The sequence below is a fragment of the Photinus pyralis genome, unplaced genomic scaffold, assembly GCF_008802855.1.
Source record: "Photinus pyralis isolate 1611_PpyrPB1 unplaced genomic scaffold, Ppyr1.3 Ppyr1.4_LG8, whole genome shotgun sequence".
Lineage (NCBI taxonomy): Eukaryota > Metazoa > Arthropoda > Insecta > Coleoptera > Lampyridae > Photinus > Photinus pyralis.
In genome coordinates, this window is record NW_022170819.1 from 7,144,766 (window position 1) to 7,267,363 (window position 122,598).

At 36.6% G+C, this 122,598-nt stretch overlaps 10 protein-coding genes across 19 annotated transcripts; 3 read left to right on the forward strand and 7 right to left on the reverse strand.

Moving 5' to 3' along the window:
• Positions 1 to 457: 457 nt before the first annotated feature.
• Positions 458 to 22,538, reverse strand: LOC116178071 (sodium-dependent neutral amino acid transporter B(0)AT3). Of its 2 annotated transcripts, none has more exons than XM_031497366.1 (7): positions 22,397 to 22,538; positions 10,115 to 10,664; positions 2,923 to 3,095; positions 2,200 to 2,871; positions 1,784 to 2,145; positions 1,473 to 1,736; positions 458 to 1,418 (listed from the first exon to the last, which is right to left on the reverse strand). In XM_031497366.1, the coding sequence occupies exons 2-7, from the start codon at positions 10,611 to 10,613 to the stop codon at positions 1,223 to 1,225; spliced, it is 2,166 nt and encodes a 721-aa protein (XP_031353226.1). In that variant the 5' UTR covers positions 10,614 to 10,664; positions 22,397 to 22,538; the 3' UTR covers positions 458 to 1,222. The 2 variants fall into 2 exon arrangements, with proteins under 2 accessions (XP_031353226.1, XP_031353227.1); XM_031497367.1 differs by lacking the exon at positions 22,397 to 22,538 and adding an exon at positions 10,917 to 11,102.
• An 11-nt stretch (positions 22,539 to 22,549) lies between these two features.
• On the reverse strand, positions 22,550 to 23,583 carry LOC116178073. Its single transcript, XM_031497371.1, has 3 exons — positions 23,342 to 23,583; positions 22,952 to 23,056; positions 22,550 to 22,904 (listed from the first exon to the last, which is right to left on the reverse strand). The coding sequence occupies exons 1-3, from the start codon at positions 23,494 to 23,496 to the stop codon at positions 22,568 to 22,570; spliced, it is 597 nt and encodes a 198-aa protein (XP_031353231.1). The 5' UTR covers positions 23,497 to 23,583; the 3' UTR covers positions 22,550 to 22,567.
• Positions 23,584 to 23,635: 52 nt separating this feature from the next.
• Positions 23,636 to 58,595, forward strand: LOC116178072 (lysophosphatidylcholine acyltransferase 2). Of its 3 annotated transcripts, none has more exons than XM_031497369.1 (10): positions 23,636 to 23,889; positions 52,217 to 52,362; positions 56,537 to 56,751; positions 57,231 to 57,498; positions 57,550 to 57,687; positions 57,736 to 57,861; positions 57,911 to 58,061; positions 58,109 to 58,207; positions 58,249 to 58,390; positions 58,437 to 58,595. In XM_031497369.1, the coding sequence occupies exons 1-10, from the start codon at positions 23,779 to 23,781 to the stop codon at positions 58,559 to 58,561; spliced, it is 1,521 nt and encodes a 506-aa protein (XP_031353229.1). In that variant the 5' UTR covers positions 23,636 to 23,778; the 3' UTR covers positions 58,562 to 58,595. The 3 variants fall into 3 exon arrangements, with proteins under 3 accessions (XP_031353229.1, XP_031353228.1, XP_031353230.1); XM_031497368.1 differs by lacking the exon at positions 56,537 to 56,751 and adding an exon at positions 56,917 to 57,131 and having other exon boundaries at positions 23,639 to 23,889; XM_031497370.1 differs by lacking the exons at positions 52,217 to 52,362; positions 56,537 to 56,751 and adding an exon at positions 56,917 to 57,131 and having other exon boundaries at positions 23,644 to 23,889.
• Positions 58,596 to 62,067: 3,472 nt separating this feature from the next.
• On the reverse strand, positions 62,068 to 75,724 carry LOC116178717 (mediator of RNA polymerase II transcription subunit 23). The gene is made up of 4 exons (XM_031498295.1): positions 75,140 to 75,724; positions 73,082 to 75,048; positions 62,945 to 63,705; positions 62,068 to 62,898 (listed from the first exon to the last, which is right to left on the reverse strand). Exons 1-4 carry the CDS (start codon positions 75,551 to 75,553, stop codon positions 62,108 to 62,110), a joined length of 3,933 nt encoding a protein of 1,310 aa, XP_031354155.1. The 5' UTR covers positions 75,554 to 75,724; the 3' UTR covers positions 62,068 to 62,107.
• A 3,757-nt stretch (positions 75,725 to 79,481) lies between these two features.
• On the reverse strand, positions 79,482 to 105,710 carry LOC116179847 (serine/threonine-protein kinase LMTK2-like). 7 transcript variants are annotated; one of them, XM_031499704.1, is made up of 19 exons: positions 105,386 to 105,710; positions 100,684 to 100,790; positions 100,510 to 100,524; positions 100,166 to 100,318; positions 99,617 to 99,671; positions 99,276 to 99,568; positions 99,094 to 99,227; positions 98,865 to 99,042; positions 98,634 to 98,806; positions 94,106 to 95,205; positions 88,571 to 89,335; positions 88,336 to 88,520; positions 88,146 to 88,288; positions 87,223 to 88,054; positions 87,084 to 87,137; positions 81,485 to 81,664; positions 81,307 to 81,436; positions 81,192 to 81,257; positions 80,311 to 81,069 (listed from the first exon to the last, which is right to left on the reverse strand). In XM_031499704.1, the coding sequence occupies exons 1-19, from the start codon at positions 105,468 to 105,470 to the stop codon at positions 80,393 to 80,395; spliced, it is 5,325 nt and encodes a 1,774-aa protein (XP_031355564.1). In that variant the 5' UTR covers positions 105,471 to 105,710; the 3' UTR covers positions 80,311 to 80,392. The 7 variants fall into 7 exon arrangements, with proteins under 7 accessions (XP_031355561.1, XP_031355564.1, XP_031355566.1 ...); XM_031499701.1 differs by having other exon boundaries at positions 79,482 to 81,069; positions 81,307 to 81,430; positions 99,276 to 99,671; XM_031499706.1 differs by lacking the exon at positions 100,510 to 100,524.
• Positions 105,711 to 106,162: 452 nt separating this feature from the next.
• Positions 106,163 to 108,627, reverse strand: LOC116179086 (WD repeat-containing protein 13-like). The gene is made up of 8 exons (XM_031498795.1): positions 108,479 to 108,627; positions 108,265 to 108,431; positions 108,058 to 108,219; positions 107,792 to 107,945; positions 107,578 to 107,744; positions 107,210 to 107,526; positions 107,047 to 107,165; positions 106,163 to 107,001 (listed from the first exon to the last, which is right to left on the reverse strand). Exons 1-8 carry the CDS (start codon positions 108,558 to 108,560, stop codon positions 106,811 to 106,813), a joined length of 1,359 nt encoding a protein of 452 aa, XP_031354655.1. The 5' UTR covers positions 108,561 to 108,627; the 3' UTR covers positions 106,163 to 106,810.
• A 2,056-nt stretch (positions 108,628 to 110,683) lies between these two features.
• On the forward strand, positions 110,684 to 111,960 carry LOC116178010 (p21-activated protein kinase-interacting protein 1-like). Its single transcript, XM_031497239.1, has 2 exons — positions 110,684 to 110,879; positions 110,925 to 111,960. The coding sequence occupies exons 1-2, from the start codon at positions 110,793 to 110,795 to the stop codon at positions 111,900 to 111,902; spliced, it is 1,065 nt and encodes a 354-aa protein (XP_031353099.1). The 5' UTR covers positions 110,684 to 110,792; the 3' UTR covers positions 111,903 to 111,960.
• A 335-nt stretch (positions 111,961 to 112,295) lies between these two features.
• LOC116178011 (ribosome biogenesis protein TSR3 homolog) lies at positions 112,296 to 113,226 on the reverse strand. Its single transcript, XM_031497240.1, has 3 exons — positions 113,051 to 113,226; positions 112,446 to 113,003; positions 112,296 to 112,397 (listed from the first exon to the last, which is right to left on the reverse strand). The coding sequence occupies exons 1-3, from the start codon at positions 113,088 to 113,090 to the stop codon at positions 112,348 to 112,350; spliced, it is 648 nt and encodes a 215-aa protein (XP_031353100.1). The 5' UTR covers positions 113,091 to 113,226; the 3' UTR covers positions 112,296 to 112,347.
• Positions 113,191 to 114,416, forward strand: LOC116178009 (folliculin). Its single transcript, XM_031497238.1, has 2 exons — positions 113,191 to 113,478; positions 113,524 to 114,416. The coding sequence occupies exons 1-2, from the start codon at positions 113,215 to 113,217 to the stop codon at positions 114,409 to 114,411; spliced, it is 1,152 nt and encodes a 383-aa protein (XP_031353098.1). The 5' UTR covers positions 113,191 to 113,214; the 3' UTR covers positions 114,412 to 114,416.
• Positions 114,394 to 120,965, reverse strand: LOC116178007 (mediator of RNA polymerase II transcription subunit 24). The gene is made up of 3 exons (XM_031497237.1): positions 120,369 to 120,965; positions 118,518 to 120,319; positions 114,394 to 114,794 (listed from the first exon to the last, which is right to left on the reverse strand). Exons 1-3 carry the CDS (start codon positions 120,898 to 120,900, stop codon positions 114,417 to 114,419), a joined length of 2,712 nt encoding a protein of 903 aa, XP_031353097.1. The 5' UTR covers positions 120,901 to 120,965; the 3' UTR covers positions 114,394 to 114,416.
• Positions 120,966 to 122,598: the final 1,633 nt, after the last annotated feature.

Consider the following 122,598-nt stretch of genomic DNA (forward strand, 5'->3'; position numbering starts at 1 on the left):
TACAGAGTGACCCACATAATGCTATTTATTTGGAAAACACTCTAATACCTCCATTTTTCAATTTTAAGTTTGGGTGGAATCTTTTTAGCTTCTTTTTTAAAAGTGGTACCGATTAAACGTGGGGATAGGTACTTGAGAGGATGATCAGAAAATAACAGATACTAAATTAAACAAATATACCAAATCTGGGTATGGCTATAGCTTGGGATTGTGTATTATATGACTAAAGCTAAGCTCCTTTTAATTTCATGCAATTCGATTCATAGCTGACGGATGTGTCAAAAGGGCCTTCTTTATTTTTTGGCCTACATTGCGAATGCACGAACCCTGATCTAGAAATTTGATAAAGAAACCCCCTCCAAAATTTCATCGTAATCGGTCCATTCATTTTCGGGATATCGTGCAAACGGACAGACGGATAGACATTGCAAAATTGCGTAAGAATTGAATACATTCGATTGCGTAACATCTATATTGTATTTTCCACATATTAACAGTGTCTTATTTACATTTTTTACAGTACAACAACTTTACGTATTAACAATGGCAACAGTAAGGGCAAAAAACCAATATAATGTTTATATTATTATTGTCAACACATCCTCTATGTAATAAATATAATAGAGTATAACTATGCAGTTTGCACATGATATAGAAGTCATCTAAAATTATTGTCGTCGTTTCCATCTTAAACTAAATTTTGTTTTTTGATTCATAAGTTTATACATTTACTAATTGCTAGGCTCACATTTAGTATATTTATTATTGTCTTAACTTCGTAATAAAATTGACTAGTATAAGGACAGACTCTAAATGGCATATATTTTCCTCTTTCTATATTTTACACTCAAGAGGTTCCTAAAAATGATAGATATGTTGCCGATATGCACAGACGATGAACACAATGAAGATACTACGAAAACGAGTGGATAAGATGAGTCTGCCTTTTATAATTGTTTTCAATTTTGTGCATTTATCACAATTTGTGTGCAAATAAAATCTAGGCGTCTGTACAGTTATTGTTTTCTCTCGTTATTGTCTTCTGGGCATTATATAAAATATGATTGCAGCCTTGCTTTAAGATGAGCATGATTTTAAGAGAGTAGCCTCTTTTGCGGCGCTACAAATAGCGTTTTCGTGTTTATAAAAAATACGTAACTCAGGTACATGTATAAGAAAAAATCTGTACATAAAAAAATGGCAAATTATTCTACTTGGTGAACTAAGCTTCCTCCTCATACTCGTCAATTAGGTAGCTCGTAGGGCAGCACAGACCTTCAGTACCGTCGCTTCTAATACAAAATAATAAAGTTTCGGCAGTAGTAACTTCGTGCGGCATTATGCCGTGGAATTCTTTCAGATCTGCAGCGGGAAACCAGGCCTTATTATTGTCGTCGATTATTATTATTCCAAACAGTCTGGAACATTGGGGTTAGGCTCGCGGTACTGATCGGGCCAGACATTGTTCTTACCTACAGATGGCAGTGGCAGGAATCCATAAGATACAGATAAGTACAAGCGAGACGCTTAAAACGATAGCCCACGGAGGCCATCCCAATCGCTCCGTTATTCCCTTCGAAGGAACCCACGCATCGTACCCAGAACCGTCGACGACGATCTCGACAATGCTCGCAACCAGTATGGAGATCATCGCCAAAGGCGACAGGTACTTCCAGCATATCATCCAGTACAGTCCAGGGCGCGACCCCGTCATCATCTCGATGTCGTCTGCGAAACTGAACCGGCCATGTCAAAGGAGCGGAAGCCACCACGAAAAACTTACCGTTTCAATCCATAGACGTACGAGACAGCAAGACACTCACAAAGCGCAATGATCAACAATGGAAAATTTCCGCTAAAATTATCGAAAAGGACGAAGACGTAACTGCCAGCTCCATGTGCGAAACCCATCGATATAAGGCAACATGATAAACACAAGGCCCCTGTTAGAATTTCCTTTCGTAGATTAGGAAATAGCTTCATATCCACGATGGAAGTCACAACGCCCTCCAACGTTCCAAATTGAGAGTCAATTCCCAAAGTGAAGAGCATTAGAAAGAACAGAACGGACCAAAACTGCGCTCCCGGAAATTGATTAATTGCTTCGGTAAATATAATAAACGCCAGCCCTGTTCCGGAGGCAGACTGAAACGAACTGTAATTATCAAATTAGGCCGTACAAATGAATAATTTACTCACGTTATCCAGTTCCTTTTCCAAATTGCATTCGGGATACGGCGGAATTACGACGCTCCTCTGAACGCCGTCCGACGTGTAATTGTAAAGCGTACCTTCCGGCGGAAGATGTTCTAAATTGTAATCTGCACCAAAAATTTCGCTAAAGCTAATATTGCGGTCTTTAAGACATTGCTGATGTACCATTGTCGCTTTAAATCCAATCACCGAAAACACGACAATTCCCGCGAACATCGACGTGAAACAGTTCGTCAGGGAGACCATGACGGCGTCGCGATAGCAGTTGTTGTTTACGGGATTGTAGGACGAGAAAGCGATAAGGCCGCCGAAAGCGAGCCCGAGCGAAAAAAAAATTTGCGTTCCGGCCTCGAGCCAAACGACCGGATCGAGAATCGTATGCCACTTGGGCGTGAACAAGTGCTTGACGCCGTCCCCGGCGCCCGTAAGCGTAGCTCCACGAAAAAAGAAGATGATTAACACAATGTAGGGGAACGTGGCCGTGACATAAACCACCTTCCCAGACGACGCTATCCCTTTAATCATGCACAAGTACACCAATATCCAGGCGATCACCAGCGCTAAAGCGATCTTCCAATTAAAAGCGTCGGGGGTGTTGATGTCCTCGGCGATCATCAGCGTCGTCCGATACCAGAAGTACTGCGTGGGGCTGCTGACCTGTAAATGCGCGTTTAGTACTTCAACCTTGCGAGCGTTCGCGATACTTACGACGCACTCGGGGTCTCTGATGTAGGAACCGTTTTTGAAATAAACTTTCGGACATTCCGACCAAGGCAATTCTGATTGAAAACTTTGAGCGAAGTAGAATAAGCACCATGCAATTATTGTGTTGTAATAAAGGGCCACGTTAAATGATACGACTGCGCTACTAATTCCAATTCCTGAAAAATTAAAAGTTTGTGATAGGTTATGAACTGTTTTTCAAGATCCATAAGATTTTGGAAACTTCAAGCCCTCAATCTCAAAGCTTCATTTTCAACAAATAAGCTGATTTTCTCGGTCAAGCACTTTCAGCTTTGGATTTCGCAAAATTTAATTTAATTTTTACATTGCAACGCCATTGTAAAGCTCCAATTGCTATCCAAATGATTTCCTATGCGAAGAAATTATTTTTGCCTTTGTTTATTGGATATGTATAGCAGTATTTTTCTGCACAAACTAGAAAGTGATAACCACCCCCGTTTTGCCGTATGAATTTTATAAACACTTTGGGGGTGGATTTCTATGTGACGCAAGGGGTTGCAAGAAATTATTTATGCATTTGTTTATTGGGTATGTATAGCAGCATTGTTTAAATATAGCAGTATTTTTCTGCACAAACTAGAAAGTGATAACTACCCCCGTTTTTCCGTATTAATTTTATATACACTTTGGGGGTGGATTTCTATGTGACGCAAGGGGTTGCAAGAAATTATTTTTGCCTTTGTTTATTGGGTATGTATAGCAGTATTTTTCTGCACAAACTAGAAAGTGATAACCACCCCCGTTTTGCCGTATTAATTTTATAAACACTTTGGGGGTGAATTTCTATGTGACGCAAGGGTTTGCAAGAAATTATTTTTGCATTTGTTTATTGGGTATGTATAGCAGTATTTCTCTGCACAAACTAGAAAGTGATAACTACCCGCGTTTTGCCGTATTCGATTTATAAACACATTGGGGGTGGATTTCTATGTGGCGCAAGGGGTGCAAGAAATTATTTTTGCATTTGTTTATTGGATATGTATAGCAGTATTTTTCTGCACAAACTAGAAAGTGATAACAACCCCCGTTTTGCCGTATTAATTTTGTACACCTTTTGGGGGTGGATTTCTATGTGACCCAAAGCGTTGCAAGAAATTATTTTTGCATTTGTATATTGGGTATGTATAGCAGCATTTATCTGCACAAATCAAAAAGTGATAACCACCCCCGTTTTGCCGTATTAATTTTATAAACTCTTTGGGGGTGAATTTCTATGTGACGCAAGGGGTTGCAAGAAATTATTTTTGCATTTGTTTATTGGATATGTATACCAGTATTTTTCTGCACAAACTAGAAAGTGATAACCACCCCCGTTTTGCCGTATTAATTTTATAAACACTTTGGGGGTGAATTTCTATGTGACGCAAGGGTTTGCAAGAAATTATTTTTACATTTGTTTATTGGATATGTATAGCAGTATTTTTCTGCACAAACTAGAAAGTGATAACCACCCCCGTTTTGCCGTATTAATTTTATAAACACATTGGGGGTGGATTTCTATGTGACGCAAGGGGTTGCAAGAAATTATTTTTGCATTTGTTTATTGGATATGTATAGCAGTATTTTTCTGCACAAACTAGAAAGTGATAACTACCCGCGTTTTGCCGTATTCGATTTATAAACACATTGGGGTGGATTTCTATGTGACGCAAGGGGTTCCCAAGTAATTATTTTTGCATTTGTTTATTGGATATGTATAGCAGTATTTTTCTGCACAAACTAAAAAGTGATAACTACCCGCGTTTTGCCGTATTCGATTTATAAACACATTGGGGGTGGATTTCTATGTGACGCAAGGGGTTGCAAGAAATTATTTTTGCATCTGTTTATTGGATATGTATAGCAGTATTTTTCTGCACAAACTAGAAAGTGATAACTACCCCCGTCTTGCCGTATTCGATTTATAAACACATTGGGGGTGGATTTCTATGTAACGAAAGGGGTTGCAAGAAATTATTTTTGCATCTGTTTATTGGATATGTATAGCAGTATTTTTCTGCACAAACTAGAAAGTGATAACTACCCCCGTTTTGCCGTATTCGATTTATAAACACATTGGGGGTGGATTTCTATGCGACGCAAGGGGTTGCAAGGAATTATTTTTGCATCTGTTTATTGGATATGTATAGCAGTATTTTTCTGCACAAACTAGAAAGTGATAACTACCCCCGTTTTGCCGTATTCGATTTATAAACACATTGGGGGTGGACTTCTATGTGACGCAAGGGGTTGCAAGAAATTATTTATGCATCTTTTTATTGGACATGTATAGCAGTATTTTTCTGCACAAACTAGGAAGTGATAACTACCCCCGTTTTGCCGTATTCGAATCATAAACACATTGGGGGTGGATTTCTATGTGACGCAAGGGGTTGCAAGGAATTATTTTTGCATCTTTTTATTGGATATGTATAGCAGTAATTTTCTGCACAAACTAGAAAGTGATAACTACCCGCGTTTTGCCGTATTCGAATTATAAACACATTGGGGGTGGATTTCTATGTGACGCAAGGGGTTGCAAGAAATTATTTTTGCATCTGTTTATTGGATATGTATAGCAGTATTTTTCTGCACAAACTAGAAAGTGATAACTACCCGCGTTTTGCCGTATTCGATTTATAAACACATAGGGGGTGGATTTCTATGTGACGCAAGGGGTTATAAGAAATTATTTTTGCAATTGTTTATTGGATATGTACAGCAGTATTTTTCTGCACAAACTAAAAGGTGATAACTACCCGAGTTTTGCCGTATTCGATTTATAAACACATTGGGGGTGGATTTCTACGTGGCGCAAGGGGTTGCAAGAAATTATTTTTGCAATTGTTTATTGAATATGTACAGCAGTATTTTTCTGCACAAACTAGAAAGTGATAACTACCCGCGTTTTGCCGTATTCGATTTATAAACACATAGGGGGTGGATTTCTATGTGACGCAAGGGGTTGTAAGAAATTATTTTTGCATTTGTTTATTGGATATGTACAGCAGTATTTTTCTGCACAAACTAGAAGGTGATAACTACCCGCGTTTTGCCGTATTCGATTTATAAACACATTGGGGGTGGATTTCTATGTGACGCAAGGGGTTGCAAGAAATTATTTTTGCATTTGTTTATTGGATATTTATAGCAGTATTTTTCTGCACAAACTAGAAAGTGATAACTACCCGCGTTTTGCCGTATTCGATTTATAAACACATTGGGGGTGGATTTCTATGTGACGCAAGGGGTTGCAAGAAATTATTTTTGCATTTGTTTATTGGATATGTATAGCAGTATTTTTCTGCACAAACTAGAAAGTGATAACTACCCTCGTTTTACCGTATTCGATTTATAAACACATTGATGATGGATTTCTATGTGACCCAAGGGGCTGCAAGAAATTATTTTTGCATCTGTTTATTGGATATGTATAGCAGTATTTTCTGCACAAACTACAAAGTGACAACTACCCGCGTTTTGCCGTTTTCGATTTATAAACACATTGGGGGTGGATTTCTATGTGACGCAAGGGATTGCAAGAAATTATTTTTGCATCTGTTTATTGGATATGTATAGCAGTATTTTTCTGCACAAACTAGAAAGTGATAACTACCCGCGTTTTGCCGTATTCGATTTATAAACACATTGGGGGTGGATTTCTATGTGGCGCAAGGGGTGCAAGAAATTATTTTTGCATTTGTTTATTGGATATGTATAGCAGTATTTTTCTGCACAAACTAGAAAGTGATAACTACCCCGGAGAAACGGTCACTATCTTTGGTTGCTGTCTTCACGCAGGTCAAAAAGGTTTAGCTAGACCGCAGCGGCCTGTTTTGTTTGAAAGGGTAGACATTTTTTCTGTAATGGATGTTTATTTCATTTAAAAAAGTGCATGTTCCAATTTGTATTGTATCCTTTATTTCCCAGCAACCCATCAGAATGTTGGAAAGGTGTAAATTTATATAATAAATTTCTATATAAATATACAATTTTTAATTAGGTCGTCCTGTATTTGCAATTATTTAGTTTTCTTGTTTTTTTATAATGTCAAATTTATGTTATTTGGGAGTCGCACTAATTTCTTCACCCTTTGGTGCTATAGCTGAAAATTTTGAATGCAATAATTCCATGGAATTGGCCATTAGGCACCGAAGGACATGGTTCTAGAATTTACAACGATTTTGTAATCTCTTTTCGAGATAGAAAGAAAACCTTTCCAAGATTAGTCACTTTGTCGGTTGAAGCCCTTTAAAGTTGGAGATAAAGATGTTACTGTCACGCTAAGGGACGAAAGGATAAAATTTAAGTTTTTCGGAAATCACTTTTAAGTATCCGTAAATAGCTTCAATGGACCGGTGTTGTGGGAGGCCATTTTGTGAATTTCTTGGCAATATCCCTTAGGGAAAAAATGTTTTTACCCAATCCCACTAGGAAAGTTGTAGGTAGATGCACGATTAAATATATGATCATTCCCTTCCACAACACCTTGGCCCCTAAAAACATCCTCTGAAAGTTGTTTCCCAGAAATTTTCTCGTGTTTTCATCCCCTAATCAAAGTAAACATTGCATCGATTGCCTTGCAATAGCATATAAACTCGAAACTCCAAACGTACCGTATCAAAGCGTTTCCGTCACACGCCGCGGTTTTTGAAAGGACTGCTATCCTACCCTTGGCTCGGAGTAACCCCAAAATATTTTGTTGTTTTATTCTTGTCACACGCAGCTTTAAGATGTGCTCTTTGATCTTAATTTTCTTACAGGCAATAATGTATTCACAGCTAAATTATAATATTCAAAACGTGGACGTGAGATTTTTACTAAATTCAATTTAAGACTTTATACATTTAGATTCATGCTACCAATTTTGTTATAACAGGGTTTGTTGTAGGTAAATTATGATTTGCCTATACAAATGTTGACTGATAATCTGCAAATGCCACCGATGCGAATTTAATCTGTTCAAATACTTTAAATTTCCAACTCGTACGTCGACGTGTTGCGAATTAGATTGAGTAATCCATCAAATTGATGTAAATTTGGTGAAGGCAACAAATGAGCCATTAACTTTTACTCGTCCTCCTTTAGAGGCACTTGAAGGACAGTAGGTAACGATTCATTTTACCGTCGTGGATAATCTCCGCCAATAATGGAGGATTAAATATAATTGGACGAAGTTATTTTCGTATACTTAATTACGATCGATGGTAAAAGTAACACATACTACCGATAGCCGAAATAGAGAGGCGGCTCATTTCCTTTGGAAAGTTGATAAAATGTAATTGAACTGTCTATAATAGGGAATTTTGCATAACAACGTCCTCAAGCATTTTAGTTAGACAATGAGTGTTCACCCCATTTCCACAATCAGCTAAACGAGATGATGTAAACAAATTAAATTTCCATTTTATCAGTTTGAAAAATTCGCTTGAGGGAAAGCGAAGGACGTACTCATTTTATTTATAGCACATATTTTACTTCGACTTATTTAGACTTTGTAAAGGGAGTGGTACGAGGATAAACCTTTCCTTTTTAAGGGATGGAGTACTACCTGGCTTTGATCAGCTAACAGCCCGCTACATGTTTGCAATTGCGTTCTGCAGGGAAAAGCTTTTCAGCGAAAATGGAAATCAATTTCCCAAATATTTATTACAAAAGAAGGTTTCCTTTTAAAGACCGAGACATTGGCCCGTATGAATAAAAGCAGAGCTGGGCAGTATTCGATTTTGTAAATACTTTTTAGTATTCAAATCCTTTAAAGTATTCAAATACTTTGTAATTAAATACTTTTATGGAAGCAGTATTTGTATTTGTAACTCAAATACTTTTACAAATATTTAGTATTTGAATACTTCGCATAGTATTTCAATACTTAACCTTCCTTTTTTACTAAAAATTGACTACTCCAAAATTTCTCGGGAAAACACTTTTTCTTATTAATTTTGGTGCGTAGAATCCAAAACAATTCGTACTTTTTCGATCAGACTTCTCAATCAAAAAGTTATGGACTAGAAACCAATTTCCAAAGAAAATTCAAAGGGCTGTAACTTTTGAACTAGTAGCCCAATCTTGGAACTGTTTGAAATTATGGATTCTACAGGCCCCATTCTATAAGAACATATTTTTCCGGGTCGATCTGAGACAATTTTTTTTCGAGCCTCAAAAAAAGGCAGTGTATAACCTTCCTTTTTTACCAAAAATCGACTACACCAAAATTTCTCGGGAAAACACTTTTTCTTACTAATTTTGGTGCGTAGAATCCAAAACAATTCGTACTTTTTCGATCAGACTTCTCAATCAAAAGTTATAGACTAGAAAACCAATTTCGAAAAAAAATTCAAAGGGCTGTAACTTTTGAACTAGTAGCCCAATCTTGGAACTGTTTGAAATTATGGATTCTACGGGCCACATTCTATAAGAAAATTTTTTTCCGGGTCGATCTGAGACAATTTTTTTTTCGGGGCAAAAAAAAGGCAGTGTATAACCTTCCTTTTTTACCAAAAATCGACTGCACCAAAATTTCTCGGGAAAACACTTTTTCTTATTAATTTTGGTGCGTAGAATACAAAACAATTCGTACTTTTTCAATCAGACTTCTCAATCAAAAGTTATGGACTAGAAACCAATTTCGAAAGAAAATTCAAAGGGCTGTAACTTTTGAACTAGTAGCCCAATCTTGGAACTGTGTATAACCTTCCTTTTTTTTTACCAAAAATCGACTACACCAAAATTTCTCAGGAAAACTCTTTTTCTTATTAATTTTGGTGCGTAGAAGGAAAATCTTCTGGGAGCTCTCCGAGGTTTTCTTGGGGCCGCAAAGTCAGGAGGTGAGTTTTCTTGGAGGCAAGGGGATCTAACCTTTCATTGCTGAGATCAGCATAACGCAAAAGTACCGTACCTTTTTTTTGCAAAATAATTGATGAACTTAGATCTAGTTGCGATTGGTAGTACTAAAAACTTTAACCAATAGGAATTAATTAATGGCCGCCTTCTTTTACAATCCGCCATTGGAACAATAGAATAATAATGAATGTAAAGAAATCAGCAACTCGGTGTGGTACGATTTAAAAAAAAATTGCGAGAACCACCAGGGCCCCACATTTTGCACTGCGGGCGCCATCTTATACTTTTCAGGCTGGAGTTAACTTTTGGAATTTACTAATAAGATAAGCTTTACCTGCAAGGTACGGGGAGACTTGATTCCACACTCCAATCGCTCCCTTTCGCAATCGTTGTCCAATGGCGAGCTCCAAATAGAAAATCGGAATCCCTTCGATGGCGAGCATAACGAAGTATGGAATTAAAAACGCACCGCCGCCGTTCTTCTGCGCCAAATACGGAAACCTCCACACGTTGCCGAGCCCAACGGCGTACCCGACGGTCGCGAGCAGAAACGTAAGCTTGCTGTCCCACGACTCGCGCTCCTCCTCACCGCATTCCGGTCGAAAAATCGGCTTACCGTCCTGCGAGCCCCTCTTGCTGCTGCTCGCCGATTTCAATTTCGCATTCGGACTCGTGTCCTCGAACGCCAAATTCGTCGCGCCGTAACTCGCAGTATTGCCGTTTTCGATTACGAGACGTCCCCTAAGCTCCCTCATCTCCAGACGGTCCAGGGAACGTTGGGGGTTGAGGTGCGTTGAGCTCTGCTGACGTACAAAATGTGCCGTATTCGCCATTGTGCTTTTTTACAGTTTCCGTCAAGCCGTTATAGTTTGATCCATTTTGGTCTGTAACAGAATTAGACTTTGATCAGTTTAGAAAATTGATTACAGATCCTTCAAGACGTGACAAGAATTTAGTGGCGAAAGGGATTGTGGCAACTAACGGCGGGTTCGATTGAAAGTTCTAAAAATAAAAATCCCCGACTTCAATCTCGTAAAACCCTTAAACGTTTATTATTCTGTTTGGATGGAATTTATAATGCCCTTTTCCTGTTAAGTTTATATAACAAGTTTCACAATTGTAAAGAAAAAACTTACTTGTTTCCCTGCCGAAATGAATATTATAATCCTTACTTAATACCTCTGAAGTAGCGATTATCTCCAGAAACATGGAAAGACCTCCTTTTCGACGTTGAACCTTCATACTTAACCAATTTGCTTGGTGATCATTTTCTAATTACCCACTCATCTCTTTGGTTTTTCTAACTAATTACCCAACTAAAATATCCACGTTACGGCGACATCCTGTCGGATAAGGCCATCTAGAAATCGCAATGATGTAATTTTCAGTAGTGACGTATTTACGTTTTTAAGCGTTTCAGCGACGCGACGTCGATGGTTCAACAGCCAAAATTTACGAATTTATTACGTTAAACTTTCCAAAATTTGCACAACCGCAATTTGTGCAGGAAGACTTCTCTAACTTTAAGTTATAGTACACCTAATAAATTCACCATTAAAATTGTCACCCAATTTATAATTTCCAACTTTGCATTTAGTAGGGGTTGTCTCCCGTAGCGCTTGATTAATTATTTCGCGTAACTTTATCGGCCACCTCCAAAACGATGGCTTTCCAAACGATCTCTTGCAATGAGTCAATTTGGATTTATTTATTAGCTTGTATAAAGCTTAATTAATTAAACAAGGTGGGGATTTGATGAACATGAGATGTAACTGAAACAAACCACCGATTGGAAATTGTTACAAATTACAATCGATGGTTCGTTTTAAAATGAAAGCCTTGTATATAGATAGAGCGGCCGAACGGAGCCTCGGCCATCTAGTATAAACATATCGCAGGTAATCTTAAAGAATTTGCCACAGTTTCAGCAAAAATGCACTTCATAGAGTTTTTCTTGGGTCATAAGAAATTTTTCAGAGATTCATTCCTCTGGTACTTTACAGGTTCCCAAGGGTAAATTCTTCAGAAATGTGAAACTTTTCATAGCTCCTTTATGAAACTTGTGAGGTAATTACGGGATGAACGTTGTTTAAAGATTAAAAAATTACTAAATAAAATCGACCATGTGATGTACCAAAAGCGTCGAACTTAACGTGCAGGTTAAAAACGTTATTTTGCGTGATTAAGTATGGGAAAAATAACGTTTTCTCGAGATACCTGCACGTTAAGTTTAACGTTAGTAATACATCACAGGGCCGAATGTGAGATAGAATTCATAATATGTTCATTAGGTACACTTATATTATTATATCAAAGAAACCATTTTTGCTCAAGTATAAGTATAGACTACAGTGGAAACTAAACTCTGCCAAGTAGCATGTGATGCCACTTAATGTAACATTAGACGTAACCGTATCCCAATTCCAACTTGAAAGTGACAATTTCTACACCCAAAACCCCCATTCGCTGAATAGGTACGTCAAATTTTGGGTAAGAAACTTCAGGCGCCGGTTTCCGTCTTTATTTTGTTAGTTCTGCGAATTTAATTACGCACCTTGCAGTAGTACAATGCGCGTTCGAGGACTTTGACATTGTACGAGTTCCGTATAAATCGTACCGCTTGATCGATAAACTAGCGCTGGAAGAAGGAACGGCATTCCATGACTTTCTTAAGCGTGGCGTTAGAAGTAAACACCAAAAAGAAGTAACATACATTGCGTTTACAATGCCTGCATTTTAGCTTTTCGCTAAAAAAGAGTGAGTGAAACGTTCCAAAGAAGTACTTAAATCATAAGAGCCTTTTGTGAATCGCAGAAATTCGCATTGATATCCACGTAATTGACAAAATATGTATAACATACCATGAGGTACTCAATCACAAATGCAACGAATTAAATGTGAAACCAATACCCAACAATCGCACACGCACTAAAAATGATATACGATAAATATATAATGATATAAATAAATAAATAAAATTAAATAGTCTATAAACAGTCTTCTAACTGCACTAACAAATATTGTATTAAGAAGGGTTTGTACTACACGAAATAATGTGATACTGTAACGTGATTTATAAATTCGGGTTCGATGTATATCAATATTTATTAAACAAAACTAAAACACTATAAAAACCGTACAATTTATATCGATTATTTATATCACACACACTTCGCAATTTATATTTCCGCGCTCGATTTCGTTCGGTAGTAAAAACTGCCGCGATGTTCGGTCGGCAACCATTTATACACGCAAGCAATGTAAGTCCAGAACATCCGCGTACATTCTCGAATATTCCTACACAAATCCCACGCGCGTAGAAAATTCCAGAGCGCCAAAGGCGACGTCATGTCTGGAGCGTTTCCGTTACAATACGATACGATGTGATGTAACGTATCCGGGCAGTTTTTGAATTTGCATGGTACTTGTTTTTATGCATTTCATTAAATGAGAAAATCAAAAGCTACGATTTTTTTATATCGTTTAAGAATAATAGTGGAGCTAAATGTGCACCTTGAGAACCACCAGATGAGACATATATTGGTTTAGGTATGAAGTTCTTCTATTTCACCATTTGAATTCTGTTTGTGAGATAAGAACGAATCCATTAAAATATTGGATCACATAAACCAACGAGAGAAAGTTTAGATAACAAGATATTATGGGAGTGGAACTAGTTTTATCCTTCATGGTACTCCAACGAAAGGAATTAATTTCTACCAACCATATCCCTCCAACTCGACCTCTTATCGTGATCGGGTATATTCCCTTATACCTCAAGAACGGATTGTCGGAAGAGGGTACGCACAAAGGGCGATTGAGACATCTGCAAGAAATATATCCATTGGTGATGTCAAAACAAAAACTATTTCGGTTAAAAAAAATGCTCTTTATCTGCACAAGAGTTGTGCACAATTTGTACTTGTTTTAGACATTTCCGTTGCTTTTAATTGAGTTTTTATTTTTATTTTATCGTATGGGTGGCACCCCCTAGGTACAGACTTTTCAGGTCGCATCAACAGCCGTCTGTGTGATGTTTGACGAGTATACTGCCGATCCAAAAAACAAAAGTACTGAAAGCGAGTGCAGAAAGAGTACCTAGATCAAGAACTCGGAGTTGCGCTGACATGATATTTAGTCTACAGTTATAACGGTATCCCAAAATAAATTTCTTAGTAAATTTCTTTCGAACGACCAAAGTAAAATGAATCTCCCAGCTCCACTTGTAATTGAACTGGGGAAACAGGATATAGTAAAACAGGCCGTAGAAGATTCCGATGTAGAAACTGTTACTACAGTAATTTCCAAAGCCTATATATTTGAGCAAGTAATTTTTGTAGGACAGGACATATCTCCTGGTTCTATTGGGTATTTCACGGCGTACCCCACTAATTCGCTGAGAAACGCGAAAATTTCTTTAGGTTTAAATATTAGTGCGTCCATTAAACCCTAAACAACCAGGGGCGGACTGGCCCGGGGGGGCGGGTGGCGATTGCCACCTGGCCTGTACGTCATAATGGCCCGTTGGAAATTTATAAGTATGTGCTGTATTTAGTTTCTTGCACTATTAATAAATTATTAACACGTTTCTCTAATTGGAGTTGATGTTAGGTTGTTAAAAAATTAAAAAATTCTGTTTTAATTGAAGTGTTTTACAATGAATTTACCATTTTTTGTCGTAGTATAAAAGTGCTGAAATACAATGATAGGCGACGCGCCTCGTTTGGATTGTATATTTTGTTACTTTTAATTATCAGCTGCAATTTAAAAAAAACTGTATTGTAATTGATTTCCGAAAAAGGAGTAGTAAAATGAAGCAAAAAAATGTTTTTGTGGTGCACCCAGTCCGCCCCTGTAAACAACTACCATTAAACGGCATGTTTAATTGCCGTAACTCACATTACTGGTGCGATGAAAATCCTTTTTTTTAAATCGAGAAGTATGTACCTACATCTCCAAGTAGGGTCTGGAGTTTTAATGTTTTGTGTGTTGAAAAATAACAAGATTCTGTGTTTCCATATGTATCAAGAAAATTTTAATACAGACGTTATTTGGAAATGTTACGTAATATTGTTGTTGAACAGCAGGAATATGTTGCTATGTCAACAAGATGGTGCCCCTGCACATAATGCAGGCATTGTTTCCGAGTTTTTACATGGTTCCAGGGAATTGAATCGGAAACCTAGGGCCTGTTCATTCCCCGGATCTTTCCCACTTAGATTTCTTTTTGTGGGAATATGTAAAAGACAGTCTATGCCGGGGCCTTCCACAACAAGAGACGGCATGATCTTGAGAGTAAGAAATGCATCTACAAGTCATTGAATAACAAGTAGGTAAAGTAGCAACCCCCACAACATAAGGGTGCTTTACATGCTGGTATGAATGACTTTAAAAAATTTCGCAACCCTAAAGTAGACGGAAATTTATTAAGAAAAGATTGTTTAAGGGTTGGTTACAGATTATTTAAACATAATCTATCAAAGAAACAAAAATGTTCGGTGTGCTACATAAAGTAACAACCCCCGCAATATAAGAGTGCTTTACATGCAGGTATGAATGACTTAAAAAATTTCGCAAACTTGAAGCAGACGGAAATTTATTATTAAAGGGTTGTTTAAGGGTTGGTTACAGATTATTTAAACATAATCTATCAAAAAAAAACAAAAATTTCAATGTACTACGTAAAGTAACAACCCCCGGAATATAAGAGTGCTTTACATGCAGGTATGAATGACTTAAAAAATTTCGCAAAACTAAAGTAGACGGAAATTTATTAATAAAGGGTTGTTTAAGGGTTGGTTACAGATTATTTAAACATAATTCTATCAAAGAAACAAAAATGTTCGGTGTACTACGTAAAGTAACAACCCCCGCAATATAAGGGTGCTTTACATGCAGGTATGAATGACTTAAAAAATTTCGCAAACTTGAAGTAGACGGAAATTTATTATTAAAGGGTTGTTTATGGGTTGATTACAGATTATTTAAACATAATCTATCAAAAAAACAAAAATGTTCAGTGTACTACGTAAAGTAACAACCCCCGCAATATAAGGGTGCTTTACATGCTGGTATGAATTACAAAAACCTTCGCAAACTTGAAGCAGACGGAAATTTATTATTAAAGGGTTGTTTAAGGCTTGGTTACAGATTATTTAAACATAATCTGTCAAAGAAATAAAAATTTTCGGTGTACTACATAAAGTTACAACCCCCGCAATATAAGAATGCTTTACATTACATGGTGGTATGAATGACAAAAACCTTCCCAAACTTAAAGTAGACGGGCATTTATTAATGATGCGTTGTTTAAGGGTTGGTTACAGATTATTTAAACATAATCTATCAAAGAAATTAAAATTTTCGGTGTACTACATAAAGTTACAACCCCCGCACCGCAATATAAGGGTGCTTTACATGCTGGTATGAATGACAAAAACCTTCGCAAACTTAAAATAGACGGAAATTTATTAATATTGCGTTGTTAAAGGGTTGGTTACAGACTATTTAAACATAATCTATCAAAGAAACAAAAATGTTCGGTGTACTACGTAAAGTAACAACCCCCGCAATATAAGAGTGCTTTACATGCTGGTAGGAATGACTTTAAAGAATTTCGCAAACCTAAAGTAGACAGAAATTTATTATTAAAGGGTTGTTTAGGGGTTGATTACAAATTATTTAAACATAATCTATCAAAAAAACAAAAATGTTCGGTGTACTACGTAAAGTAACAACCCCCGCAATATAAGAGTGCGTTACATGCAGGTATGAATGACTTAAAAAATTTCGCAAACTTGAAGCAGCCGCAAGTTTATTATTAAAGGGTTGTTTAAGGCTTGGTTACAGATTATTTAAACATAATCTGTCAAAGAAATAAAAATTTTCGGTGTACTACATAAAGTTACAACCCCCGCAATATAAGAATGCTTTACATGGTGGTATGAATGAAAAAAACCTTCCCAAACTTAAAGTAGACGGGCATTTATTAACGATGCGTTGTTTAAGGGTTGGTTACAGATTATTTAAACATAATCTATCAAAAAAACAAAAATGTTCGGTGTACTACGTAAAGTAACAACCCCCGCAATATAAGAGTGCTTTACATGCTGGTAGGAATGACTTTAAAGAATTTCGCAAACCTAAAGTAGACAGAAATTTATTATTAAAGGGTTGTTTAGGGGTTGATTACAAATTATTTAAACATAATCTATCAAAAAAACAAAAATGTTCGGTGTACTACGTAAAGTTACAACCCCCGCAATATAAGGGTGCTTTACATGCTGGTATGAATGGCAAAAACCTTCGCAAACCTAAAGTAGACGGAAATTTATTAATAATGCGTTGTTTAAGGGTTGGTTTCAGATTATTTAAACATAATCTATCAAAGAAATAAAAATGTTCGGTGTACTACGTAAAGTAACAACAACCCCCGCAATATAAGAGTGCTTTACATGCTGATGGTGTGAATGACTTTAAAAAATTTACAAAATCCACAAGAGAACATTTAAGGAAAAGAATTCAATTGGGTTTGCAACACGAAGGCTCTCATTTTCAGCATGTGTTGAAGAAGAGAGGGTTTTAAAATAATTTGATCCTATTTTCATATAAGATTGTGTTTTCCAATTAGCTGATCGCCTTGCTTTTTTTATTAATGAATTATTTATATTAGAAGAATCAAATGATATTAAAGAATCATTTCTTTGATTTGTTTAAAATTCGATTGTCATCAAATCATGGCCGACTACTCAAAAAAATACGGAAAAAATGGTGTCAATTCAATGATTATAGGAACAGGTAATATCAAAATACGTCAATTTAGATTCTCTATCTAATAATAATAATTAATAATATATAATATAATATATTTTTACGGAATTCACCTGTTACATTAAATACCACAAAAAAAAACATGTTGCTAATTTAACATAAATTGATTTTCAACCTAATAAACCTTCGCTAAAAGACAATACAAATAGAAAACTAGAAATCACACAATAGAATAAAAACAAAAAATACTTAGTAATCAATATTACGTTTGAGCTTAATTTTATAAGCCTGAATTAAACAGATTAAACCACGGCAATTTCCAAAAATAGTTTGCATCGGACAAAATTCTTGTTAAAGGATTATTCCTAGACACATTGCTCGAAAATTGTTTAATTCTGAAGCCCGGTATATTTCTGGTGACGCATGTAGTCCTAGGAACATAAAAATCCACCAAACCAAGAATTTCAGGACAATCAATAGCACCATTTAGAAGTTTGTGTAAAAAACATAGGTCGGCAATGCGTCTCCGGTTTTCCAAGGAATGTAGGCTCAAATCCGATCTAATTGATGCGTAAGCTCCTTGGATATGTAGAATTCCAAGCTTATATTCCATTGTTCTAAGAAATTTCTTCAGTACTGTTTATAGCTTCTTACGATTTTGGTCAGTGAACGGAGACCACAATACCGATCCGTAGTCGGCATGGCATAGAACAATTGAACAGAAAAGTAGTTTCAAACATTGTACGTTCAAATCTTTAGCAATAAACCAAACAAGACCCCAACTGCGTATTAATTTATTGTAAGTAGCGTCAATGTGGGAAATTTAGTCGTCGATCGAAAATAAATCCTAAATCACTAATTTCAGATTTCTTTTGTAACAATTGATTGTCTAGGTAATAGTTAAATGTAATAGGGGATTTTATTCTATAAAACGACATTGCCGCACACTTTTTTACATTCAATTGTAGTCTATTAGTTGCACACCACGAAGATATACGACTGAGATCTGACTGTAAATTAATGCAATCTAATTCAGATTGTATAGAGTGAAAAATTTTTAAATCATCCGCATACATTAAACAGTCACAATGTGCGATTACATCCACGATATCATTGATCTAATGCAATAGTAAGAAAAGGGCCATTTCATTAAAAAAAAACTGAGTTTAGTTTTTTCGAAAAATGCACAGTTTTGGTGATCTGCGAAAAACCGCTTTTGGCGGCCATCTTGACAAGATGGCGGCGTCGACGGCAAGGTTCGAATGTGAATTTTAATTCTACGCAACCAAACCTTAGAAAATTTCAAAACTTCCCGAGTTATTTCCAAGTAAAAATCCCCAATGACTGGCCTATCAGCAGAACTTCTATAAAAATCAAAATATGCTTTGCTGGCAAACTTTTTACGGTAATCCACCTATAGTCTCGAAATTTGTGCCTCCAATGTTCTGATAACTTCACGGACCCCCCAAACAACGTTGTCTCTCGTAGATATACGTTCATAATATCCAGATTGGGTACGTAAGACTTGGATAGTCATCACTCATCAATGTACTGAACCAGTTACAAACCTTAATCACATCTTTTTTAACTGTCCCCTGTATAAAACCTATATACACAAATTGTATGAAAGACAAGGGAATTGTGTTCCCATTAAATATAGTCACCGTTTTAAGAAGTAACGACCAGGGGGTGTTTGACTTCTTAGTTGACTTTGTCCATAAAATTAACCGAAGCGTTTAACTTGAAGTAACAGTTAGCACTGTTTATAGATTAAAATAGAATTTCGTTTTCCTCTGTCTAAACCTACCTTGTTCATCGCCAACCAGGGTCGTATGTAGTGTTGTCTTGGAAGGCCTTGACAGGCCATCTAGGCAAGAAGCGAGTGTCTTTGTTACTTTCCCAGGTCTAATAGTAAACTAATGATACAAACCCGTTATAAGACAAAATGTAGTCCTCGTTTTGTAGTAATAGTTATTTGTACAACTAGAGAAGAAAGTGGAGTTTTTCAACTTAAGTTCAAAGTTGAACGAAAGTTGAAAAACACTTTCTTCTCAAGGTTTACACATAATTTGTACTGAAACTACAATCAAAATTGAAAAATTATCGTATGCAATAATGTAGTTTGGTACATAGCAATCTAGATACGGGTATGTTTCAATTTTAAACGTCATTACTAAGATTAACGCAGCAATTGTTTTTTACTTTCCTCACTAGAGACGAAAATGACATTTTCTTCACTCTTTTTAGAGACGAAAGTAGTTCTTTCTAAAGTAGTTTCAGTAAAACTTATTAGTTCAATTCAGTCATAGAAATTTAATCTTTTAAAAAGTGTGAAAAAGCGTAAAGTCCCTGTATAATTCACAAGCACAATATTTAAGTTACCTAAGTGAATGAATAATCAAACTCATAGTAAATTACCCTTACTTTAAATTAATTTAAATTCCCAAACATGCTCTGGGCCATTTTCAGTTCGTTTTGAATTGTGATTACCAGAGTTGGACTGGGTCACTGGGTCACCTGGGTCACTGGGTCGCTGGGTCACGTTATACTCTTTTCAGTTAGACCCAGTGACCCAACTTGACCCAGTGCCCCGGTTTGACCCAGCGACCCAATTTCACCCGGGGACCCAATTCGACCCAGTCACCTAGTATGATCGAATAACGCAGTTAAGTCAGTGCCCTCGGTTCAAGTGTACAGATTATGAAATAAATGAAATGCTGGTTTGTTGAAAATAATACTCGATTGCTTGACAACTGCCATTTCTGTGATGTTTGCTTTAATACTGCCGTAAAAAACTTTCCATGTCACGAATTGTATTAGAATAATGTTATTTCTAAACAGTTCCCTCCTTCGTTTCTTTGCTTCAGGGCTTACCAGTTTGCTTACAGGTGTTCATTCACATTTAATTTTTTTCTACTAGTTAGCTTAATCCAAATAAATCTTTTCTCTAAATACTTTCATTGACTACTTGACTGCAAACTATAAACAAATGCATTTGATTTTTTTAGGTATTAGTTCTCTTGAATGAAATTGGGCTACGTGCTTGTTGCCGAATATTATTGAGGAAGTTTTTTTAAAATTAAAAGTTACTTGAAATTGTTTTGGATGATACCTAACAATAATTTAATTACTGGGCCACCGGGTCAAGACGGGTCACTGAGTAAAGCTGGGTCAAGCTGGGTCACTGGGTCAAGCTGGGTCACCGGGTCAAGCTGGGCCACAGGGTCAAACTGGGTCACCGGGTCAAGCTGGATCACCGGGTCAAGCTGGGTCACCGGGTCAAACTGGGTCACTGGGTCACCGGGTCAACTGGGTAACTTAATCCTTACAGATCCAGAGCACTATTAGATGTATAATTAACATGTATATAATTCTATTCCAGTTGAATAAATTGAACTAATATACCTCAAGTCCTTCACAAACACAATTTTATTTATGTTGAATGAATTGAATGAATAAACCTCAAGCCCTATTTTTCAGTGAATTACATTGAATTCATTTAATTCCCATACAACTTAACAGTAATTTACAATGCACTTTTAATTGAGTGATTACTATACATCAAAGACTGCAAGCCTGCAATTAATCCTTCTAGAACAAAGGCTTAATTGAATGAGACCATCAGAAGCTTCAATTCATTCATAGGGCTTTAACGCTTTCAAAAGGACTTTTTGGGAAAGCTCCGGTATAATTTACAAACACAATTTTGGCGTAATATTTTGCCCAGTTTTGGCGCAGTACATTTTCGTTGAGACAGCTTGTATAAGTGTACAAGGGAGAGAATATCTGCAGAAACTAATAACGTAGGGTAGCGGTCTCTAATTTTGCAATGTCTGGAAATTATCTGTCAAATTCAAAGGAATATTTCTGCCACATTATTGATATGGTGCAGGTAGGTCTGCTTTTAGAGCAATCAAATAGCATTTGTCGAAATATAATTAAATTAGACTTAAAGTAATTCCGTAAAAATGCTCCTGGCCAGGGAAAGTGGTCTCCTTTGACGAATTAAATTTTGGTGTTTCACTTTCCTTTTCCCCGTTTCTTCCCTCGGGCGTAAAATTCGGTCTAAATGAAGAGTTTTGGTTAGATGTACCCGATTGGTGATTAAATGCGAATTACGTGCTGTAATACCCCAATTATGTCGGTTGTGATAAAATTGTGTTTTCATTTTCAGCATGAAAACGTTTAGAATTTTCTGCTAGTTCAAATGTTTTCACCATACATTTTTCATTTAGAAAATGCAAACATTTACTTGGAAAACATGAACGGTTAAAAACTGCACTTTCTTTGATTAAAAACACAACAATTTTAAACTCAGGAACGTAAATTAACAAATTCTAAATCTTCACGATCGGTAAAGGTAAGGACCTCAAAATATACCTACTGTAGATATTTATTGTGACATTTTAGATATGGATTTATTGTAATCCTGATGGCAAGAAAACAATACATTTTTAATAACTGTTTTTTCGTAAAACAATTATGTTTCTTTAATAAATTTCAAGGATTTAACGTTATTTAATTATAAACCTATCTAGGAAAAGCGCGTTCTGCATTTTAATGCATTTTTAAGTCGCGAAGTAATATAGGTCGCTTCGAATAGAAGCTGCAAAATGTATTTCTTCACTAATTCTATAATAATTAATAGATATTGATTTTAAGTAGGTATAGAAAGTGAACAGTTATAATTGCACGAAAGTTTTTTTGGAAACAAAAGTATTTGTACTAATTTAAAGATTTATTAGAACAGAGCGCGATTAATCGATTGATCACAGATACAAAATAAATTGCAACAGTAAACCACAAAAGCGTGCAATAATTGATTCATAAAAAGATCGGTACCTACCTGTAAATTAAAAAGACGCCTGGCGTCGCGATGGCTGCTGCTCGTTCTACGTACACACACAATCCCACGTTCCACTGAATCAATACCGACGCCGGCGCCTTTTCATAATTAGTTTTTTTGTCCACCGATTCAAAAAAAAAAACGAGAAAGCAATACGGTTAACGAAATTTATTAATCAATCGCATCGGAATTGTTAACGTATTGCGTTAACGCAATCAGCTCGTTAACGGAATTAACATTTAAATCGACGCTAAGTGAGTTCGCAAGGTTCGACGTCGACCTTTCGCAGTACACATCGAGCGACTTGTAAGCGGAAGAGATTTTCTGGAAGATCCCGTCGAAGAATTGCCAAAATTGTAGGCCCAAAAATAGAATTTTGGACAGAGGCGGTTGGGTCGGGCCTCCGTTTATTAACGGATGCCGCTCGTCCCAGTCCAGATCCAACGTTAGCTTCTCCAAACTGAACAGCTTACGCTTTAGGTTGTTGTTAGTTTTTTCCATCTTCTCCCTGGAAGGTTTGGAATTTGTATTTGGGAGATTGAGGGGCAAACTTACATTGAGGCTTTGATCGTTGCAATCTCCAACTCGATTCCGTTCCAAATACTGAATTTGGCTGAGTCTTTCATCTCTTGGAAATTTTCGACTGCCTCCAAGTGCGTTCTGTAACAAAAAGTGGATAAAGGTAAACCTCTCGCCAGGAAAGATTGCCGGTCACAGAATACTTGATCCTGGTCTACAATCTATGTTTTTCTAAAGATGTGAGAGACTTCCGGGATAGTATCATGTCAATGTTGAACAACAAGACTTTTCGTTCAACATTGGCACGATCCTATTCCGGAAGTCGCTCCCATCTTTAGAAAAATATAGATTGCAGATCAACACAAGGTGTGCTGTGACCGGCAATCTTTCTAGGCGAGAGTTATATTCGAATTTCCCGCCATTTACCTTTCGGTACATCTCAGTTGCTCCGCCAGGTTGCCCAAAGCCCGAATTGCACTTTCAGTTTCCTGTAAGGCCTCCCGCCAAATTGCGACATGCTGATCCAAGTACGAGCACAAATTCACAACGTTCTTTTGCACTTGCTCTTTCAGATCGCTCATTTTTGCGGCGCCATGAAACCGTATTGTTGGCTAAGGTCGCGAGACACAGATGGCGCCGTTTGCGATTTAGAAACACGCTTGCCTCCTTTTAATGATTACCGTTTTTTTATTCTCGTCCGCGTCCGTTAATCCTCGCCCGAAACATCTCTCCCATTCTATTGGGTCCGCTTATTTATCATGTAATGGAAGGGAGCCGCGTTTGTTTAACGTAAATCGTACGCGCGCTAGTTTTAAACTAATTGTAAAATGATGTAAAACGTAAATATACTGTCGTACGCGAAAATGAACGGGAAAATCGCCGCAACTATCACCTCAGAGGACAGTTTTCGTCCCGAACTTCTTAATCCATTCGTTCATCATTTGGAATTAGGAACGACCTATGAAAAAATCAAAGTAAGTCCAATTTTTGTGTTGCAAATTTGAAATGTTCGCGCCCGCCTACAATTAGTGTGCTACAAGTTACAACTAAAAAATTTGGTACTTTCACAATGTTACAGGAGCACTCGCGGTGCCGTTATTTGCACTATACAAATTGCCTACTTGCGTTTCTCCACTTGCAGTGCATAGTTTCACTGTCTTTCAATAAGTGCAATGGACTTGCATTCACATGCTTTAGAAACAATTTACCTGCGATCCTACGAAAGTTAATTACCTACAGTTCCACTTAGCTACCGACAATTAAAGACTCGATAAATAATATTCGGTTGTAGAAAGTTCAGTGAAAGTTCCCATTATAATTAAACGAATTAATCTGGTAATGTGCGAAGTTTGAACCACTCAAAAATAATATTAATTAGATGACGTCTTGTTGCAAGTCGCGCGTGAGATGAAAAATGCAACAGACCATGTTTTAATTAAGTTTCTTATATTGTAATTTCTCCTTACCACGATGTCCATCGCGCGCGTTCCCAAAAAAATGGCAACAGGGTCCCTTAGTTCAAAATAATTTTTAGCGTAACCCACGAAAGTGGAGCGCTTATCTCTTTTCCGTCCGTCGTTCCGTGCTATAGCTCAGTCACTAGACCCGGTATTGAGTTCGGGTTGTCGCTCTATGAAAGCTTCTGGGTTTCAGTTGTGCAGATATCAAACGTTAACTTTGGCGTCCATCACGTTTTTGCCCAAAATCGAGGTCAAAAACGTTATTTATGGACCAGTTTTGTTGGGAAAAAATCTAAACTCGATTGCATGATGCCCAGAAAGTAATGCATATGCAATTTTGACCACAAGATGTCAAAATCGTTATTTACCTATGCATCAATTTTCTTGACAAAAAGATCAAACTCGATTGCTCGATGTTCAAGAAATGTTAAAAACCCACCTTTTAAAAACAAGATGTTCATCAAAGTCATTTTTTAAGCGAATTAGCTTAGTAAATGATTAGGTTATGAGGTAGTAGCATGCTATATTTATCGATATTTACTTTCTTGATAGATGGTTAATGGGGAGGGGTTCTTAACACTTAAACATTTAAAGGCCGCCTGGCATACACTCAAAATATTCGCCAATAAAGCAAGAAAAATCAAGCTCTAAAGGTTGTCGCACACTTGTCTGTTCCGTTCCGTCAAGTGGACGGCCGGCAACGCGACGGTTCGTGACGGAACGGACTAATGTGCTCGGAGACGTTTAATTCCATGTCTTTTATTTTGAACGTTTTTTTAACGGTCCGTAACGTGACGAAAAGGAAGGGACAAGTAAGTGTGCGGCAACCTTTAGAGGAATTCGCCGAAATATTGCATTTTCCCTTTGTAAGTACCCTTCCTCCAACATTTTAAAGATTCACAATTAATTTTTTACATCGCCAGTAGATGTGTCTCGTCTTGTGATCTTTCCGCCCTCTGAGAAGTACCGTCCTTCGACACCCCGTTCTGCGGATATTTGCACTGGATATATTTCTTTCAAACGTCCCAATCGCTCTTTATCACCCTCCTACGAGGAGAACTATGGTTGGTAGAAATTAATTCCTTTGGAGCTGAAAGTTTGTAGGGTGTACGTCAATGGAAGATTGGTTTAGTAGTTTTATGTGGTAGTTTCAGACGCCTATCGCTGTCCTTCTTCCGTGGACTTAAAATTGTTGTATTAAACACGTCTTGAATTTAACACTCAACGGATACACAAAATGGTGGGCGTCTCCATCTTAAAAACTGACATCAACAGGTGGACCTTTTAACTTAAGCTGCGTATGCATTATCCGAACCGAACGTGTAATATTCTCGTTCATAGTTCGTTCACTTTTGACAGAAGGAGCACGAACACGTCATTGCATATTCGTGTTGTGCTCCGACCGATTCGGGCACGCTACGAACATGCAGAAGTACGAACAGACGTCCCAACTGTGCGAGCGAATCTCTTTGGTTTCGACACAAAAGCCGACTTTTGGTGGAGCGAGTGAGCACGTTGCGACCCTGCTCGCTTCGTGCTCGAGGTACTATCACAACTACACGAATTTCTTATGTGGAATTATTTACATTTCTTTTGAATCTTCACCCTGTTTTGGTTGAGAAGTCTGATCGAAAAAGTACGAATTGTTTTGGATTCTACGCACCAAAATTAATAAGAAAAAGTGTTTTCTCGAGAAATTTTGGTGCAGTCGATTTTTGGTAAAAAAGGAAGGTTAACACTGCCTTTTTTTGAGCCTCGAAAAAAAAATTGTCTCAGATCGACCCGGAAAAAAATTTTCTTATAGAATGTGGCCTGTAGAATCCATAATTTCAAACAGTTTCAAGATTGGGCTACTAGTTCAAAAGTTACAGCCCTTTGAATTTTTTTTCGAAATTGGTTTCTAGTCTATAACATTTGATCGAGATGTCTAATCGAAAAAGTACGAATTGTTTTGGATTCTACGCACCAAAATTAATAAGAAAAAGTGTTTTCCCGAGAAATTTTGGTGCAGTCGATTTTTGGTAAAAAAGGAAGGGTTTACACTGCCTTTTTTTGAGCCCCGAAAAAAAAATTGTCTCAGATCGACCCGGAAAAAAAATTTCTTATAGAATGTGGCCTGTAGAATCCATAATTTCAAACAGTTCCAAGATTGGGCTACTAGTTCAAAAGTTACAGCCCTTTGAATTTTCTTTCGAAATTGGTTTCTTTTGTAGTGTATAACTTTTTATTGAGAAGTCTGATCGAAAAAGTACGAATTGTTTTGGATTCTACGCCCCAAAATTAATAAGAAAAAGTGTTTTCCCGAGAAATTTTGGTGCAGTCGATTTTTGGTAAAAAAAAGGAAGGTTATACACTGCCATTTTTTGAACCGCGAAAAAAAAATTGTCTCAGATCGATCCGGAAAAAGAATTTTCTTATAGAATGTGGCCTGTAGAATCCATAATTTCAAACAGTTCCAAGATTGGGCTACTAGTTCAAAAGTTACAAATAAACATAAACAAATGCATCAAGGAAGAAGAAGAGAGGAATATTACCTGCGAAGTGAAAACTTACTTTACTCAATTTTCGATTTTTTTGGCTTTTTTACAAAGTAAATTGAGGAACGTTCAAGGGTTCTCTACCTAAAAGACAACTTTCTGGGTCTCTGTATAGTTGGCAATTCACGACTAGCGAGAAATAAATTAAACAAGTTAAAAAGTAATCGTAAACGATTTACATAAAGCGCATTTCCACTTGCATTCATTTCCCATTTGTAAGATGCAACTTCTTTTAAAATCGTAAAAATCCGGCCACAAATATGAAAGATAGCGTTGCACATGGGCAATCCATTGTTGACGTGCTACTTCAATTTCAGATTATGAGAAGAATTTATTTCAATGCTTTTCTAAATAAGAAAGTTGGAACTGCGCATGCGCAAACCTAAATTTTAAAACTAATTTACTATAACTAACTAATAAACTAAGATTTTCCAATGTTCCAAGCGCCTAAGTATCAAATTTCACTTAAATAGTTCCATAGATAAAAACGTTGGCACGGCGTATGCGCAAAATAAAATTTTGAAACTGGCGCTAGATTTTCCTTTATTCCAAGTGCCTATGTATCACATTTCATTTAAATTCTTCCATAAATAAAAAAGTTGGCACTGCGCAAGCGCAAAACCAAATTTTGAAATTGGCGTTTGATTTTCCTTTATCCCAAGTGCCTATGTATCAAATTTCGTTTAAATTCTTCCATAAATAAAAAAGTTGGCACTGCGCATGGGCAAAACCAAATTTTGAAATTGGCGTTTGATTTTCCTTTATTCCAAGTGCCTATGTATCAAATTTCATTCAAATATTTTTATAAGTAAAAAAGTTTGCAATTCGGTTTATAAATGGTCGAGATGCGAAAAGGGCACTGTGAATTTTGAATCGATTCGATCCAACTTTTGGCATTGCGTATTATATGGCTAAATCTATGCCCATATTGAATTTCATGCAATTCAGTTCATAACTAACGGAGATGTAAAAGCGATCGAACATTTCCAAACAAAGTTATCGTTCACACGGACAGATAGATGGACAGACAGACAAAGGAACAGACGGAGAGACCAACCGGCAGGCGACAGATAGAAATGCAAAATTATAAACGATCTCTAGGATCGTTAATAAACGGCAAAAGTGTAAAATTATGGAACATGTAAAAAACGGTTTTTTGTTTTTTTTAAAATAACTTTTTTTGTAAGCGGTACAGAAAAAATTCCTTCCTTGGTACAAGACTCGACACCATAACGAACCAAATAGCGAAAAAAGTAGAACAATAGTTCTTAAGATAAAAAACTAGTAGCGTCGCAAAGTTAGCGGACGGACGGACGGACGGACGGACAAAGTGGCCACAATAGCGCATTTTTTTTTTATTTTTGTGGAAATGCGCTAAAAAGAAACGTTCATCATGATCGGGAAAGTTAAGTCCAGTCCAGACTTTTACCGCATGCAGTGCACTTCTGCAGTGGAAATATTCTTGCCCCGTTTCCACACAGGGTTCAAATTGGCACCTAACGTATCTTGTTACAAATTAAAAGAATCAGATGTTAAAGGAAAGGCAAGCGAATATCAATTATCAATAGGCATAAGAAAAAAATGTTTTTAAAAGAAAGGTATAAATGGATGACCTGACGAGATTATAATTCATTACATTGCTTTCAGCTATTGCTTTCGCTACTTAACAATTATTTTAGTGTATGTGATACACTTACGCTTCTCTGTCGCACAATGCATTTTAAATATTGATAATAGAAAGTAGAGAAATTGCATTATCTATGTGCAATTTCATCAAGGGGTTCACGAGTACTCTTAACATAATTTCCACATCAATCGGTTGCCACAGTAACTAATGTCCCTAATGCATTTTTACTTAAAATGAAATCAATTGGACGTTACAAACCCTCCAGTGAACCACTCAGGATGAAGCAAAGCTTGTCTCTCCCTATACAAGTGGAAGTTTCTCACTAGCTGGTCTTCAATGCGTAAATACATTAATCATTTATTCTCTGATCCGGTCTCTTTCTCTTGTGAGTAGTGGGCTGTAGCACTCTGGTAGTAAATATGCATGTTTAATGTGTCAATCAGCAAAAATGATATTAAGTCATATTGAAAAATAGAGACGAAAACGCAAAAATATCTATTACCTACTCAGGTTCAAAGTTACTAGTCGTATCTAATCGGCTATAGCGTAAAATCACGTTTTCAATAATTGAAAATTCCTATTTGTGTAGAAGTCAATAATTGATTGAAAGTGAATTGAAAAGGATCCGTTATTTACGAAGAATGTGAATCCGTTGGCGTGATTGTCTGAGCTTTTTATATTTACAAGCTTCTCCAAACACGAAGCGAACACGTAAAGGTGGCCATTCATAAATGATGAACTAATCCACCTAATAACAGTTGATTGTAGGCTCGATGCTATAAATTTGTTGGATTGTAGGGCAATAAAAAGAAGAGCTTCAATCAAAATATTGCGTACGCGTATAATTGAACGGAAACATTAGGGGCTGTTCCAGAAAACGGAACTTGTTACGTCGATATCGGAAACACAAGTTTCATTGAATGCCGTCCATCTTGCTTAGTGAAAGCGGGACTTGTCCTTCAGTAAACACTTCATTTATATTAGCTAACACTAGAACATGCACGAGTTAGGCCCTGGCCATACATAATCAAAAGTGCCAAAGCGGGGACATTACATTTGATATGGAACTAGCTATGCCCAGTTTGAATTTCATGCAATTCGGTTCATAACTAACGGAAATGTCTAAAGGGCCTTCCTTATTTTTTGCCAATTCACGAACTCCGATCTACACATTTAATAAAGAATCCACCTGCAAAATTTTTTAAATTAATATGAAGCCATCGAGCTAGCGGACAATTGGGAGAAAGCATAAGTAAAATTATTATATCTGAAACGGGAGGGGCTATACTTTTATGTGCACTTACAGGGTAGTTTGTGTATCACGTACACAAAATCAAACAAGGAAACCAAAATTTTTGAAATACCCTTAAAAAAATTGCAATCCTTGAAACGGACAAGAAATATGCTGGAGCATGTAAACAGAATCAAGCAAGGACACAAAATATTTAAAGTGCCACATAAATTATCCCAGACAACATTGAATATTTCTGTAATATACCAGAAATATTCAAAAAGTTATATTTGAACATGCATTAAATATACTTAGAATATATACGTGCCTTGTAAGATGTACTATAAGGATATATTCGAATGGGAATATCTCAGATATTCTGAGAATAAATTTTAAAGAATATTCTCTATTTATTCTGAATATTTTCAGAACTCGATAAGTATATACCACTTGGGATATTCTTAGGACATGTTAGGAATTCACAGGGACAGGATACTCAGAATACGTATGTAGTAATTATAGTATGCATTTATGCAATCCGCAATCCGTTTGAGATTGACACGTCATGCAAAACGAATATTCTCTGTATATCCAGGACATTTTGTAACGGAATATTCAATACTCAATAGTCAAGGAATATTATTATTGATGTGTTCTCAATATATTTATAGCTAAATATTCTTGGAATATGCCAGACGAACATATATTATACTATATTATATCACAATTTATGGATATTCCCTTCTGGCATGTCACAAGAATATTCTAAGAATATCCTATGTTAACTGAGATGATCCGCACAATAAACGGATTGCTATGAAAAAGTGAGTTTTCTCTAAAAATAATTGTAATTTTTGAAGTGGATCTTTCATCAAACAAGAAAACAAGAATGTTTAAAATACAAAAATTATAACACTCGCCGTACAATGAATATTATGAAAAAGTCATTAATCAAGCAAAGACACAAAAATATTTAAAGTGCCACATAAATTATCCCAGACAACATTGAATATTTCTGTAATATACCAGAAATATTCAAAAAGCTATATTTGAACATGCATTAAATATACTTAGAATAATGCGTGCCTTGTAAGATGTACTATAAGGATATATTCGAATGGGAATATCTCAGATATTCTGAGAATAAATTTTAAAGAATATTCTCTATTTATTCTGAGTATTTTCAGAACATGATAAGTATATACCACTTGGGATATTCTTAGAACATGCTATGAATTCACAGGGACATGATACTCAGAATACGTATGTAGTAATTATAGTAATTATATTATGTTCAGACTGCACATTTAGACATTCTTAACAATTTTTTATAAATGTAGGCTAGCGCAATATATTTTGTGATAGAACCTTTTTAAATTAAATGCGTCACCGCCAGGTGGCGTTACGCAACTTATTCTTTTAAATGGAATACCCTACTTTTTATGTTATATTATTTACACAGAAAAAAGAAATAAACCTTACTTTACTTTTTTATTTTATTTTTTTCATGCATAATTAGCGACCTATATCATAGAAATAATTTGTAATTCAAAATGAGTGTCTAAAACGAACTAGTTACCCAAAGGAGAAATTTTTGTATTGTAATTAAGGTTTGAAATTGACACGTCATGCAAAACGAATATTCTCTGTATATCCAGGACATTTTGTAATGGAATATTCAATAGAATATTATTATTGATGTGTTCTCAATATATTTATAGCTAAATATTCTTGGAATATGCCAGACGAACATATATTATACTATATTATATCACAATTTATGAATATTCCCTTTTGGCATGTCACAAGAATATTCTAAGAATATCCTATGTTAACTGAGATGATCCGCACAATAAACGGATTGCTTTGAAAAAGTCATATTTTAAAACTGTGTTTTTTAACATGGAAAATGTCTACACTATTATGTGCATTTAAAGGGTGGACTTAAATAAAAGTAAACGAGGAAACAGAAATATTTGAATTACAGCGAACTTGAAACAAAAAATGCGACAGGTGTCCTATAAAATGTGTTGTATGGAAGATGCGGCAAGTATATCCTCGAGTATGTCTTCCTAATTACGATTTGTTACGTTCACTTTGAGCAATGTGGCAAAATTAGTTTGATAATAAGCCGAATAGGCGCCACTTAATCTTAAGTAACTTTCAAAGGAGAAGAGAGAATACTTAACGGAAAGGGGGAACAAAGCAGATTAAGAGACTCTTCCTTGTTCTGGTCTTGATAAGCAAAAGAAATAAAATAATTAACAGAGTAAAAAACATAAACAATAATTGTGATCACAATCGGGTAATAAATGGTCTCAAAATATTACAAATAGGAAACTGTAATGTCTAGATCTGAAATGTCAACGTTTAAATTTGACTTAATTTTTTTGCAAAAAAAAGGGATCAACTCCTAGTTTTGAAAATTACCAAAAACAGGTCAATGTAGTCAAACGATATATCAAGAAGTCGTCGAAAATAAAAGTATTGCCTTTAAACTACAGGTCTAAGCAATCTTTCCGAGCTCAGAAGGAAGTGAGGAAGTGAATAGCGCGGCACATAAATATTGCGATAGCAACGTCTAACGTTTGACACTCGGGTACTCGAATACTACAAACCGTACCCAATAAGTTAACTAAATCACAGCAACATTTTGATCGACAACGAATCGTTCGTACAAATCGGTGATACATAAAAGCATAAACGTAACGTTCATTCAAGAAAAGTACTTTTCGATGCACAAATAACTAAATTTCTATACAACAAATGAATATAATTAATTCAAAATGCAAATCAATTTGAGAATGCGCACAGAGAACAAAATCAAAGAAAGAAGGAGAGAGAAAATCACTCGGATGGCCTGTAGCAGCACAAAAAAGAATTATTATAAACACATTACAGATTAAAAAAATTATAGAAAAGAAAATCGGTAAATAATTGGGAAAACGTGTCCCTTATCCAGGACTAACAACAAAAATTAATATAATATTAGCACTGAGCATAGATGATTTTTTTTACCGACACTATTTCAGAAAACAAAATTCCTAGCTCCTAGACTACGTGTTAAAGGCGCCATTTTGCGAGAATGGTCTCGTAGAAAATAGCTCTAAGGACGCTATCAAAAATCTTTGGTAAGAATTTGGCAATTGGAGATGATGTGCCGCATTATCTTCGAAACTCTGTAAATTTTAAAGGGAACTTTTTTAAAAGTCATTTAAAGACACTTTTCTACAAAAGCTCTGCTGTTTTATCGCTTTAATGCATTACACTTTAAAAAAATACTAAAACGTATATAAACAAAGAACGAAGCCAATACTTTCATTGCGGTGAGAGCATAACTAAGCCGATCAAATACGTATTTACCAGTAGATTGTCAACAAGTATACCAAAATGGGTCAAACAAATAGCGATTTGCATTATATAAACATCGCGATTTATTGCGCGCACGAACACGAAATGAAAAGAAATTAGAAATTTGCAATCCATATGCGTAATCAATTGACTGATGTGATTAGGCACGAACTCGTGGCACGTCCATTTTCGAGGCTGTTTCCCTTTGTAAAAATGCAACCAACGCAAATCCTGCCCGGAGAGTCTGCAACTATTGATCACAGTTTCGCCAACAACAATTTTTCCGGGTCAGGGCCGCGGTAAACGTGGGGCGGCAATTTGCATCTTCTGAAATAAATAGAATATAATCGCGTTAGATGCACCAACGCATCGATATCCCATTTTCATAGCGGGAAGCCCTAGTTCCACGATTGTATAAATAGGTATGTGACCTTTAAATGAATTTTCTCAATCGAGAAATCTATGAAAGGTAATTGCAACTGGAGATTCAATCGACAGGTTTTGGGTTTTTAGGTTTTAAGTTCACTCGTAGAGCTTCAGGAGTCAAACCGAAAGCTTTCAGCTTTAAACTTCAAGTATTAAGTTCCGGTTTCCAAGTTATTGCTCAGAAACGACTCCAAGTGACGGAGTATCACGCTCCATATACTCGAATTTCAACCTTAATACCAACTTTAGCAACAAAATCTATGAAAGCTGTTTCATTCATAATACCAATAGAACTTTCTGAACATTCTAACATGTAAATTCCAGAAAGAGAAAAGCCTTCACCTGTAGAAGAAGGCACCGTTGAAAAATTTCCCAAATCTTGATTTTAAATCCTAAATTTAGTCCGTTTTTTTCGACATTTTTGAGTTCGGAGATTTGGTAGTGGAATATTGTAAGAATAAATAAGCGAGCATTCTTGGTTGGAATGGACGATTGTCCTTTTTGCATCTTTTAATGTCTACAGAGAACGAGACGAGACATCGGGGATTTGGATCATATTCATCTCAATTAGGGCTATTTAGTTCTAAAAAACTACGGCCTAGAACTTTTGATTCCGCTGTAGGATTTTTGCTACGGTCGAAAGGTTCCAATATGCATCTTCCGGATTTATTTTATCCGCATCATTGTAAGGATGCCGTTCCGACATTATTATTGTGTCACTAGCGTTGGCTACGAGATCGTTATTCTGTTTACGAGGTACAGTGAGAATCACTTATTGATTATGTTAAATCAGGGGGTAAGTATCTATAAGAAAAATCGTCATAATCTATGATTGATCAAAGTTATTTGTAAAATTAGTCAAAGAAAAATTTGGATCTGCGATTTCTTATAGATATCAACCGCAAATTTGAAGTCGTTTGTTTTGCAAGTATCTTTATCATTTACGAACTCATGAAAATTTGATTAAAAAAATCAGTTTCTCGTTTAAAGTTGAGTTGATCCAAGTTCAAGATAGAAAATCTCCAAATTCGTGGGTCCATCATGACTATTTATGGCTATTTGAAATTTTCTTCATATAGGGAAGGTACAAATGAGGAATAGATTCGCAGCAAGTCAAACTTTCAATCGCGGTCGATCTGAATTTATTCGCACTAAAGCAATATTGGCAGGAAATTCAGATTCCTCGCATTCTGCAAGGTAATCATCATCGTGGCGTTGTCCTCCTGCCAAAACCTATCGATCAATTGGAATAAAATTGTTTGGCAACATGACATTGAAATTTGCGTGTAATTGAAAAGTGTTCAATAACCTTTTCGACTTATTTAATAATAGTAGATGGTACTCTTTCCGACATCTTTAAAATGGATACTGGCACGCCCCAAGGGAGCGTATTAGGACCCCTAATTTTTCTGCTTTTTATAAATGATTTACCGGAATATGTCACACGGGGTAAACTTTTTATGTATGCCGACGATACAACGGTGGTAGTGAGTGGTGCTTCAATCCAAGATGTACGCGGTGACGTAAAGAAAGTGCTACTTCAATTCGACTCGTGGTGCAACAAAAACAGATTAACGATAAACTACAATAAGTCAGTTTTTATTGAGATTCACTCCAGATATAAATCTAAAAACGAATTTAACTTTATAATAAAAAACCACGTGATCCCTAGTGTATCTACGACCAGGTTCTTAGGCATCCACGTCGACGGCGCACTATCTTGGACCAACCAGGTGGATGACATATGCGGGAAGATCAACAAAGCCTACTATTTAATACTAAATTTGAAAAATTCATTTGGTCAAAATGCTCTCATAAGCGTGTATTACGCGCTCGTGTTTTCTGCAATTAAATATAACATTGCGATTTGGGGAGGTAGTGTCCACCGTGAACGTGTGCTTGTTTTGCAGAAAAGAGTGATTAGACTTATTTTTAATTTAAAACCAACTCATACTTGCCGATATGTATTTCGGGATTACAATATAATGACACTTTACTCTATTTATGTATATAATTGTGTCTCATATATACATAAGCATAAACAAAGTTTCATAACTGGCAGCGAGGTCCACTCATGCGATACACGCTGCAAGCACAAGTTGAGATTGGACAAAACACGCCATTCGTTTTACAAGACATCCCCGGAGTACCAGTCTATAGCACTTTACAACGCCCTTTCGGATCAAATGAAAAGCGGCCTAAACCTTGGCCAATTTCAAAACAGGATTAAGGCATTCTTGTTGGATAGAGTCATCTACTGTGAGCGTGAATTTGTTACGGCTATGTGTTGGTTTTCTTTGTAATTACTTGTGTGTCTGTATCTGTTAGATTTATATGTTATATTTATATATCTATTATTTTTTATTATTTATTGACGTGTAAATAATTGTTATTGCAATTCTACTTACTAATAAATTTATGATTATGATTATGATTATAATAATAATAATAATAATAAATGACTTTAATAGACAATTTCTATACAGAGCCTGTCTAAATGGCGGAGTTCAGGCAGGGATATTATCCGTGTCTGCTCTTGCACTCAACCTTTAATTTATTTTATGTTAGTCTATTTAACTAGACAAGTCATGATACATACAAAAAGTGAAACAAAAAATGGAGTAGTACATTTAAAACTCAAGAAACAAGAATTTGACAATTAAGATGTGGTTTACAAAGTAAGCTGTTAATTGTTTTTAACACGGAAATATTTTACATATTTATTATGTTTTTAGGATGTTTTTAGGAGGAGTCGACGAACACTAACTTTGAATTTATCTGGTACATAACATTTTACATCTGCTGGCAAAGTATTATATACATGAGCAATCGCGTACGAATATGACCTCTGAAATATTCCTTTTTTATGCTGCGGAATGGTTATGTGGTCTTTACGGCGAATGTTAATGTTATGTACATCTGTGCGAAAAGTTATTTTGTTATAAAGGTAAGGGGGTGATTTAAAGGTTACGATTTTGTGAGAAAGAACGGAAGCACGAAGTAAGCGCCTTTTCTCCATGTTTAACCATTTAATTTCTGATAATTTATGTGAAATGGGTAGCCTTCTCCTGATACCAAAAATTAGTCTTAGGCACGATTTTTGTACAACTTCTATCCTTCTAGAATTACGGTCAGTGAGACAAGGGCCATACACTGTAGAACAGTGGCTGAAATGCGAAAGAACCAAAGAATTACATAATAGAATTTTTGAATTTGAATTTAGAAGGTGCTTAATCCCATAAATATACCTCAATCCCGCGTAGGCACTTTGTATACACACCTTGATATGTTCCTCAAATCTTAAAGTATAGTCTATAATTAAACCAAGGTTTTTAACATTATTAACAAATGACAAAGACTGATTGTTGATTTGAATATTTAACTTAGATATTATCTGTTCCCGATTGAATAAATTATGTGTTGAGCCAAATAAAAGAATTTTACTTTTCTCCGCATTTATATACAGAGAGTGAGCAGATTTAATAAAGTTGCTTAGATGCGTGTTAATAATCGCATTAGCGGTATCGATGTTGCACTCTTCAAACCCATAATATAATTGGGTGTCATCCGCGTAGGCATGATAGTTTACGTGTTTTATTGAAGTAAAGATCTGGGAAGTATAAATAGAAAACAAAAGAGGCCCAAGTATTGAACCTTGAGGAACCCCACAGTGGATCGATTTGCGACTAGAGGCTAATTCATTGTTGACAACTATTTGGGCTCGGCAATTTAAATAGCTTGATAGTAATAATATAGAATTTTTTCCTAAACCTATGTAATGCAATATGGAAACTAAAATGTTATGATTAACCGTATCAAAGGCTTTCGTGAAGTCTAATAGAATTAAAACTATAATCTTATTTTTGTCCATATCAGTAATGATGTCATCTGTAACTTTTAATAGTGCAGTTTCACAACTATAACCACTTCTGAATCCAGACTGTAAACAAGGCAAAATGTTAAATTTCGCAAGGTGTGACTCTAATTGAAGGTACAACACTTTTTCGTATATTTTTGATAATACTGGCAGTATACTGATAGGTCTCAGATCTGACATGTTCTCGGGATTACTTTTTTTAGGTAGAGGATGCACCTTGGAAACTTTCCAACAATCTGGGAATACCGAATGTTCCAATGAAAAATTTATTAAATGTATTAAAACAGGGAGCACAGAGGGACAGCCAGTTTCAACATTTTTAAAGATATGTCATCTATTCCCGCCGTATTTGACTTAATTGAGTTAATAATTGTAAGAATACTGTTTGCATCAATCATGGTAAATTCAAATTTATCTCCTACTGGCACGACACAGTTTGATCTATAAAAATGTACTAAAGTACTGTTGTCTTTCGACTTATTTTTCACCGAAGATATAAAAAAATCATTTATGTCATCGACATTATCAAAATGAGAGGGTAATTTAGTGTCCTTATTTTTATGTGCAAGACCTAGGTTTCCTAATTCTTTGTAAATATTAGTTTTGAGAGAAATATTTTTCAGTTGATATTCAAGGTACGCCCGTTTCTCTATTATAATGGCAGTATTCACTATAGGTTTCGTAACATTTTATAGTATCGCCAGTGACCAGCATCCTTGGTTTTACGAAATTTTGTCCCTGCATTATCACGTAATTTCATCATGCGTTTTAGAGTATCCGTTAACCATGGTGCTACCTTTTTCGTTATCCTTGCTTGCCTTCTTGAAGCGTGAATGTTAAACAAATTAACTATTGCACTATTAAAAAGCGTTACCTTATCATTAATATTCGACATTTGATAAAAATTATTCCAATCGATGCACTGAAGATCCATAAGAAATCTATCGAAGTCGATTAAATTTAAGTTTCGATAAAACAATATGCTTTGAAACCTTTTTTGAATTGTCTGCTAACAAATCAACCGCTATCACTGCATGATCAGAAATCAAATGATTAATGTCAACTGAAACTGATTTAATGAAACTTACGGATGAGGATAGTACATGATCAATTAATGTAGAAGTAGTGGCCGTAACTCTAGTAGGTGTGGTTATCCGTTGTGAGATGCTAAACAGATTTAACATTTCTAAATACTGTTGAACACCGGGCTTATTTGGATTCAGCAGGTCTAAGTTAAAGTCCCCAAGACAAATGATATTGTAATCAATAGTTAAACAATGAGAATAAATCTCCTCAAATTCAGATACTCAGCATAATTGTGTAACGAGGGGGAACGATATATTATAACTATTATATAACTGGACAGTTTACTCACAATTTTTACAGCCAAGCATTCAAAAGTCGTTGGAGCTAAATTGATACGTGTGACATGGAAATTTCTTCTGTAAAACAATGCAATTCCTCGCCCTCCACATTCTTTATCACGCCGAACGTCATCAAATTGTATGAACGCATTAGGGGTATTATTACTTAACAAGGTTTCGGTGTCTCCTAAAACATCAAATACTTTATCGTTGTTTATAAAATACTCTGTAAACTTATCATAATTTCTTATTAATGATCTTGTATTCAAATGTCCTATTTTCATACTCCAAGATCAAAAGCACTAGATAAATGTAAAGTATACAATGCAACAAGCGCTAGAACTCAATTATTATAGATACAGAAAAAACTATAAACTTTGACTGTCCACTTTGTATTATAAAAACCTAGCCAATTTCTAATTTAATTTGTTAACATATAACATGAAAAGTGAAATACAAAACAAACAATATTTCAACATAAATTCCAATATAAAAGTAAAACAGAAAACGTAACACCTGTTTTTGATTAAGTAAAAATAAAATAAAGTAAGATTCAAAAAATGGTGTATCAAAAACATAACATAATTCCCAAAAACAAAAAAAATACAAAATTATTAGATATTACTCATAATTAAATAAAAAGAAAAATGATTGTTCTAATATGACTATAAATACCGATTACAATTACACAAGTAGTATCAATACTGTTCAACCTTCTCTATGTATTCACTTTTTGTTTTCCGCTTCTGGTAACTACTCCGGTGGCACTGGAAGTTTTGGTTTTCGACATAATCAAGGATAACTGTTCACGTGTAGTAACACTTTTTTTTACCGTCCTTTGAGTTGATAATTATTCGGCCATCAGAAGTCCACACATTTTTCTTCTCAAACGCCTCCTTTGCTTCAAGTAAAAGTGCGTAGCGATATTTTGTTAACGATTCAGTTATCATAATGTTAGAACCCTTAAGATTCTTTTTGTGCGTCCAAACCTTTTGACGATCATAATAAGATACCATTTTTATTATTATTGGTCTATTTTTTTGAGAGACTGCCGAGACTGGCCCCATTCTATGACAGCGATCTGCCTTCGATTCATCAAACACCCAATCATCTATATTCATGGTATCGAACACATCTTTGACTACATGTATGATGTTTTCCTGGGGATTTTCACGCACTCCATGTACAAGTAAACAGTTGCGTCTACTGTACATTTCTAAATCGTCTATCTTATTAGTTAGCAGACTGGATATCATGATTTTAACGTGGTTCAACATTTCTTGTTTAAAGGTGTAAAATTCTTTAGAGAGGTTTTCGATGGTTAGTTGATGTCCCACACTTGGCATTGCAGTAGCAGATTGTAATTTCTTTTCAAATTCCGCCATAGTAGTGACAAAATATTTTTCGATGTCCTTTGAATCCATTCTTAACAATTTCAGTGTACCAAACAATTTCAATTGTGTTAATAATTGATAAACCGTCGCAACTTGTATGATTATAGATTATATATTATGAAGGTTAGGTATTTCCTATTTCAATATGAATAGTGTACATGAAAACATAAACACAAATTCACGATTTTATGGCAACTTATCTCGCTTACCAACACGACGCTACTGTAGGTACACTGTCAGTAGATAGGTTATCTACACCATGGGTACACTTTCGTTAATTAATGACAGCTTTAACTATACAATTTAGCACTAGCGCTCGCACATATGTGTATCACTCACGCCTGACCATACTCGAATTTAGGGAAACAATTGTAAGGAATGGCATTTCCCTTTGGCGTCAACCTATTTTAATGCAAATTTGATGCCCCAATCAGAAATGTATTGCATTTTCCCTTTTGAAATTACACTTTTCAGCACCTTTGCTACAGTGTTCTGCTGAATTACTGAGTTCAAACTTGGAAGTAACAACTGAGCTAAATGCTACTAAGTTCGTATCAGTTTTGTGTAATGCACCTCAAAGACAATCGGCCCCAGCAGTACCACCACCCCAGATTATGTACCGTCCAACGGTAGATGGCCAAAGTTCAACAAGAACTTTCGTCGAGAGAGGCAGGTCGGATTGTTCTTCTTGAATCCAGCAGATCTACAATCAGGCGTCGTCAAAAGACAATATATCTGGACGATTACATCCTCCATCATTTGAAAAGTGCATAAAACGCATCTTCCAATAAGAATTGTTAAATAAAATAGCTGAAGGATTAAAAAACAATCTCTTAATTAATTGCGCTCGCCACAACATAAATTGGTTCGCAAATAACCTACGGCAGTATGCTTTTACTTTTCCTTTTCGTGTGCGAATTCCCAATGCAGTGCTCCTCTCTTTTGTCAGCATGTATGCAGTGCACTTGAGAATTCAACGTCTTCAACAAAATTAACTAACTAAACTAGCATCGCATTTCAAAGTGCACTCTTCGTTTATCATCAAGTGCCCTCAACGTCTCATGCCAAGCCCTGCATCGATCTTCTACTCCGCTGTAAAAAAACCTACGCGTGACCTACACTACATGAAATGTGCTAAAACTGTGTACCAGAAGTTCATATGAGAAGGTTTCTCATCTTAAATACAATGTTGTCCTCCCCGGGGAAATGGCAACATCTTCCTTTGCTACTTCTTTAAAAAAACGAAAGTCTTTGTGCTGAAAAGATTTTTCTATGAAATCATTCATCGTAATTCATTATCTATAGATATCTAAAAGCCCCACTTGATACCTATGTTATATGGTAATTTTTAAATAGGCACATTAAAAGCGTTATGCAATGAATGTTGTTGAGAAGTATACTCCAAATAAATAATTTAAGAAAAACTGCGCTTCATTTCCGTATAAAACTGATTAGTAAGTTGCTTCCGTGTCAAGTCAAAAAAGCTTCAAAAAAAAGTTGGTTATATTAGCATTCCTTTCAAAAAATTCTACATTTGATAATAAATCTACCTTCCAGTGGAAGGTTCTTGATCTACCTTAAACGTAAATAATATTGTGCAACGAATTTCGCAACCGACACTTAAGTTGTCCATATAAACAAACCGTTTTTGCCTTAAAATCGGTATTTTTAATGTAGGTAAATGATGATTAATTGATTAATTAAAAGTGCTACAAAGAAGGAACTCTACAACAAATTAATTTGCTAGATTTCCTTCTCTAAGTTCTAAATTAGAGTTTGCTGTACTTTCCCAAGTACTTAATTCAGTATTATCGATATATATTTATCATTTTTGGCTAAATACGTTCGCCGTTATTTAACACCTTTTAGAATTTCACCATGAATATGCTAATATGCGTCATTATTAAGTAACTCGATTTTGCATTATTAATGGCGCTAAGATCTCATCTTCCAGTACGCGTTTTAACTGAATTACGTAAACGAACTAACTCCGCTATTACTTCGGTAATAAATTGCTAATAAATATTAGGTTTATTTTATTAATAAGTACAATTTACGACGAGGGGAGTGTATAATTATAGGGCGTTCAGTTTATTAATTCAATTCGTGTTTTCGAATTGTTTAACAAGTGTATTATCCCTTCCTTTTGCCGTGAAAGCAAAACCAGTAATTGTACATTTTTAATCCAAATAATCGAAACAGGGCCATCAATTCGAAGACCTTTACGTCGCCTTTAAAATTGACCACAGACGCAATCGACAGATCTGCCCAAAAAGGACAATTTATAATAATTTTTGGCCTGTAAAATCTAAAAAATGTATACCCATCGAGATCTCCAGAAACAGAGATTCGAAAAGCATGTAACGCCAAAACCATTACTTTCTCTTTGAAATTTAACAAGGACAGAAGTTGTCGCAAATGTACCAGAAAGAAACGATTTCTACTAAATTAAGACTTGTACAATCCAAAAAACGTATAGCCATCAATTACCGAATATTCATTACGCAACCACTAGAAAGAGGTGCTCGGAAAATCGTGTCAAAGTTCTCAAATATGAAAATAAAGAAACTTATTTTTTTAAGGGAGTTACTTAGGACCTTTTCATATCTCAAGCATACAATTTTAGAGCTTGTTTAAATCACTAAGAAACTAAAATTTATTAGGGGGTGGTTTAGTCTACTTGAATTCGCCCCCCCCCCCTGATTGATATTACTTCCTTCAAATTAAATTTTGTATTACAATTGCGAGCTATTTCAGAGCTTTCGTTTACAAAGTAATTGCCACTCTTAAAAGAGCAAATAGATATAATCGAGGATATAATCTTTGGGACATAGCCCCTCCTCTGCTTTTCTTTTCTTATTTCAAATTAATTTTTATGTATGAATTACGAGCTATTGAAAAGTTTTCATTTATTCACGAGCGACAAAAAGAGAGTTCATGATTTTGGACTTTCTGTCCGTCCGTCCGTTTGTGTACATGATAACTTTCGAATTTTCGAATTCTGTTTTCAGTAATAGATATAGAATTATCAAAAGACTAACTAATTAAATTTTGGTAATTTAATCGCCCCCATCTGTTGCATTATTCATATACCACACACAGATTGATATAGGATTATAGCTACTTGCAAATATTATATCTCTAATTCAATTAATTAATTTTAATTGAAAAGAATTTACCTTGTAGTGAATTATCATTATAGTGAATTCGCACTGTAGAATTCGGAAGAATTAAGACAGTTATAATGTGTGATTTTTTTGAATGATTAATCCTGGTGTTTATTAATTAAAAGCACACCTTTCATTAACGTTAAATTTTGTCATCAACGGGTTTTGGACGTGGGTTTGAACGTTAGTTTTATTCACAGAAAGGAACAATGTGTTTACTAATTTAGACGTTTTTTCACTCTACTTTTCAGTTTTTTCGACTACGGGCACATACTTATTTCAGAACCACCAAATTTAATCCTCCTTTCTTCACTAACGGCTACAGTCTTATCTTAGCGAAAAATCCCAGCGCGTTTAATTAATTTATCCTTGACCAAACACGACTCTAATTCATGCGAAAGGGACTTGGATTTTCCAAGAAAGAGTTTTCTATTATGGATAAACTTTCACCCTTGACCAATTCAGTCCAAATTTGCTTATCGACGAAAACTACGTAATTATCACTTAGTTGTTCCCGACCCGAATTACTATTTTATGTTCAAATGTACGATTAAACTTCTCCAAAGTTCAGACGCGGAATAATCAAAATTTTAAATTTGGAAAACCAACTGGTCGCACTAATGACCAAACGCGAGTCTTTGGCTATGAGCAACATTCTGGTTGCGTTGCGTGCTAACGAACGAATCTATTAACAATTTTTTCAAAACTAAACCCCCCTATCCCTTGTTAATTAATGAACGCCTACAAAATGGCTTCTCTCTAACAAAATCATACATCTTTAATTGCAGATTTGTTTGCTTAATTCCCGCCCTATGGATCAAACAAGAGTCAGAGTAATAAATCAAATCCCCCCCCCCCCCATACGACCAACATATGCTACGCTGTAGTTTCCACGATCCTAAACTGACCTCATACCGAATTGTAACATCTAGTCACCCGACATCCATTAAGTAAACAATGCTACAGAAATTAAACGACGCAGAAAAGACGGGTTTCATTTCCACCACGGCTAATACTACGGTAACGTAAATTTAATTACATGAATTATTTATTTATTTATTTATTTATTTATTTATTTATTTATTTATTTATATCCCTCTCTGGTTCTGGGCCCTCAACAATTTAACTAACAATAAATTTATAATAGTTTAAAATGGATTAATTTATAACAGTTAATGAGTAATTATCACTCGCATCGATGCAAACGCCAATGTTCCTCTAAAGTTCTCAAACGTTTTCGAATGCTCCCGAATATCCTAGAATGTTCGTGAACAAACACGGTATATTTCCCGGAAAAAATGCGTCACATCCGCTTTCGTGTCTTATCACCGATGACTGCTCTACCTTTAGAAATCTCAAAATCTCAAAAAGAAATTAAAAAAAAAATTGAATGCAAATTTAGAGCTACCGTTACACTTTTCAAAGCCTCTTACATTCATTCCGTTTAAGGGCTAGAAGAAACTAGGAAGATGTGAAAAAATTGAAAGGATCAAACACGATGGGATGCTCTATAGTAGTGAGACTATATAAGATTCTCAGAATTCTCTGAATATTAGTTGTAATAATCTGAAAACCGTGTATATGACCTTCCGGAACCTTCCAAGTGCCCAGGTGAGCCTAGGAAGGTCTAGGAAATGCATCTTTGAAATCCAGGGTAGCGAAAGAGATCAACGGAGCTATGGAGGAGGCTAAGATGATCAGAAAAGACACCATAACGACCGACGTTTGGTCGCTCTGAGGATAACAGAGGGATTGTTTGCGAAGGTATTCTAAAAAGCAGTTGTTACGCGGATCTGATGAGAATGTAGCGAGCAACCCACGCTCCATCGAGGCGCCATCACGTCGATAAAAGATTAATCACCGGCGATAAGGAACGAAAGAGGGAAATTCCGGGAAATATGAGCTGTTCAATTCGAGAATGTTCCGTAAATTTTGCAGAAACTTTTCGTTTGCTATATAAGCAAATTGATTTGTGTGTAATGGATCTTCCTACATGCCTTCGCGCTCTGTACCTATAAATTTGGAGTGATAAATAATAATTTTATTATCTGTTATAAATCAATCTATTTAAAGACGGTTATAAATTCGTTGTTAATTACTCGCAATTGTAAATAAATGAACCATGTAATCAAATGTACGTTACAATAAAATGATTCAAGTGTCTTTTTTTTCAACCTCCTTGCGTCTATTTCGCCTACCATTTCTCTCATGTTGAAAAGCGCTCTAACCAGACCAGTTGCAGGGGATTAGTTAAGGGTTTGATGGAAAGTTAGGGAATATGATAATGGTTTTCCATGCATGGATTTGTGATTTCTGAGATAAACCAAGGCTCGCGTGGGCAAGGGGCAGGAGTGCGTCCCTGATTTGGTTTAAAGGTCATTACTGATTTTATTCTTCACGGCCCTGAACAAAAGGCTTAATTTCTATCAACCACCGCCTCACTCCCCAACCCCTTATGTGTCGGACGAATGAAACATCGTTCAAAAAACGTAGAACGTTAAATTTCATAACTAATAACGAAAAGTAGGTGCTTCTGATTGCAAATTTCGGCAGTCATTTACACGTTAAAAGCGAATTACGGTCGTTGCGTGGTAACTAATTTCAACAGCCGATTTACGCTGTGTCATTTTTTTGCCCAAGATGCGGAAGGAGGCATTTGATTTGGTTCTTGCCAATGTCGCAAATGCAATTTAGGAAAGTACGTGAATTTGCCAATCTGAGCGAGTGAAATTTACAAAGACATTCTAATAATAATTGGTTTTGAAAAATTGTGCAATACAACCCCGAAAATTGACAATGGCGCTTCCTAAACCTGCCAGAAAAAAACTAAATTAATTGTGTCCATAGCATTCACTTTTCGTTACGCGTTACTATATTGTTTATAAGTAGTAGCATGAATGATCGAAGGTCGCCTATTGTCGAATATTGCAATCAATCTTGAAATTTTAGAAATTTCGTTGCACTCTCTCTCCGTTTTTGTCGATTCTTTTTCCGGTGTTACCGAACTTTTTCGATTTCCTCCACTTACGCTATTATACCTTTAGAGATTTGTAAAATCGACTCTTGTCCAAGTGACAAATTCTTTGTTGCGTGCCGGTAAATAAAGAACCGGTGGAATCATACGGTTTAATTTCCTGCGAAAAGAAATCATTCTTAATTTAAGAGAAGAATTTGCAGACATTACCTAATGATCAAAAATTGACACATAATCAACTAAGATCGGTATATTTTACTCCTCTCACAACTGCTTTTCGTACATTTACACTCATGACTTTCAATTTAGGGGTTGTCAGTGTGATTGAGAGAATTCCTACATTTTATTTACGTTAGGTAGTACCTAATTTAGGTACTTTCTAAGTAATGTTTTTATTAAAATAGGTGTGAAACAATAAAAGTTCGTATTGTGTATTAATTTGTCAGTATACTTATCATAATTAGACCCGAGACTCAACATTGGGGTTTTTTACCTTATTTCTGATAGTTTATTATTACGAACTGTATACACAGGTCCAAAAATTAGCCACGAACAAATGATTTCCGTATAATGCGTACAACATGATCCAAAATCTGGTAGCCCTCTTGATGCAAGAACGCAGGAGACAATAAAAAGAATTGAAAAGATGGTGTTGATAGATAGAAGAATTAAAATAAGTGTACGTATCAGATGCAAATTATGCATGAAGATTTGGAGTGGCTCTTCGCACCAGAAATGAAAATTTTCATGAAAATTTGGATGCTTTAAAACAAAGATATAACGATACTTTTTCCAAAAATTATCCGTGGCGATGTAAGGGGGTATAGTGATACCCGACGAGCATGGGTAGAATGACGTATGACATGACCTATGTTGCCATTTAAAAAAATTTAAATGTTACCAATCATGAAATGTACTAACATACGGCTAAAGTTAAACTTCTTTTCTATTAAAGGAAATCACTCCGTTAATTTTCAAAATTTCAATCAAAGGGCCTAACTCAGGGTTTTTTTTACCAAAAATCGACTGCTCCAAAATTTCTCGGGAAAACACTTTTTCTTATTAATTTTGGTGCGTAGAATCCAAAACAATTCGTACTTTTTCGATCGGACTTCTCAATCAAGTTATAGACTAGAAAAGAAACCAATTTCGAAAGAAAATTCAAAGGGCTGTTACTTTTGAACTAGTAGCCCAATCTTGGAACTGTTTGAAATTATGGATTCTACCGGCCACATTCTATATGAAAATTTTTTTTCCGGATCGATCTGAGACAATTTTTTCTTCGGGCCTCAAAAAAAGGCAGTGTTTAACCTTCTTTTTTTACCAAAAATCGACTGCCCCAAAATTTCTCGGGAAAACACTTTTTCTTATTAATTTTAGTGCGTAGAATCCAAAACAATTCGTACTTTTTCGATCAGACTTCTCAATCAGACTAGAAAAGAAACCAATTTCGAAAGAAAATTCAAATGGCTGTAACCAGGGCCTAACTTGATTTTTTTAAATGGAACTAGCAACTTTTTTTATCGCTTCAAATATAGGATTTTATTACCTTTTTAACGATATAAGCATGTCGATATTTCTCTTTTACATATTTTGTGTAATTCAACAATTTCTAATAATTCACAGTGTTTTTCAATTTTCAACCTCTCAATAATCAGTAGGCCGTAAAAAATTATAAACAATTGAAATTATAAAAAATTTGCTCCAAATAAACAAAACAAAAATTCAAAAACCATAAAAATCAAAATAAAAAGTTTAAACAAAAACAAGAGGAAAATAACAATTACGTATTTCAATAAATGTTCAAGACCAAACATTTGTCGAATTCATTATTTTATCTTTTAAAGTGGGCTATGAAAAACAAAAGTTTTTGTTTTGTTTTGTTGGAGATAAATGTTTTACCATTTGAATTGGTGTTTATAATTTATAACGGCCTACTGAGAGGCCTTGAAAATCAAAAACACTGAATTATTAGAAATTGTTGAATTACAAAAAATAGGTAGAGATACATACCGTCATGCTTATATCGTAAGAAAGGTAATAAAATCCTGCATTTAATGCTGGCTAGTTTCATTTAAAAAAATCAAGTTAGGTCCTTTGATTGAAATTTTGAAAATTAACGGAGTTTCTATTAACACAAAAGAATATTTTTAGGTTGTAGCCTTAAGGGTTGTTCAACATTTCCCGACAATGAATTTTAAGTATGTGCATTAATAGACCCATAATCTTTCACCCCCACACGGCCATGCCCACCCTGTACAAATAAAAATGACTTTCTTTTCCGTCATTTTAAATCTCAATATAATTAATAGATGACGCCAAAGCGAGATCTACTATACAGTGACTCTATAGAGACAGTTGATTTTTTATAGACTAATAGTGTGATTTACGCAAATTTTGTACTGAAGCTTTCTCATAATGAATTCTAATACCTTCAATGTACATGTAGGCAATAGCCATTAAAACTATAAAATCAATCATTGGCGGAGCATCCACAACCATTATAAACCCTACAAAAAAGTACCATATGAACTGAAAAACAATTTTAAAATCCATACGCTCCCTACTACATTTGTCCTCAATATTTTTTTCAATCTATCTTGGGAAGGGGGCCATTTTGGAAATCGAAATTAACAAAAAATTGAAATATGTTTAGGATAAGTAGTAGATGACATAGGAATTTTATAAATGTTTTGCAAAAAACGATGGGGTGGTTATAAAAAAATGTTCTTTTGAAATTTTGGAGCAATCACTATTTTGTTATTTGAGCAAATAAAAAATAATTGCAAACACAATCGTTTTAGAGAGCTGGAATTTTTGTTTTTTTTAAATAGTCCTTAAAATAGGGGAGTTATGACAATTTTTCGAAAAAGAAAAGAACACCAATAACTTCGAACCGGGGCCGAAAATCAAAAATTGGAACTAAGAAACGTTGTTTGATATAAAACTGTTCTAATAGCCGTTTTTGGGTGTAACGACTCAGTATGAACACCCTGTATAATAAAAACTGTAAAAACACTTGTATGCGATCAGTTTAAATTTAAATTTTACTATGGTTACTATGATAGTTGAATTGCAGTCACCTTGTTATTTAGACCCGGCGCTGGATGGACTTGATGAGTATGCAAAATCCGAGGACCGCATTCTGCCAATTGATCCAAGTTCAGAAAAGCTTGTAGATTAACAATTCGGATCTTGCCGGAAGCCCTATTGGTCCAATTTTATTTTATACCCCCTCCTCCTCCACCGCGAGTAAGTTGATTGTACAATGACTTCCCGTGTTCGGCTCACACGGGAAACATCATTCGCCCACGGGAAACGCTTCCTTTCTGAACTGCTATTAAAATATACTATTCCGAAATTCAACGGGAAGGGGAAACAGGAACAAACACGATTTTATGTTTTAAGTCGCAAGGAAACGCTTGACATTTAGAACGTAGGTTTTTTTGAAGGCGTTAAGGTGTACTCCCAGAGAGATTTCTCGAAGTTCCCGCGGGTACGAAAAAAAACGTGATTTCCCAAAGGCGATACGAAGTGGTAGTAGTTAAATAAATATATATTATCCTTTAACGATTATCGATTAGTATCTTCATTCAGTATGCTTCAATTTCATTTTATTTCGATCACCTGGGGGTGGCCAACATGGTTTTGGTCCTAAAAATGGATCACAATTTTAATTTCTGAATGACCAAAAAGTCTTAAAGTTATGTAATTTGGAAAAATCAGAAGTTTAATGCCATTTATTAAAGTATTTGGTCGTACTTTTCTGCGCTGTCAATCTGTCATCCTCCTGGACGAAGAATTCACGCACAATCTTCCTTATTTGCCTTACTACAGAGTCTCCTGTTAATAAAGGTCCATTATCTATGGAACCGTTAATTGGACAGCTTGGGGAAAATGATTTTGCTAACAAAAGAGGCCAAGAGGAACCGCTGGAAATTATTTTCAAGTTTCTAGGTTTGCCGCTAGAGGGCGTGTGATTCGTGGTTGAGTAGGTACAACAAAGATTTTTTCCTAAAATATACCCAACAAATATGCATCAAAAACACGTGCATCTCAATTTCATCTCCAAAAAGTTTTTTTTTAATTTTATAAAGCTCCTATGGTTCAAATAATATTTTTTTTTAAATCACAAGATGCTACTCAACCTTAGGACGGCTCCTAAGAAGTTTTCAAAATTTCTGAGAAAGGAAAAATGATTTCCTCTTCGAAAAAGAAAGTTTTTAAAAAAAAATTCCAACGTTTTAAAAAATAATTAAATTCACTAAAGAGCTCCGAGAAAAAAGATTTGTTTCTAAGAAATTTGAAACATAATTTTCGTGAAATCCCTATAATTGTGATCGGATTTCGACTGCGAATTTAACAATAAAATTCATTTTTGTCTACCTCCCTTAAACAGTATGAGTTACCAATGTAAATTAAACCCCTGCACATTATATTCAAATTTCATTTGAATTAGGCAACGTAATTGGTTATTTTTGTTTAAGATTTTATATATTCTGACTGTCCATGGGTAATTCAGAATTGGACATTGTAATTAGCCGAGGTTTGTTTCATATTCCGCATACCTTGTGTTTGTGGCCTATGCAACATTTTTATAGTTTCCAGCAAGATTTCAAGAAAATTTTAGAGGAAGGACTTGGAAATATGATAAGACTTTTGCAACAATTTTTATGATGATTTTTAAAATTTAAAGTTTCCTTTTTCTCTTTGAGCATCTAAATCATAAATAAACCGCAGCGTACACGGCCTTTCAAAAAAGGTCCCGAGTAGAGAACTTTGACCCTTGGTGCACAGAAAAGTATTTACTTTATTTATTAAGGGTCAGAACAATGAACCCAGGGAAAATTCATTTGGCTGGTGCTAGATCGGAAAGGAAGGGAAACGGTCCCTTCCGAGAGGTAAGCAAGCCTACAATTCTCTGCAGGAGCCGTGAAATGCTCCTGCTATGCAATGAGTTTCAAAAATTCGATCACAGACCTACAAAGCTTTAAAAACGAGTCTAGAAGGAAGTGACCAATCCAAATAAACTTTTATCGTTCTGGTGTCTGGGCTGTAGGTACTACACCCTATAAGAAAGAAACCATAACGAAAAAGCTTAAACTGAAGGACTAGTAGTGGTACAGACGGATAAAATGCGGACAATAGCGTTCGTTTTCCTTTTGGAAAATGCGTTAAAAAAAGGTAACTCGTATAGCCCTTCTAATACGCTTTCGTACTCTTCGCCCTTTGGAAGAGTATTCATCACTAAAGGTGAAGTTTGAGGCAACTTTACGAATAGAATAAGATAATGATTACAATTATTCTTCTGCAGGTCAACTCGTCGTCTCATTCATTTGCTTTCAATTCAATTCTTAATGAAAATGTGCAGATTAATTTATGGAATCCTCTAATTGGATAATCCTCGCTGGCTAACCGAACAATCAACTTGATTCTAATAAAGGATTAACTTAAATGCAGTTCCGTGACTAATGAATAATTACAAAACGGGGAAATGCACGGTCACATTTTGTAATTACTTCCAACGTAACTAAATAGGCAAACTTCAAAATTGAAGAAGTCAATTGCATAACAGAACACCCAAAGTGGTTCGCGCAATTAGCACTCTCGACATTGTTCTGTCCTTTCACGTTGGCGCTACTTTCCCCTGTTCAAAGTTAAGAGCCCCGATAAGGTGGAATTTCTAAAATGTAAATACTCACAACAAGTACCGTTGTGTGGATGGAATCGATCGTTGACTTACTTTCTTTCCATCGCACATTTTTGTGCAATTATAACGCGATTCAATATCAAATGCGAAGAAATGTGGCACGGTACCAGATTTCTCATTGCGAACGAAACCTGTTACACCTTGCGCATCTATTGAGAAGTAACGGTTCTGTATTGTTTTCAGACTGGTCTCTTTACGATTCTTCTGTTGCCGGTCAGGGTCGTCATAATATGCTCGCTTTTAATCGCCGGATGGATGATAGCGATCGTTGGCTTATGGGGGTTGACTGAAGATGACCTCCGAGAGAAACCAGTTACGGGATGGAGAAGGTAATTTTGTTTTTCATTAAATGTGAGTATATACCTGGAAATTTATTGGAAGTTCAGTTTGCGCACTTCGCTCACGTGCTTTTTAGTGGGTGCAATGCTTCAGCTTAAATTAAGGGGAGTCAGGTTTTGATTCGTAATTCTTAAGGGCGACCCCGATAGGAATTTGTGTCATTAACTCGAAATCATTTGTGCATCAAATTATCATTAGAGACGATTCTTTCGCGTGTCTAAAAAATGATTGGGAGTATCCACCGCTTTCTTTCATTAACACGCACCAACTATTGCTTTAGGTGCTAGTCCTTAATCTCCTAATAATTCGCGAAATATGCGTACGAATACATACACCCTAAAAATCAACGAGAGATGGTGTCATTGTTTGAGTCTGAATGAAAAGTAGGTACATTTTCTATTGGACTAGAAGCTTTAAGATTTTTACTTAGACTAAATAAATGAAATATATCCACTCCTATGTTTGATTTTGTTTAATTAATCTACAAGCAAACCCTTTGCTGAATTTACAAATGCTACCCCTCAAAATTGTTGAATTTACGAATTTTTTTAGAGACTCAGTGTTACTAATTATTCTCGAATACCTTCGGAAGGGTGTAACTTTTGTGGTACAAGAAATATTTCGGTTTCTTTGATTGATTTTGTTCAATTAATCTACAATCAACCCCTTTACTGCATTTACAAATGCTAACCCTCAAAATTTTGAACTTGAGAATTTATTTTACAGATTCTTTATTACTAATTATTCTCATATGCCTTGAGGAGGGTGTAACTTTTGTAGTACACGAAATATCTCGGTTTCTTTGATTGATTTTGTTCAATTAATCTACAATCAACCCCTTTACTGCATTTACAAATGCTACCCCTCAAAATTTTGAACTTGAAAATTTATTTTACACATTCGTTATTACTCATTATTCTCATGTACCTTCAGAAGGGTGTAACTTTTGTGGTACACGAAATATTTCGGTTTCTTTGATTGATTTTGTTCAATTAATCTACAATCAACCCCTTTACTGCATTTACAAATGCTACCCCTCAAAATTTTGAACTTGGGAATTTATTTTACAGATTCTTTATTACTAATTATTCTCATATACCTTGAGGAGGGTGTAACTTTTGTAGTACACGAAATATTTCGGTTTCTTTGATTGATTTTGTTGAATTAATCTACAAGCAACCCCTTTACTGCATGTACAAATGCTACCCCTCAAAATTTTGAACTTGGGAATTTATTTTACAGATTCTTTATTACTAATTATTTTCATATATCTTGAGGAGGGTGTAACTTTTGTAGTACACGAAATATTTCGGTTTCTTTGATTGATTTTGTTCAATTAATCTACAATCAACCCCTTTAATGCATGTACAAATGCTACCCCTAAAAATTTGAACTTAGGAATTTATTTTACACATTCGTTATTACTAATTAATCTCATATACCTTCGGAAGAGTGTAACTTTTGTGGTACACGAAATATTTCGGTTTCTTTGATTGATTTTGTTCAATTAATCTACAATCAACCCCTTTACTGCATTTACAAATGCTACCCCTCAAAATTTTGAACTTAGGAATTTATTTTACACATTCGTTATTATTATTTATTCTCATATACCGTCGGAAGGGTGTAACTTTTGTACTACACGAAATATCTCGGTTTTTTTGATTGATTTTGTTCAATTAATCTACAATCAACCCCTTTACTGCATGTACAAATGCTACCCCTCAAAATTTTGAACTTGGGAATTTATTTTACAGATTCTTTATTACTAATTATTCTCATATGCCTTGAGGAGGGTGTAACTTTTGTGGTACACGAAATATTTCGGTTTCTTTGATTGATTTTGTTCAATTAATCTAGAATCAACCCCTTTACTGCATGTACAAATGCTACCCCTCAAAATTTTGAACTTGGAATTTATTTTACAGATTCTTTATTACTAATTATTCTCATATACCTTGAGGAGGGTGTAACTTTTGTAGTACACGAAATATTTCGGTTTCTTTGATTGATTTTGTTCAATTAATCTAGAATCAACCCCTTTACTGCATGTACAAATGCTACCCCTCAAAATTTTGAACTTGGGAATTTATTTTACAGATTCTTTATTACTAATTATTCTCATATGCCTTGAGGAGGGTGTAACGTTTGTAGTACACGAAATATTTCGGTTTCTTTGATTGATTTTGTTCAATTAATCTACAATCAACCCCTTTACTGCATTTACAAATGCTACCCCTCAAAATTTTGAACTTGAAAATTTATTTTACACATTCGTTATTACTCATTATTCTCATGTACCTTCAGAAGGGTGTAACTTTTGTGGTACACGAAATATTTCGGTTTCTTTGATTGATTTTGTTCAATTAATCTACAATCAACCCCTTTACTGCATTTACAAATGCTACCCCTCAAAATTTTGAACTTAGGAATTTATTTTACACATTCGTTATTATTATTTATTCTCATATACCGTCGGAAGGGTGTAACTTTTGTACTACACGAAATATTTCGGTTTCTTTGATTGATTTTGTTCAATTAATCTACAATCAACCCCTTTACTGCATGTACAAATGCTACCCCTCAAAATTTTGAACTTGGGAATTTATTTTACAGATTCTTTATTACTAATTATTCTCATGCCTTGAGGAGGGTGTAACTTTTGTGGTACACGAAATATTTCGGTTTCTTTGATTGATTTTGTTCAATTAATCTACAATCAACCCCTTTACTGCATGTACAAATGCTACCCCTCAAAATTTTGAACTTCGGAATTTATTTTACAGATTCTTTATTACTAATTATTCTCATATGCCTTGAGGAGGGTGTAACTTTTGTACTACACGAAATATCTCGGTTTCTTTGATTGATTTTGTTCAATTAATCTACCATCAACCCCTTTACTGCATGTACAAATGCTACCCCTCAAAATTTTGAACTTGGGAATTTATTTTACAGATTCTTTATTACTAATTACTCTCATATACTTTGAGGAGGGTGTAACTTTTGTGGTACACGAAATATTTCGGTTTCTTTGATTGATTTTGTTCAATTATTCTACAATCAACCCCTTTACTGCATTTACAAATGCTACCCCTCAACATACTAGGTATACGATCAATTGATTAGTCCTCATCTAGTCAACGGTTCAGTGGTAAACTTTAAAGGGAAACGAGTCAGAATAGTCGAGTCGAGGTCTCACTTCTTATGCTTTGCAGGAAATCTGCTTGAAATGAAATTACTCGTATCTATTGATAGAATGGCGAATAAAAAATTATTCTGTTGAGTTTTAACCACAGAGTTTATGTAGGTAAAAGATTGTAATATCCGTTCAAATACATTTTTAAGAAAATGGGCAGGCTCCGTGACCATAAAACGATTCTCGCCCTTTCCTCATTTAGTTAGTCGCCTCTTACGACACGCAGTGGCGCTGCGGTAGGGTTATTCTAACTACCCGACCCTACACGGGGATATCTCAAGACTCAAGTCTATTGTATTTGTCACCCTAAAGAGGAAGGAAATTTAAATAATTTAATTCAAGAAGATGAATATGACGAAAGGTCAACCAGTCATTTTACAGAAGTTGGAGTGGGTAAGAGAGTCAGGAGAGGGTAAAAGTTTTAAGCAACCAGAAAAAAGGTTAGGAAGAAAGGGTACTCAAAGCTCAAGAAGATGTTTTGAGAGCACAAGACTTCAACGTGAAGCTTAAGAAGACACAAGAAAAAATGAGGGCCAGTTTAGAACGAGAAGATTTCAAAAAAGATATGAACAAGAAATAACAAGAAATGAGGGTGATTAAAGAAGATAAACCGATTTTTACAGCAGAAGATAAGTAGAGAGATGAGAAGAATAAAAACCCATAGACCGAATCGACATCATCCAGACTTTGTTTGATTCGGATTCTTGGTGTATTTCTCGCCTAATCAAAGAGACGCATTGTATATTAAAAAGTATGAATTGGTCGTAATAAAGTAAGAATAATGACACACCCATTTGTCGCAATAATTAAAAATTACAAATCACAACCTGAAATTAATGTACCTTCAGTAAGTTCACGAACAAGCTCATGCGCAAAAAAACCTCTTTTCAACTAACTGCAAGCTCTAACACAAATCTAAAGCTTTATTGCACAACTATATGCACTAACAAAACCTTTCTGGGTAGCTCTGTGAGACACGTAGCCTGCCGATTAACCCTCTTGATGTTTACGGTTGGAGGATTTCGATTAAAAGTTGTTGGAGTGCGAGCAACGCGCGCCGAGGCTCCCGTAGTGGCACTTGCTCCCCATTCTTCCTTCATCGATTCAATTTGTATGGTCTATATGGGAGCACCGTCGATTGTTGCTAAAGCGGAAACGGCAAATATTCCTTTCTTTGGGAGTACGTTTTTTTAAGTTTGGTATCGTCGACGGTTTTTAATGATTTCCCCCCCTCGCGGGACAGTCATTAAAAATTGTCAAAGCGAACCTGGTGATCAAAACATTTTTGTTTATACTACTAACATTATAACTAAATTAAATGAGTGATGACCAAAATGTTTATTAGGAAGTTAACTGGACTGGTCTGCTTTTTGGGTAAAACCACTTACACGGCCGGGGGTTTACATATGGTTATCAAAGGCAGACAAGCTACCCGATCGGAAGCTCCTATACTTGTTATAGCACCTCACTCCACGTTCTTCGATGGAGGAATTATATACGTCACAGGTTTCCCCTCTATTATCGTTAGAAGGGAGAGCGGTGCCAATCCATACATTGGAAGTATGTTTTCTTTTTGTTTTTATCGCTTTTATTATTATAAATGTTTTGGTCACTAACTCGCCGTTTCGGTAAACCTATCTCTACTACCGAGTTTTTCAGAGCTAATTAATTTTACCCAACCTGTTTATGTGTGGAGAGACGATCCAGATTCTAGACACAACACGATCAAGGAAATCATAAGTAGGGCGACCTCCGACTTGGATTGGCCCCAGATACTCATCTTTCCAGAGGGGACGTGCACGAATCGATCTTGCTTGATCACGTTTAAGCCTGGCGCATTTTACCCGGGCGTGCCCATTCAGCCGGTCTGCATCAGGTACCCGAACAAGCTCGATACGGTGACGTGGACTTGGGAAGGTCCGAGCGCGTGAGTATACCACCAAAAATTGACTTTCCAACTGACTTATGCCGAAACCAGATTGAAACTGCTATGGCTAACTCTGACCCAAGTCTACAGCTACTGCGAAATCGAATTCCTGCCAGTTTACACTCCGAGCGAGGCGGAAAAGCGGGATCCCAAACTATTTGCGAACAACGTACGAAACGTGATGGCCAAGTATGTTTTCCAAAATACTGATTGAGTCTAATCCGGTTTCGTTCACAGAGCGCTGGGTGTACCAGTCTTGGACTACACGTACGACGACTGCAGGCTGATGACACGTGCCAAAGAAATGAACTTGCCCCACGCAAACTCTCTGGTTGAAATACAGAAGTTACGCAGGCGCTTGGGGTACACCCCCAAAAAACTGTGGCTCTTCACACAATCCGCTTTGTTTCAGATTGGACCAATCGAACATTGAAGAAAAATTACTAGAGGTGGCAGTCGACAACAAAAACTTCAGAAGAACCACACTGGCAATGTTCGCCAACTACTTAAATCTGCCCTCGACCAGTCCTGCGGTGCATCAGCTCTTTCGATACCTAGACACTGTAAGTTTCCTAAATCTTTGATCTTCTGCAGACCTCCGATTTTGTAGGACGCATCGGGAGTAATTGACTTTAGGGAGTATCTTTTAGGAGTACTAGCAACGTGCAAAAAGAGAAACGTCCTAGAAACCATAAAAATAGCATGTAGGGTAAGTGTGTACAATGCGATGCTTCTCGATTTTCTGCGTAGATCTATGATAGGGATGGAGTAGGAAGATTGTCGCTTGACGACTTCGCAAAAGTATTAAATCAGACGCTGGCAATGAGGGTGAACGAAGCCGTCGACGTTTTCCACCAAATTGACAGACGAGGTTTAAATTATGTTACATTTGGTAAGACTTCGAGCTTTCGGTCGCCATTCTAACGTGACGTTTTCAGAAAATTTTAAGTCCTACGCCGAAAAGAAGGCGGAGTTCGCGTCACTCTTTAGCATAAGTAAGGAAGAAAAATTCAAGTCCAAAAATGGAGATTTATGTCCGGAGTATGAGAAAAAAGTTGAATAATCGCCCTTCACTTTCCATTACATTGACCATTACAGATGTACATTTATTTTGTAAATATTAACTATTGTGTATAGCGCCGTTTATTTATTTTTATTCATGTTGTTATTTTTAGAATACATTATAAATTTTGATTCCATGCAACGTTTTCATTTTGCGACTTTCCTCACAATGTGTACCTACACTTTGGTTTCAAAAAGTATTAGATATCTATATCCATTTTTTTTTAAAAACCATAACGTATTTTATAAGTATTTAAAGTTCTTCTTGTTGCCACTAGGAATGCCAATCTTAAACTTTGGAGTAGGTACATACATTTTGAGTAAGAAGAAATAAAAAATGTTGAAACACAAACGTTATATTACTTTGAAGAAATTCTCCATTTAAGTACAAAATAGAGAGACGTTGGCGGATATGTGGTGTGGGGGAGTTTTGGGTTGGGAGAATAAAAGGAAATCCTTAGAAAGCTATGGCAATTGCAACGAAAACGTGTAGTAGTTTAATGTAATGTAACAACTACAGTGGAGAGGTTTGTGAAACTTTGCAAGAAATCTAATGAGATTTTGGAGTAAATAAAGGAATCTTTCGGAGAAATTTTCGAGAAATATAAGTAAATCCTATCCTATAAAAAATTCTGGAGAAATGTCCAAGAAATTTGAGAGGCTATATTTAAAGGAAATAGTTTCGACGAAAATCAAAGATGGGGCAAGAAGCTCTAGAGAAGTTAGAAGATATGGAAGTAGCGCAATAGGGGTACATTTTAAAAGAACTGAAGGAAATTTGGACGAAAACATTCTGAGCCTGAGAAAATTTGGTATCTCGGATTAAAAATAGGAAAATTTAAGTCAAATGCAAGCAATATTCAGAAATTTCAGCTTTTACAGGGGCTCAAAACTCTCCTTAAACCACCTACCACGCACTCAAGCAGCGTTGAGACCTACAAGTGAAGTTGAGAGAGATGTCCGATTTGATATTTCCATGACGAGAATATCTAATCTGTTATGTAGGCAACACATCATACACAATGAACAAACGAAAAGAAAATACAAATGGTGTCTTCTGCGAAGGAAAGGTTCAACTAACTTAACAGTAATAAACCAAACCAACAGAAAATCGAAGGGCACGACAAATACCTCTCTAAGAAACGACAAAAAAGTCAATATTGTACACTATGCACAGACGAACGGACAGAGGCGAATCACCGCACAGGCACAATAAGCTCTCGCTTGGGGCATCCAGAACTAACAATCAATGCATAGGTACCCTCTTAACGTCATTTGGATACTCTGATAATACTGGTACTTAAAGCTCGTTAATTTACACGTTCAATTTATTTGAGCCAATTTTTGTCATTTTTTCGGACACACTAAAAGTTGCTAAGATATCACCCTTGGATTCATTTGTAACAGCCGTTTTCATAACCAGTCATACCTACATACATACAATACAGTGATATTCATGTAAAAGTAGGTCTACTTTCATAATGATAAAAAGCTTCTGAAATACGCCTAATTTTATGCAACCAAAATAACTGCTTGAATCAAATAAAGATCTGGCTGTCAGAGCTGGGCAAAGCCCTTACTGAAAGGGCTTGAAGCTCTAAACACAAAGCGCTTAGTCAATATGTGCTCCGATACTCAAGCACAAGTTACTACCATCAGTCATCAGAAAGACTTGAAATTACAAATTACTTCTAAAAGGGCTTTGAACTTCAAGCACAAAGCACTTTTAGGAAAAGGGCTTGAAGCACTTCTGCGCGAAGTCCTGTGTAATTAATTAAATTGTAAAATTAAAACACAAACACATCACGCAAAACTTTTAATTAGATAACTCTCAATAACACTAAAAAGCATATTGAATCTGAATGCAATACGTGTTCTCAAAAAAGAAATGCTGAGAGGTAATTTTTCGTACCACACAATGTTCATGTGTGATTAAAGTGCTTGAATAAAATTGTAATTTAGACAACCACAGTGCTTGGAAGCCCTGAGAGAGCTTGAAAGCACTTTTACAAGCACAAAGCGCTTTTGAAAAGGGCTTGTAGAGGAAAAAAGGGCTTGAAGCACTTTTCCTTGAAGTTCAAAGTCCCAAGCACTTTGGAAAAGTACCTAATTCAATTACCGAGTCCTAACTACAAACACAATTCGTACTTTTTCGATCGGACTTCTCAATCAAAAGTTATGGACTAGAAACCAATTTCGAAAGAAAATTGAAAGGGCTGTAACTTTTGAACTAGTAGCCCAATCTTGGAACTGTTTAAAATTATGGATTCTACGGGCCACATTCTATAAGAAAATTTTTTTTCCGGGTCGATCTGAGAAAATTTTTTCTTACGGCCTCAAAAAAAGGCAGTGTACAACCTTCCTTTTTTTACCAAAAATCGACTGCACCAAAATTTCTCGGGAAAACACTTTTTCTTATTGATTTTGGTGCGTAGAATCCAAAACAATTCGTACTTTTTCGATCAGACTTCTCAATAAAAAGTTATAGACTAGAAAAGAAACCAATTTCGAAAGAAAATTTAAAGGGCTGTAACTTTTGAACTAGTAGCCTAATCTCGGAACTGTTTGAAATTATGGATTCTACAGGCCACGTTCTATAAGAAAAATTTGCAAAAATAAATGTTTTCTGTTCATTAAGCATGATGTGTTGCCTACAAACCAGGCTACACAAATATCGAGTGCCCATATTCAAATTAGGGATTTGCTTGAATCTCCCCAATCTGCCGTTTTGATTGAGGGTAAGGAGGGTCTCCACGAACGAATGGCCCAGGGCCCCGAAAAACTTAAAAACGGCACTGCATTTAAGGAATAATAAGTGCAACGTTGCTATTAATCGCATAAATTCAAATAAAATTTTGAAAGAAGCTGCGTACGTGGCGACATCTCAACTAGATTTCTAAAACTATAATTGATAGAAAGTGCATCGATTGCCAAGAAGATGGCGCACTAGTTCTTGTATAAATTATTTATTCAAAAACCGGGCCTTTAAACTACAATTGCTCTACAGATCTTGCAAGGCTCTGTACATTTTGAACTGCCATTTATTCAGACTTCTCAATCAAAAGTTATAGACTAGAAACCAATTTAGTAAGAAAATTTAAAGGGCTGTAACTTTTGAACTAGTAGCCCAATCTTGGAACTGTTTGAAATTATGGATTCTACAGGCCACGTTCTATAAGAAAAATTTGTTTCCGGGTCCATCTGAGACAATTTTCTTTGAGGGCCTCAAAAAAAGGCAGTGTACAACCTTCCTTTTTTACCAAAAATTGACTGCACCAAAATTTCTCGGGAAAACACTTTTTCTTATTAATTTTGGTGCGAAGAATCCAAAACAATGCTTGCACATATACCAGTTACCGACCATCATCAAGATTTTGTTTGATTAGTATTCCTGGGACGTGTATAAGCGACCCGCATTAAGCGGACGTTCTAGCAGGTTGCGCGAGTCATTTTTTACCCCAGTACTAACGTGCAGGTAGTAAAAATTCATAGTCAATACTAGTGCTTCAATAAAGTGTTTTATTTTATCTGTTACAATATAAAAACCTTACGTACTAACATTAATTCCATTCACAGTCGCTGTAGGTACCTCCTCAATAGTTAAATGAGCAATAAACCTTAACCTCAATTGTAAAGCCGGCCTCAATCGTCTCACCACACTCTCCAATTCCTTTTTCATACTATCGCCCACAAACATGTACTTAATGTGATACAACAAGTCGCATATGGGATCCATGTACTCCAAACGCTGCTGGGCGTGGTCAACCTGAGCAAGCAGCTCATACAAAGCCCCCGTCAAGTCGACAAGCGCAACATTAAATCTTTGCAAAAAGGGGCCGACTAAATGACAGACAAATAAAAATTGCGCTTCGGAATGAACAACTGCAGGCAACGTCTCTCGAACCCATCTCGGAACGCTGGCCATTTGACCGGGCCCCGCGTGATGCCACACAGAATGCGCCAGTGCCAGCATGTAGCTGAACCGGTTGTGAAGCAGACCGTTGTGAGTCTCTCGAAAGTTAAATAATCTAAATGGAGTACAGTCGAAGTGCCACTGCTCCAACTCTCCCATAGTTTCGATTAAACGATCCAATAAAATGCTCCAATAGCTCATGGGAAGTGCAGCTAGAACTAATCCGATTGCGTTAATCCACTGGTGCATATCCCCGGACGGGATCGCGGTGAAACCCTTCGCGACAACGTCCAAGAGACTGTTTGCGACGACTTTCGGTCCCGCTGACAAGGCCATCAGTTCTACGCACGTTGTGTAAAGAGCATGCGCGCCTGCATTCGGAAATTCGTTAAACCTCCAGTCGGTTAACGCATTAGTCGCACTACCTGTAAATATCGGTTAGTTGAGTGCAACACAGACCGTACGATTTACCAGCAAGTATATCGACGACACGACGCATCAATTGCATGTAGTAATCGAGTTCGGGAATCCACACCTCTTCCGGGGATCTCGTCAGATAAAGTTGGTAAGGCTCCGTCAAGTTGCTCTTCAAATTTCCAAGAACGGCGGCGACTAATCGACGTTTCAACGGGGGTCGATCTCTCAAACAGCTCTCGTAATAGTGAAGTGTGTTGTATAGGTACGTAATGGGTCGATCGTGAAATTTGTACAAACAGCCCAGATGTTCCAGCAGAATTTCCAGGTTCTTGGTAACTTGCTGAATCTCCAAGAAACGATGTACCACAATATCGAAAACCGGAAGAAACCTCAGGCAGACATTACCAAAGTAGGGATGATAACCGCTGCCCTGCTCTTCGGGCGCGAACTTCTCCGGATATTTCCTGTGAAACTCCAAGTGCTTCTCGTGCCAATTCGCTTGGTTCCAGTGGTCGGGCGAATTGTCTTTGACGAAATCTTGCACTCGGTTCCGAAACTCGGTCGCCTTCAACAGCACCAGTTGTATAATGAAGGCGGACACTTGGGCCTCGCTGCCCTCTTGCGTTCGTAGCGCGAGACACAGCACCAGTCGATCGATCGTCACGATGTTGTACTTCCAAATGATGTCGTTGATCGTATCGACGCATTTATTTACGTGCATACTTCCGGGTGAATTTGTGAATTCGAACACGAGACAGTCGCAGAATTTACGTAGATGGGCGGATAAAGCTCGGGCGCCAATTCTTTCCAGAATTCTACAAAAATTATGCACGTTAAAACCCGCAATCTCGCTCAGAGGTGTAAATAGGTGTATATATTACTTTTTTTTTTTTTTAAATATGACTACCACTTTTTGATATTCGTAAAGAAATCATCCAGTGTGTATAGCACCATTGATTGAAGAATTTTTCTAATTTGGTTTTTAAAAGGAGCCAACATTGTAATACATTTGACATGTGCCGGAAGGGCATTATAAAATCTCACCCCCATCTGTAGGTAGGACGAGTTATGCACCTTACTTTTTGATCTCATTATAGAAAAGTTATTTTTCGTTCTAGTATTATATGAGTGGTTATCACAATTTAATGAAAATAATTTTTTGTTTTTGAACACGAAACATAAACATTCAAGCACATATAATGAATAGACGGTTGCAATCTGAAAGTTTTTAAAATACGGTTTGCAGGATTCCCGTTTCTGTAGCGAAAACATTACCCTGATTGCTCTTTTTCGAACCTTAAATTTGCTAGCAATTCTATGACTAGTAGCATTTCCCCATAATGAGATATCGTACCGCACCTTACTTTCAAATATTGAATAGTATATTTGCAAAAGGGTTTTATGGTTACAACGGGACAATGCGAAAATCGATGAATGTAATTTTGCTTTGAGATGGCCAATGTGATCTTTCCAACTAAGTTCTGTGTCTATAATAACTCCTAAGAAGGTACAGGATTGACACCTTTCTAATTGAACTGAGTGGTAACGCAGTGGAGCGATATCCAAACCCATATTTTTCTTATAAAGAAGAATTTTTGTTTTTTCCAAATTAAGTAAAAGTTTATTTGCATTAAACCAATTAATAAGAGTTGATAACGCACCTTTTAAATTAATTTCTAACTCTTCTTCAACACAAGCCACACTCCCACTAGTGTCATCTGCATATGTGGTGATATCACATGAAGATGGATCGAAGCAGTTAAATAGGTCATTAATAAAAATTATATAATAATATAGGACCAAGGATAGATCCTTGGGGTACTCCATACTTGATTGGTTTTAATTCGGATGCAACTTCAATAATTTGCTCCGAGGAAGAAATTTGCTCAACTGCAACATATTGCCACCTATCACTAATAAAGGATCTCAATAAATTTAGCGTCACGCCTCTAATGCCATATGAGTATAGCTTGTCCACTAACAAGTCATGATCAACCAGATCGAAAGCCTTCCACAAATCACAACTTAACGATGGTACAACCTTGCCATTATTATGCGCAGTGTGTATGTAGTGTAACATACTTTGTAAAGCTGTGGTAGTTGATTTATTTACTCTATAGCCATGTTGTGAACTATTACACAATTTATGGGTTTCCAAAAAGGCAATTAATCTAACTTTTATGAGAGATTCTAGTATTTTCGATACGGAATTTAAGATCGAAATTGGTCTATAATTTTGTGGTTCTGATTTAGATTTGTGAAGTGGGTTAATTTTTGCAATTTTACCATGGCTTGAAAAAGCCCCAGAAGAGAAAGAAAGGTTAATTAAGTAAATCAAAGGTTGATATATTTCATCAAACACTTCTTTATATATTTTTATAGGAATACCATCGTGACCGCAAGCTAACGTATATTATTTAAATTATTTACAATATTGAACAATTCAGTTTTTGTGGCAGACAGCAAGTAGAAGGAATTTGGTGATGATGGGATAACATTCGTAGTTTCGTATGTTGGAGGTATGTTTTTTCTACATTCATGCGCAACGGAAACAAAATAGTCATTGAAAATATTAGCAACGTGTTCAGAATTAGTAACAACCTTGCCATTTTGGTTTAAAGAAATAGATGAAGTTTTTTTTGTTTGTTTATTTAGGTTTTTATTTATAATTTGCCATGTCGATTTTATTTTGTTTCTCGAATTCATTATAATTCTTTTAGTTTGCATTTTTTTTGCTTGTGCAATGACTTTTTTAAATATTTTATTGTAGCGCTTGAAGTGATCAGTGAAATTTGATTGCGGATTATTTCGCATATTTAAGTAAAGCTTCCGCTTTACCTTACTAGAAGTTCGGATTCCTTTTGTCACCCAATTCCGGGTTTTCTTTCCAAGGTAATGTTTCTTTAAGGGAAAACAATTAAAAAATATAGGTTGAATAATTTAAAAAAAATGACTGGTGAACTAATCTACGTTGTTTATGGTGTATAAACGGCTCCAGTCAATCCTTCGAACATTGTAGATGTATTACAAGTAGGCCAACGGTCGTTTACTTTTGGACACCACGCATAGATGGCGCGGATACTAGAGTCGCAAGATTATTTTTTCAAAAATGTAGCGGTCTGTAATGCAGAGGTCGATAGATAAGATGCGTGTTTAGCCCGGAGCCTAACCGATTAAACTTTAAAGCATTATTTCCCGCGTAGATAATTCCGTAAAAGTATTCGTTCGTCCGAAGCCGTACTCGTATGCGTTCGATTAGTCAAATAAACACAATGAAGTATTATTTATTTATTTATTTTTATTTATTTATTATCCCTCTCTTGTTCTGGGCCCTCAAGAGGCTTGCGCCCTATTACAGAGTGACCCGCATAATGCTTTTTAGAGGTGCCTCTGCAGAAGGTCTTAAGTTGTTCATTTAAGAACCAGACATATGATACAAGAACGATTAACATGACCTATCCCAACATACCTTCCTGATTAGCAGGATGAAATTTCATTTGAACAGACGAGACCAGATTTGAGATTATGATTTATACATTTTTCAGTTTCTAGTTTTTTTAACCAACCAAAACATTTTTTTGAGTTTTTAGATAAGAACAATAACATATCCATCAATCTAGTATAACGCCTGGATTGTTGGAATTGAATTGTTCGTACCCAACAGTTTCTCACTTACAAGATTAAGAATTTTACCAAAAATGTACAATAAATTTTATAAAGTTTTGAAAATGGTACTGTGGTAAGTAGCTATTCTTGAAATTAAAACGTATTTCATTGATACGCGAAATAGTAAAGATGCTTTCGATTTAGTTAGAGAAACTTTCATGCCATCCCAATAATAGGTGTGGGCACCGCACCATAATCAAAGAGTCGTAATCGTACTTTAACACAAGATGCATTGTTCTTCCATGACCTAGAACATACTTTTGCGTACTTACATAGATCAAATTACATTTAAAGGTAAAAAGCAAAAATCTCCGTAAATCCCCATGTGTGGTCGAAAAGTGTAGGATGAATCACATTTTTTATTATTGAAAATGTACTTTAGCATTTCATTGCAATACGTGTTATCTGTGTGTAGTTATGGGTAGGCATGGGAATTTTTTTCGATATATCGATAGGTATCGATAGTTATCGATATATCGAATAACAATAGGTAGAGCTAAAAAAATCGATATATCGATATATCGATATATCGATAGATCGATAACTATCGATATATCGATACTTATCGATAAGTATCGATATATCGATACCTATCGATATGTCGATGACTATTGATATATCGATATGTCGATAACTATCGATATGTCGATAACTATTGATATATCGATATGTCGATAACTGTACATACGATAAAATTATGTTATTGTTGAGATTTCAACGAGCGCTACTATTTTTATTAATAAAATCCATTTTCGGGTTTACTCTCGTGTAAATTTACTATTTTTAGTCGCTCGACGTTTCGGAAACTTAACTTTGTTCCCTTTCTCAAGAGAAGCGCTACGTCACATCATCATCCATGCCAAATAAACGCAGTAATAAAATCTTTAGAAAATAGATCTTTTCGTCTTACTGACGATTGCTCAAAAAAAGAAGCACTTCAAAAACTTGAACAAAATGTTGCATCAAAATGGCTACTAAAGATAAAATAAAGAAGACAATCAAAGGGTGTAATCATGGTCTATGTATCGGTATCTGACTGATGGTTACAGAGGACCAGTCACAAAAAAACAGAAAAAGCTAAGAACACTTCAAATTTAGATATACAGTTTCAATTGATTGACATTTACGAAATCTAACAAAAACACTCTTGATAAAGGTAGCAAAGAAACGTCGAGTAACTATTAATAGTCACTTTACACGAGAATAAACCGGAAAATGGATTTTATTAATAAAACTCGATAAGATAACTATCCCTGTCGATAACTATCGATACGTCGAATATTTCTCTCAAATGAGACGTGCAATTACCGCTTAATTACAGCGGTAATTGCATTGTAGAAAGCTAAAGAGCCCTGCGATAATTGCACAGTTAATATGGTAACTCCATTAAAGTTGCAAGAACTGCATTCGGTTATTTTCATATTTTGTTAAAAGAGCCCTCTTGTCTTGTCGGGCTCTTTCGCCAAAATATAAAAGTAAACTCATGCAGTTTTTAGACACGCTTTCAAAAAAATTATCGGTAATATTATATCGATACCTATATATTAAAAACTATCGCCATAACGAGAACTATCGATATACCGATACTTATCGATATAGCGGTAGTTATCGATCTTTCGATAGTTATCGGTGTATCTATAACCATCGATATTTCGATAATTATCGGCATATCGATAAGTAAAATATATCGATAGGTAAGTACCCGATACTTATATCGATAGGTGAAAACAGTTATCGCCCATCTAGCGATAACTATCGACATATCGATAACTATCGACTATCGATATATCGATAACTATCGATATATCGATACCTATCGATAGTAATCATATATCGATAACTATCGATATATCGATAACTATCGAAATATCGATAACTATCGAAATATCGATAACTATCGAAATATCGATAACTATCGTTATATCGATAACTATCGACATATCGATAACTATCGATATATCGATAACTATCGATATTTCGATAATTATCGGCATATCGATAAGTAAAATATATCGATAGGTAAGTACCCGATACTTATCGATAGGTGAAAACAGTTATCGCCCATCCCTAGTTATGGGTGTTCTATTTTTGAATTTTTTTGTACAACTACTTTTCCAAAAAGTATACCTATTTAGAAAACTATAATCAAGTATTTATAAAAGTACCAAAACTTTAGATTCCTGATAACAGAATCTAAAATTCCCGAGTTATTCTGTAAAAAGGAACAGGTAAATTTTCAGCATCAAACCGAAAGTACCATTCTATTTCTATAATATAACGATGACAGTTTTAAAAGATGTTTCTGTGTATAGGAGACAGAATACGACCCCCAACACATAAATGTTCGGACATCTAGCATTTTTAAAATAAAACCAGTCCAATGTCAATAAAGCCATAAATATCTTATATAGAAATATGTATTATAAGTTTATTGTTTATGTTTAATACCAAAAAACAATTTTTTTAATGCTCTCACAACATGAAAATGGGAAAACCAGCGAAATTAACTGACACATAAACGTTCGGACACCACATATATTTGATAGTTTGATCTAGGATAAAAACAAAAAAAATTATAATTTTTATAACTTGTCAGCACACTTTGACATTTTGTTAAAAGAAAAATGGCACATGGCAAAGCGACACGGAAAGAAATTCGACAATTAATAGTAAAATGGGTTCATAAGGGAAAATCCTTTAGGACAATAGGTCAGGAATTCAATTTGCCATGTCCACGGTGGTAGATACTGTAACAAAGTAAGGGAAAACAGCATCAATCGAAGTTGCAGGAAACAACACAGGAAGACGGCCAACAGTTACCCCTAGAATGCAGAAAGCGCTGATAACCATTTGCAAATCTGGACGAAGAGACACAGTACGGAATCTTACGGTAAAATGGAACGAAGTAACAAATGCTCATCTTTCTAGTTAAACCTGTCGAAGGTGCATCCACAAATCAGGTTTACATTTTTATAAAGTAAGTTGATCTTTAGGTTAAAATTATTGAGCATTAGAAAATACTTGTTTAAATAGGCGAAAGAAAAACATCTTTAAAACACAAAAATAATAACGAAGAGGTTGGCTTGGGTTCGGGAAGGGCAGGCGTGGTCATACAAAGACTGGAAAAAAATCATTTTTTCTATTTCGATGTGGAAACACTACCGAAACCGTACTTGATTGGCCCAGTTTGCGTGCGTTTCTAGACAGAAATGATGCTGAAAGAAATAAAAAGGTATTATTTTTTTTATTTTTTTGGATTGGTACTCCTCGCTTTTTTGCCGCAACGGTATCCGTCAAATCAAAACTAAACATAACCTGTAAAGTGTAAAAATAACGTACGAGGAACTTGACCGATTGTATTAATTCCGATTAATTTTGAATATATACTCCAAAGGGTAGAACTTTTTTTATTTTTACTTAGCGTAGTAAAATATGCCAGCAGTACATTCTTGCTTACTTTTTGAACTCCCTTCTCGGCCAGCCAGTTTTCAAAAATTTTGTACTCCTCGTACTTTACTTTCGATTTTACAGGCAGTAAATTTAACGTCGCTTCATTGGCAATCTCTTGGATCTCTGGTGGGGTACAAGAGACGTGTTTGTCATCCGTATTCATCATAACTGCCGCAAAATGGAATTATGACCAAAGTTTGAAGTTTGAAAATACAGGAATCAGGTTAGCCAACGTGAAAATAAATGAACTGTGTCTATTACCAACATACACTGAATGATAGTTTAAAATTACCTAACAACGCCTAAAGGCAACATTTATAATTTGTATAATTTATTATTTAAAATAAAAGTCGAAATAGAAAAAATAGTATAAAGCACACGTGTCATTTGTCTACTTGTCGCACTCGGCTTTTGCCGCATTCGCCGCTACGCGGCTTATGCGGCAAACTACCTCGTGCGACAATCTTCGTCAAATGACACTTGTACTTTAATATACTATTTAGTAATGAATCTCGATTTGATATCAATGTAGGCGATAATCGAGAAAGAGTTATTAGAACGGAAAACAAACCATTTCACAAAAATTGCTTAACGCGTTCTGTAAAATTCCCCAGTGGTGTAACGGTGTAGGGCAGTATGTCTGCAAATGGGCTGGGACAATTGCACTTACAAATGGTAATGTTTATGCTCAGAAATATCTACCAATTTTAGAACAAAGTTGATTGCCTTCACTTGCGACATTATCACATGATGCCGACTTTGTTTTTCAACAAGACGGAGCATCATGTCACAGGAAAAAACGACTAAGAAATGGTTACAAGACCACAATAATAGTGTTTTAGAGGTGCCCTCAAGCAGTCCAGATCTCAATGTCATTGAGACAGTGTGACAAAATGAAGCAACGTTTGCGTCTTCATCCGCAACGCAATATTGCTTCTTTGAGTGAAAAGTTACAAGAGATTTGGGATACCTTTGGCATCGATCGCTCTCGTGACGACCATGCCTACATGAATCCAAGCTGTTATTAAAGCCAAAGGGGATATAACTCATTGTTAAGGGGTGGTGTCCGAACATTTTTGTGTCACTTTAAATTCTAATTTTAAGGTGTTTTGTGTTGTTTGACAGTTGAAATTAATTAATTTTGCAACAAAATATAGAATTACAGTTACTAAATATGTTTAACTTATAACTATAGTAAGAAAAAAAAATAAATAAACATACAATGATTTTTAAGTTACAACATTTTTAAAATTTTGAGTGTCCGAACATTTATGTGTTAGGGCTCGTACACCTACACAAGGCTATACTTGAGAAGAAACAGGTAACACAAAAACCCATTGTTCTAATATCGCGTCTCGACATACAGTTCATAATGCATACTTGCCGTTGTAAAGTAAACAAAGTTAGTATTGTAACGGAAACGCTCCAGACATGACGTCGCCTTTGGCGCTCTGGAATTTTCTACGCGCGCGATAGTGGGATTTGTGTCGGAATATTCGAGACTGTACGCGAATGTTCTGGACTTACATTGCTTGCGTGTATAAATGGTTGCGGACCGAACATCGCGGCAGTTTTACTACCGAACGAGATCGAGTACGTATGAAACATCGAGCGCGGAAATATAAATTGCGAAGTGTGTGATATAAATAGTCGATAAATTGTACGGTTTTGTTTAATAAATATTGATATAAATCGAACCCGAATTTATAAATCACGTTACAGTATTATCTTTGCCATTTAGAAGTGTTGTCTCTCTCCTGTAACAAGCTCATTTAAAGGATAGTTATCTACAGACTCATTTTTAGTTTAGGTATAAACCTTCAATTTATCCGTTTTAGTTCAACATAATACCGTTATGTACCACCACTTTCTCTGTGCTCGCTTTTTAATCCGTTGGCCTACTTCTAATAAAATATACAATGCTTTGGAGGTGGTGTTTAAATGAATTTAAATTAGTTTGATTTGTAACACGTCTCCACAAGTATAGACTAGGTTTTATTCTATTAGTTTTCATAATGAATATTTGGGCGTTATGATCCGAGAAATCTACAGAAAAATTGAAGATGCTGTAAAAAGTACTTGGAAGGTTAGTAATAATGTTGTCGATACAGCTACTGGAGTTAAGCAATCCTAGTTGGTGTTGAGATAGTAGTAGTTAAACCATATGTGTTTAATATATTGTAACGTGCTTTATAAATTCGGGTTCGATTTATATCAATATTTATTAAACAAAACTGAAACACTATAAAAACCGTACAATTTATATCGACAATTCAACTCATGTATAAAAAATCGCATAAGCCGCAGTGAAATTGTCACTTTGACAACGGCAAAAGTTACCTGCAACTTTTCCAGCGACAAATGCACTAGTGGTTTTTTCACTTATTCATTTTCGAACAAATTATCGCATTATCCTTTCCCATATGGCTAGTTTGACGTCTGTCAATAATTGATTAGTTTGGTGAATTTCTTGTTCGTTAAATTGTCCTGCCGAATTACACTCGAGGTTTGTATTTAAACCGAGTAAATTTGGGTTGTAGCAATTCAAATCTGTTTCCTTTTAGCAATTGAACTCGAAAAACTGTCAACCTAAAAATGCTCCACCTGCGGTGTCGCATTTTTATTAGTTGACAGTTTTTCTCGTCTAATTGCTAGGCAACAGATTTTCATTACCTAAACAACCCAAATTTACTCGGTAAAATACAAACCTCTTGTGCAATTATAAGTGATTATTTATATCACACACTTCGCAATTTATATTTCCGCGCTCGATGTTTCATACGTACTCGATCTCGTTCTGTAGTAAAACTGCTTGCGATGTTCGGTCCGCAACCATTTATACACGCAAGCAATGTAAGTCAAGAACACTCGCGTAATTTACCGGATAAGTCTGGAATATTCCTATACATATCCCACTATCGCACGCGTAGAAAATTCCAGAGCGCCAAAGGCGACGTCATGTCTGGAGCGTTTCCGTTACAATATTTAAAGTATTATTTAGTAATGGCATAGGTTTTAGAAAATTAACATTAAAATCTCCGCATAAAATATAAAAAATATGTGTGCCTCACTTACTTATATGCGATGGGACTTATGTGATCTGTTTCCAAAACCATCTTCCACAGCAAACACAGAAAGAGAGGTGGCGCTCCGGCGACGCCGAAATGCGCCAATATATCGTTCTCGTTATTCATCGAAGACCATTTCCTGTACTCCTCCTCGACCGCCTTCTTCAGCTGCTGCTTGTTCTCCTTAGGAACGGCGTGCTGCATGAAGAAATCGGCGAGCGCTCTCGGAAAGCACTCCAACGTATGGGGAGCCCAAGCGTGCGGCGTGCTCTGCGCGACCGCCGCCAGCAACTCGTGACACCAGGACCCGTCGGCGCCCGTAACGTGCGTGGCACGTGCCAACGTGAGCACGAGCGCCCGGTTTAGCTCCTCGGATTCGGCCGAAACCAAATTTTTGGAATCGCCCAAAAAGCGCGACAGCTCCGGTTGGACTTCTCCGCTACCCAGTCCGGTGATCAATCGTAACGCCGTCGATTCCACACATAAATGTAGCTGAGTTTGGTTAGCCTGAGGTACTGCAGCGAGCGAGTGAAGGTGACTGAGCAACTGGACACGGTAGTGGGGGTGAATGTGGTGCATTCGGTAACTGAACATCTCCAGCAGAGTGTACAGAGTGGCCCAGGCGTGCGACTTGTAAACGGTTGGCAACAACTGACTGATAAAGCCCTTTATCCCCAGAGACTCAATTTCGGTGTACACCAACAGCCGACTGTAAGTCTCCACGAGCGCAGGCGCGAGGGGGAGGCCCGATTTGGCTTGCGCCAACTTAATTACATGCGTCACAATGCTGTGAATGAGACTCATTTTTGAATGGACCGTTAAGGAGTCGAGAACTGCCATGCTAAGGGGCGCGGTGGGAGGGGTGGTGCTCTTCGGACCACCTTGAATTGTCTCGACAAGCGCTGCCATTGGTTTACTGAAGTAATCCTGGTTGGTGGAATACGCGTTGCAAAGCAAGGCGATGCGATAATCGTTACCCATCGAAAGTGCAGCATTATTTGGAGGGACCAAGTGCTGCAAGAACTCGTGATGTACACGTAGCTTCGACGGAACCGGCCAAATAAGATTAGTTTGTTCCGAAGGCGCTTTCTTGACAAGGTGTATCCAAATGCAAATCATAGCCATTTGTCGTGTGCATTGGGGTTGGTTAAAGTCGGGCACGGAAAGCGGGGGGTCTTGCTCCGGAAATAGTAACTCGTAAAGCCGTAGCACGGGAAGAAAATTGGAGAGAGGATTTCTTTGTATCGACCCCGATATAAACTGCAGCAAAACCCACATCAACTGGTCGCGGCCGCGTTTTAGATCGCGACCGTTCAATTTCGTATGGAGAGCTAAAACGATATTGGGAAAACTCGCGAATTGAAAAAGTACAAAGTAGATAAGTTGCGAGGAGAGGTGCAACCAGAGACCTTGAGTTGCACCTTCGTCACCCTCCACCTCACTCCGTTCCATTGCCAAAACAATCAGCTCCACCAACTGCTCCTCGAGGGCCGCGCAGTGCTGCTTGTGCTGTTTCTGCAGACCCAGCATCCCGCAGACCATGTCTCGACTGTACGGCTGCTCCAACACGTACCTCAACAGACCGGTCTGCTTCACCAACAAATCGGGAGAGTAGGGCAAAGTACCTTTTAACGTAAACCGTAAAGTAATAGGATCTAATTTCCACGGATTAACAAGGTGTTCGGGCTGCCCGCTGTGCTCGACGACCGGCCTCATTTCGGCCTGACCGATCACGGACACCATCTGCGCGCAACCGCGAAAACTTAAAATGTAATCAGAGAAGAGCCTGGCCAATCGCCAATGCGGACAGTCGTCAGGATACGCCTTTTGCAGCTCGTTAACTAGTAAATAACCCGGTAAAAGAGAGGCGTCTCTGTCCATGATATGTTCGCAAACCTGAATTAGTATCTGCATTTGTGGCAATAGACCGGCATGCAAACGTTTCGGTATACTCTTCGCTTTTTCACAACAGCCCTAGAAATAGAAGTAGAGATTAAGTGCTTAAAAAACATAACAGACGAGGGGTTATTTTAAAATTATGGATAACCCCTCGACAACAGCTTACCTTCATAATTTCCCGAACACCTTTATACTCTACACCATCGATTATATTTCGCAGCAACTTGAAAGATTCCATCCAAAAATCCTGATACTGATATATAAGCTTCTCGTTAGCGATGAGAGCCTCACAAACAAGCCGCGGCGAGAGCACATTCGTACGGACCAACCGTTCGAGTAATTCCATGAGCAGTTTAAGACGACTGTGCGACGTACCGGAGGCAACGGTTAAATACTGTCGTACGGCAAGTTCCACCTGTTCTGGGGTGGCGGCGCGTAGTGCTGTGCTCAAGTCGTTGAGCCAGTTCGTAATTTTGTCATTTTCCGATGTGATTCGGTGCACTAAAAAACAACTAAAGGCCTCCTCTATGGTGTCGACGCGAAGAATATCGTTTAAGACGTTCACGACACCCTCGCACATTTTTCAATTTATTAGAAACTCATTAATAAAAGTTAATATTTAAAAAAATGTTCGGTGTTAATTTGCAGGTTATGTTTTCTGTTTGAGTGTCTGTCGAACCGGCCGCTGCAGCTTTACTGTTGTGTCTACAGTGCCAACAAGCTCACAAAGTCCTCCGAAAATATGGGTACTAATTTTTAAATAATTCAAACTAGCCAATAAGAACAGACCCGTCCTACACTAGTGAGTTGTGCGAAAGCTACATTAAGTTTTGATGGTGAAGCATGGTAATAATTTTTAAAAAAAAGTGAAAGTTAAGTAAATTTTGATAATTAAATGTCATGAGATTGTTACAACTGTACATACTCTCACAGCAGAAATGCAGTGGTACTAAAAATAGTTGCGTGTGTTTGTTTATACGTTTTGGGAATCTAATCGAATAAAATCATTTTACTCTTACACGTGCAATTATTTCAAGCGCCTTGAAGATATGCAATTTATATAGCGCTAGAGAATCGACTGTTGCATCAGAACATACAGTGTAACGCGTAAAAATGTAACACCTTCGGACGCATCTTGCCAAGCACTTTCAAGACAATTTGCAAAACCAAAAAGTCCCAAAAAGGCAAAATTAGTAACAATATCGGATATAATCGTTTTAAACTATGCTAGAATTAAATTTCATGGCGCAAGTCGGCATAAAAAACCACAAAACTAGTGGAAAGCATATATATACTTCTTTTATATATATGGTGGAGAGCTGTTCCAGGTCTGTACGTTATTAATATTATCTTAGATTATAGATGATTAAATTAACACTTAATAAGGTGACTCATCAAAGATCAAAAGTCTACAACCAGAAAAGTGAAGTAACTATAGAAAAGGTAGGTAGTCAGTCGTGATATTGACACCGCGAGGTGATGGTGTCTCTCAAGAGTGTTCGATGGATTTGAAAAATAGACGGCGCGGATGTTAGGGGAACTAACAAATATGTTGTGTAAAAGCGAGTTGCTTATTTTCTACTAATACCACACCCTCGACCCACTACCAGTTGTTTAGTCGCCTTTTACGACACGCAGTGACCTCTGCGGTAGGGTTATTCTTTTCCGACCCTACACGGGTAGAAATATATAAATACTGTAACTAGTAAGCCTAAGGCTAGTAGCGCCACTTCCAAGAAAGCGCCGAAGAGGGCTACCAGAGGAGCGCCAGACACCCAGGAAGGGAGGGAGCTGATATGTGCCTAGGGTGTCAGCCGAAGAAACATCATAGGCGGAAAATCGCCTTCCTACAGCGACAACAGGGTGGCCTCTGACGTATTGTGTAAAAGGTTCGTCACAACCAATTGGGCATACACGAGCTATAGGTACGTGTATGGGGGGGGGGGGGGACAGTGAGAAGATTAGCCCCAAACAATGGTAAATTTCTTTACAGTAAGGAAGATGCAGCTCATAAGGCGGCAATGTTCTTTAAATCCCAAGTAAACTTCCTAACTCCATTAACCGAATTTATTTCCAAGGACCTGGTTGCAGTAGAAATCGTCGGGGGTGGGACAGGGGCTATATAGTGGCCTTGGATTACTTCCCAGGGGACTCGGCGGAGATACCCACAGTAGAAGTAAAGGCTCTGATGGAATATACAGTAAGCAGAGAAACATCAACCTAGCCATTGTGCTGCGTAGCCAACGCGCACCCATACCATGAGGTCTCACAGGGGTGAACTTACTCACTCACTTGAAATAGCTAAAAAAGACAAAAAAAGGTCCCTCAACTGACAGACTGGTGCTCCTATGAGGACTTTACGTCTAAAGTTGATGAGATCACCCAAAGGTAGATACAAAAGAGGAACTGGAGGTAGTCTCAGATGATCTACAATACTCCTACTTATTGTGTATGAGAGGAGCTACCCCACAAAACTTAAGGGTTACCTACTGAGGAACGTTCTCTGGTAGAGTGAGGAGCTAGCAAAACATCGGGCTAAAGTTTGAAGCTTATTCAACAAAGCCAAACGACATCCAGAGGCGGGAAGTGTACAAAAGCGCCGAGTACAAGAAGGTCTAAAAGAAGGAGTTTGCACAAATTCTGTAAAGGAATCGATTCGATACCAACAGCATATCGCACTTACAAAAAGACCACTCCCATTGGAAATCTTAAGAAACCCTATGGGAAATACTCAGTTTCCAGGCTCACAAGAAGTAAACGCTACTCTTCAACAGGCAAAGGCAGAAGGCCAAGTACCTACTTAAGGCCTCACTCTAGAGTTAAAAACGAAGGTTCCAAACATTTTCACAAGAGAGGGTAGAATGGGCCCTAAAGGCGCCTGGTGGACACGGCCTATCTATCCATCAATCTTCCTAAAGATTGTTGGGCTTCCACTGCAAATTATATGTAAGCTCTAATGACCGCAGAACGTGGCAGGAGGTAAATGTGGTGTTCATACTAAAAGGGCGAGCACGCTCATTTGACCTGCCCAAGGCGTATATACATATAGACCCACCAGCCTCAGCTTGTTATTGTTGAAGGGGATGAAAGAAGTCTTAGTCCAATATTCTTAAGAAGCAATGTTCTAACAAAACATAATTCGCTTTACCCCCCAAAAACACGCCTATGAAAAAGGTAAATCGATAACCACGGCCCTACATAGGGCATACAATGGGTTGGCAAGCAACAGGAAAGCAGAGGAACTGGCTAAATAAGGAACCAGACGGAGCCCTTCTGTGGACTGCACAAAAGCCACATAAAGATAAGCCCTAAACCAATGGGAGGAAATGAATAATAGGATTAATTACTCATGACAGGCTAAATTATTCATCAAGACCACGTTATAAAAAGCCAAGGAAGCTTCGGCCCTGAACAGGAAGGACCTACGGTCAATTACAGGGCTGTTCACAGGCCATCTACCGCTTAAATACCTTCAAGATAAGATTGGTGCAGTGGCAGAGGCCACATGCACACTTTGTGTACAGGCAGATAAGTTCAGAGCAGTAATTAGTTTTTTCAATCAGCTAAAATGGGTAAGGGCAGCACAAAAATCCTTAAGAGGATTATACTGCTTACCCTCACACACCAAATGCATAATATAATACAATGGTGGCAAGGGTCGTGAGTATCGGAAAAGTGTTTTCCCGAGAAATTTTGGTGCAGTCGATTTTTGGTAAAAAAGGAAGGGTATACACTGCCTTTTTTTTAGGCCCTCAAAGAAAATTGTCTCAGATGGACCCGGAAAGAAATTTTCCTTATAGAATGTGGCCTGTAGAATCCATAATTTCAAATAGTTCCAAGATTGGGCTACTAGTTCAAAAGTTACAGCCCTTTGAATTTTCTTTCGAAATTGTCTGTAACTTTTTTTTGAGAAGTCTGATCGAAAAAGTACGAATTGTTTTGGATTCTACGCACCAAAATTAATAAGAAAAAGTGATTTCCCGAGACATTTTGGTGCAGTCGATTTTTGGTAAAAAAGGAAGGTTATACACTGCCTTTTTTTGAGGCCCCAAAAAAAAATTGTCTCAGATCGACCCGGGAAAAAATTTTCTTATAGAATGTGGCCTGTAGTAAAAGATCGCGACATCGACAACCTGTTACAAATAACTACCAAAACATATTTTTTAGTAATTGGTCATTATAAGTCGTTGATGTCACGGGTATACTACCCACAATGCAGAATATTGCTGCCTACATACACTTGATATCCGGAAATTTCAAACATACATTAAATAAAACACTATAACATTTATCAAGTGAGCGAAATCAATAAAAAATCGATCCGAAATTGATTCACAAACGAATGACGCAGGGCCACAGACTCCTGATTTCAAGTGTAGGTATAATCACTTCCATTGATTGCATGATGCTATGTAAACATACTTAGTGATGACGTCATAATACACCGATGGCGTACGCGCAAACCAAGGAAAATCCCACTAAACCCAACAGATCAGATAAACAGAAAATGGGTAGTATTTTTTATTAATACAACATACTTATCTACCTAGTGCAATATAATACAGCTATTCTACAATTAATACAACAAAACTAATAAATCACATTATTTACATACAAATTAGACTGTAATACGAAGACACGTACCTCTACACAGCTAGTATATTAAAATATAGAAATTTGTTATGTCAAAGAGTATTAAATTCGGTATTAACTACGTTTCAACGAGATTAATGAAGACAGTTGAAAGGACGAGATGACTTAAGTTAAAACAGAATTTATCCACTCATCCGTGAGATTAATTTCGGAAAAACAATTTTCACTTTTCAAGACCTACTAGTAATACATCGTAAATACTGAACGCATACGACAATTGGAGAATTTCAATTCAATTAACTAGAAAATGGATCAGACCATACATAACATTTAACAATAACATTTAACGTATCCATTTAATGTAAAAATAAATAAGACTTTATCACAATTACACAAAGATCTGTTATTATATTGTCAGTGATGCTACGCAAAATACCTGCTAATAAATTAAGCTGAACCATTTCATGTTTGAATAATATCAAAGAGTACTAAGCGTGAAGAGATTCGAGGCTATGCAAATGTACGTTCGCTTTTATTTATAAATTATGAAACCGACTACTACCCACTTAAATTAAGACTCAATAAAATAAACAAAAAAAATGTGTGGTCAAGGTACATCAAAATTAGTGCATTCATTCACTTTGGTGGTTCCACAATTTTAAAAAAGCGAACGCATACTTGTCTAGCACCGATTCTCTTTTGCATTTAATACTGTTTGATCAAAATGAAGCGGGGGCGCTAAAGGAAGAGCATGAAATTGTGGTCCCACTGCTCTACGAAAATTAAACTAAATGCGAATCCTACTAAGGCGTTTTAAAACAAACAATTACGACACAATTTTTCGCCGTTCCAACGTGCTCGATTCGATACCGCTATCCTCGTCCGCGCTATCAAGCAGACTCGCCTCCCCCCGCATCTCCACCTTGACCTTATCGCCCTTAACCATGCGAATCGGCTTGTGGGGGAGCGCCTCGAACGAAACGTTCTTGCTCTCCTCCTCGGGCGTCGGCGTATCGACGTGCTGCACTAGAAATCGACTTTTACCGAACGTCGTGAACGTAGGAACTTCCTGTTTGGTGATTGGCTCTTCTTCGGGCTCTATCGTGAACGCCTTCGTGACGGTGAAGGCGTTGGGACTGGGCGGGAGATCGAGTTTGAGCTTGTTTCGCGTGTGTCTGAGGCCGCCCAGGCAGTCTTTCGTGGTGTCGGTTTTGAGGTGGGTCGGCTGGTGTTGTTTGAGCGCCGACGTCGCTAGCGATTTTAACGATTGCAGTTGGGGTTTCGCGGTTTCGTGTGGAAATTCGTTGATGTCAGAGTTGCTCGCCGGGGTGATGTCTTCGACGCCGCTGTCCGGGGTAACGTTTTCGTAGGGGGACTTTGTTAAATCGACCCACTGCTCGGATATCGCCTGACCGGGAAAGAATTGAGAAGCGAGACCGGCGAGGGCTTCGAACGGTTGTGCTGTACTGCTTATGTAAAATTCGTCGTCGAATCCTGTCATGCCTAGAATGCAAACCAAAGCCAACCTGAGCAGTAGTTCAGTCTTGTTTGTCTGTCGAGTTGTGTATTGAAAGACACCACTGAATGACTTTTAAATGTTAAAAATTAGAAGCAGAGCAATTTACCTGTCGAAAAATCACCAAGGTACAAATTTTGGTTGTCGGTTAACGAGGTAGTATCAACTTCCCAATCTGAAAAATTAACTGTAAACTTTTACCACGGTAAATACGCGCAAATTACCAATTAAAGAGTTGGTAACAGGCTGCCATAAATCGTAGCTGTTAACAATAGGACTTTCGGGTTCGCGAGGATACTCGTACACGCAGTGATATTTTTGTTTCTTAAACCAAACACCTTTCCGCTTCTTCGACTGAAATGTAAAGATCTGAATCTCAATCGACAACAGAAGCAAGCTTACCTTAACTTCGGCTTTCTCTAAGGTTTTCTCGGGAGAACGTAAAGAGGACTTTGTAGGTGTCGCATATTTGTCCCAAGCAGATGGCACGAATTCTGGACTATCGCCGTCTTCATCTTCGTCGCTGGTTTCGGTTGAAACCTCATCGATATCGTTCATTGCGTTGCATTTTTCATTTGAATTCTACATTACAAAATGAAAATTACACTTCTGGGAAAGCATAGAGTGTTAGGGAAAAAGATCAGCAAAAGTTAAAGCACTTAATGAAAAGTATCCTAAAATTCCAGTGTTTCACATTCAGCCCTGTACCTCTTATGGTCATAGGCAGGTCTTTCCTTACACGTCCACTAAACCCTATTCATTTGGGGAATAGACATTGTAATGATCTTACGGAAGCACTTAACTTCACTCCGACGACTAAATTCAAATATGGCGGGAGAATACTAAACGAATATGGCTGCCATGTCAGTCTTCCGCCAACTGTAGGATCAAAGTGGCCTGTGATTGAATTGTGACCCTACATGTTACTCACCGTTAAGTTGTAACCAATTACACTCGGAATGGGGGCTGATATCAGGAAGGAAAAACAGTCAAAAATGTGATCGAAAGATATTTATTGACAAAAAAATGGATTCCCTAATAATTTAGAAATGCAGAAGTCCCTAGCGAGTATACCAGTGCACGGGAAGACTCTGCTAGAGAAACCTTCGACTTTTGTTCGTAGAAGCCAAAGACAACAACAAACCTATCACTGAATTTCCTGAAATATAATACAATGGTAGTGAAAGTACTGGGTAACTAATAATTCTTGAGAGGAATCAGGACTCTGGACCAAAAAATAGGCATTCCGTACATCGGATATGTCATCTCTAATTTTTCTTTTAAATTGTTAGTATCAATATGGATATGAAAAATCCAAGTTTTCGACATTGAAAGACCTGTGCGAGCGACACAGCACTTGAAAATATGTCATTTTTCTTACCATTTTTTGGTATTTGTAAGTTTTACTCCTGAAGTACCGATTTTAATGCAATTATTGTTGTATACTTTTTTGAACTAGACAAAATTTCTGACAATTTAAGCCCTTAACGATCTCCGTAAGTGTAATACTTTCCGAGATACGGCGCTTCAACTATTGGTAAATTTATTAGTTTTACAAGTTTTATCAAAATTTGTGTTTTTTCTTCGCAGAAAGTAAACTTATAAAATATGCACGAAGAATTGTCGTAAGTCGTGAGTCGTAATAAACTTGTTGTTAAAGAAGTTCTAAAAATTGCGGATAATGAAAGCAAATCAAATATTGATTTTTGTCTTTTAGTGGAAAAATATCCATGTTTATATGATGCGTTATTCATTCAAACCAATAGTGTTGTGAGTAAGCTTTCTGCTACTGTCACATATCTTCTATATTCGATGTCCCTTTTGAATGGTCGAGCAAGGTTAGGCAAAAGGAAAAAATTCACAGATTTCGCAATCCATGAAACAGGTAGTGGATCTTGCTGAAGAAGAAGATGACAACTTTCTTATCATGGGAGATGCTGGGGATCCCGAGGATATCAACATTGTAGCTCTTTCTGTGCGGATTTATGGAGACTCCTCGCCACAAAGTCCCCCCAAACGGACAAAATTATAAAAATGTTCATGAGGTTATTATGCGAAAAATTTGATTAAAACTGAAGAATTTACGATTTTTTGAAACTGTGTATCTCCAAAACTATTAGACTTACAGATCCGGTTAAGGGGTTGAATTGTCACAAATTTTGTCTAGTTTAAAAAAGTATACGACTGTAATAGCTTTAAAATCTGTCCTTCAGAACTAAAACTAACCAAAACCTAAAAATAATATAAAAATGGCGTATTTTCGAGTGCTGCGTTGCTCGCACAGGTCTTTGGACATCGAAAACTTGGATTTTTGACATCCATATTCATCTTAACAATTTAAAAGAAAAATTAGAGATGACATATCTGATGCAAGGAATTATGATAATTTGACTGGACTAAAGGTATTTTATTGATGTGTTGATTGATACCGATACGGAAAAAAACAAAATATGTGGCGTTAAAGTTGCGACGTTATGGTGATTTTTAAAGATCAATTTCTTCTTAAAAAAGCAAAAAATCAAAATTTTACTATTAGAGAGGCATACATTAGCTGTTTATTTATTAGTATATAGAAAAAGATCATTAAAAAAAAAACAAAGTGGCAATGAAATTATTCGAAATTAATGGCTGGTTAGCACAATTTTGAACCCCCAAATTAACAACAGTTTTTATTAAATAACAAATAAATGTAAAATAAAATTAAAAAAAATTAAAAGCGAGCAGTATTTTTGATCACCTCCAAATAACCCTTGAAAGGGATGAAAAGCGGACTTTTTTTAAGGTTTTTTGTCAATATCTTGAACATACAATCTCCTATACAGTACAGTACGTATATGGTGCTGTATCAGTGGCGAAGTTATAATCTTAATTTTGGCTATTTTAAAAAATAAATCTAATTTTTTAATTTTTTGTGAATTTCTCAAAAATATTTAGATAAAAACTTTCATCTCATGCCTATTTTAATGAAATAAAAAATCATAACAGTGGTGTACTAAATTTTTTATGACATCCAGTTTTAAATACATTAAAACAATAATATATTGTACTCAGTAGGTATCTATGCAGTGCGGTAGGGTAACTTATTTTGAGATAAATGAATACTTAACATAACATAAGTTTTTAATTAGGTACCTAATTAGATATTTCTATATATTCGTCAGACTCTTTAACTGTCTACATGCTAGGGTACACTTTAGACCAATTTTTCGCCACAAGCATGCTTTTTTACAACCGTCGGACGAACAGTTGCAAAAATTTGCTTTAAAACCCTTTCGGGTCCATGTCTTGGTCCACTCCTGGACTGGTAAGTTATTATTCAGCCATTGGTACTGAGCTGCCTTCAGAGTCGGTGGAAGCGATGCTAAATTAAAATCCCTATTTAAAATTTGCTGTACTACATATTTCTGGTAGAGAACGTCATTTAACTCACTGCATGTTGTATTCTTCGCATAAGCAATAAAAAACCTAGATATCAAGGTCCTTAATCTGTCATTTGTTATATTTGGTTTGTAAAATTCTTCAACACCTTCCTTGTCTACAGTATAAACAAAATAATGTTTCCTATGTCGAAAAGCCCAGATGTGGTGTCGCCTCCAGAAATGGCGTGCATGGCAAAAATAACATTTTTAGAGGTCCTAATTTATGTTGCAATTTTGAAATATCCGTGACTTTATTTGGTTTTCAATTTCCTGGCCATAACATATATAAATTTTGTTTGGCATAGCGACTTAATAACACCATGGCATCAGTGTCTTGATTTAATTCCCTTTTCTAATAAAGAATTTACCACGTTGTTTTATAAAACTCTGGTTATTTGTAGCGTTTGACAAAAAATATTCTTGAAGAAATTTAGGAACTTGTCATTTAAAGATTAGTAAACCAAGATTAATATCATAACTCCGCCACTGGTACAGGAAAATATAGGTATAATAAATTTTATAGGAAAAAATATATATGCTTTAATTTTCCTATCTTCATATTTTTCCCTAAATAGCTTTGTTTTCAAGATACATATTCCCAAAAAACAACAATAGGCATTTTCAACCCTTTGAGGATTTTTTAGGGGTTAGGTGTTTCAACGGTAGGGTTTGGTAGTATCTTATGGAACTCAAAACATGCGTTTACCCTGACCGAGTTTCAAAGTTGATCTCTCGATCTCGCTTTCCAATAAATCAATTCGTGACCAAAATTTGATTGCAGTTCTACAGCAGAGCCTCAGAGGGAATCAAACTACTAACTCGATATCTACAGTAATAACCTAGACGTTAGTGGTGTGGGAACTACAAATTGCTCTTTTACAATAAATGGTAATGTTCCAAATAAGTAATTATGGTCAAATTTGGTGTATAAAAATAACAGTCCGGTAACTACCGGACTTAAATTGATAGTGTAATCGAGCATCTACGGGACATAGTATGAAATAAAAGAAATTCGCCGTTTGGCCTGTGAGTTGTACACAAATTATGCTATTATATTTTTATCTCTATGTGGCCCATGCCACTGTTTTTATACTAGACAATGTATAACTTGTAAAATTTTTACAAGTCAGTAGCGTTTAAACATGACATTTATTCGTTTGCGTTTTGTTTTGTTAATCAACGTTTACTATTGAGTAACAAATAATAGTACTTTGTGTACCAAGGTGTGAAAGTGGATGTTTTTCGGGTCGAATGAAGATATGACTAGCCTTGGCTTCGCCTTCGACCCAGAAAACAACTTTCGTGCCGTGGTACCGATCACAGGTATTGAGTAGACAGTCCCAGCATTTCACTGGCGTGTGGTGTCTTATTTACTTAGAATATAAAGGGGCTCTGTTCGATACATTGGCACAGATGCTCCTTATTGAACCTAAATGGGAGGTTACATCTATGTACCTATATATGATCTAAATTTGAAAGTTTGAATTGGTCACGTGTTTGGGAGAGTATTCTAATATAATTCACTGAAGGTAAAATTACGATTCACCCTCAAAAATTGACAAAATAAATATGGAAAGGTACGGTTGAAAAAAACCATGTTTTTTATAAAAACAAGAAAGGTTTTTTTGTATAGCAATCTATTTTCCTTTGCCAGCAGTTGTTCTAAATCGCAAACGCAATGATTTCTTTAACATAAGAGATTAAAAAAATAACTGAGTCCGTGTAGAAACATACATATTTCAAAGAGTTCGATGCGAATATATATAATAATAATATAATATATGCAATATAGATATGGTGCTATTGTTGTTTTTATTCTTGATATTTAGAAATTTAAAAAAACATTGTTTGACATGTTTTAAACAGTTTAAAACATAATTTGTTTAAAACACCTACACTGTTTAAAACATGTATTGTTTTAAACATAACAACACTGTGGAAAGGGGTGGAAAATGTATGGCGATTGGAGACTGAAGGTGATGTTGAATAAAAGAGCAATAAATCCACATCCAGAAAGAGACCATTAAAAAAAATTCAGCAAAAACGGAGAGAGGAAAGAAAAGTAATTAATACAGATGCCATGTTCACAATTTTTAGCGCGTTTTGGAAAAAAGTAGCGCTTATATATTCACTTTGGATGTTCGCTTGGTCAGCTGCAAAGGTTTTTTAAGTATAATATTCAACGGAATCATCGTAGAATGGTTGAGGTTGAAGCATTAGCTTTGTGTAACAATTCTTTGCATGCACAAAAACGAGCTTAAAATAGCTTTTGTTAAAAATTCAGAAACAGAAAAAAACATGCTATAATGTTTCTGTAAAAAATATACTAAAATTAAACGAATTAAATCATTTAAGAAAAAAGAAAAACCACTGGAATTTTTGGAAACTTTTTATTTTATTTATTATTTCGCTTAACTCTGAGCTTTGCAATAAGCACAGATTGAAAATTGTTATTATTCAAGGCAAATTAGTTTTCTGTAGCATGTGTATAAATGAGGCACACAAAAAACTGACTTCCACATAAAAGCAAAATTAAAAGGGTGTGTTAAAAGAAGAAAGAAATAAGCAATTGAACAACTCACCACATCTTGTGGGGCAGCTCGTAGGGCCTTCACAGACTCTTCGTGCTCCCCCTCCTACGTGACAAACACGAAATATGTACAGATACATTTAAAGCAGTGTCAAAAACGCAATCACAGCTACCAGCAGCTCTCAACTCACCTTCCAAATAAATTCGCCGCTTGAACTTGACCTCGTATCGGATCCGCTATCCCAATCTTGCTCGTCAATGTCGACGCTTTCGCTAAACGAAGTCGACATCATTTGCACATCACCCGGACCCGTAAACCGAATATCGGTAAGGGCGTCGTATACATCCCCATCGCTATTTACATTGGCATAATCAGATTCATTGTTAACATTAACAATTTTATCTAGCTCGTTCACGTTGACATAGTCAACATCTAATTTAAGCCGGTTGAGATCGTCCACATTTATGTACTCTGGACCGTTTGAAACGAAGTGTATATCCTCGATATCCACCTCTCGTTCGTCCAGACCGTTTTCTTTATTCGATTCAAAGTGGTTCTTGCGTTCACAATTTAGAAATCGAGTGATATCTGGCAACCAATCATTTTCAGGTACAGAAAATCCATTCACTAAATTGTCGCATGTATCGCCATTTTCGTACACCACCAAACCGCTAACCAGATCTTCCATTATTCCTTTACACATATCTTCCACGTTAATATCAGAGATGTTGTCGAGTATTAAATTATCAGTCTTGGCTTGATGCTCGTCAGTCTCTTGCTTCTTTTCAGATCTTAACAGGACCTCACCTTTCTTGTCGGCATCTGCGCAAAGGAGTTCCTCGAGATTAAATAATGTATCGTTTGAACAGCACGAGTCCTGACTGGGCGTATGCCGGTGTGGTGGTTCGTGCGCGGGACTCTCATTGTTTTGGATGGATACAGTTTCGGTATCCGGAACGGGCGTGATTCCATCGTCTAACTGCTCGAGCCATTCTTCATTTTCCGAGTCGGTACTATTCCGGCTAAAAAATAAAAATTTTTTTATTTTAATTTCATTTTTATTTTATTTTTGAATGGGCGAGGTCATAGTTAAATCTGTTTCCCACGACCTACCGATTGCATATGAAACGGCTATCTTCACTGTAACTTTCCTCCGGTATCGGCGACAGTGGAACATTGTAGTACTTTATCAAAACTTCATTCCGTTCCTCCAATTCTTCCTCATCATCGTCTTGGACTTGCTCACTAACGTGACCCTATAAACACATTAGAAACGTCAATCATTCACGCCCAAAAAACGTACCTGCGCCTGAGGTAGTTTCATTAATAGTTCATTTCTAAGCGCCGCCACAATTTCGTCATCCACACTGAAACCGACGTAACTTTCAGCGTCGCCCGTTTGACACATCTCCAACTCGCCCGTCACCGGTGCGTTTTCTTGGGGGTGGAGATACCATCCCTGACCTGATCCAGGCGCGCTGTCTTTCTCTGCAATTTACAAAAGTCAATCCGATGGACGCACCTCAACTCATTCACACCTGCACTATCGGCCGAAGAAGTGAAACTAAGATCGTAGGTTTGATTGGCTACATTCTCGTCACCGTCATTTTCTTCCTTGACGTAAGTCGCATCGCCTGGCTGATCAATCATAAAAGTTTTGTCATCATCATCAGTAGCAGGCTCCCCTCCCTCTGTAAACATGAGCGATGTCGGTTCCGCCGCCGAGAAGCCATTCAATTCAATCGCCTTCTTCGGACCCTCCATTGCCTCTCCGAGAAAGTTGTCCCACGTTTCCAAAGAGTACTGTAATGCCAGCGCGTCATCTGGATCAAAATTCGAAGAAAACTGCGACGTTGCGTGGTCGCGTTTCGCGAACGGCGTACTGCTAAAGGCGACCATGTGCGTCATGCTATTGGGGGAGACTTCGTCTTGGTTCGAACCGACGTCAAAATTCACTGTGGGCGGAGCCACCTCACAATTCTCAACCGGTTTCGATGGCGTATTGTTGTTAAATTCCTTGCTATTGTTTAGATCTTCTTCGGTTTCGTACTTATTAATAATGTAATCCATTAATCCGTCGTTATTTTGTATTATTTCGGATAACTTTGGCACGTTGTAACATAGGCTCTTCTTTATCGGCTTGTCCTCCAGTAGGATTATATTTTGCAGATCTTTAGTTATGTGATTCGGGGTAAACTTGGTATCTACAGTGAGATTAAATACATTGTATACTTGATTCGCAGGCTGAATATCAATTGTATTATTACTTAATTCTTCTAATAAAAACTCGGGGTTACGATGATCTGGAAGGTATCACACTTTTAGTATTGCAAAAAATGCGTTTGTGGTATCAACTTGAAAACTTCACATCTTTTGAAAGAAAAAATAAAAGTAAAAAAAGCTGAATACTCTCTTCCCAACTGAGGCTAAAAACTCTAATCACGCATTATCAAATGAGACATCTATAGTAGGATTTTCCTACGTTTGCGCGGACGTCATTGGTGTATAACATCTGAATAAGGTATGTTTACATAGTATCTGTAATCAATGAACCTGTCAGAACATATCATAATATTTAAAAAAAAAGAGCACTCGTAGAACACAATAAATATGTAGGAAACCATACTAACAATGCTGCACTGTTCGTTTTCCTACATACTTATTGTGTTCTACCGATTGGAGATACTATGTAAACGCACATAATTCAGATGTGATACACCAATCACGTGCGTTAGTTAAATCCTACTATAGCACACCTTGTAGTATAGTTGCTCATAAAACTAATATGGACTAGAAACAACCACCCAACTCTCACCACGGCTGAAAGAATTGAGCTGTTTCCTCAACCCCACAAGATCAAAGAGTCAAACTGTTCAAACGAGATGAACAAAGGGAGTAACGCCAATCTACTACTCACTATGGTAAATACAAGGTGCCTACCAAAATGATTAGGATAACAAAATTTCTCTGATTTAAAGTTTGAATCATTTTCTTGTTGCTCATAATTAAAAAACTTAGATTGAGTGTTAATTTTGAACTGCCATCGCCTTATTCACTTTGACATAATTATCGGTTGCTATGTGTTCATTTGTTTCAAATCCAACTTGGATGAATATAAATATTGCAATTAAAATTTGTGAATGTTCGTATTTTCCCCATATCTCTGCTTAGAAAACAGATATCAAAATGCGGTTTTCACTGATATTCTCACTTTTTCATCTTATTTGATAATATAATATAATAATCATATCGTTCCATTTGAAACTTTTAAAAAAACTTGCAAAGTTTATGTTAATGTCACATCGCGCCCTCTACCACTCGTCACGTTTACTAAATAGACTCTCTTCATGTAAAATCTGATTCCACGAAGAGAGCTCTTTCCAACAAGACCTATTATGTGAAAATCTGTTAACCTAATCCGAAGTTACAATCAATTCCTTAAAGAGATGTTCCCCTTCCCCACTCCTCATATTTTATGAGCTAGAGCAATTTGCGCTCCATCAAAATGATGCAAAATTGATACAAGATTACTATGCATGTATTTTTTATGCATGTTTGTTGGGTATATTTTAGGAAAAAAGTCATTTGTTTACTTAACCATGAATCGTACGCCCTCTAGCGGCGAAGTTACAAACTTGAAAATAATTTCCAGCGATTTCTCTTGGCTCCTTTTGTTGACAAAATTTTTTTCTCGAAGCTGTGCAATTAACGGTTCCATAGATATCGCCCGTGACCATTATTAATGGGACACCCTGTACTATAGGAATCGATAATAGAGTTGTTTCCCACATATTACAATGTAGGATATAAAATAATGCTTTACAAAATTAACTAATCGGGAATACCAGTGATCCGCCATAAGCGATAAAATTTGGGTGCCAGAAGAAATAACCTCTACAAAAACCCAAAATTCAAAGGTCTCAAGCAATTTTGGGCCAAAGCATGCGTGACAGATGGAAAAGTCAGTTGTTACTGCAGCAGATGGATTTTCTTCTTCTTAGTTAACGCATAGAACTAATATGAAACAAGACGGGTAAAAAAAGCTCAAAATTGAAATTGCAATACAGACGTAGTAAGGCACCAACTTTGAGCAGAATAATAAGGCAGGAACGTTTTTAATGCATTTTTTCCACTTCTTCATTGCGGAGACCTCTAGATAGTCTAAGCATTATACAATTTCAGCAACCTTTAATTAATTTAAGGTTAGGTTGTCATTTTAAAAAAAAAGTGAAAAGTGTAAAAATGTTTCCCTCTGTCATTGAATAGAATAGAATAGAAAAAGAAAGATAGCTATAATATTATCTCATAAAAATGATGAAAACATATAAGCTAGTCAAAATAGGTGGTTAAGGTATTTCGTAAAGTATACGTTACCTATATCAAAAAAACTCAAGAGACTTTTTTTATGGAGAATCAAAAGTTACCTCTAATAAAAAAAAGTTTAAGTCTATTGATCAAAAAACAAAAACGTTATTGAAATTTATATGATTTGGCAAAATGGATTTTTTAAAAATTTGGTTAATATCTGAATTAGTTAAAACTGTTTTGTATGCCCAATTTTGAAAATAAGGATTGTTAAGGATGTTTTTATTTTCTTTAGGTTATCGGTTCAATAGTCGTTTATATATTTTAGCAAGGTATGATGATGAAGTGAGCTTCGAAAACGATAACCTAAAGAACATAAAAACATTCAATTATTTGCTTCCCTCTACTTACCTGCTACATTAAATATATCCAAATAATTCACATGGAGCAATACATCAATAAAAAAAAAAGATTCATGATATTAATGTGCTGTTTGGCAGCTTCTTCGGTTGGTGGTAGTGAGGCTAAACACAATTCTGAATTTAAGCTTTGCCTTGAAGTCATTCGCATATACAGGATGGTGACTTGGCTTAACGCATCATAGGGATTTAAATGTAAAATTCATAACATGCGATTATTGGCTCTCCAAATAATTTTAGAGCAAAAATGTATTAAGCTTTTTTGTAGAAAACAATTTTTTACGCCAATCAACGTATTAGTTTTAAATTTTTTTCATATAAAGACGAAAAATTGGAAAAATAAAACCCATATCAATTAGCAGCAGATCGAAATGGATTTTATGATCGGCTTGGTTACTGTCTTGCAGTTAATGGTGACTTATTCGAACATTTATTGTAAATTATTATATTAGGAAACCGTTTTTAGTAATTTGGTCTTTCTTTATATTGAATTCGCTGTTCTAAATATAATACTTTTTGATAGAATTTGATTTGTTTTATAGCAGACATTCCATGGCATGACAGATATTGGAGTAGTTTTTCTTAAAGTCACTAGATATAGAAAGTACCGCAATCATCCGCCATTTTTGGGCAAATTTGCTGCCAACTTAAAAAAATTGACAAATAAAATCTGAATAGCTGTCATTTTTTATAACCTAACTTCATAGTACTGTCATGTTTTATAAAAATACCTATATACAGATATCTCCAAACAGGTGGAACAATCCCTAACATTAAAGTTACTAGAATCTGGTAACTTCCGCCATTTTTGGGCAAAAAACATGCGTTCTCTCTCTAACACACGAGCCCAATGGATTGCGGTACTTTCTATATTTAGTGACTTTAGTTTTTCTATTATAAAATTATATGGCATCACAGATTATTGAAAAAGATGGGGGTTTTAATTTTCGAATTTTCCGTCTTTATTATGCAAAAAATTGAAAACTAATACGGTTGATTGCCGTAAAAAAATTTTTCCTACAAAAAAACTTAATACACTTTTGCTCTAAAATAATTTGGGGAGCCAATAATCGCATGTTATGAATTTTACATTAAAAGCCCTATGATGCGTTATGCAAGTCACCACCCTGTATAGTGTGTGACGTAACTGGTTAATATCATGAATCTTCTTTGGACACGGGTACAGATTTAAAATAATTTTAAGTCCTGATTTAATTAAAACTGCTATAAGTTCTTGAAATACATCTAAGTCTCGACACAGATGTGATAATTACCCAAATCATATAAATTTCAATAACTTTTTTGTTTTTTCAGACTTAAACTTTTTTTTATCATAGGTAACTTTTGATTCTCCATAAAAAAAGTCTCTTGAGTTTTTTTGATATAATGTATACTTTACGAAATATTTAATAAATTCGAAAAAAATCAAGATGGCGGCCATTTTTTTCCAAGTTCCACCAATGCGACAAACTGCGATTTTTGAGGGGTTAATAAGGACCCTATTGACTACTCATTTCCGCAGAGATCACTTTGTTACTAATTTTTTCTACCTCACTTGTATAAACCTGCCTGGATTGACCAGCCTAATATTGTTTTTATTATTTATGTTGGTTGCTGGTAGTTGGTACTACTGAATTGCCGGAAAAATAAAACTTACGCTAATCCGACAAGAAATCGAGCTCAAGAAATTAATCAAGTTATTGCATCCAATTCTGTGTTTACACTCGTAAAGTTTTCGTGTCAAAGTGACAAGTGAATTGATCAATTTATTGTTGATGTAAAACCAGCTTTAGCAATCTTGATATGTTAAACAAACACATTGCAAATGGGTTGTCTAAAAAAATTAAGAAGCCCCTTATTTAAAATGAATGTAATTAATACTTATGTATGCTGCTATCACATGGAGAAAGCGCATGCGCACGCTCTTACATAGTGTTATGAAACTTGCGTCAATTAATTGTAAACATTGTGAACTTTCATTATTTTTTATCTAAAATCATGTCTAAAATTAGGTTAATTTGCGCGTCAGCGTGTCACTAATACAGTAATTGATCTGCACAATAAATTTGCCAAGCACACACTGTTTCCCCATAAGCAGGGAACTCTGCCTCTGGAGAGGTTACTAGCTACAACGGTTACGAAGCCAGTAAGTTGAGATTTCTGCTAATAATAATAATAATAATGGCGAACACTTCGTGCTAATGTTAGCAGTGCAATGTAAATTTTAAACTCAATAGCAGTTAAGATGAAATGTGATTACTGATTAGTTTGAATGGAAATTCTTTCTCTTTTTGTAGTTGTGAAATTTCCACGCTGGTTACTAAAAATGTATAAATCACAAATACTTACTTGTATTTTGCGAAATGGCATTTGGTGATTGCTCGGCATTGGTAAAGTTTGATTGCGTATTGCTACTACTAATATGCTCAGTACGGTATAATAAATTATCAATATCGACTACGTTATCCTCGTAAGGTTTGTTAGTATCATTATCACGAGAACGATTGTATTCAGGTACAAACAGTAAACTATCTTTACGCTCCTCTTGGAGCCTCCTCAGTTCCTCTTGAAACTTATCGTGGACGCTCAAAAGGTTACCCTCGCTTCCGAACAATAAGCTCGCATTTTCTAAATTATGCTTAGGCGCATATCTTACATTCTTATAATTGACCCTATAATCTAAACTAGGCAATGGAGTTTCGGAATCCGATTCTGAGTAATCAATATGCGTAAGAACCATGAGGTCGGTCACGGACTTTGATTTTTGGTGTACCTTCTCGGAGTAAGCCCCTTGCTCGATTTTCCGCCTCCAATTCTCATCTTCAGTCTCACTTTCGCTACTCGTTCGTTGCATGCTTTCAGTCAAACTGCTTTGCTGTGCTTGAGACGTTTCCATTCGCGTAGGCCCCAACTGAAACTGTAGCTTGTTCGTCGACACGGTCTCCGGTGCCGGGCTGGGCTGGTAACTAGAATCGGAACTGGAGACGTTCTCCAGCGCCAGCGCCTTATCCAGATCGCTCATGGCCTCCGATAAACCGCGCACGTACGACATATCGCCGGTTTTATGCGCGACCTTCTGCAACCACGAGTCCATCTCGTCGTTGACCAAATTGTCCAACGACCCGTGCAAGTTATTCAAACTCGGCGACATCGGTTTCGAGTTTAGCAAATCGTCGTCCTTACCCATCTTCATGTTCAGTACGGTGATATCGCTAAGATCAATGTCCGCCAGCGACTTACTATCGCGCAAAAAATCCTGATTGTCCGTCCTGGCGAGCGAGTTCGGTTTAAAACTGTCCCAGCGTTTATCGAAGTCTTCCAGCAAAATGCCGGGCTCCGAGTTCGTCTGGTTTTGATAAACTTGCATTAGGTCGGACAGCATTAAATGCACTTGTGAAACGGAAGGGCGCGATTCGAGCGTTGACCAGCACATTTGCATTAGACGGAATCTGAAAGAAAAGTTCCGGCTTAACGGCGCTATGACGGGGAAAGTCAGAAGTATACTAGAATGTTCACGCGCCGCGTTGTTATACCAAAGAGATGGGTACTCTTTGGTTTCACTAAGGGGCATTTCACAGTTGAAAATAATAATATTTTTAAGTTTATGCAATGGCCGCTAGGGGGTGTAACTGCAATCTGGAATCTAAAACAGTGATTTTTCTGTGAATTCCGCCATATTAAGCTAACAAAAAAATGTCCGGTCGTTGACGTTGACGACAATCTAAAGCTTTTTTGTTTGACAATTTTTCCTGTATCTCTAAAAATGAAGTGGTGGGGGGGTATTCAAACGTTTCCGTAAAGAACACCCTGTATCTTCGGAACGACTGAGCCAATTTTAACAAACTCGGGTTAATTGAAAAGAGTTATTCTTCCAGCTACAAATATTATAATATTTGAAGTTTTGTTAGTTTCACATATCGCCGCTTGAGGACTTTTTTCGACATTCCGACAGAAATGGTTAATTTTCTCAAAAAAATTAAATGTGTTGGTTTGATTTTCTTTTTCATGAAAAAGTAGCTAAATGATGCCTAAACAAGCTCGCGAAAAGCGCATCTCGATATCTTGTTCCTAACCTAAAATTTAGGCCAAAGAAAATTTTATACCCTCAAAATTTTATTTTTTTAAGCTAATTTTTCCGGAATTATTTTTCTTATGTAATTTGTTGCCCTAAGGTGGATCGATTTAAAAAAGGAAGCTTTTAATGCCGCCGTAAATGCTCGAAATACTGGCCATCACGATATAAAAAAATATATATATATATCTCTCTCAAGATATCGAGATGCTGTTTTCGCGACCTTGTTTAGGCATCATTTAGCTACTTTTTCATGAAAAAAAAATCGAACCAATGCATTTAATTTTTTTGAGAAAATGAACCATTTCTGTCGGAATGTCAAAAAAAGCCCTCAAGCGGTGATATGTGAAACTAACAAAACTTCAAATAGTATAATAGTTGTAGCTGAAGAATAGCTCTTTTGAACTAACCCGAATTTGTTTAAATCGGATCAGCCGTTTCGAAGATACAGGGTGTTCCGTAAGGAAACCTTTGAATACCCCCCACCACTTCATTTTTAGAGATACGGGAAAAATTGTCAAACAAAAATTGTTCAGATTATCGTCAACTTCAAAGACCGGACATTTTTTGTTAGCTTAATATGGCGGAATTCACAGAAAAATCACTGTTTTAGATTCCAGATTGCAGTTACGCCCCCTAGCGGCCATTGCAGAAACTTAAAAATATTTTCCAGGTTTTGCTCGTGGCCGTTTTAGTAATAATTTTTTTACCGCAAGCCTCTACGATGGATAGATTCTCAGATACAGTACCTCGCATTATTAGTTCGCCACCCTGTACAACTCCGCGTTTTGTCTAATTTTTACAGCATTTTTATGCTACAAATTTTTGTATTGGAAGAAATATACTCGAATATTGAAAGAATAAGAAAAAGAGATTAGAAAGAAAAAAGAAGCGTGATCAACCTAGACATAGAAAAATGTGATAAATTTGAAAAATACATAGAAATATAAGGAATTGAAAGAATCCAAGGAATTCAAAAATCCAAGAAATTTATAAGCATCATAAAAATGTGAAAATTTTGAAAAATAAATAAAAATTCTAAAGAATCCCAGGGATTCCAAGGGATCTGAAAATCCAAGATTTCTAATCTAAAACGTGACAAATTTGAAAAAGAAATCAAAAAATCTAAAGGACTTAAGGAACCCTCAGAATCCCAGGAATCGAAGAAATGCATGAAATCCTTGGACTCCAACGAATTCGCAAAATACAAGGAATCCGAAAATTTAAAAGATTTTTAAGCCAATTCCAACAGAAACGAAACTATAAAAATTTGACTAAATCATCTGTATTAGAAATAAAAAATAAATTATTCATTCTAATCACTTTATTGTGTCTTCAACAAAAAATTAAGAGAATATATTATGTTATACCTAATATGAATAACGGATTAAAAATGGTATCATACACATGATTAAAAGAGCCTGTTACGGTTACCCAGGAGACACCACGAGGAGACGTCTCCCACAAAATTGTGCATACAAGGTGTTCAACTACCCGGAACAGCTTCCAAAATTTATCGTAATGGAAACTGATGCGAATAACCTAAACTAGTAGGTACATTTCGAGGCGAAAGGAATAAAGGAATAAAAAAGGAAGGTTATACACTGCCTTTTTTTGAACCCCGAAAAAAAATTAACTTTTGATTGAGAAGTCTGATCGAAAAAGTACGAATTGATTTGGATTCTACGCACCCAAATTAATAAGAAAAACTGTTTTCCCGAGAAAATTTTGGTGTAGTCGATTTTTGGTAAAAAAGGAAGGTTATACACTGCTTTTTTTTTGAGCCCCGAAAAAAAAATTGTGTCAGATCGACCGGAAAAAAATTTTCTTATAGAATGTGGCCTGTAGAATCCATAATTTCAAACAGTTGCAAGATTGGGCTACTAGTTCAAAAGTTACAGGCCTTTGAATTTTTTTTCGAAATTGGTTTCTAGTCTATAATTTTTGATTGAGAAGTCTAATCGAAAAAGTACGAATTGATTTGGATTCTACGCACCCAAATTAATAAGAAAAAATGTTTTCCCGGGAAATTTTGGTGTAGTCGATTTATCGAAGTATCATAAAAATGTGATAAATTTGAAAAAGAAATAAAATAACAAATGAATCTTAGGAATCAAAAGAAGCGAAGAAACCTAAGGAATCAATTAAAGAATCGTTGCAATTTTATGTGTGTGAATAGATGAATTACAGTAAATTCTGGGAAGAAGAAAACTTTTTAGCTGGCCGACTTGTAATAAGGCCCTTTATTTACGAGTGATAAAATTCACGCGAAGGAACATTTTCGAGTCAGTGAGTTGCTTTTAAAACCAAACTGCAAATAGATAAACTGACATTAAAAATCATGATAAACAAAGTAATGTTTTTGGATAGCTAAAGGTATTGGTTAGTTAAAAGCAAGTTTCTCAAAGTGGAGTGACGTCATTGGACAGCGCATTGTGTGATAAATCAAATTTGCATACATTCTAGCAGAAGTCGCTCGAGAACTACTTGGAAAAATCATCAGAAATTACTAAAAAAAAGCAGAAAAAAACAAACAAAAATTATTAATTACGAAAATTTAAGTAAAATGAACAATAATGCGAAAGAATCATTAAAAACCCTTCACAAAAGAAAAAAGATTTTTAAGTGTCGCTTGGAAAAATACTTTCATTTCAGCGTGTGACGTCACTTGACCTATTTGGATACTTAAAGTTCAATTTTACAGATTTTCACGTGAAACAACAAAATTGAAAGTCTAAAGCGAGCTTTTGTAAATTATTTTGTTATTGTCTACATAAATTCACTTAACCGCCACTATCCACTTACAAGTAATCAGTGTAGAGGGCAGGTGACGTAGGTTTGGCTAAGCGTACGGTTCCAGAGCCTACCACTTGCGAAATCACCTCATCATCACTTAACTGCGAGTACGGCTGCGCTCCATGCTCCAAAATTTCCCACATCGTTACACCAAACGACCAGACGTTACTTTCTAATGTTACCTATTTAACATAAAATCACAATACCAAATCCCAAAGAACATCGCATTAATTTACTTACTTTTTTGGGTTGAATGGTAGTGCAAGTGTAAACTATCGACTCGGGAGCACACCATCTCACAGGAACCGCAGGTGCTCCTTGATAATAATCTTCCGGATACAAACTAGCAGCAACGCCATAATCGCCTAGCTTTATCGTACGTTCATTGACCACCTGACAATTTCGGGCCGCCAAATCTCTAAGGGCGCGCATGAGCAATTTTCCAAAAAAAAAAAACGTTTAAACTTACGGATGCGTCAATCTGTGATCGTGGAGATGTTTAATGGCGGACGAAATTTGACAGGACCAAAGTAAGGGCAGGTCGCTACTCGATAACTTCTCGGCGGAACTTCGATTATCTAACAAATACTTTTTAAGATCACCCTGTAAGTACACGTGTGAGACCTGTCGATAAAGAAAGCGGCAACTTACACAAGGACAAAGCTCTTGTAACAGAAGCAATGGGACGGATTCAAGGCAACGGCCAAGTAGTTTCAAGATATGTGGATGTTTACCACACCGGTAAATATTGGCGTCGTGTAAAAAAACCGCGCGCTCCGTACTCGTCGCGCTCGCCTCTAAGATACGGACAGCGACCGGACTCCAAATATCACAATTATCATCTAATCCTTGTGCGGCTCCTTCAACGACTCTACCGAACCAACCCCTTCCAATTTCTTTAATGTACTTTAGTTTCGTACGAGGGAAATCTGCCTCGGAACGATCTGTAAGGCACCGGTCAAAATTGTTGAATGGTAAGCTGGGCGGCTTACCAAACCAAGAACTAAGATCCGCATTCTCATTATCGCAATCGATCTCAGTTCGCCCCTGCAACGCGAAATGATATTAATTTTTAGTTTGAACAACATTTAAAATTCATGTAGTAATTGTTAGTTCATGTACTCCTTTTGGGTCATATTTAAAATGGTAAAATAAAAATTTGAAAATATTCGGGGGAAAATCAGAATGACTGGGTTTTCTTAGATACAGAAAAATGTTTACTATAAGTTTTATTATAGGTAATATGGTCTAAAAATACAAAAATCATTTTAAAAATTTTTTGTTTTTTTTAAATCATTTTTTTTAATTTTAAAAATTTTTTTGAGTCGTTTTTAAATCATTTGAATTTTTTGCGCTCTTGTGTCTGAGAAGGCTCCGGAACTATACCCCTTACAGGCTTGGTATTGGTGTCATTCGATCAGAAATTAAAAATGATTTCATGTTTGGACACCCTGTACGAAGTTTGAAGAGTGTCCAAAATTGTGAAATGCGCCGGGAAAGTTTGGGAAATTTGGAAGGCGGGATTTAACAAAAATACTTACTACAATTCGCTCGTTGGCAAGGAAAACGTTATTGTTATGATGCGGCGGGGAAAGAGGGGTAAATATCGTAAATTCCCCGTTCGCGATTGGATTGATATGTCCGTGATCCAGACTAGAAGTTGAAGAAGCCACAACCTGGCAATTCTGAAATTCCTAATGAAAAAAAAAATAGATTAATAGCGTTCAGGTTACGTAAAACCAGAAAGCATGTCGCCATTTCATTGGCATTTAAAAAGGCATCAAGGTAATCGAGGTAAAAATATGATGTCATATTTGCAGGAAGAACTACTAATTATAGTATCGATTCATTGCATGCAATTCCTTAATGAGTAATAAAGTGTTACCTGCTTTTTCTCATCCTTTTATGTGATGCGTGTAAAGAAAATGTTGTTAACAGAATCTAATTAAGCTAATAGCGCCAACTTGATTTATACAATTGTGAAATGTAACAGGATGGATATTTCCTGTCAAATGTCAGCGGCGACAATGCGCTCACAATTTATGCAATCGAAACTTACCTTAAATCCATTTCTTCTTTGGCAACAAAGGCAACCGACTAAAAATACTGTTCCGCAAACGATCAGTAGAACGCCTACTAATCCGGTAATGAACTGGGTGTGAAAATCTGAAAAATGGAGATCGTCTTAGCTTTAAAATCTTCAGAACACAATTTTTGGAACAATATTCGGAATGTGCCTAATTTTCAAGACCAGAAGCCTTTGGACCTCCACAATGTTTCAGAATGAATCATAGAAAATCATCGAAATAAATCTTTAAAAGCAGAAGTAGTAGCGTAATAATTATAGGATCAAGTTCCGAGTATTATACAGGGTGTTCCTAAACGTGATTTAGATACAGATGGGAAATTCTTTGGCTCATTTTATGAATAAAAGGTCCGGAAACGCTTGGTGACCGATCTACAGGGTGTTATAATTTCACAGTGTTCCACGAGATATTCCATGACCCTGTAGATTGTTATATTACTTGATATCAACATGATGTAAGCCCTTCAGTATAACTTATATTCCAAATTTGAGCAAAATATCCCCAAAACTGTAGGTGGTAAAATGAAAAAGCTTGGCCCAATCTTGGTATTTTTAAATGCAACACCCTGTCAATTGTTTTTCATTCTTTTCCTTGATTACATTGATGGTTCGCAACCGTATTTTTTTTTTAATTTTAATTCTGAAAACCTTATTTTTTTACTGTTTTTAAATAGTAGGCCATGGATTCATGGAGATTTTGTTTTGTTTATTGTACCCATGGCAATTAAAATTAAGGCAGCTGATACCAATCAATAAAAATGGCTGACGATAGAAACATGTCATTTAAAAATTTTGAAAAATATGATATACATAATATATGTAATTAATAAACAGAATCAATGTAGGGACGTTTGTTTCTGAGATACATGTATGGAACACCGTTTCTGAGATTTGACCCAATGTTGGCATTTTTTAAATGTAACACCCTGTATATCTTACGTCAATTTTTTTCATTCTTTTTCCTGATTACATTGAATCTTTTTTATATAATTAGTAATTATATAAAAAAGATATAATTAGTAATTGTATAAAAAAGATTCAATGTAATCAGGAAAAAGAATGAAAAAATTGACGTAAGATATACAGGGTGTTACATTTAAAAAATGCCAACTTTGGGTCAAATCTCAGAAACGGTGTTCCAAACATGTATCTCAGAAACAAACGTCCCTACATTGATTCTGTTTGTGGAATTAAAAGTTTCACAAAAAAGAGGCATAGGGTTGCTTTCCCAGTGGCGTAGCGAGATAGGTATGAGCGGGAATTCTTGAGTTAATTAAGTAATTGTTTTAATTAATGACGACAAATTAAAATTAAACACCAGGTCCTACTAGACTTTGTTTAGTTTCAGTTTTTGTTTGATCTAAGACGCGCTTAGTAATTATATTGTAGTAAATTGACATTACGTCAAACAATAATTGAAACGCTTGATTGATTAAACGGTGCGATGTATAATGAAAACAACACATTTCGCACAATTAATTGCTAGTTTTCTATGAATTACATTCTTTTCTGATCTCGAAACGCGGAATGCGAAAAGTCATCGCTTCAATCGGCAATTCATGAATAATTTAATTATTTACTCGACGGCGCATCTTGAATATTTATACGGGCTTTCAAAATATGTACGTTTATTACGCTATTTACCGTTAACTTCCTCGTATTTGGAATGTCTTATTCAAAAATCGCATTGAAATTTAAATTCCTATGGGAAAGTAGAGTGAAGGTTGACCACGCCAGATTCATTGCAGTGTGGGTAATGACTGTTTCGAAAGTGAACGCTGTATTATAAGAAACATTGATTTTCACACACGCAAATCACCTTTGACTTTAGTACTTCCCACTGTAGCTGCAGAACTGAGAGATATCAAATCTAAAAACCGGATGCTATCAAATGGAAAAAAATCACGTGATTGCAAAAGGGTGGTAAAAACTGAAATGACAAAAAAAGCCTTTCTAGTATAACAGATGGCATATAAAACAATTGGTATTACGCCACCAGGCAGTGGCACTTTGAATTACATCTTTTTGTATGACCTTATGTCCAGGTTAAAGCGTAGTATCTTCATAAATGGGAATGTCGGGGCCACTTTTAGAAAATTCTAAAAATTCTATAAAATAATAATTGCGTGTGCATGTGCGCTCGGAAAGAAATTCTAGAAAATTCTAAAATATCCGAGAAAATATCTAAAAAATTCTAGGAAGTTTTAAAAAAACGCGAGGGGCATATAGAAAATTTCGAGAAAATAGATGGGAAATATGTAAGAAATAGACGATATTAGAGGAAATATTAGAACATTTTGGGGAAATAAAAGATAATTTCAGAATGAAGAAATTCTAGGGAAATATTAAGACATTTTGAGGAAATTCTGAAGGAATCTTGAGGAAATTCGGAGGAAATCTAGAGAAAATTTTAAAGAAATAAAAGGTTTCGATTGAGAAGTAACGTTAGTCATTTCACGTTAATTCAGAGAAATTTTGTGTAAATTTTCTAGAATTTGTTTTAGAATAGTTCAATATGCATGAATAATATTTATTTTTAAATGTCCTATTTTTAATGCAATGGATTGTTTTGAATTTTCTACAATATTCTGCATCTTTTTAGAACTTACAGGAATTTTTTTGAATTTTTTTTTAATTTTTAAAATTTCTTTTAGAATTTTAGTGTCGTTACACAATTTACCCCTTGATTGACCATAAAAATTTGTTTGTTTCTTTAATAAATTACGTTCAATTGACGTACAAGCAACCCTCAAATTACCAAATAAGCATAAAATCCCTTTCCGCTTTGAAATGTTGTAATTTTTAAGAAAAGTCGCCCCTACGTAAGTATAAAGCAATATTAAATTGCGAGGGTTGTAGCTTTTGTTATAAATGACAAATGCATCCCATTATAATATAAATTCTCGGTTTTGGTAAAATCGAAAGACATATGAAACTGAAAATATTTTGTTTAGACAAGCCCATAGAAACACACAGGAATGTACAGTCATTGACAAAAGTAATGATTGCTGAACAGATAAATCCTGCAGAATATGCAACCAGTCTTTCACAGTTCACTACCCTGCAGAGAAATTTATAGATCAGATACCCTAAAATGTGATTGATCGGTACATTGAAACTCTACATTTATGAAGTATCACCGAGGCTAATAAGCTCTTGGGTGATCGGAGCTATGTACCATATAAGCAAAACCTGATGAACTTATTGAAACTGGCCACCTCGTGTGTACCAAACTTCGGCCGTGACTTACTGGGTCATGCTACAAAAAGTTTGTCTGACCACACCGGAACTAACTTCCGTAATTCCAATGTGGTCCAGGGTTGGCAAAACGAAAAACTCATTTAGAAAACGCCACAAACCCACCCAACGACCTATACAAAAACCCATACAAAAGCCCAAAGAATTTGAGACACAAAAGGAGACAAAATCGAGATAATTTTTATATAGTATTTAATAACAAAATATAATGTAGTTTACTAGGAAAAAATATAAAATACAAAACGGCTTATTCATTAGGAACAAAATAAAATAAAAATAATAATTAAAAACCTAAAACAACTTTTTTTCTTTTTTAAAGTGGCTCATTTTTATTATTTTTACAAGCTTTTCTACGTTATCGGGCAGTAACTTATTCCGAAGATCAGTCCACAGTTCCGGAAATTCGACAAATACCCAAGAAAAACACAAAAACCCAACACAAATACCCAAAACCCCACCCAAAGCATACAAAAACACAGATTTTTGCCAACCCTGATGTGGCCTCCCTCTATTCTGAAAGTTTTAAAATTTCAGAAGCTTCTGAAGATTTTCGAGATTCTGAAAAAACAATAAAAACAATATTAAAAATTGAGGAGGTGCCGAGGGTTCTGAAACCTTTGGGAACTTCTGAAAGCTCAGATGATTCTGGATGTTCTAAGACCCTCTCAAACCAGGGTCCAAATATGCAACGAATTAGTTTCAAAAAAATAGGTTCAATAGCTAGTATGTCCCCACATTCTATTGGCTAATTTAGTATGTGTATATTAAAAATTAATAAACAAAATATTATAAGGCAACACTGCGCCAGTCATTTGTTTCAGAATACTCAATGAATACCTATTCTTGATAATCTTCTGGTCGGACCAGGCGGCTTTGGAAATCTCTCGCCAACTCCTCACTTCATTTAAAATCAAAAATAATAAATACGAAAGTAGCGAGTATCTTTACAGTTACTTTGACCACAAGGGACTATCCACTATGTAATTAAAAGACGCCTGTAATCATTTTACAAGGTAAAAATGCTCATTTCCACTGTGCTTCGAGTGCCACTTACATCGACTATAAGAACAGACTTGCATTGAGCTAAATTTCCTTCCAAGAGCACGGCAAGTTGAAGTGGCTATTCTAAATTGTAATTACAAAGCTCTTTGAAATGCTGTCGAGTAGCAAGACTGTTAAAACCTCGACAATTTTGCTACTTCAAAAGGCACTTGTGCTCAATTATTCGCGATTCAACGAGATGAGATTAATTTGTTTTCGATGAATCGAAAAAAAAAGTTACAATTGGCTTTGATTGCCAATACAATTTCGTTTAAAAACCAGCTCCAACTGCATGCTAAAATGACAAACATATCTACATATGAAAGTGACAGTTACAAAATAGTGGGCAGACACCACCAGCTAAAGTATGACTCACCTGCTGCGGAGTTCTCTAATCCGATAGGGAAGCCACTACATAATTGTATTAAAATGATTTCGAACGATAAATGAGTAAATCCCATTTTTTTTCGGAAATCAATCGGTTGGCCTTAACTACACACGTAACTTTCGCATTTGGCTTTGTACTTTCGTTTGATAATCCTTTACAATTACAATTAAAAACTAAAATATCACATCTTTAGTTACATCTTAAGTCGTCCAACCACCACAGTCAATTGATTTTTAAACGTTTTATCGCGAATTTTAATTAACTTTACATAAACCAACATCACTTTAGACTTTTATTTCTAATATGACACTTGACAGCCAACCTATTCGCTTTTTTTGACGTTTTTTTACTGATCGCCATCTGTTAGTGACGTTAGACAACCAGATATACAGTGTGCGAGTATTGGACGAAAAATACAGTGCGATCAAATATAATTGATGGATCCAAAAATAGAGCCGGTGCTTAAATGGAACTCAGTGGAGTGGGTAGTAACAAAGATTTAATATTATGCAATCAATAAGATTTGTCATTTAAATTTAAGTCAAAGAACAAAGACAAGTTCAATCGTTATTTGCAGCTCTTGTTTACCAATTTCATATAAAAAACGTAAATATCGTAAAAAAGATGCGTATAAAACGTTAGTTGATGTAAATCGGGCGTGGGGAACGCGAAGGAAAAAATAAGTGGAAGAAGCACGAAGAAAGTTTGAACCAGACTTGGGGGGAAGGAAAAATTAAGTGTTTAAAGCTAATGTAAACACAAAACCATTTTACATTCGTCATTTTATTTAACATAATTATACATATGAACTAGAAGAATTCTGTCTGTCTGTCTGGAAAGGAAAGTATAAGCCGGGTGGTTTGCTAGAATCGGAAAAAAATTAGCTTAGAAGTATAAGCAAAAAGTGCAGGTACTCTTTGGTATAGGATCATCATAGAAAGAATTTCATTGACTTTCAAATGATTTTTTTGTAACACAAATGCGAATGAATGGCCTGTATAGGGTGGTCCAAATTGGACACTTTATTATGACATCCTTTATTTTAAGAGATAGACAACAATGGACCTAGGTTGTCAATCACTGGCATAAACAGACTTCATCTATCTCTAATCGTTTGGTCGCTAAGTGCACCAGTGATTGTCTCTTTAACTTAATTGAGCTCCAAACATCTAGGTCCATTTTTTGTTCTATATCTTAAAATAAAGGGTGTGTCAATACAAAAATGTCCAATTTGGACAACCCTGTACATTTTAGATAGATAAATAGATAGATAATTTTCAACAATCGGTGGCCAGAAAGCTGGATAGTTATAAATTAAATGCTGCAGAGTAGAAACTCAATGGTAGCATTTGTTAAGTAAATATATATATTAAAGAGTATAAAAGCGATATAAATAAATCAAAATATAAAAATTTATGAGCCAGCTGCTCTCTTCCAAACAATCACAAGACCTTCCAAATCACATGTAGCCAACAAGGATTCGTCATAATTAAAAGTGACTCCCAAAACTGGACTTGCATGCCCTTGCAACGTGTTTACACAGGCCCGACTGACCGGTTTCTCAATATCAAGAAAATAGACACAGCTGTCCTCGCTTCCTGTAACTAAACAAACGATATTAAGTCATCTAACTCTAAGCGGTCACCTACCAATACAAGCACCCTGCCTGAAAGACATAATTGGACAGAATATAGACTTCACAAAATGCCTTTGGTGCCTATTTTGAAATTTGCGCTTCAGCTGCAAACCGCCTTCGTGATCGATCACCCTGTAAAAATCGCATTAGGGTAGGTAGCGTTAGTAAGTTTCTACCTAAATAAACACACAGTGCTATCGGTACAATTGACCAGCAGCATCGGATCGTGAGCCTCCCGACTTATCCAAGCTCGATAGGTGATGCTGGTGATCGTGTTTGAAGTGCTCAGTGTTAGTCGACGAGTGCGACATAAATTTCCACTTATATCGCACAATAGGGAAGCTATTTCGCCTTTATCATTCCCGACCCAAACAATTTGTCCGTTGGTATCCGAAGTCAGGCTCAGTATATTTCCACCAATTTTACAGGAATTCTTCATAAATAGTCCCGTTGAAACGTTTGCTATGCAAACTTCACCTCTACCGTTACCAGTCTTAAAAAAATGTGCAATGAAGCGCCTTTAGTGCTTACCCAGTATACTTACAATGAGCAGATTGTTGTTTATGGGATTATATAGGCAGCAAAGCAAAGGGGCATTTGTCGGGTCGCTAATGGTGCGCAAGCAAACATTTTTAACGACATTCCACACTTTAATAGTACCATCCAAAGACGAGCTTGCAATCAAGTCGTTGTTCGCCGACCAATCAAATCCTTAAACAACCCTTCACCGTCAAAAGTTTCAAATCGTACACACCCACCTGTTACAGCCTTGTTGTGACCTCTCAGTACAGATATAACAGACGGGGGCTTAGTATCGACGCAGCAAATCGACAAAGTGGTATCGAGTGACGAGCAACACAAACGTGACCGGTCGTTATTCGCGAATTTTACCATCGTGACCGCTTCTGAGTGCTACCGAAAAGTGTGGTGAACAAAATGGGTAATAGAATTCAGAGCTGTTGCATGACTTTCAAATTCTAGAGAAAAGTCCTTGCAACACCCACAAACTCTAATAGAATTATACCTGATCGAATATGTGATGGACCCCGACAAAAGCATAGTTCTCAGCAATTGTAGTACCGCCAACCATCGCTCTTGAGGCTTCAGCCTGATTGGTCGGCACAACACTACCCTCAGTCACTTGCACATTCCTAGTCAAAGGGGAAACTTCGCTCTGAATGCTCGCCTGCAACACTTACATTTAGAAAAAACTCGCACTTTCATCACTCACCTTGCTAACTGTTCTTGAGAGGGCAGTCGAGGTAGTACCGGGTTCGAGAGAGCACCCATACCTTTGTTGCAATAGCTGGGTTCGTACACGTAAGTACTGTTTCCAGCTTTCGGGATTTCGCTCGGTGTCTCGCAGCAGTTGACTTCGCCGTCGAATGTAAAGGGTTCCTGCAAGCATGTGATAGGTAGAGAACGTCAAGTGAGAGTTGACTTACTAAAGTTCGGATTGCTAGGTGCCCGATGGGCGTTGAAACGGGCATCTAAGGCGAAAGCCTGTTGCTGTAGTGGCCTTGCCATTTTTAATATAGATTCATTCTACCTGCACAGTGTCCTCTTGGGGCTACCTGTTCCAGGTATAGCACAAAATTTTTTGGATTTTTGCCCAAACTGTCGAGGTCTTTTGTATTTATAGTTAAGGTTAATGGCTTTCTTCCGTTGTGGTCCCCTGTGGCTTCTTCCTTTCATTATGTACAGGGTGCCACAATATATGTTGAAACAAAATTTGCGTGCGAGGGAATCAAAATACATTCTTTCCCTAATAAAACCCAACAAAAAATGGTCCCATGTCTGAAGAAAAGCGTGTTCGTGATAGTGAAGAAGGTGTACAAAATTACCAAGTATTGTAAAGCCATTTTAGTCGTTGTTTTGGCTTTTATAGCTTTTAAGGGGAAACCTATATAAGTGATATAACAACGTGCTAAATAAAAAAATCAAAGGGGTCCCTGGAAGCAGTCAAAAGCTTTAAAAGGCAGTCCCTTTTAACCCTTATATTTCAATCCTTAAGTGATTTTCAAAGCAATTAAAAGGCTTTGAAGAGCAATTTTAACACTTTCAAAATTCTACGATGTTTTTAAGAACAACTTCCACCATAATCGTAAAGGTTTTTAGGACATATCCATATCTTTTAAGGTACCTTTACACTATAATATATCTCACATGATTTTTTATATGATATGTTATATGATATTTACTACCAACATATTTTTCGTATGAGTTTTAATGTTTTACTTTACACTTGACAGGTTTTTCATATGACTTTAATACAAGAAGTTACGAAACCTATATAACTTCTCTAAATTAAAATGTTCCAAGTTCCAAGATTGGGCTACTATAATAGTTCAAAAGTTACAGCCCTTTGAATTTTCTTTCGAAATTGGTTTCTAGTCTATAACTTTTGATTGAGAAGTCTGATCGAAAAAGTACGAATTGTTTTGGATTCTACGCACCAAAATTAATAAGAAAAAGTGTTTTCCCGAGAAATTTTGGTGCAGTCGATTTTTGGTAAAAAAGGAAGGTTATACACTGCCTTTTTTTTGCCCCGAAAAAAAAATTGTCTCAGATCGACCCGGAAAAAAATTTTTCTTATAGAACGTGGCCTGTAGAATCCATAATTTCAAACAGTTCCAAGATTGGGCTACTAGTTCAAAAGTTACAGCTAGGGAATGCAATCCCGCAGCAAAATCTCAATCCCGGTATTTGCGGGATCGTTAGATGTTAATCCCGCGGGAACCCGGTATTTGCGGGATCCCGCAAAATTTTAAATAAATTGGCAAATAAGCAATTTTGTGCGGTTAACTTCTGTATTAAAATAAATCGCTAATTATCACAATAAGTATTCAACAAAAAAGTACCTTCAGGCTAACTTAGAACTCAAAAAATCACCTGTAAAGCACAAATAGGTGAACTTCTAAAGTGCCTCAAAAATCATAGTACATTTTTAACGAAAAAAGTTTAACAATTATTTTAAAAATAATTTCTCCGTTATGCGTTTCATTAACAAAGCAAACAGAGTCGTCCCCTTGGTCGACATTAAGGATGAGTGTACCCTTATTTGAAAGATTACCCCAAACATTTGAAGGGTTAATTACCAATCAAGACACTATTTGACAATGTGTGTCTGAAAACACCACTACAACCAGACAACCAAATACCAATATACTCGTAAATATTTATTGCTCGATTTATTGTTTATGTAATTTATTCTTTCATTAGTAACTAATATACCTATAATCATTGATTATACACACCTATAATCAATGATATAATCAAAAGTTTACTGGTTTACTCAAGTATTCAGCTTTTTCAGATAAGTACAACAGCAAAATGCGAAAAGTAACCATAAAAGGGCGGGATCACTTGGGTATTTAAAATAAGTCATGTCATTTGTCATGCAGAAATAGAAACATCCCTATTCCACGATTTACGTATTATTTCCATATTATTTCCTTATGATTTGTCTTATGACAGCCATAATACCAAAAATAGTATAGTGTAAACACAAATCTAAATGCTTGTTACTTATCATATGACAAATCACATGAGAAGTATGATAGTGTAAAGGTACCTTTAAACATGATTCGATTTGTGATGGTATTTTTAAAGTGGTACATCACCCTGTACATGCCTATTTCCACGCACTTGCACAATGTGGCAACAACGCAGTGTCAAATGTCTATTAATTTTGTTGGTTTCTAACCTCAAAATTCTCTTTTACCTCACGTTTTCGTTTTTAAACCATTTATGTGAAGAATGACGATGAATGAAGCTACCAGCTCAGTAGAAGTCATACTAGGCACTTATGAAGAGTATTTATTGGGATACAGATGTTCTCTGAAGGTTTGTTCGTAATTTAACACCAAATACTGAAGCGCACTCTTTTAGAATGAAAGTACTCAGCAAACCTTTGCAACTCACAGTCACTGTGCCAGCATTAGAAGTATTTGCACATCCGGACGATATCTAGCATCAGGCGGAGCCGACGATCGCATCGTCATATACGATCTTCAACATCGCACAGAAAAACATCCCTTAACGCACCACAGTGCGACAGTTAACTGCTTAGCGTTCACGCCCGAGCACACACACTTACTTAGCGGCTGCAATAACGGCGTGTTGGCAATTGTACGAGTCGGCAGCTGGCAGTTGGAGAAAGTGTGGGAAAAGGCGCACAAGGGCTCTCCTATTTTAGACATTGCGGTCCATCCAAGTGGAAAACTAGCTCTAACATTAGGCGGAAATCATACGTTATGCACGTGGAATCTCGTTAAAGGCAGACAGGCGTACGTCATCAATTTAACTACGAAAAGTAAAGATCCCAAAAGCGTAGATCGTATTACTTGGGCACCTTGCGGGGTGCGGTTTCTGTTGTCGGGAGGTCGATATACAGAAGTGTGGAGCATCGAGAAGGGGGGCGTGTTGAACACGATCGAGCATGATTGTAAGGTTATTTGCGCATTGTGGCTCGAAAATGAAGTCTTCTTGGTGGGCTATGAGAATGGGAAAATCGCCACAGTTAACTCGGAAACGGGGGAAGTAAATGTGCGCGAGGCTCATACAACTCGTGTCAAATGTATGGCACAAATTGGAGACCTCGTTGTAACAGCGGCAAGTAAAGGTGATTTCAAGATATGGAATGACGACTTCAAAATGGTATCGGAAGTTAATACTGGTTGCAGAATTACAAGTCTTTGCGCTATAACAGTTGAAGATGACGGTGAGTCTGTGTCAGAATCAGAGTCGGAAACATCAGAAGTTATAGTCGCGCCTGTTCAAGTGGCACGAGGGAAAGTAACAGTTGAACATGATTCAGATACTGAAGAAGTACCAAAGAAGAAAAAAAAGAAGAAATCTAAAAATTAATATCGTATCTGTAATTAAATTGTTAACATTATCTTAATTATATACACATTTTTTTAAATCTTTGTTTTTAGTGGGTACTAAAACAATTGTTGAAAAACATCAGCAAATCAGAGCACTCTTAGTGCATTTCCAGAGCTTTTTAAACCATTTTCTGAAAGAGATTGGTACACCTCCCCTCTCTTCTTCAATTACGCTCATACTCTTTAATAAGTGTAAGACCGTATTTTGAGAATTTGACTATCATGTGGAAAGCTTAGAGGGGAAGCAGGAGGAAAAGGTCTAAAAAGAATTTAATTCACCCACTCCTATAAAACAGTTGACTTCTAAAGCGCTTTCCAATGTAGCCAGCTGCGTGGAAACCCTTTCTCCATCTCCACAGATGAAGGAAATACGTTTACTTATCTTTTATATAATTATTGCTGTGTCTATATACAGTGCACCTATACTAGCATTCTTCATCTGACGATGTATCTGAAGGAGGATAATCTGGTAAAGCTGTAATAGGCAAAGTTATAAACTATTCACGTTCGTTACCCCTCATACCATTGCGATCTTTTTCCTGCTGTTGCTGCTCTTTTAAAATATAGTCCTGTTGCGTTGATAAAATTTCTTGGCTATTACTACAGGCGGCATACCTATTCAGTATTTCATCGTTTAATTCGCAAAAGGAATGGCCCCACGAAAACTTCGACAGATAACTCCGAGCCAATTCTTTTAGTCCCACAATATACATCGCAGCGGACAATGCCTCCACACAGCTCAACTGGCACGGTCTTCCGTAATTAATCGGATTGGCGGCAACTAGAAAGGGAAGTAATCGTCCGTATTTCGGGTTCAGTGCGGCGAGTGGAGTCTCGTCGATGCGAGCCCAAGAGCAATCCACCACCGCCAGACCTTTGCCGAGCATTATTTCTTTGTCATCGGGGCTTAGGCATTTGGTGGCGGTCGGGGTGAGGACAATGCCCGGGAATCGTTGTTTGATTTTGAGATTTTTAACCAGACGTAAACGTGCCAGTTTTCTACCGGAACACTTTCGAGGATCGCACTGGTTGAAGTCCCACATCGCAACTGGAAAGGTTGCCACGATCTCATTATCGTCCTCTGTAACTTTAATGTAAGTGATTTGTTGTGGTGAACTTTTAGGCCACCTGAAGATGATGCATCGCTTTCGTGTGTGTTCGAATCCATTCTCTTTTGGTACCCGCAACTGGATCATAAAGTGGAACTTGGGAATGAGACTTTTTTGAAAATGAAAATTAGGTTATGTTGACAAACAAGTGAGGTTATGTTGAAATAAATTAGACAATTAATTATGGACGGTATATTAGCTTTGTGCCATTTTTGCGAAACACACGGCCCTTGTGTGATACTCTGCACCCAAAGAAGTAAGGGCGAACCTCTACAGACACCTCACACCCTTACGGTTACCTGGTGCGAAGCATGCCAATCGATAGATCTTAGTCAAGCCCTGGTCAGCAGAGACGACAAAACAACTTACGTAACGACACGAACTCCCCAACAGCAAGATCTCGCGTTTTTATTAAAACAGGCAGCCGTGCGCAGCTTAAGCTGTGAGGTATGTGACTCGCCATGTATTCAATGACTAGACGAGTGCTTGTAGGAGGAGACCAGTAAAGAAGGAGGTACATTATACTTTGGTGACAATGAGAGAGGTCACGTCATCAGTCACACGTTTACCTTAAGAGACTCGTTAGCCAGAGGATTTTATAGAAAGTACAGTATAATTATGTTAATGAAAGACAAAATTCACCTCCTCAACTCCTGGCCAATGCTAGTGAAGAACATGAAGGAGGTCGTGAAGGAGTTACAAACACAAGCCGACGCAGTAAATGGCGAGGAGCAAGCGCAACGTCCCCAACGTGCGTTGAGACAGGCACAGGGATTATCGAGGAATTCGGCGAGATCTTTGTCACAATTAACTGGGCGACCTGCAGTCTTTGGTCATATTCACTTGTGGTTCACGTGGATGTTGAGCTGTGAGACCGTGGTTGAGAAACCGAGCGTAGGTCTACCGTTGCCTCCATTTCGTTCGCCTTCCGTTCTTCGGAAGTTAGCAATGGAATGGGAGGAGAGTGTATTTCACGTGGCATGCTTCTGCACTGTGACCGGTTACCGAATGGAAATTGACAATTCTCTTGTTGAGGACGGTTTCAAAATTTTACTGCCGGTTAATTTTACACCACTACATAGTGCACCTGTTTGTCGTTTAAGAAACGATGGTGCATGGGTGGCTGAATGGTCAGGTCAGCTTCCTCCGCGAATGCCCACCTTAGTGGTTGTAGCTGAAAAGGGCCTAAAAAATGAACAGTTGCCGGACAGTGCTCTTGTACCTTACATAAATGGAATAGTTTTGAAGTGGTTGCATATTGCACAATCGATACATTGGAGTAAAGGCACCAACCCTCAGTTACTCCAAGCCTTAGGTGTACAAAGTCACGATATGCCCCTAATAAATTATTGGCTGACACAATTATCCTTAAATAAATAGTTTAATTAAGATGTATAAACGTTCTTTCTTAATTGATAATTTCGTAACATACAAAGATCTTTTGCCATATTTGTCCTTCCCGATTGCGTGCTTACATCATGTAAATGTAGTAGAAGTGGCGAATTAAATAATTCCGGTAGCGTTCTTAAAAGATCGGCTATTAGCGCCGGAGGTATGGCTGCTAAAATTAGCGGCGTGCTATTCGAACGCACGTCGACGAGGTAAAATAATAATTGGAATGCGAAGTAGGTTTGTTGAGTTATTTGGCCATCTTGTACTGTACCTTCTAGTGCGGTAAGTAAATGGCGGAGCGGTACTGTAATCGAATCCGAACCGCTGCTTTCTAGTAAACGAGGAAACTTGGCGGGTGGTGGAACTACTTCCTGAAAGTATAAAGGGGAGTGTGAGATGGATTAAATTTACAAAAAGTTAAATGCAATACATTACGGCGCATTACAATCGCATTCATTTCCCATACTGTAAGATGCAAGCAAACTTATTAAACTTAAAATTACGTAAAAATCCGGTCACAAATAAGAAAGTTAGTGTTGCACATGTGCAATCCATTTTTGACGTTGCTGCTTCAAAAAAATCCTACCCTAAAACATGCATGCGCAAAACAAATTATTTGATTTGGCATTAACACCTTTATTCGACGTGCCTACATACAAAATTTCATTTAAATAACTTGACAAATAAAAAAAATCCGATTGCGGATGCGCCCAACATATTTTTTGACTCTGCACTAGTTTTACTTTTAGTCGAGGTCGCCATCTACATATCTACAACCTACATACAAAGTTTCATTTAAATATTTAACAAATAAAAACATGGATTGCGCAAATACAAAAGCTATTGTGCATACGGACGGACAAACAGATACACTGACAGACGGACATACAGACAGACAGCAATAAAATACAATCTCGAGGATCGTTCATAAACGGCATAATAAAATTGTTAAATTATGGTACATAATGCATATATGAAAAAAAATGGGTTTTTTACCATAACTTTTTTCGTAAACGGTACAGAAAAAATTCCTTTCTTGGTGCAAACATTGACAGCATAACGAACCAAATAGCGAAAAAAGTGGAAGAACTAGAGACGGACAAAGTGGCCACAATAGTACATGTTTTTATGTTTGTGGAAATGTGCTAAAAAGAAGAGTATTTCAATGGAACAAGTTCTATACAATCTGATAAATCTAATATGGGGGGTGGCCCACTCAAATCACACATACCAAAAGACAAATTAAGTGGCATGTGCTCTTTTTGGGCCAATGTTAAAAAATGGCACAATCAAAATTTGAAACCATTCGCTCGCTTAGAGATACAAGGGAAAATCAAAAATAGTCAATCAGAATGAAAAGAGACACGAAAAAATGTTTATTACAAAATTACTTGCTGGGTAATCTGCCGTTTTCAAAATAGGTTACATAAACGATGTCCGCAAAACAAATAGAAGACCCTGTCTACTTTAATTTAAAAAGATAGCATATTAACATTTTCTTTTTTAATATACAGTGCGTCCCAGATCGGGTGGGATTGTATGGGTAACTTTCTTCTTATGAAAGATAGAGAATTGGTTAAATGGACAATGTTTTGCAGTTTTAGATGCTTATTTAAAATTTCCTTGTGGAAATTCAAAATGTCGAATAGGTTCGACGTAAATTCAAAAAAACTAAAATTTATCATTTCCTTTAATGCCTTATATCATCGAAAGTACAAGAGATATAAAAAAAGTTTTATATAAGAGTTACTGACTTTAATGCGCCTAATTTAGAAATGATATCAAAAATAAATTTAAGATGGCTACCTTTGAGGAACATTCACCAACTTCCTAAAGTTAAATAGGCGTCATATTGGATTTTTAGATTATTTGATAGATTTTTGAATTCTCTTTTCAACGAGCTATCATAGCATAAGATTGAAAATAAGATACCAGTTATATCAACGGTTTTTGTATTTCAATCAAGTAGGCTATGATGAGTTTAAAAAAAACAAAACAAAATCTATTCGAGGCAACAAAACGATGAAAGTAATTACATCAGATGTTTAAAATATCAGGGGCGCACTCATGGGAGAGGAGTTGGGGCGTTACTCCCTCCAAAATTTTATATAAGTAGGCGTAGAAAAATTTTGACTTTTATGACGTCACTTATTGACTATCATATTATCGATACTCATATACCTACAAAATGTTGGTATAACTACAGACTATCCCCTCGAAAAAATGCCATACCATTATCCAGTTAAACACATTTCAAGACACTTTGATAATCGATTTACTTTACACAATGTATTACCATTGATATTGTCCCAGGTCACATTATGTAGGTGGTTTATCCGTAAGAATATCGAAACTCACAGTTTTACCAGTTTGAGTATATGGACAGATGAATCTTATTTTTCTGTGGAGTGTTCAAATCGACATAATGAACACTACTCGTCACAGGAAAGCCTAGATGAGTTTCACGCCAAAATCATTTAAGATTTTAAATTAATGTATTATATGGCATTATGGAAAGTCATGTAATTGAACCAGTAATCTTCGATGGAACTTTAATAACTACTCACCATTAATTACAAATTCTCCAATAAACTTCCTTAAAGGATTTTCCAGACAACGTATGTTTCGCAGAAAGGGTTGGTTTATGGTACCTACCTACCAACAATTGAGCTGGTTGTCCAGGTCACAATTCACAAATTGTGTACATTGTACATTAAAGAATAAAGTATATGGAAGTACTCGTAGCTACTAAACTAATAGGTAATAATAACACAACTGCGCGAAGCCGTTCTAAAGGCGTGTTATAGTATCAACGGCAACACGTGAGGCGACACGTTGCCTAAAGCAAACAGTCTTGAAGTGTGTTTCACTAATAATGGCCAGATTTTAAACATGTGATGTAATTATTTTCATAGCCTACTTATGATTAAAATACAAAAACCGTTGATATAACTGGTATCTTATTTTCAATCTTATGCTATGATAGCTAGTTGAAAAGAGAATTCAAAAATCTATCAAATAATCTAAAAATCCAATATGGCGCCTATTTAACTTTAGGAAGTTGGTGAGTGTTCCTCAAAGGTAGCCATCTTGAAATTTGGTTTGTCATCAATTCTAAATTAGGCGTATCAAAGACAGTAACTTTTATATAACACTTTTTTTTATATCTCTCATACTTTCGATGATATAAGACATTAAAGGAAATGACCAATTTTAGTTTTTTTTTATTTACGTCGAACCTATTCGACATTTTGAATTTCCACAAGGAAATATTAAATAAGCATCTAAAACCGCAAAACATTGTCCATTTAACCAATTCTCTATCTTTAATAATAAGCAAGTTACCCATGCAATCCCACCCGATCTGGGACACACTGTATAACGTAATCGCAATAGATAGGGAAAATCGAGGGGAAAACACAAGTGATTAAAAAAAATTCAAAATGAATTAAAACATTTAAGAAAGGTTCAAATATTAATTAATAATTAATTAATTAATAAAAATGCTTAACTTGTATCTTAAATTTACTTTTTATATATTTCCGGTATTTGTCGATGGCGCGAAAGAAAAGCACCACTCTTAGGTAGGCCTTGGAAAATTAAACAAATGAAATACGATGCATTATAAAATAATAACAGCCGTAATTTGTAAATTATTCTGCTGTGTTTACACTCAGAAAGTGCAGTTTTTTGAATTTTTGAGGATTTTGGATCATAGTGTCAAGCCCCCCGGCAGGCAAGGATTCAACGAAATTAACTATATTCTTAATTCTTGTTTCCCAAGGAATGCTCTTTTCAACCATACAAAATTTGTTAAAATCGGTCAAATGGTTAAGAAGTTACAGCAGGTTATTGCAAAAACAATTGAACGCCCCACACCATCTTTGTTTTTGTTTTTACGAAAATGATAGATAAACTGGTCCTCTTTAAAAATGTGAAAAAAGAATGTTTAGTTTATTATGCGAAATTTAAAGAAAATTCAATCTTAGAATTTAAAATGGCAGTTACGCCCGCTGGTGGTCATTTTTAGAACTTGAAAATATTTTCCAACGATTCTTCATGACCGATTTACCCAATAATTTTGTTTATCTTACCTCACTTTTCACCGATAGATCACAAGCAGAATATGTGACATAACTGGCCAAGCGAGCCAAAGCAGAAAGTTGTGGTTCTATCAACGTATCGGACTGCAGACTGTTGTGTAACTGCTGAGGTAAAACATGTGACAGTAGATCTCGAGCGCACGCCTCAATGTCAAGTTGAAAGATTGCCAGCGCTAAATCGACACCACGTTCTAGTTCATCGCGATCGCGTAGCTGTAGTAATTCCTGAACAATCGCGGCAACCATCCACCTCGCTCCGGCCATTTCCAAGAGACACTGCATGTTTCTTCCGGAATTATGATCGAGCCATCCCCTAGAAATTGCCTTCAGCCAGGCGTTGTGAAGTTGCTCGGTGGCCGGCTGACGAAACACCATATTCCCGACGCTTTTTGCCTGAAGCGGCAGTTGCAGGTCCCTTTGCATTTTACGTATTATCTCGCAGGACAGCTGCCAACGCTCCCTGAGACTGTCGTCTTCGGCAATCGGAGGCGATAGTAATTGCTGAACCATGTTGACCGGTTTCAGGATTGTGTCTTGAGGTGCAGTTCGCATGTAGGCGCAAAGCCAAGCGGCCGCGGCCACGGGTAGACAGCACATTCGTCCGCGAACCGCATCTAAAATACGTTTTACGTCGGCCGGTGCCAACGCACCTTGCTCCCAAGCGACCAGTACCTCCTTCATTACCCCGGCCATATTAAACAAAACTTCCTGCCACTTCACCGGGCTTTTAAAGTCGGATTCGCCCACATTAAACTGCTGCAACAGTGAATCGACGAAAATCGGATCCGATAACCGCAACAGCTGCTCGGGAGGCTTCGGCCGATTCACTTCCACCATACACTCCCTAACCCACTGTTCCAGCGTCGAATCACCGCCGGGTTCCAAGACCGTTTCCGCCCCGTAATTCTGTACGATCGAGACCAACATAAGGAAGCTAATGTCGAATAATTGCGCCTTCGCCTTGTCGCCTCCCATTTTCGAGCACTCATTAAACCGAATTAAACGCGTCGCTAAAGTCCGTAACTGTCCTTCAACGGTGGCTACGGCCAGTATCAACTCGAAACTTTTCCCGGTTAACACCTGGTGAAGCATGCCCAGTAGCGCTTCCTGGTGGTAGTCCGTCGATAACGTTTTCACGATGCCCGTCAGTGTAGGTTCGGCGCAAATGATTACTTTGGGAATCCCGGTTGTCGCGGGGGCCGTATCGAGCTTGATCGACTTGGGCACGTCCCGTCTTTGTATAAACATCTCGACTTGGATATCGGTTAGCAAACGTGCCTTCTCGAGTTCGCCCAGTAGACATTCGAGGCACGAACACGAGCAACGTGCGTCCATAGTGTCGATTAGGGGCGCGTGCTGTAAGAGGAGTTCAATCGCTGAAACCACGGGCAAGCAGTTCGCCTTGTCGACCATCGCCGCTATGACATGCGGAACTTTTAAAAATGCAAACGCGCCCCACTGGCTTTCGTGAGGTGTCTGACTGACGTTTTGCAACGAAAGTAAGCTGGCCCTCATTAATTCCGAGTAAAGACGCGCGTCGGTGTATCCTTTTAAACGTTGTATAAGGCGCAACTGGCGGACTAATACTTGAGTGGGACTCCCGGGCTGTTGTACGAGCTGAATCGCCATCCACGCTTGAACGAGACAGCCGGGACCGTTGTCGGACTTCGGTGGTAGCGGCAAACTGGCGACGTCCAACTTTTTTAACAGACGCACAGATTCGAGTATTTCCTCCTTGTCGGCTAGGCACGCTTCGACCTCCTCGCATTTTTTCGTGACGTCACAAAACAACTCTGGAAGTAATTGACGATTCATTTGAAACTGTGGCAATTACGTACTAACCTGATTCACTGTAACGTGATAAGCACATCATGGCAATGTAAAATTCGGACTGAAGCAGTGTCTTGATAAGCGAATTGGCCTTTTCTAAGAGTTGCGGAGTCGAATAGCAATTTAATAACACCTGCAACAACCAGGACGCAATGGACAGCAACGCGGTGGCGAGGGCCGTCTCCTCGGCCTTACCGCAATAAGTTATGCCAGGAAACACCCCTTCCAAAAACTCCAACAGGCTATACACGCAATGTGTCTTTTGTAACTGCGAGTACTGACTGATATGTTGTAATACTGCGGCATGGGAAACTAGTTGAACACTTAGTGAATGCTTAAGGTAGCTGAGAGCGAGTTGATTGGCCCCTGAACCGACAACTGCCTGTTGAAGGATGCAATCGGCCAAATTGTACACATCACCACTAACTCCTCGGGGCAGTATCGTTTTGATGTTAATGCCCCATTGTAGATCGGTCCACCTTTCACGCCACGCTCTTAAAAGTAGAGCCTGCAACGAGCTCGTCTTGCTGGTGTTTGATTCCATTTTTAATTAAAATAAATCATAAACAAAATGTACATTTTAAATACGTTTCATAACCTACAATTTGAGGTTAGGTTACATTTATGTAAATCATATACAGTTCCTTGGTATATACAGGGCGTTACAAAAATTATCTTTCCCAATTTTAAATACACTTTGAATACCCACTGCAACAAAGAATCATCGCCGAATGCCGGAAAATAATTGTCAGCGTACAAACATACCTACAGACGGAAAAAATGTTCTTTTTCAAAAGTTGATCTAAAACGCAGACATTTCATGAAATTTTGACACTTAGCTCAAGCTAGAAAACTGAAAATCTGTTCAGAAGATGAACCAATAGTGCACCAAGCGGTTGAACCGCTTTAAGGGAGACGTCCGCTGAGCGTTATGTTGAAGGGTGAAATTATTTTAGATGTTTCAGAACCAGTTGCTCCAACGTTTTGGAGAATAATCCCAGCGCACTCTCTTATTAAGTCAAAACCTGTCGGAAAGAACAACACGATATTCCGAAGCGGTGAAGCTGGAAGGGGTGGCGTATTTAGCACTATAGTAGATAAACGGAAGTGCTATTGCATCATTCCAGAAAAGCAAAGCCAAAATGAGAATGAGAAAATGTTTAGGCCACAGAGAACAAGTTACAAGCTATTGACATGAAGTACTTATAAAGCGTGGACGGAATTAACGGAATCCATAAGATGTGAAATGAAGCAAAGAATTAGAAGGGCACAGGAATTAATCGAAGGAAAGCAGTTAAGATGCTTTGGATATCTATTCTGCAAAGAATGAGACACAAAAGACCTAGAAAAACATACAGGGATAAGGTTACAAAAGTATTGGAGAAGATCATGGATAGCAGCAGTGAAACTGTAAAAAATAAGAATTAATTTTCGTTCTTACATTCGTAGCTCTCCATTGTATCTTTTTGTGACTAGAAGATCTATATAAACGAAAAATTCCAAATGACGTTTTCATTTTCCTTAGCTTAAACGGCTTAAAATGCACAATTTCCGTTAACACCTTTTACAGGCATTTTTCTGAGGATCTGAATCTACAATCAGAATTTCCCTAAGACGCTAGATGCAGGAACTACAGGCTCCTACTTTCTTATGGACGCAATATTGAATTTTTATAGAATGAGATAGACACAAAAAAAGAAATTCATTTGAATGCATCGCGATGTTGGTACTGTCCAAATTAAAATGGATTTTAAGATACGCAACCAATCATTAATCAACGCCTACACACTTGCCCCATCAAAATTACATAAGTAAAAATAAAACTTGTGAGAAAGATTTTATTTCTATAAATCTTATACGTTCTAATATTTAGTATTTACAAAATGCACACATATTTCTGTTAATACAACATTTGAAATCACACTTAACCATGAAGTAATGATGTTTTACTTTTCTTATTTTTTAATTAACATCGAAATTAAACTGTCAGTTTTCGCTAGTTGCAATTTTTGGCTGCGCTTCAACATAATATGCATAGTAATTAGCATTTAATACAAAAGTATTTAATAAAATTTATTAAAAACAGCTAATAAACAATTTTAACCCTTTTATTTACTTAGTACATTATTGCACAGCAACGTTCAGTTTTTAGAAATTTCAAAATTATGCGACGAACATACTGTACAATAATCATATTAGTAAGATAACAGTCGTAATTACAACTATTACACCATATATTAAT

What these genes read in the sequence shown, in the direction of transcription:
- LOC116178071 (XM_031497366.1), bottom strand. Translation starts at nt 10,613, where the DNA reads ATGGCGAATACGGCACATTTTGTACGTCAGCAGAGCTCAACGCACCTC. An exon ending in AGTCTCCCCGTACCTTGCAG is followed by an intron (nt 3,096 to 10,114) that starts GTAAAGCTTATC and finishes TTAATTTTTCAG; the next exon opens with GAATTGGAATTAGTAGCGCA. An exon ending in TGGAAAAGGAACTGGATAAC is followed by an intron (nt 2,146 to 2,199) that starts GTGAGTAAATTA and finishes AGTTCGTTTCAG; the next exon opens with TCTGCCTCCGGAACAGGGCT.
- LOC116178073 (XM_031497371.1), bottom strand. Translation starts at nt 23,496, where the DNA reads ATGAGCGATCTGAAAGAGCAAGTGCAAAAGAACGTTGTGAATTTGTGC. An exon ending in CAACTGAGATGTACCGAAAG is followed by an intron (nt 23,057 to 23,341) that starts GTAAATGGCGGG and finishes TTTTTGTTACAG; the next exon opens with AACGCACTTGGAGGCAGTCG. An exon ending in GCAACGATCAAAGCCTCAAT is followed by an intron (nt 22,905 to 22,951) that starts GTAAGTTTGCCC and finishes CAAACCTTCCAG; the next exon opens with GGAGAAGATGGAAAAAACTA.
- LOC116178072 (XM_031497369.1), top strand. Translation starts at nt 23,779, where the DNA reads ATGAACGGGAAAATCGCCGCAACTATCACCTCAGAGGACAGTTTTCGT. An exon ending in CCAGTTACGGGATGGAGAAG is followed by an intron (nt 52,363 to 56,536) that starts GTAATTTTGTTT and finishes CTTTCTGGGTAG; the next exon opens with CTCTGTGAGACACGTAGCCT. An exon ending in AAGTTACGCAGGCGCTTGGG is followed by an intron (nt 57,862 to 57,910) that starts GTACACCCCCAA and finishes GCTTTGTTTCAG; the next exon opens with ATTGGACCAATCGAACATTG.
- LOC116178717 (XM_031498295.1), bottom strand. Translation starts at nt 75,553, where the DNA reads ATGTGCGAGGGTGTCGTGAACGTCTTAAACGATATTCTTCGCGTCGAC. An exon ending in GTGTTCGGGAAATTATGAAG is followed by an intron (nt 75,049 to 75,139) that starts GTAAGCTGTTGT and finishes TTCTATTTCTAG; the next exon opens with GGCTGTTGTGAAAAAGCGAA. An exon ending in ATAAGTCCCATCGCATATAA is followed by an intron (nt 63,706 to 73,081) that starts GTAAGTGAGGCA and finishes TAATTTTTGTAG; the next exon opens with AATTCTGGAAAGAATTGGCG.
- LOC116179847 (XM_031499700.1), bottom strand. Translation starts at nt 105,470, where the DNA reads ATGGGATTTACTCATTTATCGTTCGAAATCATTTTAATACAATTATGT. An exon ending in GAGCTGCCCCACAAGATGTG is followed by an intron (nt 81,665 to 87,083) that starts GTGAGTTGTTCA and finishes TTTGTAATGTAG; the next exon opens with AATTCAAATGAAAAATGCAA. An exon ending in CCTTGGTGATTTTTCGACAG is followed by an intron (nt 81,070 to 81,191) that starts GTAAATTGCTCT and finishes TTTGCATTCTAG; the next exon opens with GCATGACAGGATTCGACGAC.
- LOC116179086 (XM_031498795.1), bottom strand. Translation starts at nt 108,560, where the DNA reads ATGGCAAGGCCACTACAGCAACAGGCTTTCGCCTTAGATGCCCGTTTC. An exon ending in TCTCAAGAACAGTTAGCAAG is followed by an intron (nt 108,220 to 108,264) that starts GTGAGTGATGAA and finishes TAAGTGTTGCAG; the next exon opens with GCGAGCATTCAGAGCGAAGT. An exon ending in CAGGCAGGGTGCTTGTATTG is followed by an intron (nt 107,002 to 107,046) that starts GTAGGTGACCGC and finishes TCGTTTGTTTAG; the next exon opens with TTACAGGAAGCGAGGACAGC.
- LOC116178010 (XM_031497239.1), top strand. Translation starts at nt 110,793, where the DNA reads ATGACGATGAATGAAGCTACCAGCTCAGTAGAAGTCATACTAGGCACT. An exon ending in GATACAGATGTTCTCTGAAG is followed by an intron (nt 110,880 to 110,924) that starts GTTTGTTCGTAA and finishes GCACTCTTTTAG; the next exon opens with AATGAAAGTACTCAGCAAAC.
- LOC116178011 (XM_031497240.1), bottom strand. Translation starts at nt 113,090, where the DNA reads ATGGATTCGAACACACACGAAAGCGATGCATCATCTTCAG. An exon ending in AAGCGATGCATCATCTTCAG is followed by an intron (nt 113,004 to 113,050) that starts GTGGCCTAAAAG and finishes TTAAAGTTACAG; the next exon opens with AGGACGATAATGAGATCGTG. An exon ending in GCAGGAAAAAGATCGCAATG is followed by an intron (nt 112,398 to 112,445) that starts GTATGAGGGGTA and finishes TGCCTATTACAG; the next exon opens with CTTTACCAGATTATCCTCCT.
- LOC116178009 (XM_031497238.1), top strand. Translation starts at nt 113,215, where the DNA reads ATGGACGGTATATTAGCTTTGTGCCATTTTTGCGAAACACACGGCCCT. An exon ending in TGCGCAGCTTAAGCTGTGAG is followed by an intron (nt 113,479 to 113,523) that starts GTATGTGACTCG and finishes GAGTGCTTGTAG; the next exon opens with GAGGAGACCAGTAAAGAAGG.
- LOC116178007 (XM_031497237.1), bottom strand. Translation starts at nt 120,900, where the DNA reads ATGGAATCAAACACCAGCAAGACGAGCTCGTTGCAGGCTCTACTTTTA. An exon ending in ATCACGTTACAGTGAATCAG is followed by an intron (nt 120,320 to 120,368) that starts GTTAGTACGTAA and finishes AATTACTTCCAG; the next exon opens with AGTTGTTTTGTGACGTCACG. An exon ending in ATCTATCGGTGAAAAGTGAG is followed by an intron (nt 114,795 to 118,517) that starts GTAAGATAAACA and finishes TTATACTTTCAG; the next exon opens with GAAGTAGTTCCACCACCCGC.